The 118,435-nt window shown below is 33.1% G+C and overlaps 9 protein-coding genes across 20 annotated transcripts; 5 read left to right on the top strand and 4 right to left on the bottom strand.

Moving 5' to 3' along the window:
- The first annotated feature begins 974 nt into the window (after positions 1-974).
- On the top strand, positions 975-30,646 carry LOC114403075 (type IV inositol polyphosphate 5-phosphatase 3-like). Of its 4 annotated transcripts, none has more exons than XM_028365794.1 (12): positions 975-1,223; positions 24,684-24,774; positions 24,937-25,057; positions 25,283-25,345; positions 25,479-25,551; positions 25,689-25,793; positions 25,950-26,802; positions 27,318-27,502; positions 28,415-28,523; positions 28,793-28,932; positions 29,751-29,947; positions 30,140-30,646. In XM_028365794.1, exons 2-12 carry the CDS (start codon positions 24,745-24,747, stop codon positions 30,157-30,159), a joined length of 1,896 nt encoding a protein of 631 aa, XP_028221595.1. In that variant the 5' UTR covers positions 975-1,223; positions 24,684-24,744; the 3' UTR covers positions 30,160-30,646. The 4 variants fall into 4 exon arrangements, with proteins under 4 accessions (XP_028221595.1, XP_028221597.1, XP_028221596.1 ...); XM_028365796.1 differs by lacking the exon at positions 975-1,223 and adding an exon at positions 24,392-24,410; XM_028365795.1 differs by lacking the exon at positions 975-1,223 and adding an exon at positions 24,433-24,521.
- LOC114402144 lies at positions 10,032-17,207 on the bottom strand. The gene is made up of 2 exons (XM_028364660.1): positions 13,876-17,207; positions 10,032-13,622 (listed from the first exon to the last, which is right to left on the bottom strand). Exons 1-2 carry the CDS (start codon positions 17,205-17,207, stop codon positions 10,157-10,159), a joined length of 6,798 nt encoding a protein of 2,265 aa, XP_028220461.1. The 3' UTR covers positions 10,032-10,156.
- LOC114402143 lies at positions 17,562-19,004 on the bottom strand. Its single transcript, XM_028364659.1, has one exon. The coding sequence runs from the start codon at positions 19,002-19,004 to the stop codon at positions 17,562-17,564; it is 1,443 nt and encodes a 480-aa protein (XP_028220460.1).
- Positions 30,647-38,691: 8,045 nt separating the features above from the next.
- Positions 38,692-45,663, top strand: LOC114402222 (probable aquaporin NIP5-1). Its single transcript, XM_028364716.1, has 4 exons — positions 38,692-39,628; positions 44,542-44,961; positions 45,055-45,116; positions 45,190-45,663. Exons 1-4 carry the CDS (start codon positions 39,407-39,409, stop codon positions 45,383-45,385), a joined length of 900 nt encoding a protein of 299 aa, XP_028220517.1. The 5' UTR covers positions 38,692-39,406; the 3' UTR covers positions 45,386-45,663.
- A 1,727-nt stretch (positions 45,664-47,390) lies between these two features.
- Positions 47,391-52,009, bottom strand: LOC114403734 (probable choline kinase 1). Of its 3 annotated transcripts, none has more exons than XM_028366865.1 (8): positions 51,890-52,009; positions 51,131-51,560; positions 49,034-49,155; positions 48,756-48,951; positions 48,386-48,503; positions 48,206-48,253; positions 47,988-48,088; positions 47,391-47,903 (listed from the first exon to the last, which is right to left on the bottom strand). In XM_028366865.1, exons 2-8 carry the CDS (start codon positions 51,482-51,484, stop codon positions 47,754-47,756), a joined length of 1,089 nt encoding a protein of 362 aa, XP_028222666.1. In that variant the 5' UTR covers positions 51,485-51,560; positions 51,890-52,009; the 3' UTR covers positions 47,391-47,753. The 3 variants fall into 3 exon arrangements, with proteins under 3 accessions (XP_028222666.1, XP_028222668.1, XP_028222667.1); XM_028366867.1 differs by having other exon boundaries at positions 47,733-47,903; positions 51,131-51,530; positions 51,890-51,991; XM_028366866.1 differs by lacking the exon at positions 51,890-52,009 and adding an exon at positions 51,693-51,869 and having other exon boundaries at positions 47,733-47,903.
- A 969-nt stretch (positions 52,010-52,978) lies between these two features.
- LOC114402142 (probable S-adenosylmethionine carrier 2, chloroplastic) lies at positions 52,979-65,522 on the top strand. Its single transcript, XM_028364658.1, has 12 exons — positions 52,979-53,009; positions 58,542-58,608; positions 59,029-59,109; positions 60,925-61,015; positions 62,195-62,248; positions 62,324-62,419; positions 62,747-62,836; positions 64,166-64,217; positions 64,718-64,779; positions 64,831-64,864; positions 64,933-64,991; positions 65,114-65,522. Exons 1-12 carry the CDS (start codon positions 52,979-52,981, stop codon positions 65,246-65,248), a joined length of 852 nt encoding a protein of 283 aa, XP_028220459.1. The 3' UTR covers positions 65,249-65,522.
- A 1,723-nt stretch (positions 65,523-67,245) lies between these two features.
- LOC114403285 (carboxypeptidase SOL1-like) lies at positions 67,246-76,353 on the bottom strand. 3 transcript variants are annotated; one of them, XM_028366145.1, is made up of 15 exons: positions 76,161-76,353; positions 75,565-75,634; positions 75,351-75,449; positions 75,116-75,146; positions 74,953-75,009; positions 73,992-74,087; positions 73,349-73,471; positions 72,556-72,660; positions 71,675-71,721; positions 70,666-70,791; positions 70,471-70,573; positions 69,281-69,343; positions 68,628-68,711; positions 68,116-68,179; positions 67,246-67,821 (listed from the first exon to the last, which is right to left on the bottom strand). In XM_028366145.1, the coding sequence occupies exons 1-15, from the start codon at positions 76,288-76,290 to the stop codon at positions 67,508-67,510; spliced, it is 1,512 nt and encodes a 503-aa protein (XP_028221946.1). In that variant the 5' UTR covers positions 76,291-76,353; the 3' UTR covers positions 67,246-67,507. The 3 variants fall into 3 exon arrangements, with proteins under 3 accessions (XP_028221946.1, XP_028221947.1, XP_028221948.1); XM_028366146.1 differs by having other exon boundaries at positions 75,351-75,446; positions 76,161-76,351; XM_028366147.1 differs by having other exon boundaries at positions 75,116-75,169; positions 75,351-75,446; positions 76,161-76,350.
- A 9,885-nt stretch (positions 76,354-86,238) lies between these two features.
- LOC114403333 (protein GIGANTEA-like) lies at positions 86,239-111,277 on the top strand. 5 transcript variants are annotated; one of them, XM_028366232.1, is made up of 15 exons: positions 86,243-86,530; positions 87,284-87,425; positions 91,993-92,064; positions 92,224-92,278; positions 92,389-92,531; positions 92,715-92,983; positions 102,646-102,701; positions 104,297-104,537; positions 104,627-104,777; positions 105,301-105,510; positions 105,627-107,168; positions 107,922-107,990; positions 108,260-108,478; positions 109,900-109,992; positions 110,587-111,277. In XM_028366232.1, exons 2-15 carry the CDS (start codon positions 87,318-87,320, stop codon positions 110,884-110,886), a joined length of 3,528 nt encoding a protein of 1,175 aa, XP_028222033.1. In that variant the 5' UTR covers positions 86,243-86,530; positions 87,284-87,317; the 3' UTR covers positions 110,887-111,277. The 5 variants fall into 5 exon arrangements, with proteins under 5 accessions (XP_028222035.1, XP_028222033.1, XP_028222034.1 ...); XM_028366233.1 differs by having other exon boundaries at positions 87,256-87,425; XM_028366230.1 differs by having other exon boundaries at positions 87,203-87,425.
- Positions 111,278-114,300: 3,023 nt separating this feature from the next.
- Positions 114,301-116,231, top strand: LOC114403692 (40S ribosomal protein S18-like). The gene is made up of 4 exons (XM_028366804.1): positions 114,301-114,441; positions 114,570-114,730; positions 114,830-115,018; positions 115,895-116,231. Exons 1-4 carry the CDS (start codon positions 114,439-114,441, stop codon positions 115,998-116,000), a joined length of 459 nt encoding a protein of 152 aa, XP_028222605.1. The 5' UTR covers positions 114,301-114,438; the 3' UTR covers positions 116,001-116,231.
- The last annotated feature ends 2,204 nt before the right edge of the window (positions 116,232-118,435 follow it).

Raw genomic sequence — 118,435 nt, 5'->3', positions numbered from 1 at the left:
CAATCCCCAACGTCGATCCTGGACAAGTTAATGTTTTTTTTTTTCTGTTAAAAAATTGATGTTTCAATTGAATAAACAACAAACTTTACACACAAATGGTAAATATGAAAAATCAATATATGAATTACAATGTATGAAAGATAAAGGTGAAAAATGTTATGAAATAAAAGTAAGAAAATATGATGATGATTATGCTAATAATTTATGTAAAACATGAAACTTAATTAAAATTTAAAAGTCCAGAAACCAAAATAATAATATTTTTTAAATTTAGAGATAAAAATGTCAGTAAATAATTAAATTTAATAATTAAAATAATAGGTTATTAGGTTGAGAGATAAGTTAAAAAGTTAATTTTTAAACATATGGTGGATCACACTTGACAACATTACAGCTGACATGCCATTACTAGAGTATTGTATAGGCGCACCCCTTAATGTTAATAGAAGAAAATTAATGGTGTAATTGATTTTGTCACACTTTTTTTTCGGTTTTAGAGAATAATCTTTTTTTAACGAATTATTCTGTGAGTGTTTTACAGAAATTAAAACTTTTATCATCACCCGTTGGCCAATTGTGATGTTACAATAGGGTAGGGTGAGCCGACAAGTATCCGAAAGGAGCGATTATGATGATACATCAAACTATCATTTGTGGATCCAACAATAGTAACAGCAAAAAAAAAATATTTTTGACGCAAAAAGCTTGGTTAACTTAACAACCTGCTGCATGTTGAAATTTTCTGTCTCTCTTGAAACTTCTACCTTCACCTATATGTAGAGTGGAAGAACCACATGCAACACCTAGTCACCACATATAATGTTTTTTACATACATAGATATGGAGGGTATGAGTATGACACTTAGCAAGCTAGGCCACGTGTACCATCAGCGTTGGGTCAGACTCTAAGATGTAGAAAGAAAGAGATGCTCCACCATCCCCATTTCCATATATACATTAGTCAATAATTAAGACAAACATTTTCTTCAAACATAAGCAAGAGATCCAGAAAAAGCAGTGTACCGATTGAGAGTGTCTATTTTCTTCATACCTGGTACATAGGTAGCTAGCAATGCAATTTTCTTCAATTAAGCTTAAGCAAAGCATAAACACCATAAGAAGAAGTCAGAAGAAGAAGCATTAAGTACACTGCATGCCCTGGTTTCCACCACAAAACCAAAGTACACACCCTGCCGTTCTGCTAATTAATCTTAGATTCAGAGGTAAGATATTAATTTTCTCCGTTTTCTTCTAGATCAATAATATTCTTCTCCTTTTTCTCTATTAATTATTTTACATCTCTGTAAGTGCTTTATATCCGAGTTAATTGTCGGTAAAGCAATTAATGAACAATATATACAAACACGATTGAACACGGAGAATATGACGACTTTGGTTCTTTGAACATGATTCATCATGAAAAATACCAGGATATATATAGTTCGATCCCCATGTATATGTACACTAAATTAAGATGATTTTTGGTTTAGAATTACGGCAGTGTGATTTGAATTTAAGATTTTATACAAACTATCTTAATCCCGTTATTAAGTTGGTCCTAGTGTAAATTAGATAATTTATGATTTTTGGTTTAGCAAACAATGATTGTGAAAGTTTTCGTTAAAACCATGGTTGTGGGGTTTACAGTGCCAGTCCTGACAGGTTTGAGGAGCAATCGTCTAGTATACCTATGGTTATATAAGGACTAAACAAAATACTTAATTTTAATGTGAAAAAAATATAATATTTTGTATTTGTATATATTTATGATTAAACTCACACTAAGGGTTGGCTTATTCATCGTACCAATATAATTTTTTTAAAATAAATTATTGTGTTGTATCCGTGTAATTTTTTTAAAAAATTATCAACATAAAATAAGTCATTTTATAAGTAAGATTTTTTATATTTTATAACTATAAAATTACTGTTATAAATTATAAAAAGTACTATTTTATAATATTCAATTCCCAAAGTATAATTTATAATATTAATATTTTTTTCAGAGTATAAGTTAATATGATAACTTTAAACGCAATCTATAAGTATAACAAAGGCAAAAAAGTTATATCTTTATCAATTTCTTGCGTGGACACAATTCAGTCGTTATATACTTTGTATCTTTATTAATATCATGGCAGAACAAATCAGTGATGTTACTTCATCTTGACAATGCCCACACGCACATCCCACTTGTTCAGTTGTTTGTAATCACCCGTAATTATGGATACATTACATTAGTTTTATTATATTTTTAAATAATAATAAAATATACAGTCTATAATTCTTTTTACCATGAAAAAAGCAAAACAATTTTTTATATATAAATAAACACTACCCCCACAATCATATACGTTTTTATGCTCATTTTTCTTTCTTTTTACTTGCAGGGTTGTGTAAAATCGAAAAAAAAGAAAAAAATATTTATGTAAAATGACATACATATCTGAAATACAAAATATGATACAGATAAGAGTATTTTATGCCTTTTAAGTATATAAAAAAAAAAACTCTTTTTTTTGCTTTCATTTTTGGAAGGAACGACAAATTGCTGTGAGACCCGGTTAATATTCGTCTTCTCCCGAGTCTCCACTTACCAAACTAAGAAAAAGGAAGCATTAAATATTTTAGCCTTTTATTACTATGGAACTTAATTGCATATGCATTTGTAAAATTTTGCAAGTAATATGTCTATACTTAGATTTAAGACATCAAAATGAGTTCAACTCCACAGTACAACCCATTTAACTCACGTGATTACAATCTACCTCATACGTGATTACATGCATTCGTATTTTTTTTTTGGTGCAATATATAAATTTCATATTTGATTTATTACACAATCACCAACCTCAACTTTTATGCATACATCATCAGCTATTATTATTATATAAAAACGAAATATATATGTGAGGAATAACATTTGTCTTTCACGATCAAAAAGGCACGATCATTATTTTAAAAAAAAAGTCACGACAAACAGTCGCTTTTGCCTCAAACCAGATTTGCTCAGTTTTGTTGTATAAAAATGGAGACTTTTGCCCAAATTTTTTTTGGGAATCAATGGGTTCGTGGCTATATGAAGATATGATTATGTGTTTAGGACATGTCTAAGTCAATGTCACCTGCATGTGCGTGCATGTTTTCATGTCTGGAACTCGCTTGCGTATGGGAGGCGTGCCTCCTTTGCCGGTGATTCACTGATTCTGCGTGGCTTGTATCGTTGTGTGCTTGATATTATGTATTGTATATTACTTAAAGACCTAAAAAAGTAGTTCCAGTTCATAAGAAAACAGATTTATATTAAAAAAGAATGTGTTTTTGATTATGTGAGAATCTTGTTGTTGGTGAGTAATTGATTGGTAAGTGTTATTTGAATCTTCAGACTTATCTTATTTTTAGTGAATAGACACTCAATTTACTTAAATTTTTCCACAATAAAAAAATTATTTAAAATGAAAGAAAATGGGAAGGATCATAAATAAATAAAAATGTGATTTGAATAAATAGAAATAAGAAAAAAAATATTTTTTATTTTAATGAAAGAAAGCGAAAATAAACAAACAAATAAATTGTACAAAAATACTTTATAATAATAAAATATTTAATTTAACATATGTTTAACTTTTATTATTATATTATTTTAATATAATATCAATCGTCTATGATTTTTATAAAATAATTTAATTATTCAAAATATACTCCTCCATGGCTCTATCCCATTTTTTTTAATGAGTTTTACAAATTTTGTTTTACGTTAAAAAATCAATATTTTTATCCTATTTTCTCTTTTCTATTGCTTTTCCTTTTATTGTCAAGAATCCAAACATAGGTAAGTCATTGCCTCTTAATTTGAGACACCATAAATTTTTTAAAGTTATAGTACTATTGCAAATCAAATCTTTTCTTATAATTAGTGTATCGATGATGAAAAAAAGATACTAATCAGGGTTTTAATTAAAAACACTGGGGAATAAAAATAATATTTATTAAAAAAATTTATTGAAAAATAATTTAATATTTTAAAAATAATTTAAATATTTCATAACAATGATGCTCAATGATAAAAAGAAAACTTACAAAAGGGAAATATAATAAAAAGAATTTATTTCCTTTAAAGTGAATAAATATATAATATAAGAAAAAACATAATATTGTCAATATATAAGAATTAAATATATATATATATATATATATATATATATATATATATATATACACACACTTTATTTTATTACTTTATATATTTATTCTTTTTTAGAGGAATTAAATTAAAAAAATGTTTTGTCTTCGGCATTTTAATTTGGGATCGAGATGACTTTATTCATTTTCAGACAGGTTAATTAAGAAAAAACATGCTCATAAATAAGTAGTAACTTAGCATGCAAAGTTTTTCGTGAAAGAAAAATATGCTCATTTGATATTTTTACTTCTTAAAAGAATAAAACAGTCTCTCAAAGTAAACACATGTTTTCACAACCCTATAAAATTGAAAATGAGAACTATTTCCAAAAACTTAAAACAAGAAATTAAAAAAAATCAAACTAAACAGATGTTAAAAATTTCTGATCTTCGGTAGTTTGTAGTCCTTAGCAATAAATTTTCTTGAGCCCTTTAAGTTGTTGTATCTAATGTACTGTAGATATCCTAAAAAAAAATTGTAAATGAAAAAAAGTGGTGAGAAAATGTTATTGTTTTTAAATAAATATATTCAATTTGATTTGAATATTAATATGAATTTCAGATACTGAGAATTTCAGAAGAAAAAAAAAACTAGTTTGGTATTACTTAACAGCAAAACTAATCCACATTTTACACGAGCTTTTTATCTTTGTTTTTGTTCTTTTTTTTATATTGTTAAAATCGAACTAGACATATATTGTTCAAAACATGGAATGCGAGATTTTCTTTATATCCCTGTCGCGGTGATTTGTGGATGTCAAGCTATTGATTAGCATTGACTCGCAATTTTAAGATCACCACCGATCTTTTATTTTTCCGAAGAAAAGGGAGAAAGCTCGAAAAACCCTATTTTTAAGAGATCAAAGGTCCGGGGGTTGGTTACGCAAAGGGAAGGTACTAGCACCCTAAACGTCTATAGTACTCTATAGGAACCTCTTGCTTTTTTATCTTTATGCTAAATTAATTATTTGTTTGGAAATAAATGCTTAAGTGTGAAAAGATTAAAGAGATGGATTCAGAAGAAAGGAGAAGAAAAAAGTTTTTGTTTATTTTTTATTGATTTGGAAAGACAAAGTCTTTTGCCTACATACCCGAATGGGATCAAAATCATGTAGTTCGGGGTAGAAAGTCGAGTGGTTGGTTTTGATTGATTTTAAAGTTCGAAAAAAAAAAAAAAAGAAGAGTTTAGGCAAGGTAAGAGGCCAAAAAAAGAAGTGAGTTCGATTGATTTTAAATTAGAAAAAATGTTTTAATTGATTAAAGATTGATTAAAGATTTGATTAAGAAAGAAAGAAAAAGATTGACCCTTTTTTTTTTGAAATTTTGATTATGGAAAGTTTTTGGGTTTTGACTTTTTTTTTTTTTTTTTTTTTTTTAATTATGCGGAGATAAGTCTAAACGCGCCGGATCCCTTAAAATGACGTTGGATCAAGTGAGGGTCCCTTTTCCTCGGATACGGTTCAAATCACATGATCGTCCTCGGCGGAAAACATAAAAATAAATGTGAGTGTCGGTGCAGATTCTCATCATTTTTTTTATTTTTATTTTTTTTTTTTTTTTTTTTACATTGGACCTAGATACATTCTAATTGGCAATAATAAATAAAAATTGCAAATGCATTAAAATAAATATGCTGGAAGAAATAATAAAATGCATGAAATACAAAACAATAAATACATATGGTGCATAAAATAAATAAAGAAAATGAAATGCAAGACATAAAAATAAATATAATGCTGGAAATAAAAAAAAAATGAAAATAAAAATGCAAGACATAAAATAAACATGATGCTAAAAAATAAAAAATGCAAGACATAAAGTAAATATGATGCATAGAATAAAAAATAAACAAAATAAAAAATAAAAAAAAAAAGCAAGACATAAAATAAGTATGATGCTGAAAATAAAATAAAACGAAAATAAAAATGCAATACAGAAAATAAATATGATGCTAAAAAGAATGCGAGACATAAAAATAAAATGCAAGGCAAAAATAAATAGGGTACATAAAATAAAGAAAATATAAGTGCAAGACAAAAATAAATATGTGGCTGGAAAATAAAATGCAAGACAAACAATTAAACATGATGCTGGAAAATAAATAAAGAAAATAAAAATGCAAGGCATAAAATTAAATATGATGCGTAAAAATAAAAATGCAAGACATAAAATAAATATGGTGCGTAAAAAAAGAAAAAGAAAAGGGTGCAGTAAGGAAAAAAGGGGGGTGAGAGTAGGAATCGGAAAAGAAGAAAAAGAGAAAAGAAAAAAAAAAAATGGGCCAGAGGTGAGCCCAGCGGGCCAAAAAAGGAGAACCGGACCGGTTTGGTCCAAGGAAAAAAAAACCGAACCAGTCCGGCCTCTATATAAGGGCTCGGGGCCGGTTTTTTCCCATTTTTAAAAAGCTTTTCTCTCTCTTCTCTTTTCTCTCTTCCCTTTTTCTCTCTTCTCTCTCTAACACACACCGCCGGAAGTTGTTCACCGGCGCAGTGGCTGGCCGGCCATGGGTGGCGGCGCCGCCGCGTCGGAAACAGAGTCTCCTCCTTTTTTAAAAAAAACTACATGTTTTGAATTCCTTTTTTTCCCTAGTTCTCAAATCCACCGTTATTTTTTGAAAACCAATACTGATAAAGCCTAGATCTAGCCTTGAATCTTAGAAAAAAAATGAACTACCTTTGTCCTTATGTTATCGTTTAAGCTTCAGAGTAAAACGGTCACAGCTTGGGTTGTGTGGGTGTGGGTGTTTGACGCAGTGCTTGTGGTTGTGTGGGTGTGGGTGTTTGACGCGGTGCTTGTGGTTGTGTGGGTGTGGGCTTTAGGCCGCATGAGTGAGTGGGTTACTGTGTTTGCAGGGATTTCTGTTCTAATGTTTTGATTTTATGAGCAAGATGATTTTGGTTTTTTTTGTTTTTGTTGGTGGTTCACGGAGGAGGAGGGTGTTGCTGAGCGGTGGCTAGGCCGATGGTGGTGGTTCACGGAGGGGGAGGGTGGTGCTGAGCGGTGGCTAGGCCGATGGTGGTGGTTCACGGAGGGGGAGGGTGGTGCTGAGCGGTGGCTAGTGGTGGCTAGTGGTGGCTTGGCTGTTGGTATTCCGACTGTTCGTATTCACCTCTGCCCTCTCTCTCTCTGACATGCACAGTAATTAATGCCGCATTTAAAGGACATAATTAGGGTAAAAAACGAAGAGCCCCTCTGGGCCTGGACCAAAAAAGGAGACAGAAAAGAAGAAAAAGGAAAAAAAAAAAAAAAAAAAAAAAAAAAAAAAGGAAAGGAAAAAAAAACAAAATATAAAACAGCAAAAATAAAATAAAATAAAATAAAATAAAAATAAAATAAAAAACGAAAAAAGGATACTAATAAAGATATTAATAAAAAACGGAAATAATAAAAACACTTAATAAAAGGAAAAGAAAAAAAAAAGAAAAAAAAAATAATAACTAAAAAAATAATAATAATAATAATAATAATAAAGGTAAATAAATAAATAAAAAAAAAAAGGGGGCGTCTTCAAAACAAAAATGAGGTATTTTAAAATACCTCCCTGCCGAAATTTCATCTGAAATGATGGAAATTTCCGGCTTAAAAGACGAGAAAAAAAGAAATAAAACGGGTCAAAAATGGGGTATGACAGATGCCCCTATTTAAGTCTCTTCGTTACGGAGATTTAAAAGTGAAACTTTTAAAGCGACGGGTCGAAGAGATTTAAATACAGAGTACACCATTTTTGACCAATTTCAACTACAAAATGCTATGAATGCACTGTTATGCACGTAATGTTGCGAATGCTTGCGATGCAAGTATGAATGCAAGACGAGGTAAATGGCTCGACCGGGAACAACAAAACCAAATGGTACCCGATTTCGTTAAAGAAAAGGGGTCCGACTGGGGATCACACGGTTTTACTGGGGGTAAACGTCAGCTGTTCGGGTTGACGACGAACTGCCACTGACGACAAAGGAACAAAGATAAATGTCAGATGTTCGGGTTATTGCCGAACTAGCCAACTGACGACAAAGGAACAAAGATAAATGTCAGATGTTCGGGTTATTGCCGAACTAGCCAACTGTCCAGAATTGAAGATAAATGTCAATTGTTCGGGTTATTGCCGAACTAGCCAACTGACAAAAACAACGGTAAATATCAACTGTCCGGGTTATTGCCGAACTAACCAACTGGTAAGAAACAAAGATAAATGTCAACTGTTCAGGTTATTGCCGAACTAGTCAATTGACAAGAAACAAAGATAAATGTCAACTGTTCAGGTTATTGCCGAACTAGTCAACTGACAAAAAACAAAGATAAATATCAACTGTCCAGGTTATTGCCGAACTAGTCAATTGACAAGAAACAAAGATAACTGTCAACTGTTCAGGTTATTGCCGAACTAGTCAACTGACAAAAAACAAAGATAAATGTCAACTGTTCGGGTTATTGCCGAACTAGCCAACTGATAAGAAACAAAGATAAATGTCAACTGTTCAGGTTATTGCCGAACTAGCCAACTGATAAGAAACAAAGATAAATGTCAACTGTTCGGGTTATTGCCGAACTAGTCAACTGATAAGAAACAAAGATAAATGTCAACTGTTCAGGTTATTGCCGAACTAGCCAACTGATAAGAAACAAAGATAAATGTCAACTGTTCGGGTTATTGCCGAACTAGTCAACTGACAAAAAACAAAGATAAATGTCAACTGTTCGGGTTATTGCCGAACTAGTCAACTGATGACATGAAACAGAGGCAAATGATGCATAAGCTGTTCATTAAAGAAATTGCCACTTGGCGAAGAGAGGGTGACATCTCTGGATCAGACACACTGGGGATGACACTTGGGGGAAATAGAGGGTTACAAATTATTCATGATTGATTGAAATGAAAAGATAAATGAAGCAAGACTCATGATGGTTAATGCAGCCATGTACGCATGATATTGTCTTTATTGTATATGCATGAATGTGTATATGTATGAATGTCTGAATGACGACACGACTTGTATGACTGTATGGAGGATTGACTTGTATGATTGTGTGAATGATAGATTTGATGGAATGAGATTGGACAAGTAAGATTGAAAGTGACCCAACGTCGCATCACAAACACTCGGCAATCTTCAATGGGGATGATGCCACCAGGGTGTATCAAAATAGTGACGGGGTAAAGCCCGGTGTATGCAGCAACTGATGGGGAATAAACATTTCTTGGGAGAACGTGCCAATCCAAAAAACATGGTAGAAGAGCTGGTGCTTCTGTGGTCATGCTTATTATTTTTTTTATTTTTTATTTTTTTTTTTTTTTTTTTTTTTTTTTTTGAAAAAAAAAAAAAAAAAAAAAAAACAATTGACCACGTGCAACCTGCAAGGTTTACCCATTCTCATGGTAGCTGTTGACACACCCTTCATCTATTCACGAGTTCAAAGAAAAAGTGTTTTGTTGTTTGTGCTTCTCAAAAAAGACATGAAAGAAAATTTATGATTTTGAGAAATATTTTGTTTCAAATGCTACCATAAAAAGGAAAGGTTTTATAAGCTGAATAAATGAGAATTCCAAATGAAAGGCAACAGGCTCAAATTTATTTGAAAGAGTGGTGACCTGCCAATGGCATGGCTCCACTGATCTTACAAAGTTTGGAAAATGGTAAATATAAATCGAAGGTTCATTGAACACAATAACCGTTGTTCCCTCTGACAACCTTGAATTCCACTGTTTGGATGCTTCAGATTCAGGGTCTCCCTGACATTCCATTGTGCCTCAAATGAACGAAGATCAGCTCGATGCGGTTACTTTGTCTTTTGGTCCTTAACTTTTGCATAGATCGCCCTTTCGGGTTTTCGACCTATCAGGCTAATTATTTTTCTGTTTGATGTCTCTAATTTTTGCCTGGGCCGCCCTTTCGGGTTTTCGACCCACCGAGACGCTCATTTTTGCCTAAGCCGCCCTTTCGGGTTTTCGACTTACCGAGCTGTTCTTTTATTTTTAGACAAAGTATTTCTTGACTGCATCCGCATTCACGGGACGAGGGAGCTCATCCCCATCCATAGTTGTAAGAGTCAGTGCACCACCAGAGAAAGTTCTCTTGACGACATATGGGCCTTCGTAATTAGGCGTCCACTTGCCCCTAGAGTCGGGTTGGAAAGATAAAACCTTCTTGAGCACAAGATCTCCCTCTTGAAACACACGGGGACGAACCTTCTTGTCGAAAGCTTGCTTCATCCTCTGTTGATAAAGTTGTCCGTGGCACAAGGCCTTCATGCGTTTTTCTTCAATTAGATTCAACTGATCATATCTGCTTTGGCACCATTCAGCTTCTGATAACTGGGCCTCCATTAGAACTCTCATTGATGGAATCTCAACCTCCACAGGGAGTACTGCTTCCATACCATACACCAAAGAGAAGGGGGTTGTCCCTGTTGAAGTACGCACTGAAGTGCGATACCCATGCAAAGCATACGGTAGCATCTCATGCCAGTCTTTGTATGTGACCACCATCTTCTGCACTATCTTCTTGATATTCTTGTTTGCAGCTTCAACTGCGCCATTCATTTGAGGTCTGTAAGGAGAAGAATTGTGATGCTCAATCTTGAACTCTTCACACAAATCTTTCATCATCTTGTTATTCAAGTTTGTTCCATTATCTGTAATGATTCTGTTGGGCACACCATAACGGCAGATGATCTGATTCTTGATAAAGCGGACCACGACTTGCTTAGTCACATTTGCATAAGATGCTGCTTCAACCCACTTGGTGAAGTAATCAATAGCCACTAGAATGAAACGATGCCCGTTTGAAGCTTTCGGTTCGATTCTACCAATCATATCGATGCCCCACATAGAGAAAGGCCACGGAGAAGAAAGAACATTAAGTGTAGTTGGTGGTACGTGAATTCTGTCAGCATAAATCTGGCATTTGTGGCACTTCCTGGCATGCTTGCAACAATCTGTTTCCATCGACATCCAGTAGTAACCTGCTCTCAACAACTTCCTAGCCATTGCATGTCCATTGGAGTGAGTTCCAAAGGAGCCTTCATGTACCTCATGCATCAAAAGTTCTGCTTCTTGCTTATCTACACACCTGAGTAGTACCATGTCAAAGTTTCTTTTGTACAAAACATCCCCATTTAGGAAGAAATTACCAGACAATCTTCTCAAAGTTCTCCTGTCTTTGTTGGATGCTCCAGGTGGATATTCCTGGCTTTGAAGGAAACACTTGATATCATGGAACCAGGGCTTATCATCAACAACCTCTTCGACTGCAAACACGTGAGCGGGCCTCTCGAGGCGCTGAATTCTGATTGTTGGCAAATTATTCCGGTGACTCACTTCGTACATGGAGGATAAAGTTGCTAACGCATCTGCCATCTGGTTCTCATCACGAGGGATGTGGTGAAGCTCCACTTCGTTGAAGAAGGTTAGCAAACGCCTTGCATAATCTTTGTATGGAATCAAGCCGGGGTGGCGAGTTTCCCATTCTCCTTTGATTTGGTTGATTACGAGAGCTGAATCCCCGTAAATGTCAAGGTTCTTGATTCTCAAGTCGATGGCTTTTTCAATGCCCAAGATACATGCTTCATATTCTGCCATATTGTTGGTGCAATCGAACTGTAACCTTGCAGCGAAAGGGAGATGATTACCTTCAGGAGTGATAATAACTGCCCCAATTCCATTGCCAAAGACATTCACGGCTCCATCAAAAATCAAACCCCATCTAGACTCGGGATCTGGACCTTCTCCAAGCAATGGTTCATCACAATCCTTCATCTTCAAGTGCATAATCTCTTCATCAGGAAAGTCAAACTTGATGGGTTGATAGTCCTCAATTGGTTGGTGAGCCAAATGATCAGCAAGAACACTTCCCTTAATTGCCTTCTGGGTGTGGTATTCGATATCATACTCGGATAACAACATCTGCCAACGAGCAATTCTTCCTGTCAGAGCGGGTTTCTCAAAGATATACTTGATCGGGTCCATTTTGGATATTAGCCAAGTGGTGTGGTTAATCATGTAGTGACGAAGACGCTTGGCAGCCCAGGCTAGTGCACAACAAGTTTTCTCAAGTAGGGAGTACCTGGACTCACAATCTGTAAACTTCTTGCTCAAGTAGTAGATGGCATGTTCTTTCCTTCCGGTCTCATCCTGTTGTCCGAGCACACAGCCCATAGAGTCTTCTAACACAGTCAAGTACATAATCAGAGGCCTTCCTTCAACTGGAGGTATAAGAATTGGAGGTTCTAGCAGATAATTCTTGATACTATCAAAAGCCTTTTGACAATCTTCGGTCCAAACAACCCCTTGATCTTTTCGAAGCAACTTGAATATAGGTCCGCACGTGGCTGTCATGTGCGAGATGAAACGAGAGATGTAATTTAGACGCCCAAGAAAACCTCTCACTTGTTTCTCTGTTTGTGGAACCGGCATTTCTCTAATGGCCTTGACCTTGTCAGGATCTACTTCAATACCTTTCTGACTGACAATGAAACCCAAGAGTTTTCCAGATCTAACACCAAAGGTACATTTGTTGGGATTCAGTCGAAGTTGGTACTTTCTCAGCCGTTGAAACATCTTCAGCAAGTACTCGACATGTTCTTCTTCAGTGCCTGACTTGACAATCATATCATCCACGTACACTTCTATCTCTTTGTGCATCATGTCATGAAAGAGAGTGGTCATGCCTCTTTGGTAAGTGGCACCTGCATTTATCAACCCAAAGGGCATTACCCTGTAACAAAAGGTGCCCCAAGGCGTGATGAAAGATGTCTTTTCTCTATCTTCAACTGCCATCTTGATCTGATTGTACCCAGAGAAACCGTCCATGAAGGAGAAGACCTTGGACTTTGCAGCGCTGTCAACCAATACATCGATGTGAGGTAGAGGAAAGTCATCTTTCGGACTAGCCTTGTTCAAATCCCGGTAGTCAACGCACATCCTGACCTTGCCGTCCCTCTTTGGAACAGGCACTATGTTGGCTAACCATTGGGGATACTCTGATGTGACAAGAAAACCTGCATCGATCTGCTTCTGTACTTCCTCTTTGATCTTGAGAGCCATGTCAGGGCGAGTTCTTCTCAGTTTCTGTTTGACCGGTGGGCATTCGGGCTTCAAAGGCAAACGGTGCTCCACAATACGGGGATCCAAGCCGGGCATATCTTGGTACGACCATGCGAACACATCGACGTATTCTTTGAGTAATTCAATCACCCTTCGTTTGACAGTTGCCTCAAGCGATGCCCCAATCTTGACTTCCTTCTTATCTTCCTCGGTTCCCAAGTTAATCACCTCTACTACCTCCTCATGAGGCCGAATGGTTTTCTTTTCATATTCCAATAACCGAGCAAGTTCCTTCGGGATTTCATCATCCTCCTCCTCTTCAGCCTCGTAGACAGGAGATTCGAAGTTGGGAGAGAGTGCAGGGTTATTATGTTCAAAGGGCTCATAAATGCCTAGTCTGCATATGATTGATGATTGACTTTAGAAAATGAGTGAACAATGCAGACTTTTTAATAAAATATTTTGGGTTTTTTTGTGTTACCATTTTCCAGAAAGAGCAATAAGCATAGATATCGGGATAAACCACATTTTCCATTAATAAGAGTAGTGCTTGAAACAAAACAGCCCTACATGATTGCGCTTTCGTCCTGGGCAAGACGAAAGGATCTTTTTTGAAAAACAAACAAACAGAGAAAACAAAGACACATTACTTTGATGCATGGACTACTGAAGGGATGTCAACCGCGTCCCAGTTGCGGACAAGTTTTCCAGGTGTGACAAATGCAAGCACTCTCTCTTCAGGAACGTCTTCCAAGACAGCATTGGCTTCTGGCGAGTTGTTGATGAACCCGGCGCTACAAAAGGTGCTAGTAATGGAGCTTGATCCAACACTGTTCGTTGCGGATCCTGCAGAAGAAGCAAATCCCAGTCCTTCGCGGTTTTTACTCTCTAACAACTGCACAACTTTTCCCCATCCTACACCTGTTCCTTCCTGCACCACTTTCTGTGCGCTCTTCCAAGTAGCAAAAGATACTTCATTCTTCTCTGGCTTTTTACCCTCTACAGTCAGGCCTTGGAAAGAGGTTCCTTCTGTTTCATCAGCACCAATAAAGGAAAAAGCTGACAAATGACTAACCAACAAGGCTTCCTCTCCACTCACAGTGATCAATCTCCCATTTCTGACAAACTTCAGCTTTTGATGCAAGGTGGATGTCACGGCCCCCGCTTCATGGATCCACGGCCTACCCAAAAGGCAACTGTATGCGGCTTGGATATCCATCACCTGGAATGTAATTTGGAAAACAAACGGCCCAATTGTAATGGGCAAATCAACCTCCCCGATAACAGACTTTCTTGATCCATCAAACGCTTTGACAACCACCCCGCTTCTTCTCATGGGAGGCCCCCGGTAGGAAAGTTGATCTAATGTGGATTTGGCCATTACATTCAATGAGGAACCAGTGTCCACAAGTACATTCGACAGAGCATCTGACTTGCAGTTCACCGATATATGTAACGCCAGATTGTGGTTCCTCCCCTCCTCAGGAAGCTCTTCATCACTAAAACTTAAATTATTGCAGGCAGTAATGTTTCCTACTATGCTGTCCAATTGATTAACAGTCACGTCCCTCTCCACAAAAGCTTGGTCTAACACTTTCATTAGAGCTTCACGGTGTGCTTCTGAGTTCAAAAGCAGAGACAAAATGGATATCTTAGAGGGAGTTTGCAGCAGCTGGTCTACTACTTTATACTCACTCTTCTGGATCAGTTTCAGAATTTCATCATGATCAGAATTCTTACTAGTCCCATTGGATTGGCCTACGTCCTTCCTTGTACCGGGGCCATTCACTGTCACCTGTTTAACTGTCGGATCATTCACTTTCTTTGCAAACAATGTGGGGATAACACGTCCATTCCTCAGAACTTTACCGTCACTAGCAATGTTGTCCACAGAAATCGCAGGAGTTAGAGAGGGCAAAGGCACCTCCTGCCCACCTTCCAACATCGTGGCACTATACTTGTAAGGGACCGCTTTTAGAGAAGCATACGGCATAGGTCCTGGCAAGCTAATCACCAGTGGAGTAGTAGTTGATTCCCCACTGTTATAGCTTATTTCCAACCGCTGAAACTCGGGGGTGATGACGCACACTTCTTTGTCCTTCCTCGTGATGATAAGTTCTCTGCTGTCTATCAGCCCTTGTACGTCCTCTTGTACCTTCGGGCATCCTTTTACATTCACAGGACATATTTCACACGCTGCATGATCATGGTCAAACAGAGCTGCCTCGCACATCTTGATATGTATTGGGACCAGGGGAGTTCGAACGTGCTGGACGTTCAGGATGACACCGTCTTCATCACCATCTTGTATCATGTTGACAGCAGGCCCATGGTTCGGCAGAGGGTTCGCCTGAACATTGGGATTCTGATCTTTGAAGGATAGCAAGTTGGCCCGGACTAGTTTTTGCACTTCATTCTTCAGGACATAGCAGTTTTCAACGTCATGACCTGGGGCCCCTTGGTGGAAAGCGCAGGTTAAATCATGACGAAACCAGGGAGGTAAAACATCTGGTGTACGAGGGGGTGTTCTGACCTGGACAAGGTTTTTGGCGAGCAGGGCGGGGAGTAAGTCAGCATATTTCATCGGGATTGGATCAAAGGTTGTTTTCTGGCGGTTTTGTGAGTGATATGGTTGTTGGGGGGTTTGCGGGCGATTTTGTTGTTTTTGAGGGTATTGTGGCTGATGGTATTGCTGTGGAGGGTATTGTTGTGGAGGGTATTGTTGTGGAGGGTACGGGTGTGGAGGGTATGGGTAGGGGTAATGTGGCCTTTGTTGGTGATACGATGGGTTTGGGATAGCGGATGCGACATTCGCAACCTGACGATATGGGGTGAAATTCTGCTGAGGCTTACCATGAGCTACCATCCCCACCTCTTGATCTTTCTTCTTCGCAAAGTGGCCTCCAAACTTCTTGGCATTGCTTGCAGCAGGGGCACTTTCCCCAGTCAAACGTCCCTCTCGGACACCTTCCTCTAATCGCACCCCCATGTTGACCATTTCGGTGAAGTCTGTTGGTGCACTTGCAACCATTTTCTCGTAATAAAACTGGCTCAGGGTCTTCAGAAATATTTTGGTCATTTCCCTTTCTTCCAACGGCGGGACAATCTGGGCAGCCACTTCCCTCCAACGCTGGGCATACTCCTTGAACGTTTCCTTCTCTTTTTGTGTCATCGCACGGAGCTGATCACGATCTGGGGCCATGTCCAGATTGTACTTATACTGTCGGATGAACGCTTCACCCAGGTCATTGAAAGTACGAATGCTCGCACTGTCCAAATTCATATACCATTTCAGAGCGGCCCCAGTCAGGCTGTCCTGAAAGAAATGAATAAGCAGCTTATGATTGTCAGTATACATGGACATTTTTCGCGCGTACATCACCAAGTGACTGCGGGGACAAGAGTTCCCTTTATACTTCTCAAAGTCTGGCACCTTGAACTTGTGAGGGATAGTAACATTTGGGACCAAGCATAATTCACAGGCGTCCTTCCCGAACAGATCTCTTCCTCGGAGGGCTTCGACTTCCCTTTGCATACCATCAAATCTTTCTTGGAGTTCTTCCATCTTGTCGAAGGCTACAACATTTTCAGCTTGGAAAATTGGTTCAACCTCTTGTTGAATAGTGTGAATCAGTGGAGCTGAATAAGTCATTGCAGCTTGAGGGAAAGAGGTACTGGGTTGCGGAATCGGTGCTGACTGCTGAGCAAAAGGAGGTGGAACTTCAGATACAGCGGGCTGGGGGCCTCCACAGACTGGAGGTGGCATTCCCCATGTACAACCTGGAGGCAAAAAGAGAGGTGGAGAAGTCACCGTAGATAGTGGGGTTGTGCTCACCAAAGGCTGCTCTACAGTAGCGGCGGCAGCTTGAGAGTTCTGGGCTGACAGGAGTGCACTCATCATGGTCGTCAACCTATCCATTCCTTCTCGTAAAGTGGCAACCTCCTCCCTGAGGCTCTGATTTTCTTGTTCAACTATATCCATCCTCTTCCGATTGGCCCTGGTGTTGTAAATGCGAGTTGGTTTGTGGAGAATTCGTCGGGCCACTTTCCTTGGGCGGCGGTTGATCCCCTTTGAAGCAGTGAACACAGTGTGAGACTCGATTTAGAAACCATGAATGCAACATGATGCATGCTTATGCTTATGCAAAAAGAAAGGGAACAAATTATTATCGAAGAACTTGTCAGAGAAATTGTAAACATCATAAACTGAAACACTTCACTTAAGCATTGGAATATTACAATTTTTTTTTTTTTTTTTTTTTTTTTTTTTTTTTTTTTACAAGTCAAGAGATTTTGGGAGCTAAAATCTAAACATAAGGTCCTAAGTACTTCAGACTCAAATTCCCGGAGTAGATGGGTCCTCGGAATCTGAATGTGCACGGGAGAACAAGTCCATAAACCTCCTCTTCCTTCTAGCATCTCGGTGGAGCAAGGCGTCTTTCCGACGAAGCAAGTCGTCCTTCTCAATCATCCTCTGGTTCTGGATAAAAAGCTCACGGCTCTGTTGGGCTATCTTCCCTTTCAAAGTCTCATTCTCTTGCTCGAGCTTCTGGCATCTCCTCTTCCAAGTTTCTTTTTCTTGCCTTTCTTTGGTTAATTGTTCATGAAACTCTTCCTTAGTGTCAAAGGGGATAGGCAAGGATGATGGTGGGATGGTGGACGATAGGTATCTAGGTAAGCGGTAGGGTAGGCCAAAGCTCTTGGTTCTATCAATAACCCACTGGGTATAAGATTCGTGCACATAGTCTGATTTCTTTCCCAACTGACTTCTGTTGAGTCTGCGGATAGCGCTCCAAGCTTGTGCGAATCTTTCCCTTTTGTTCGAGTGATCTCCATGGTTAAGATAGAATTCATTAGTCAAGGCAAGGTTGTTTGGTTTTGTCTTTATCGGGTACCCAAATTGTCGTCGAGCGAGGAGTGGGTTGTAGCTAATTCCGCCACGCATACCCAAAAGAGGTACGTTGGGATATTCACCACAACTCACAATAATCTCTCCAACATCACTAGCTGCTTGGTACCAAACAATGTCAGATGGGTCAAGAGTCATGATTCGGCGAGGCCAGGAAAGCTTGTCATCATTGGTCTTGAAGGCACGGGATTGAGGTAAGTGGAAGGTAAACCACTGATAGAGTAAAGGTGCACAACAAGAAATGGTTCCCCGACCAGCCTGGGTACGGTCATGGATAGAATGGTAGGTATCGGCGAGTAGAGTGGGTACGGGGTTCTTTGTAAGAAAGATTTTAATGGCATTGATATCGATGAAGTTGTCAACATTTGGGAAGAGTAAAAGGCCATATATAAGGAGGGCTAGGGTAGAATGGAAGGCAAGTATACTAGCTGCTTCAGCAAATATGGAGGCTTGTTGGTAGAGGAAGTGGGTGGGAAGACCTTGGAGGCCTCCTTTAGAGGTAAGGTTTGCTTGGATGATGGAGGTTTTAAGATGGAGGGCGGCTGCGATGTCAGAGGGTTTAGGGGTAGGCTCAAAACCATGGAAAGGTATCTTGTCTGGCACAGGTAAACCTACTAGGTAGGAGTACTCTTCAAGTGTGGGGACAAGCTGGTAATCGGGAAATGTGAAGCAATGGTAGAGCGGGTCATAGAACTGAACCAGGGTCTCTAGGCATCCTTCCTCAACATCTACTCTAAGAATTCTGAGCAACTTCCCATGATGAGCTTGAAAATCAACTGGATCACTTACTAAAGATGCTAGCTCCCTTAATCTCAACAGGTCTGTTTTTTTGAAAAGGTACTTCCTAGTGCTTCTCAGTGGGATGTCCATATCTACAAAGTTTACAAAAAGCTTGTCTAAGTCCTTCGATAATTTGGATGAAAAAAAGAGTTTATGCATGGATGCGTGTATGCATGATTATGCCAAAGTATGGAGAAAACATGGTGAAGTTAAATCCAAAATGTTGGAGCTAAGGGTAAACACGCCATTTGGTAAGGACTATGGTTTCATATGTACCTGTATCACGGGTTCTACCAAGTTCCCAAAGTCATTGACCACTTCCGGATATTGTCGGATTACGGGACTATTCCCGGTCCAACAACGTCCATAGGAAAGCCTCGTTTGAGTGTAGTATCGCGTATCAACCAATTCAAGACTACTCTTGATTAGCCACCGCACTACGTCCTAAAAGGCTAAGATGGGTTAAAGGTAACTAAAGGTCCTCAACTTCATAGGTCGCTTGGAAATATCAATGCTGAGCACGACTACTCATGCCAACATAGTAATATTCCCAAGATCCCTCCATTGAGCGGGGTTATCACATGTGCCACATCCGAAACTCACTCTCGGAAAGACACTATGATTATACCACCATCCTATCTTATGTTTCCCTCAAGTCCGGGTGTAGGACTTATCTCACCACTCATGTAAAAGATAAACACTTAAGCATGTATTTACAGTTTCAAGTAATAACAAAGCATAAAGATGAAGAAAAACAAGATAGGTTTAACCCACTTAGGAGTGTGATCCCCAGTGGAGTCGCCATTTTTCTGTCGCGGTGATTTGTGGATGTCAAGCTATTGATTAGCATTGACTCGCAATTTTAAGATCACCACCGATCTTTTATTTTTCCGAAGAAAAGGGAGAAAGCTCGAAAAACCCTATTTTTAAGAGATCAAAGGTCCGGGGGTTGGTTACGCAAAGGGAAGGTACTAGCACCCTAAACGTCTATAGTACTCTATAGGAACCTCTTGCTTTTTTATCTTTATGCTAAATTAATTATTTGTTTGGAAATAAATGCTTAAGTGTGAAAAGATTAAAGAGATGGATTCAGAAGAAAGGAGAAGAAAAAAGTTTTTGTTTATTTTTTATTGATTTGGAAAGACAAAGTCTTTTGCCTACATACCCGAATGGGATCAAAATCATGTAGTTCGGGGTAGAAAGTCGAGTGGTTGGTTTTGATTGATTTTAAAGTTCGAAAAAAAAAAAAAAAAGAAGAGTTTAGGCAAGGTAAGAGGCCAAAAAAAGAAGTGAGTTCGATTGATTTTAAATTAGAAAAAATGTTTTAATTGATTAAAGATTGATTAAAGATTTGATTAAGAAAGAAAGAAAAAGATTGACCCTTTTTTTTTTGAAATTTTGATTATGGAAAGTTTTTGGGTTTTGACTTTTTTTTTTTTTTTTTTTTTTTTTAATTATGCGGAGATAAGTCTAAACGCGCCGGATCCCTTAAAATGACGTTGGATCAAGTGAGGGTCCCTTTTCCTCGGATACGGTTCAAATCACATGATCGTCCTCGGCGGAAAACATAAAAATAAATGTGAGTGTCGGTGCAGATTCTCATCATTTTTTTTATTTTTATTTTTTTTTTTTTTTTTTTACATTGGACCTAGATACATTCTAATTGGCAATAATAAATAAAAATTGCAAATGCATTAAAATAAATATGCTGGAAGAAATAATAAAATGCATGAAATACAAAACAATAAATACATATGGTGCATAAAATAAATAAAGAAAATGAAATGCAAGACATAAAAATAAATATAATGCTGGAAATAAAAAAAAAAAATGAAAATAAAAATGCAAGACATAAAATAAACATGATGCTAAAAAATAAAAAATGCAAGACATAAAGTAAATATGATGCATAGAATAAAAAATAAACAAAATAAAAAATAAAAAAAAAAAGCAAGACATAAAATAAGTATGATGCTGAAAATAAAATAAAACGAAAATAAAAATGCAATACAGAAAATAAATATGATGCTAAAAAGAATGCGAGACATAAAAATAAAATGCAAGGCAAAAATAAATAGGGTACATAAAATAAAGAAAATATAAGTGCAAGACAAAAATAAATATGTGGCTGGAAAATAAAATGCAAGACAAACAATTAAACATGATGCTGGAAAATAAATAAAGAAAATAAAAATGCAAGGCATAAAATTAAATATGATGCGTAAAAATAAAAATGCAAGACATAAAATAAATATGGTGCGTAAAAAAAGAAAAAGAAAAGGGTGCAGTAAGGAAAAAAGGGGGGTGAGAGTAGGAATCGGAAAAGAAGAAAAAGAGAAAAGAAAAAAAAAAATGGGCCAGAGGTGAGCCCAGCGGGCCAAAAAAGGAGAACCGGACCGGTTTGGTCCAAGGAAAAAAAAACCGAACCAGTCCGGCCTCTATATAAGGGCTCGGGGCCGGTTTTTTCCCATTTTTAAAAAGCTTTTCTCTCTCTTCTCTTTTCTCTCTTCCCTTTTTCTCTCTTCTCTCTCTAACACACACCGCCGGAAGTTGTTCACCGGCGCAGTGGCTGGCCGGCCATGGGTGGCGGCGCCGCCGCGTCGGAAACAGAGTCTCCTCCTTTTTTAAAAAAAACTACATGTTTTGAATTCCTTTTTTTCCCTAGTTCTCAAATCCACCGTTATTTTTTGAAAACCAATACTGATAAAGCCTAGATCTAGCCTTGAATCTTAGAAAAAAAATGAACTACCTTTGTCCTTATGTTATCGTTTAAGCTTCAGAGTAAAACGGTCACAGCTTGGGTTGTGTGGGTGTGGGTGTTTGACGCAGTGCTTGTGGTTGTGTGGGTGTGGGTGTTTGACGCGGTGCTTGTGGTTGTGTGGGTGTGGGCTTTAGGCCGCATGAGTGAGTGGGTTACTGTGTTTGCAGGGATTTCTGTTCTAATGTTTTGATTTTATGAGCAAGATGATTTTGGTTTTTTTTGTTTTTGTTGGTGGTTCACGGAGGAGGAGGGTGTTGCTGAGCGGTGGCTAGGCCGATGGTGGTGGTTCACGGAGGGGGAGGGTGGTGCTGAGCGGTGGCTAGGCCGATGGTGGTGGTTCACGGAGGGGGAGGGTGGTGCTGAGCGGTGGCTAGTGGTGGCTAGTGGTGGCTTGGCTGTTGGTATTCCGACTGTTCGTATTCACCTCTGCCCTCTCTCTCTCTCTGACATGCACAGTAATTAATGCCGCATTTAAAGGACATAATTAGGGTAAAAAACGAAGAGCCCCTCTGGGCCTGGACCAAAAAAGGAGACAGAAAAGAAGAAAAAGGAAAAAAAAAAAAAAAAAAAGGAAAGGAAAAAAAAACAAAATATAAAACAGCAAAAATAAAATAAAATAAAATAAAATAAAAATAAAATAAAAAACGAAAAAAGGATACTAATAAAGATATTAATAAAAAACGGAAATAATAAAAACACTTAATAAAAGGAAAAGAAAAAAAAAAGAAAAAAAAAATAATAACTAAAAAAATAATAATAATAATAATAATAATAAAGGTAAATAAATAAATAAAAAAAAAAGGGGGCGTCTTCAAAACAAAAATGAGGTATTTTAAAATACCTCCCTGCCGAAATTTCATCTGAAATGATGGAAATTTCCGGCTTAAAAGACGAGAAAAAAAGAAATAAAACGGATCAAAAATGGGGTATGACAATCCCTAACCTTATAAATATCATGTACTGGTATTTTCTTTAAGAACCAATATAACCACACACACAAAAAAAACTCGTCGGTGTCTATCTAATTACTAAAACCAAACTATGATGCGCTGTGTATATAAAATAATTGCACTATTAACGTGGAAAGTTATTACATAAGTTGAGGCGTACGATTAATCCGGGGTTGTAGTTACTCTTGTCAGTGTCTCTTTAAATTTAGATGCATTCATAAACACTATTAATGAGGTACTAACGAAATAATGCATATAATATGGCTAGAGAAGGGCTACTCTTTCAAAATAATAATCATGCCCATTTGAAAATAGAAATGATAATTAAAGAGAATTAATGAATGCATGTTTAAATTGCGAATTCTGTTTCTCCACAAAACCTTATCACTTCTCTTTGAAAAAAATGGGCATTGCAGCATGATTCTTATTTTATTAACTTCCAGTCATACCAAACTTGAATAACAAAATTAAAAATCTTTTTTTTTTTCATTTTAGTCACTTTTCTGGTTTGATTACTTTTCTACAAGGTTTAATATATAATAATACCCAATCATTTCTGAGACATTCCACAATGTTTTCCCCCCGAACTGCTGGTTGGTTCCTTCATTGAAAGCTGGGGTCGAAGGTTGTTTTGTTACACGTGATATGATTCAATTATTTCCTCTAGTCGTCGGTTCTTTTCATCTCATGATGAGTTCTCTTTTTTTTCTTCATTTCGTTAGTTGATTGTTCGACCAATTAGGTTGTAAAAGAATGCAACACTAATTTGCCCTTATACTATAGACTGACCCATTAATTGGGGTTGTTGCTTTTCACGCTGTCTACTCATTAATCCACATATGTTCAGTCATGAGTGCGGAGAATAGATTAACCTAGTTTTAGGCAAGGAGGTGCTCTATTACACTAACTTAATTTAACTAAATCAATCAGTGTCAATACTACCTGAGATCCTGTGGATCATTAGCTGTGAATGGTGATTACTGATTAGTGCCAATCAAGGTATTGGCAGTTTGATCCACCCTCATAAACATTAGTTTTTTTTTTTTTATATATATTAAAATTCTTCCTTGACTTCACTCGAGGGGTTACCTCAGAGTCATATTTAAAATTTCGTAATCTCACCGCAAGAAACTCAAGTATTTTTCAGTAAAATAAGAATTAAAGTTCAATTAGTCAATAAAATAAGAATTAAAATTAGTGCCAATCAAGGTATTGGGAGTTTGATATACCCTCGTAAACTTCAGTCTTTCTCTGTGTATTTTTCTAATTTTCTTCCTTGACTTCACTTGAGGGTCACCATAGAAATCATATTTTAAACTTTTCAATCATGTTTCACCGGAAGAAACTTAAAGTATTTTTACAATAAAATAAGAATTCAAGTTTAATTAGTTAATTTTGTACGACTATGGAATGATTAATAAAATTTAATGTCAGACACATAATTTAATAACTTAATTGGCTTGTCATATATATTGTTTTTTCATAAAAGCTTTAAGAAATTTTAAGATTTCTCTCCATGGTATGACACGTGTTTAACAGTTGGGGATTGTTGACATGTGCGGGTACGATTATTCTAATTTATTAGCTCAACCTCCAACTAGCAACTTGTTCGTGGCCCGTGATTTTAAGCACGGACCCACTCTTGCCCTTTGGTCACGTTGCAGTCCAATAGAAATATAAGATATAGCTAATTTACATTTGTATGAATATAAGATATAGATTAATATAAGCCATTAGATAACGATCGAATGAGTAATTACTTCTTGCTAAAGAATGCCAAATGGGGTATCATGTTTTAAAGTTACTAGTATTTGTTTTTCTTGCGGAGAATTCCATGTGAAACCAACAAATTATCAAAATACCCTATAATTATTACTCTATAGAGTATAGACTATGGTAATGGCTGCTAGCCAAAGAAAAAAGTTTCATAAGAAAAACCCAATTTTGCTGCTTCAAGTTCAACTACTCATTGTTTCCACTTCATAATAATTTGACAACGTTGGCGACTGTTTGTATGCGCTTTTGTTCCCTCTCACACTGTTCTTTTTCTTTTTCTAGGCACTACTACAGTTCTGTTACTGTCTTCTGCTTTGTCCAATTATTGCCATTTTAAACAGTGATGAAGCAAGGGTCAGCAAACAACCAACAGGTACTGTTTCTCTCTCTACCCTGAGCTTGTGCATGGCTTCTTTTTGCATGCTTGTGAGAATTGGTGTCATTGGTATTTTGGGGTTTGTTGATCTTGGGAAACTGAGGCACAGTGAAAATGACTTGAGCTGAAATGTGCTTTTTGGTTTGTTGTTGCATGCAGCTCTTGTGGGCAAGAGTGGTTATGCGCAAATGGCTTAACATGGCCAGTAACGAGCCTGATTACACCGCTGACCCTGATGATGATAATGAGGAGGACCCTGAAAGTGACTCAGATAATGAAGGTGAGTGTTTACAATAACCTTTCTATTGTTATGAGTGTGTTTGTGAGTCTGTGTGTGTGTGTTCATTTGAAGATTGGAAAAGTTGGTACCGGCATGAATTTTATTAGAATATGGAAATTGAGCATTATGGTTTATGTCAAAATGATCTGAAAATTTAGAATTGAGACGCTGCAACTCCTTTTCAGTTTCGCTATTTCTGTGATCTGCCTCAATTTGAATATGCAGAGTGGGGCAAACGGACACGGTTTGGGGACAGCAGAGAGGAACAAGCTCCAATTGAGTCAAATGGTCAATATTTTTTATGTTCTCATATAAGAAATTATAGTTTCTGAATTTTCTTCTAATCTGAGAATTGCAAAGATTAGTATGTTTTTTTCTTAATTGTCTTTATCACACCCTCTGAATGTCTAATGAACTGCAGAATTTCTTCCAAGGTTAAGGAGGCAAAAGTCATTAACTTCTAGGTCTCAGTATATAAACAAGAAGGAACTGAGGTGAGGCACTGCTTTTGTGTTTATTTAGCAAGAGAAGACTCTAATTGCGATGATTTGAAAGAGTAGAAAGCATAGTTCATTTGCTGGTATTGCTCAAACCTCTCATATCTGGATTCTGGTGGATATTTGTGTCTTAGAGTATGTGTTGGAACGTGGAATGTTGGAGGAAAACTTCCACCTGATGACCTAGATATTGATGATTGGTTAGGCATTAACGAGCCAGCTGATATCTATGTTCTTGGGTAAGTTGTTTCCTTATCAAAAGTTTATTTTATTTTCCGTTTCTAGTCATTTTACTATGGCTTTTAATATATTTTCTTTATACAATCACCTTTCTCTTCATGCATATGGATATTTGTCCCTTTGTTTGACTAGAACATAGTATTAAAATGCTGCAGTCTTCAGGAGATTGTACCATTAAATCCTGGTAACATTTTTGGTGCTGAAGACACTCGGCCAGTACTGAAATGGGAAAACATTATTCGAGATACACTGAATAGAGCTAGACCAAAAGCACCAAAGATGAAATCCTTCAGTGATCCTCCATCACCATCAAAATTTAAGCCATCAGATGATGCGCCAGATATAGAACAAGAAATATTACTTGAAAGTGATGGTGATATTGGTGAGGAAGTCCATCCTTTGGATGAAGAATACAATGTTTATGAAGGAGGCGCAGATAAACCAATCACAGATGAAGAAGCCCTGAATACTAATTTGCAGGCTTCAGTTGCTGCTGATATTGCCAACACAGAAGAGCCAGTTGGCAATGATTTACAGAGACAGTTTTCTGATGGAAAGAGGTTGAATAGGCTGAATTGCTTCCGTGACGAAAATTCGACTGAAAAAACGGACACATCATCTTCTCAACAGGCCAGTAAGCTATCCAGAATGATTAGTAGTTCTGATAGGATTGGTTTAAGCTGGCCAGAGCCACCACTACATCTGCTATCTCAGCGACCATTGGATAGACCAACTTCTTTTAAATCTGTTAGATCCTTTTCAGCATCAAAGTCTTTCAGAACATGTCAGACCTTCAAGCAAACCATAGATGACATAGGATTGCTTGCTGAAATTGACCTCGAGGCTTTAATGAAGCGGAAAAGGAGATCATCATATGTAAGGATAGTGAGCAAACAGATGGTTGGGATTTTCATCACCATATGGGTTCGTCGTTGCTTGCGTAAACATATTCAGAATTTGAAGGTGTCAACTGTTGGTGTTGGTGTTATGGGCTATATTGGTAACAAGGTCTTTGTCTTTTTCTTTAGAATATTCATTTTTTTTCTTTACTGCTTGAGTTTGTAGTGTTTGCTTGGTGCTCATTACATTATTATCATTTACATAATATATCTTTCTCTTGTTCCTTTTATTACATGTAGCTTTCTACATTACTTAATTAGCATATAAGGTTCATATATATTTTCTGGCTATCTATTGTGGACTGGAATACAGTTGGTCTGTTTGGTGGCGCCACATAAACTAAAATTTTCTGTAGTTCTGATATATGGATTGCTCACCCTTCAATGATGACACTTTCGTTCTACTGATTATCTCATTCAATGATACGACTAAGCTTTGACCATCAGTATTAGAAACTAGAAGTTAATCTACTAATTAATTTTAACGTTTAACATAATTATGATTATATTGGTCTTCTTTTTGTTCAAGGTGACTTCAATTTTAGTAATATTGGGTGATCTTGACATTTAATCAATGTTATTGTACTTATCAGAGATAATGAAGAACTTCTTAATTTTCTTCAGGGATCAATATCTATCAGCATGTCCATATACCAGACACTCTTTTGTTTCATATGTACCCACCTTACCGCAGGTGAAAAGGAAGGAGATGAACATAAAAGAAATGCTGATGTGCGCGAAATACATCAACGAACCCATTTTTATTCTCTTGCTGATATTGGAGTTCCTAGAAAGATCCTTGATCATGAGTGAGTGCATTTTTTACATACCTAGATAAACTTAAAATGTTCTACTCCTGGTTGATACTGTTGTAGCATCCCCCATGTGCACTTGATTACCTGTTTGTTGGTTTTTTCATTTAGCATCATTGTTGTTGTTTTGCAAATTTTCTATATCCTTGAAGTACTTCATGCCCCAAAATTTAAAGGTAGTAGGACATGGGTGTTGACATTGTTATGTCCACTTAGACCAAAATTATAAGTTCATGCATATATTTATAATAGAAAATTGGGGCAAATACATCTGTTAGTGCAAATAGGACAAGCCAATTTCAATGACATAGCACCGTCGAGCATAGTGCTATTATCTAACAACAGAAGTGATATCCACTGGCAAAGCTGGCAGGGTAAGGAGCCAAAAATATGCCTTCTAATCTAAAGGACAAGGCAAATAATCCTCTAAGGCACTGGTCTACAGCCTAGGCAAGTGCCTGGTTCATCCAAATGCTTTGGATATAATTTATATTTTGTAAAAAAAAAAAAAAAACAGTTGGCTTCATGACTTAAATTCTTGCAGCTTTGCTTTGATGTTATTTTTGTATTTAAGTGAAGAGATTTCTATTTGATTGAAAGTTTAAAAAGTTGCGATAATCATCTGGCATCTGGTAATTTTTATTTTATTTTTTGTTTGTATATAATGGTGGCAATGAGGTTTGAACCTTAAACCTCATGCAAACTACTCAAATCCTCAACCACTAGACTCAGGGTACTGGGTTGGCATATGATAGTTGGGTTGATTTTATCTGACTTTTCAGTGGGATTGCTTTCAGGATGCTTATGCTTATTCCTTTTATGTCTGGTTGGCTGGTTGCTTTAATTCTGTATTTACAAGTTCTGTCTAAAAGAACTACAATCACTTAATCAATTCCAATTTAATTGCAGGAGAATAATTTGGTTGGGTGATCTGAATTATCGTATCAACTTGTCATATGAGAAAACAAGAGATTTTATCTCAAAAAAGCAATGGTCCAAATTGATTGAGAAAGACCAGGTAATAATAGTCTAGATACTCTTACTTGATGTGTACTGCCTAAGAACGGTCCTCTGCAGCAAATTTATATGGTCCAAAAAAAAAATATCCACACTAGTTGTTGAAGAATTTGATTTCAGTTTATCTAAGTGGTGGATCTAGTTGTTTCTTTGTAAAGAAAGGAATTGTATTGATAGAAGCGAAATAAAATATGTATTGATAGAAAAAAAGAACATAGTAAGGTAGGTCTGAGTCTGACTGTTTACTTTATTGGCATCTTATTATGACAGCTTACGAAAGAACTTGAGAAAGGTGTATTTGATGGATGGTCAGAAGGCAAGTTAAACTTTCCACCAACTTATAAGTATGAGATTAATTCAGAGAAATACTATGGAGAGGACCCAAAGGTTGGGAGGCGCACACCGTCATGGTATGCTTGAGATTGTTTGAACTCAGATTCTGCTCAAAATCTGCTAGCCTGTGTTTATATATTTATTTACTATCATCTAAGTGAACTACCATTGTTTTCTCATATTTCTAAACTGAATGTTTCTTAGGAAAATCAGGCATTAATATTTTTATCTGCCCTGGTGTGTGTGCGATTCTGCTCTATGTCTTGAATGCACACCCCCAGAATATCAAGAATTTTAATGGTGTGAGAACCAGAGCTTTTTGATACTAGTACATGACATTTTTTTATGCGTTCTGCTATCCTAATACACTGGTTAAGAAATTAATAATTTTTTTTAATAAAAGATTACGTTGGGGTTGCATTGAAAATCACAAGATAGTACACTCCAATAAAAAACAAAAACTTTCTACTTTTGATTCCTAATGTTCTACATTTTTCTTTTCAATAGGCAAGATGCTAAGGATAAGGAATCATAAGTGGAATTTTTTAATTAGAAATGTAAGCATTTATTGTATTGAAAACACAAAAGTCATTAACACATTTTTTAAGTAAGAAAATGCTAACTAGTACCCTTTAAGGCACTGTTTAAAGAATCAAAAGTAGAATTTTTTTATTGAAGAATGTAACAATGCACTCCTTTGTGATTTTAACGTAACTTTAAATTTTTTTAGATATAGATACCTTATTCTTATTCGTGTCTTTAGAACATTGATTAACAAGAACTATAGTAATTAGAAAATTACTTAATATGGTGTATTTAATGCTCCTTAATTGTTGGTAAAATCCTTCTTTATATAAAATGATTTTTCTTTATAGAATTTGCATTTACCTTTCAGGTGCGATCGTATTCTTTCATATGGCACCGGAATGAGATTACTTAGATATGGAAGGACTGAACTCAGGTTTTCAGACCACAGACCAGTGACTGCCACATACATGGCTGAGGTTGAGGTGTTCTCTCCAAGGAAACTGCAGAAAGCCCTGACTTTCACTGATGCAGAGATTGAAAATGAAGAAGTCATGGCAACTTTAGGTAGTTGGAATTTAGCCAAATAATCTGGAAAAGTTGCTTTACATAAATAAGTATATCTTGCTTGCCTGAAATTTGAGTCAACTATGGGATTGCAATGACTATTTTTTGTCTAGGCTTCATGTCTATTAACTTGAATATATTGAACATCGAATACTCCTGACATATTTCCATAATCTTTATTTTCTGGTGCAGGGCCACTGTATGAACTCTGAAGTATTTATTGTATTTGAAGGAACAACAATGATAGCTATTGCAACTTCGTATTGGAATTTTCATTTTCATTATAATTTTATTTTTACATAATCTTTTAGAGAAAATAGTTGTATGATTTTTGTAAAGTATGTGATGAATAAGATGTAAAGCTTGTCGATAAATTGGGTATATCGAACTCATTAGGATCGGGCTAGCAGTGAGGGTTTGGATTAGTTTGCATAAAGTTCTAAGTTCAAACTTAATTACAGTCTTTAGTGGGAAGCTTTGAGCATGCTTATAAAAATTAATAGAAGGCAAATATGTCTAAGACCAATGGTTGGTTCTCTATGCTCAAGATGCTGAAATATGGATTTTCCCGCTTTTACATTTATTTGTTCTTTATTATCTTTAAAAAAATCCTGTAAATATTCATCATCAGTTTGTTGTCTTGTAGTATTGTGACAGTATTAGTTTTGTGGAGAGATAATTGCATTTGATTTGAGTGCAGTTCCTTTTGACTATTTGCAACATGCATTCAGGTGGTGCACAATATAAACTTTCATATTCTGTTTTCTCATTGACTCTTAACTATAAAGATTTGATTTTAGTTATAGGAGATAATTTTATCATTTTATAGTTATCAAAGATTACTATAATTTCATATTCATGAGTTATAATACTTACAGATTGTGGGCCAGTTTTGGCTTTTGCTATGTTCTTTTAATAATTTCAATATGTTTCTAATACTTATGTCAATATATCATTATCAAGAGTTTCGATCTGATACGGTAACTAATTATACTAATTTTCAAATTGTCACTGTCAAATCATTTATCGGAATGAAGTTCATTCATTCCCTTTTTTAATAAGTGTCGGTGTTACATAGTTTGCTCTGTCACGTAATTGTACTTCACTTGTATGGCTTAGTCCATGAATTTTATACTTTGATTTCATTATAAAATTCAAGCGATAAAAGAGCCAAACAGAATAGGAGAAAAAAACGGGGAACGTGAAATGAAAATGGGTCACTATTATTAAATAGTAGTGAATTAACTCAAATGAGAACCATTGATATACTTTAATAAATTAATAATTAATAATGTTCCTCTATGCTACGTGAACGCTCATTTTCTACAATCGTTTGCCCCGCGATAATCGTGCAATCAATGTGTGTTATTCACTCCAATGACGATGACATTGTTGTGAAACTACAACGTATAGCAAATTAATATTTTTAAGTGATACATTGATGTTATTTCGTAATGTGTTTTCCTTTCTCATTATGCACTTTTCTATTCCTTATGTTTGTAGAATTATTGACTTAAAAAAAAATATTTGTAGACTTATTATGAATTTTTATTGGAACAAAAAAAAGGCATATTTGGTGTGATTATTAGTTTTTAGTTTTAAAATGTTTGAAAACTAAAATCAGTTTTTTTTTCTTTATTTTCAATTAATACTAATTTGAAGCTTCAATAACAAATATAATTACGCTCTAGTTCCTCATTTACTTATCTATCACTCTTTCTTAACCAAAATCTATCTATTTTTATACTATATAACTTGGAGTAGTTATTTTCAATCGTTATTTCTCTTTTCTCCTCTAGATACGCATTTCACACATTACACTTACAATTATTAAAAACAATTTCTCTCTGAACCATCTCAAATCATCTTTATTTTATCTTTATTAATTTAATGTAATAACTCATGCCGAGCACGGTGTTAATTTATAAAATTTAATATTATATTTAACAAATAAAGAGTGTTTAATGTTCATATTTATATTAAAATAAAAAACAAGATGAGAAATCAAATTTTTAAAATAAAAAGAAAATGCATTTTCAATGAAAATACTAAGAAATATTTTAACAACAACCCCGTAATAAAGATATGTTATAAAATAACTGATCTTTTCAGGCTAGTTATTGAATCTTTAGTTGAATTTGTGTAAACCAATGATAAAACTAGTTAATATGTAGAAGTTTATAAGTTGGTCCATTGAATTGAAAGTGTTTGAAGGATAAAAAAAAGTAACTTACAAATTTTTATAAGTTATTTGAGGTAACTTATAAAAATAAAATAAGTTAGAAATAACTAAAATAAACTTATGTATCAAATAATATCTTACTTATTTTTATGTTAGATATTTATTGGATGCACACAATACTTTTTACTTTTATGATGCAAAACAAGTAAACAAGTTTATTGAACACAAGCAACAGTTTGTCCACAAGGAACGACCAAACCATATGCATGCCAAAGATACAAAGAGCATTCTGTCAGATAATAACAATAAACTAACAGCATCCAGCTCCTACCTAATACAATTCACACAATATTAACCCGCCATTTTTATCAAACCACCAAAAATATCATAAAACATGCATGATTGGGAGGAGTCCCACTTCAGTGCCTAATCGTATGAAGATTGGTTTCCCACTTACTAGGTGGAGACATACTTTGTCTTGGGAAAGCAATTTCAACGCTTGTGACTTGTGAGAAATTCTGCAACAAAAGTAGCTCTCACCTCATATGCTTGAGGTAGCCAATGAAAGTGTCACCCAGACCCCACTTCTTCATGTAGCTATAGAGCTCGGATTTATTAATTAGCACCATTCTTAGTTGCTTTACACTGCCAAATTAAATACATTTGAATATACAAAACCCATTAATTATTCTATGGTTTGCATCATCCTTACTTTGAATCATAAAGAATGACTGAAGGAACAACTAGTATTTGGTGCAAATCCCGGAAAATAATCAAAAGAATAACAATTGGCAAATAGCTGGCCACAAAACTCGCTTACACTTTCTGGGTTTGTTCATTTGTTGGAATCATGCGACGAACAAAACTTAATGTCTCCACATGCGCTCTAGAAGACCTAATGTTATTTTAAGTAAAAGGCTAAAAGTGGTGCTTTTTAGTTTAGTATTTGAGTTCAATAACCACTAACAAGTTGAATGTAGTGGAAGAGCACTAATAAATTAATCAAATAATTTGTGACATGTTTGACAAATTGCTAGTTTTAAGTTTTGAAATTTTGTATTGATAGAGTGAAGGATTTTTACATTGTTAATCACTAAAAATTCGATGTTAGAAATGACTTTTAAGATAGTTGAATCAATAATTTATATATTATTAGTTAATAACACTTGATTACATGTTGTATTGACATTATAGTGAGAATCATCATTTGATGATTACAGATCACTTAATAATTTGGCAAGGGTGTCAAATTCAACTATAACCGATGATAATAGTTATGTCAATAGTAATGATGATGGAGAGAATGAGTAATGATGGTGGTTAGGTGGTAATTGTAATCACAATGATATACAATAACTTAATAAATATACTATTAGGTCTTGCAAGTAATAAAACAAGATAAATGTATTTCATTCATTTCATTTTTAAATGAAATTTAAGATTTTGTCAGGTATTAAAAAACGTATTTAATATTTTGAATTTTAAAAGAATCATGTAATTAACTTGTTAATATATTCTTTATGTCTCCAATTAATTACCTAACTTGAATAGAATACTCCTAATATTGGTTAAGGGTATTGATCACCGAAATAAAATATTGGTTAAGGGTACTCAACCCTATGAAAAAAAATTAATGTTTTATTAATTTTGAAAAACAACAATTAATTTGAAATAATTATTTTTTTACTAAAACATCGTATAAAATGAAACGGAGGAAAATTTTACTAATTAGTTACCAGGCTCAATTGCTAATAATAAGGAGTTTGCATTCTTGAGGGTTAAATAGCTAGCAAGCATGAAGACCAGAAATGGAAATACGTACAATGTTTTTGGGAGAAGTTAATTTATTTAATAGTAGTATTTAACAAGAAGTTACATTCAATAAGTTTTATGAAATTTTATAAAAAAAAAAATGTCCTTTTACTAATATATAAATATTAAAATTTAAAGTTACAAAATAGTCCTTTTAATAACACACGACATTTTATTAACAGGCCGGCAATCATTACTAGAAATTATGCACTTATAATTTTTCTTAAAATTTTAACCATACGAAAATTTTCAATCACTAAATGTTGAAATTGAAGAGAGGAGACAAATAAGAAAATTCCACTTAAAAAGGTTACAGTAGTAATATTTACTTAAGCATCACCCTAACTACGTGAATTAGCTCCAGAAACAATAGAAGAATAATTAGTAAGATAAGATGATGCATTTTCTACTTTCCGCTCCCAATTTTGAATAATTAATGTATTTTGAGTGCAGAATGCATAGCATAAAATGATGCAGAACTGGAATATATACGATGGGAACGTGGTGGCAACTTGCGGACGCTAAGGGTGACTTGTATATGACCCTAATTATTATTTGAGGCCTATAGTTGCAGAGTCCCACACCTATTTAGTATTTACTCCAATCATCAACTTAAAGTTAACCAACATTTCCCAACAGCTATTGTAGCCCTAACCGAACCATCAACCAATCTTTCATAACCATTCATTCTTAATTTAATTGCATTCTATATATGCTCGTCGTACATTGCATGTACCCACTTTATATCATTGATCCCCCCCTATAACATTATCAATACATATTTTATACTTATATAATATATAATATGCAGCAAAGTTCAGGTTTAATTAAACTAGCCTTGTATTTAATTTATTAGCATCATTAAAATAAAGTTGTAACTAATGATTAGATGTTAGATTTATTTCATTGATATAGCATTGATTTAACGAAAATTAAACTATTTTTTTTAAGAAGATTAAATTACTATACGAACGTATATTATAAATTTACACTTATAATATGATGTACTTTATTAACTTGAATATTAATAAGTAATATTTTTATTATATTATATATATTGTTGGTAGGATGCATCATACCATTCATATGAAATGATGATATATATTATATTAATAATTTCATACATGTTAAATAAAAATAATATTAATGATTAATATTTTTATTAGTATATGATTTTTTAATACCTCTTAATTTGGAATTCGAATTTGTTTAAAAAAAATTATGGAGGAATAAATATGGCTTTCTTACTTGTCGCATTATTCGGAAAAGTATTACTTTTATTTTAATATAGAGTATTTCTTATTTGTTCTTTGGTATAGTGACGAGGTTTTTAAATTCAATAACTAAACTGGAAATTAAGAAAAAAAAAACAAATCGTAACTGACGTGACATAAATTTTGGAAGTTCCTGCGCATGATAATATAGATTACTTTATGGTTGGAATTTTTTTTTTTTAATTCGTACGGCTTTGACGATAGGAATTAGAGGTCATCTGAATTTGGAGGAGTGCTTACTCAAAATGCAAGGCCGCTATCGAATGTTGCAATTGCAAGCGTCATTAGCCCAAACCGAAAGTACAGAGCTGCTACAAAGAAAGTTACTTTACACTTTTTCTGGACGAGGAATCATAAGAGATAGGAAAAAAATAGAGCAAAAACTGTTATTTGAAGAAATAAAAATGAAAAAATCGACATATTTTTTTATTAAACAGAAAATATAATAAAATAAATAAACAAACTCAAAAAACTGAAGTGTTTTATTTTAGTGTCCAGAACATGAAGTGTTATTATTTTATTTATCTTTTCAAAAAAATAATTAAAGAGATTATAAATTTAGATGTGCATAATATTTTTAACTAAAATATATCAAAAAAACGAGTCAATAAAATTCTTACGTGTAAAATATTTCAAAAAATCGAGGAAAGAATAAAATATAACTATTTTATTGTCATTTCATGTAACTATATTTTTTTCTCTATTTCTATCATTTTTATTTTGTTTATTTTTTATTTTACTCCTAGTCCAAATAAAACTGTACTGTTCAGACCCACAAATAATGAACACCGGCCAATCGACTATCTCTACACATGCACATAGTCCTTAATGGACATTATGAACAATTATCAACTTATTCATTATCATCGTTTATAAAATTATAGAATAACACAAGAAGAAGTTAAGTTATATTTTATTCCTCTTTAGATATGAAACTCACGATAATAGAAAAAAAAAATCGTTTACAACTCAAAAGATGAAGAATCTAGTTTGAACAAAAATTGTAGTGTGTTTTTTTTATCCAGATTAGTGTAAGTAACCAATAACCTATATATTTATTTCAATTTTTAAAAATATAAAACATAACCAATCATCTATTTATAATAAGTTCATCCAACCTAGCTAGCAATCCCTTGGGTAATATACAGTGTAGGCCATCACGCACGAGCGTGGAAAACTAATTAGTACATTAGTTGATTATTGGAATGCCCACACTACACCACATGAACTCTTATATTATAGATAGAAATCTTCAACGCAATTAGGTGTGCAACTATACACAAATAAAAACATTCATTAAAACTTAAGGCACAGTAACATGCGTCCTTGCAAACATAACTTCAGAATGTGTCGTCCGTCATTTTCAAATATTTTTTTTTAAAAAAAAACAACAACTCTAATAACAGATAATATTATTAACGAAAATATATAACATACATTTTGAAGTTGAATTTTTAAATTTTTTTCAACTTCGTAATTTTTCTAGCTTGCTTATAATCTTGCAACTTTGTTAACAACACTATATATAGTTAACTTTGTATAATTTATTATACGAATTATGCACGATGCCTTGAATTTTCCTCTTAAAATGCAAAATCTTATTGGGACATCTTGGGGATAAATTTGCTAAACTTACTTTGTCCTAAACTACAATTATATATAATTAAAAACATTCGTAATCAAAAGTATAGAAAGACGTAACCAATATGTGCTGGAAAAGAAAACAAACAACATCATTATGTTTAAGATATAATATAGTGTGATGTAACGTAGCGCAAGAATAACTTATGCTTATTGGAGTATCATATAAAAAACCATATATTATAGAATCATTACATAAAGTAAAATAATCAATAATATAGTACCTTTGACTTTTCCATTATGATAGTATTTCTACTTGTATTATTTATGTTTTCTTATACTATGTTATGATATTATTTTTTATTTCTTTATCACAATATGATTTTACTATATATATTTTTTATTCTCTCGTAATTATAAAAACTCTGTACTTACTACTAGTTGCAAGTAAAATTGTCACAAGTGGGTAATCGATTTTGTTTTAAAAAAATATTTAATGTAATCATTACTAAATTTATTTTAAAAATTATAAAATCTAAGATATCAAACTGGCAAAATATAATCGAACTTTCAGGATTTTTTTTATGCTTAAAGCAAGGTATAATCGGAAGGTTGAGACTAATATTTCAAAATATGGAGATTATCAAAATAAATTTTATCTCTTACAACTTCATGCAGAAAAAAAATAAAATTTGCAAGTCTAATTAAGTAGAATTAATTTTATTATGCTAGTAAGACAGTTGCATTTTTTATAGGGAGTTAGTTATGTTGAAGTTCAATAAAACTATTATAGATTACAAATTTCTCTATCTGGGTTTTTAATGCAATTATATATATATATATATATATATATATATATATATAATTAAAAACATTCGTAATCAAAAGTATAGAAAGACGTAAGTGCTGGAAAAGAAAACAAACAACATCATTATATTTAAGATATAATATAATATGATGTAACTTAGCGCATGAATAACTTATGTTTATTGGAGTATCATATAAAAAACCATATATTATAGAATCATTACATAAAGTAAAATAATCAATAATACAATACCTTTGACTTTTCCATTATGATATTATTTCTACTTGTATTATTTATGTTTTCTTATACTATTTTATGATATTATTTTTTATTTCTTTATCACATTATAATTTTACTGTATATATTTTTTATTTTCTCTCGTAATTATAAAAACTCTGTACTTACTACTAGTTGCAACTAAAATTGACACAAGTGGGTAATCGATTTTGTTTTAAAAAAAATATTTAATGTAATCATTACTAAATTTATTTTAAAAATTATAAAATCTAAGATATCAAACTCGCAAAATATAATTGAACTTTCAGGATTTTTTTTATGCCTAAAGCATGGTATCTTCGGAAGGTTGAGACTAATATTTTGAAATATAGAAATTATCAATATAAATTTTATCTCTTATAACAAAACCTTCTTGATCAGAAAAATAAAATTTGCAAGTCTAATTTAATTTTATTATGCTATTAAGACAGTTACATTTTTTATGGGGAGTTACTTATGTAGAAGCTCAATAAAACTATGCTAGATGACAAATTTCTCTATCTGGGTTTTTAATGCAGTTATATATATCAATTGACCATTAAAATAAAAAATTTATAAATTGATTTAACACGCTGGATAACATGTGACGCACTTATCTAATACTACAATTTTTTTTTCTAAATTTAATTACCTTTTTCTTAAAAATAAATTAAGAAAAAAGAAGAAGAGAAACAAAGAAAGACAAATTTACTTACGAATAACGAGAACAATCTTTTTCCATTATGCAAGCAACTCGCCGACTTTAATTTTGCGACTTTTGATAATCACATTCATAGCCTTCCAAATATTATAATCCATATATATATTAACCACTCCTCACTTCTCCTCCATTCCCATCTCCAATCCTCTAACTCGTTGACCACCCCCTCTTTTATTTTTCCGACCATTCCCTACACCACTTTTGTTTTCCTTCTTCTCCCTCCTCCACCTTCATCAACCCACGCTAGCTTTTCCCTTTTCCATGTTGGATCACAACCCTTCTCACAAGTTTTCCCCGATTCCATTCCAACCTTAACAACAACAACACACCCCACTCAGCACTTACTTCCACCATTAAACTCTATATAATCCCACAATTGCATACTTCTTCATCTTTCTAACCTCAAAGTACTTTCTAAACCTGGGTCCTCTCTCTCCTTCCGATCTTCCTTAACAACACATTTATAAAAACCATCCAATTATGTAACTCTTCCCTTTCTAGTACCATATAAACTCCCCCCCACAAAAAAAAAAAAAAACTTTTTTTTATCTTCATCTTTCTAGCTAACCTCAAAGTTTTCAAACCTGGGTCCCCTCTCTCCTTCCAATCTTCCTTAGCAACACATTTATAAAAACCATCCAATCATGTAACTGTACCCTTTCTACCTTACAAATTCCCCAGGAAAAAAAACACAAAAAAACACAATTTTTTAATCCTTACATTTGGAAAATGATGTAGTGTGTTCACTATCTTTATCCAATTATCCTTTTCTAGTTATTTTTATCTTATATTTGTGAAGTTTGAAAAACAAAACAAAAAAAGAAGGATGCCGGAATCGGAGACAGGGACGCCGACGGCGGCGTCGGTGCCGGCGACGCCGGATACTCCGGGAGGACCCTTATTCACGTCGCTGCGAGTTGACTCACTGTCGCACGAGCGAGACTCGTTCGCAATGGCACGGTGCAAGTGTTTGCCGACCAAGGGCCATATCTGCTTCACTGATTTCTCAGTTGGTGTTCCACTTCCCAATGTTTCTCTCACTCAAAAGGTAAGCCCCTCTCTATTTCGGTCAACGCCTTTTATTTGCATTTTTCTTACTCTTTTTAATCGGTGACGTAGCTACGTAGCGTATCTTATTTTTTTCTTTTCCTATCTTGCCATTTTTATAAATTTTATTTTTCTCTTTAGTTTACTACCCATAAATACCAAATTCACGCGGCGGGGTTAACATTCACACAATCACACACATTGCGTACATGCAGGCTGTGTGGTGTGTGTTCCGGTGAATTTGGCTTTTATTATACTGTAATTTGTTATCTTTTATCCTTTCGATATATAATACTTTTTTTATCTTGTCATACAGTAGGAGAATAACTTTGTATATTATTATTTTTTATTTTAACGATGTGTGGGTAGTATATTATTTACATTTTATCATAATGAGTTTTTTCACAAATATCGAGGTATTTTATCCGTCTTTTTATATAATAATGTTAGATTAATTTTTTTAATATAAATTTTACAAAATAAGAAATAAATAAGCCGTCTATACCCATATAAATATACACATTAAAACCATGCATATATATAGTTAAATTTGTAAAATGTGGGTTAACTATATCTCATTTGTAATTGGAAGAGATGAACTGATTTTGAGGCAATGAAAACAACTGTAGAAGATGAAAAAAAAAAACTTACGTTAGTCTAAAATATGAATTAAATTACATTAGATTAGCTTAATGTGCTAAAACTCAATTTAAACGAACATGTCATACAAGATACAACCCAACTTGAAGAACTAAGAATATATTGGCTGGTGTCAATTACATTTTTTATTCCAATACAATTGGGCAACAACCAGTCTTTCTGGCAATGTTCCTTCATTTAAAAATAAATGTTAAATGAATTATTAAAAGAAACGTTAGAAATTGAATTGGGCATCATTCTAAAGTCTAAACCTATTAATTCGACTTAAGCCAAACCTATCATCTCTCTCTGTATTCCTCTAAACCTGTAGTATTAGCAAGTCCCCCATTATGTACGCATCATCATCTTTCTACACACGTCAATAATTTATACAGTATTAATTAAGCTATACGCACACCTGTAGTACTTTATAGTATTAATTAAGCTACATGAATCAATAATTTCTACTGATTAAGATACACGCATCAATAATTTCTGCGCGGATAAAAAAAATCAAGATTTTTTAGTGTAAATTAAGCTTTCATTTCTTGGACTACCTAAAGTAGAATAAAAAAAAATTAAGGATTCCAATCAAAATATATTTAGAACATATTCAAATGTTTTAGGAGTTACATTTTCAAGAAAACCAAATCATAATTCTGGCTTCTTGAAATTTCATAAATTTATCTATTGCAGTTAAGAAAAACAAAACAAAAAAAAAAACTTTGAAACAATTTTTCTCACAAGGATTTGGATGTAGAGAAATATAGATGAGATCCAACGTTATTTTTCCGTTATCTTCTCTTCTTCATTTTCCTTTCCAATTTGGCTAATCCAAACGCAGGGTATAAGCTTCTGTTAGTCTTTCTTCATTTCATGTCTCACCTTTGATTTTTTTTTTCTCCTGAAAAAGACAAATAAAAACTGAGTTCTCTTTTTCATTTCATGTCACACAAGCATCACCTTAAGCACGTTTGCCTTCGACTAATACCTACCCCTTGTATGGGTTAATTCAAATATCGACTCAAGATTTCCAATCCTTCTATTAATAACATTGCTTTCCTCTCTTAGTTGATGTTTATGGTCGTTGACTACTTTGCATTTATTTTCTTCCTCATGTTGTCCTTTTTCTGTGACCTTTTGATAAAGGCAAGTTGAATCGTGTTCTCAAATTTCCTATCCTTTGACTTTGATGCATACCATCATTATTGAAGTTGAGATCTTTTATTTCACCAAAAGTGGTTACAAAATTCATTTTAGTTTTATTGCCTATAGAAATTGATACTTTATTTTTCTATAACTTTTACTTCTTTTACATCTTGAAATAATTACTACTTTCAAGTTTAATTTGTTCCAAATATGTATATATTTATTGATTTATAAAGTTTAAAAATAATAGTTACTTTTTTCTAACAATAACAATGGTTTAATGATTTATTTGTTTCCTATAGATTTACGATAATTTTTTTATTTTTTATAGTTTATATTTTAATTTTCTTCTAATCTTTATAGTTTATATTTTAATTCTTTTTTAGTCTTAGTTTGAAAGTAATTTTTTTAGTTTTTATAATTTATATTTTAATTTCCTTTTAATCCCTATAGTTTGAAAGTGATCTTTTTAATTCCTATATTTTATATTTTAATTATCTTTTAGTAATATTATCAATTACAATTAACTATAAAATATTAGCAAATAATTTGTAACTAATTTATAATTTTTAATAAAAAAAATAATTGATAATTTATAACTATTTTTTTGTATTAAGACCTAAAAAGTAATTAAAATATAAATTATAGGAACTAAAAATATCACTTTTAAATTATGGAGATTAAAAGAGAATTAAAATATAAAAATAGGACTAAAAAAATTAGAAGAACTAAAAGAGAATTAAAATATAAAGGATTGAGACTAACACTTTTAAACTATAAGAACTAAAAAGGTATGAATATTAAAAATTATAGGGACCAAATGAGTAATTTAACCTAAACGAAATAAGATGTTATAATTAAATAATCTTATAATTTTATATAACATTATACATGATTTTTTACAGTATTTCTTATTCTTTATTAATAATCTTAAAGTGACAGTAATGTTAAAATAAAATACATAATTACGGCAAATATCGTGCACTGGCGTTTCAAAACTTCGAGACAAAGATAATAAAAATCCTTTTATATCATTACCTTCAAAATTAAATATTATGCATTGGCATCTCAGACTTAGAAACAGGGTAACAAAATCAAACTCCTCTTTTTAGTTACAATTAACTTATAGAAATTTAATTGAATTAATTTTAAAAAAAGCTGAAATGTATAAATTAATTTCAATTTATGAAAAAAATTTAATTTCTTTTATTTTGTTAATTTTTTCTATTTTTCTTTTATAAGTAATTGTTAAGGAATTTATCCAAACTAAAACAAAAATAAATAACCAACCCAAAAGAGGTGTGTCAAAATATTTTTTTTTATTTCCATGGATAACATTGTCACATTCATAATCAAGGTCATACCTGTACAAGTGAGGCTTCGAACTTCTCGTTTCATTTTGTTTAGAAAAAAATATATTTTCCTCTTTTGGAAAAGTGCTTAAGTTTTTCTTCTTTTAATTTTTTATTTTAAAAATGTACTTTTTTTCTTAATAGATGAATATGAGTCATACTTAGCCTTTTTAGAAAGAAAAAAAAAACTTAAGAAAAAAATATAACTAATAAATTTAGTGTTAACTTGATAAAATTTGAAAATGTAAATTTTGAATTTTATTTTATTTTTGGTAAAATTTGATGTTTGGTTAGTGAGATTTGAATATAAAAAATTTAGTCGAATTAATTTATAAAAAAGAATTGAGTAAAAATAAGAATTTGAGAGTTTATTTCAGAAGTTAAATAAAACCCCAACAAGGCTAGTATAGGCCCCATAGCTTATGAATTGTTTGTGTGGGCTGCTGCTTCCTGCACTCCCGCTATTGTTTCTTACACTTCCCATTATATTATAGAAAATTCGTTCTGAAATACAAATTACATTTTGAAATGGATTTTTCATAATGTAATGAATAGTGTAAGAAGTAGTGAGAGTACAGGAAGTCTTACCCTTGTACGTCCTGAACGAGGGTGTTTGTCCCTTGATGGTAACTTTGTAATTGAAGCTAAAGGCACATGTCCATTAGGTTTGGAGTTCCATCCCCACAATCTGAAAAATCAACAATCCCCACCCCTTTTCAGCTTCCCAAGACCTGAAAAAGTTGTCATTTTTTTTGGTTTCCCATGACTACAAGTTTGTTTGATGTTACGTAACAAATGAAGAATAAAAAAAAATTACATGCATATTATCCGTTAAACTCAAATGGAACAAGAATTTACTATTTTTCTATTATACACGGATACCATAAAATAATTTTATATTACATCAATAGCATATTTCATGTATAATAAATTTATGACTTTTATGACAATTATTAAGTTATATGAATAATAATTTATATGACAATGTAAAATTATTTTACACTATTAAAGCATGACCATTAAACTGATTTTTTGTTTTAAGGTTGAGTAGAATTAATTTTAACATATATGATTTTAGTATGTTAAATAAAATTGAGATGAGTGTTCATATTAATGTCAATTATAGGTGTGATCATATCAACAATTCAACATTAATATATTGGGTCTCATAAAAACTGTGTAGTGAAGTGTGTTTGGTTGAAAGTATATTAAGATATTGACCTTTGAAAAAGTTCTCATATTATCCCTCTTATAACAACCGATAAATAGTATATATATATGAATTTCAACTACATATTTACATTGGAATTAATGAAGTGTAGGAATTAATTCATAGTGCAAAGTAAACAGGCCCTTAATAAATTCAATAGGTAAGCTCCAGTAATATTTTGGTATAAAATACAAGTATTTTATCTTACAACTTGCAACATTTCTATTATTGCACACGAATAGGCACAATTCTTACATAAACTCAGATGTGTTTGTGTGTTTTTTTTTGTATTTGGAATGAAGAATACTCCAATGGTCCGTGTGAATGAATCAATTACACATGTAGAGAAAGCAAAGTTAGAAGTAAACAATGTACAAGAATCAATCAGATTGTTTAGAAAAGTACAACACTGACACAATTAAGGAGGATTATCTCTCTTTAAATTAGACAAGTAAAATCCTGAATTCAATATGTACAAATACAAACTTGAATGGTAGGAGTTATGTCCTGTGACTGTGAGCTTGGAATTGAGCACTAAACAATGGTGTAATGATGAACAAACAGGTTGGAGCAGAGTTTGTGGGGACTTTCATATTGATATTTGCTGCAACTGCTGGACCAATAGTGAACAACAAGTACAATGGAGTAGAGACTCTAATGGGAAATGCAGCTTGTGCAGGGCTAACAGTGATGTTCATTATTCTCTCCATTGGCCACATCTCGGGTGCACACCTGAACCCATCCCTCACCATTGCCTTCGCGGCCTTTCGCCACTTCCCTTGGGCCCATGTCCCAGCCTACATAGCAGCACAAGTCTCTGCCTCCATCTGTGCCTGTTATGCTCTCAAAGGTGTTTACCACCCTTTCCTTTCTGGTGGGGTCACTGTCCCTACCGTCAGCGTCGCCCAGGCTTTCGCGACTGAGTTCATCATCACTTTTATTCTCTTGTTTGTTGTCACTGCTGTGGCCACTGATACTCGTGCGGTGAGTTCATCCATTGCTTCCTATCTTGCAATTCATAATCATCAAATTGAGCTTTCGTTTATATTATAGAATTGGTGGTGTTATGCTGTGCAGGTTGGTGAATTGGCAGGCATTGCTGTCGGAGCTACAGTTCTACTCAACATTCTCATATCAGGGTAAGAAAGCTAGCTGTTATGAATTTTAAGAATGTTGAAGATTAACAAATGAATGACATCTTATGTTGATTAGACCAACAAGTGGTGGTTCGATGAATCCGGTGCGCACGTTGGGTCCAGCTGTTGCAGCAGGAAATTACAAGCATATATGGATCTATTTGGTGGCACCAACGTTGGGTGCTCTGGCTGGTGCTGGTGTTTACACACTCGTCAAGCTGCGTGACAACGAGGCCGAACCGCCGAGACAAGTTAGGAGTTTCCGTCGCTAGTTTGGCAACGCAACGTCGCTGTTCTTCCTCCACTCCACAACTCAACTCATCATGTATCTAGTTTCCTATTTGATTTTATATGTATAATCTAATTAAATAAAATGTGGGGGAACTCCGTATGATCCAATATGTGAAAAGTGTGTGTATGGTGTGTTTCAGTTTGTGTTATCATGGAAATTTTGCCTTGTGGATGTAGATTTTCTTAAAATGGCTAACTAAAGCCATGATTTGTGCACCTTGAAATTAATAATATGTATGGTTGTGTGAAACACTCATTATTTTCTTCTTCTTTCTTTTATCTTTTGAGAAAATTATACTTGTATTTCTTTTTTTTTTAATTGTATTCGACATCTCTCCTTTTTTGCACCCTACAAACATTTTCTTAATTGTTTAGCTCATAATATATTCAGACTCATTTCCTTTTAAACACTATTTAATAATTTAACAGAAAATAGACGCACGTTGATCACATGACTTTTAATGAAAATTTATGTCTAAAATATCTTTATCTTATTCCATAAAAGATATGACAATTTTCAACCCAAAAATATTTAACATTCTTCATTCTTTTTCTTATTTCTCTAATTGGTCGTGAACTCAAATTTTTGTTGGATGTGAACTCATCTTGTTGATACGCATGTGTTAACACCTTTCCTTCTTCTTCTTCTTTTTTAGTTCAATTTCTTTGGTGCGTATTATGTCGTTTGGTTGTTGTATTTTTGTTGGATGTGTTCCCAACAATGCCTATTGATTGAATATGGTCTTTTATTTTAAATTTTAGTGTTTTGTTCATGCATTTGTGTTTTTAACTTCTTTCTTTGAAATATTTATTTTTGATGATTAGGTGTTTGACATAATGTCTCGATCAAGACATGCATCTTCTTCGAGTGTTAGCAACAATGAAATAAAAATCAAATATTAAAGGAAAATTGTTATTGCCTTAAGAAATGTTCATTCACAATGTCAATTGTTAACTTGTTATTGAGTATTTAACAAAAATATTAGGACAATTTCATCTGCTTACATATTTCAATTCAATTGACGTTAGTTAACGACGTTAACATAAGAGAGTAAAAGTGATGTAAAAAAAAAGGAGGGATATCAAACGCAATTTGAAAAAAAATATAGAAAGTACGAGTGTAATTTACTCTTATCATTTTCTTGCTTTTCTTCTTCAAATTATTGTAGGAGAATGGATCTTTTGCTGTGAGATCTTCATGTGACAAAAGGCAGCTAAAATTTTATATTTATTTTTTGATAAATATTATTAAGAGTAGTGTTAGGATCACACTTCTTTTAATACATTATCTTTTATTAGTTAAAATTTATTAAAAATTATAGAATTAGAAGAGAGTCATTAAATCAAATGTGAGACTTACTCAATTTTGTGATTTTCAATAAATTTCAACTAATAAAAGAGTATATATTCAAAAGAGTGTGTTCTTAACATTTCTTCTATTATTACATACATGAAATTTCATTAAAATTTGTAAAATATCATCCGGAGGAATAAAGATATAATTTTTACACAGAAAAATCAAGTATAAAAAGTTTCATTTTAATTTATAAGGATATTTAGTTTATAAGGATATGAGTTTAACCCAATTTTGTCCATCCATAAATCAGAGACAAGTTTAGATTGATTCTTGAGTTAGGAGAAAATTTTGTCTTTTATGTCTGCCTTATCAGAAAGATTGATAAGAATCTTCCGGTGTGACTGTGTAAAGATATATTTTTGTCATCCTATTTGCTAACAACAATTGTTATAATAATTCATATTAATCACAAGCAAAAAGAATGTCCAAAGAATTATAGATGTTATTTAAAAATAGTCGAGCTAAATTATAACCATTTATAGGAACTGAATGCTATATTTAAGAGAAATATTATATAATACAGTAGTTAGACTTATAGTAAACCTAAAGAATTGAAACTAATAGAAATATTTTGGAGTTTTATTCTAAAGTCAAATACTCTAATTACAATAGTTAAAAACAAAAACTTCTGAGTGATTAATATCAAATCTCAACCTCAATCATTATTTAATGTGTAAGTAAAATGCGAGAACAAATCTATCTATTTGCTATATGCATATCCCATCAATATTGCAAACAATATAAACTACTTATTCTCACTCTTATCCCCCAACTCAATCCCAAAAGAGAGGGACTGGTAAACAATCCTTAAATTTCCAAAACTCATCACACATTGTTAGTGATTACATATTGTTTACATATATGATGCTGCATATCATACCTTCAGGTGTTATTAATATATTAATATATATACTAAGACTAAACTTCAGTAAATGCATGTTTGGTATCGCACCCTACATCTCCAAAAAGGCTATAAGAAATCTGAAGCAAAATCACGTGAAGGATGGCATCAATCCATTCACAGTTTCATCTAGGGAAACGATGCTTGGTGAGTCCAATAAAGTAGGCTTCCTTATCCAGTATTGCTGAAACCTCTGCCTTGCATACTCCTTATAGTCAAAATCAATTTTGTTCACATAACTCTGCATGCACATGCATAACATCAATATTAGTATACCTCACCAGGGAATTGGAAATAAATAAATAGATAAGTAAATAAATCTTACCGAAATAAGTCCCCACAACCCCCAAAATAGATGGTTTGCAAGAGTGTATTTTTCTGCAGCTTTCGCTAACTGGTTCACTTTAGCATTGCTTGGTTTATTGCCTGTGTACAGAGAGTTGCCAAAACAAATTTTAGACATTTATGAGATTCAGAAGCGTGGCATTTCATGACATGATTTCAACTTCTCATAACATGGAGTCATCAGGACAGTAGACTAACCTTCAGAACTCAGATAGTTGCGGATAAATCTTTGACGTTCCTCTAGTCCTGGTTTACCATATCCAATTTGGTGTGTCAGCAATTCAGAGTGATTTCAACAAACGTAAAATTGCAACTATACTATTACTCATTGTGGAAATGTAATTTGGGCAGCAAAAATATTACAAACAAGAACTTTACCTGGATACTTCGTGTAGTCAAGAACATGAGGTGTGTCACTGTGGTAATCTGCCACCATTTCACAAAAATGATTTGCGAGGTCATATGCAATGGGATTATAACTGGCATATTCATAGTCCTGTATCATTGAAAGAAATTAAAATACAAACAAAAGATAAGTTTACTGTAAAATATGAGCATATGACTGATAAAAGATGAAAAGATCCTATAAAAGTGGTATTATCCTCCTAGGTCCCAACATTGACACAGCAAGATCATGTACAAATTTCCATGGGTTTAGCATTCAAATTGTTGCAATAGCACTATTAAAAGGAAAAAAAGTAAGGCCACAACAAACACCAGAGGCAAAGAATATATGACCACAACTTACAATTATAGTGATTAATCTTGTCTCTTCATCCATCATTATGTTACCATATTGTAAGTCATTGTGACAAAAACCAATCTCTTGATATCCTTCAGATAACTTCTTCTCCAGGATATTTATTTCCTCATCCAGATTGTCCAAGCCAAAATTTTTTTCATCCTTTGGGGAGCACAGACTTTTGGCTTGACCGAGCCACTTCCTAGTAAATAACACATGGATAGCAATTAATATTCAGCATAGAAATGATAAAGGATTTTAAGATTGGTCTGAACTATAGTTACCTCATTCTGTGCCAAATCTGAACCTTCTTTGCACCAGGCATATGAAGATTATGGAACTCTCTCATCTTAGATGCTATCAAAGCAGATACTTCAGGGTCACGGAGGTCAGCAGCTGAGAGAGTCTAGGAAAAAAAAAACAGAAAAATAAAACATTATGCTAGGAACATAATTAACACTACTTGTATAACTCATCATCTTGACTTTTGACTTGTTCAATTGTTTTGTATCCATTGGGATGCATAAAGTGACGTATCAACAGCAGATAAAAATCACTGGGTGGAAGAACTCAGCCCTCAAGGAATACCATAGTGCATAGTTGATATGTGAGGCCTACCAAGTTATGCTGCTGGCTGATATATTATTCTAATAAATTTTTAATTATTTTATTCACCTTTGGAACTTAGTTCTTGGGTTGTCAAGACTCGAGATTAAATTTTGTTCAACATATCCCCCCCTTCATAATAGACAATCTTGAGTGGATAGCCATGATTAATTGAAGACAAATAGAGGATAGAAGTGTCTATTTTAGTAACATAAGTCATTACTTCGAGCTATTCCGCCTAAAACTTAATAAATCTTGGTTTAAATAAAAGGTCTTTAATTTCATAAATAGTGTCCACTGTCTAAGTACTCACTTTCAGAGTCCCGCATAGGAGATCATAAGGTCCATCAACTAGTTGGGTGGACCAAACAAATTACCCATCTACTACAACTCTTCAACCCAACCCTGAAGTGCCAAATATAAAGTTGACAAACAACATGTCAGCAGCTACTTAATTGCATAATTATCAAGTACCATATTTATTAATTAGCACTTAATGAGTGAATTAGACAGGAAATAAGACTTTCCAAGTCTGATATTTCCATATATGCATAAAAAAATTCCAATGCCCTTACCCCATCATTGTTTTATCATGTTTCTTTATTTCTGACAGAGAAATAACATTTAGGAGGGAGTGGAGGAATAAAGAATGGTGAAAGTAGCACCTAAGAGTACCTGATCCCATCCCATTGACTCATCACCATTCAATTTGATTTCTTAAAGATGCTGCTTAATTAATTAAATAATCGATTATTCCTAAACAGGTAAATGGTAATGTTATTGGTAACCCTCCATTGCTCCAAGAGTAAAGGGAATAAAATACGAAAAAGAAAGTATCAGTCCAAAGAAAAGCTTTTTGACTACAGAATAAAGTAAAAAGCTAATTCACTTTCAAACTGAGCATATACTCTCTAAAGCTCAAACACGAATTGAAATAAATCACTGCAACCAAATTTATTGGGAATAAATAAAAACATTAAAATCTATGGGAATATTTATTATTAAAGATAACCAGCCAACAACGGTGCCTAACACTAACCGAGTTTGAAAATCGGACAACATAGATGACTGATTCATCCTTACCGGTACTTGTTCACCATTGCATACCATTTTGTTAGTTTAATGTTATTGTTCTCAGTGTAAATTATTTTTCATTCACATCCAATTGCACATTGACACATCATTAAAAAAAACATGACAATAACAATAAATAAAATCAAACTTATCTGCTTTCAAAAAAACAAACTAAACTTATCTAATGATGCATTAAATCTCAGTTGACTTTTCTATCTAACATGGTCAAAATAGAAAGTTTTTAGTGCAATAAGTAAATTTTATCATTTAGATTTAATAAATCCTTTATTTTCTAACAAAACCTTTTTATTTTTGGCACTTGGCCTATCTACCTTGTCCACACAGTAGAAAAATAGTTAAATTAAGATTTAGCAAAATAGTAAATAGTAAATGCAACAAAAATGTAAAAGATTTTTATGTTATTATATAGTCACAAATTATCATATATATTATAAGTTTATTGATTTTTACAATAATTAAATCAAAAATTATATTTATCATTTTACTGTAAAAATTAGTCGACGGACAATTATAAATAATTCATTAGCAAAAATGTAAAAATTAACCCAAAAAAAAAACTAGATCAAAATTTAACTCCAATAATATAACCTCCTCGGCAAGGATAATTTTCTGCTCCATGTAACTATCATGTAAGCTTTTGTAAAGAAAAAGAAGTATAAAAAACAAAGGAGATAACATACTCGGGCATGAATAAACTCCTCAACTCTGCCAGAGGTGAATCGGCCAAGAAGGCGTGGACCCTGACCATGCTTTGAAATACAGTCAAAGTTTCGAATTTCTTCTTCCCTGTCAAAGAAAACTTCAACACCTTCCCCATATAAACGAACCAGAACCTTTCTGATCTCACCACCATTTTTGGTTGGCCAGTTTATCTGAAAAACCTCATTGGTCATTGCACCATTCAGTGGAATCACCTGCAAGGTGTTCACATCATCGATCACATCCCCCAAATCCGAAGCCACCGCAGCAAGCACTTCCATTATTTCTTCTTGTGATCCGCACCCTTTCAACAGTTCAATCGCCTTTATGGCCATCGTCAAAAACAGAGGAACTCTGTTCGTACCCAAAAAACAGAGGAAGCTGAAACAGAGAGTTTGGTTAAGTGCTTTCCTGCATGCACAAACACATGGAGAAAGATGCGGGATTTAAGAACCCAGTTGCGAGAAAACTTCACCAACCGATGACCCTTTATAATAAAATTGCAAAAAAAAAAAAGTAGAATTGCGTGAATTAAAAAACTACCCCGTGACAGAGAAGTACAGAGTTAGAAAACAGGGGAAATGCTGCCGCTAAAAGAGTTTGAAAATAGAATATTGCGTGAAAAAGACAGAAACTTTTTCGGAACCCAGTTGAGGAAAAGTGTCCGGGATCAAAAATCCGTGAAGAATGATTAAAGGGTAAGAAGAGAAACGAGAAAAAGTAGAGAATTGGGAACTGACCAAAGAAGCAGAAGCAGAGTGAAGAGTTTGGTTATATGAAGCAGACACTAATGTTCTTTGTTTGTGAAGTGAGAAATCTGACAGCATATATATAAAAAAAGAGAGGGAGAGAAAAGAAGATGAGAATTCTATTAGCTAAAGTCTTGGCCGTTTACAGTGCGTATATATTTGGTGTTTGTTTGACCATAGATCTTTATTTTTTATTATTAATAATTTTATTTGAAAAGAAAACTCTTTATATTGGTGGCTTACAATGAAGGATTTCTTGTTATTCTAAAAGTCAAACTTGCAGATAGTTATTAGCTAAGCAAAATCAATGAGAATAGACAGATGGAAATAGTAATAAAGAAGAAAATTCTTACTTTATACCCACGACTATTTCAATATATCAAGATAGCAATTTATTTGAATAACAAAGTCATATTATTATTTTTTACGCATTATTTATTTTAAAAAGTCACGGTCATCTTTTTCTTAATTTCATTTGATAAAATTAATTGTAGTAATAGTTTCATGAGGCTTTAAGTTTTTAACTATTATAACAATTATAGTTTAAATTTATAGTGGAAAGTACTCGTATTTTTTATTAAATTAACTTTTAGTGAGAATTTTATCATCGAATTAGAAAAATAGTAATGAAAACTCTTATCACATAAAAACTCGAATTTATTGTAATAAGACTTGAATTATTTTCAAACCGACGTTGCATCAAAATTAAATTTACAAGTTTATGCTTGAAAAAGCTTTTACACAACTTGACTTTGGATGCTTCTCAAAAGGATACAAAGTCTCATTCCGAGCTTGTCTTACTGGTGTGCTTGTTGACTTGATAGACGATTGACATCATAATATTGATCTTTTTATATGAAAAATGTATAGTATCCATTTAATTTTCCTTGATTTTAAGACTACGATAGACTCATGTTCATAAATAATAAAAAAAATTAGAATTTACAATGGAAAAAAGTTCACGTTCTTGATTTGTATATTAAAAAAATGAAGTTCATCATAATGAAAAAAAAAAAAAGGATAAGGAAGAATCAAAGGGCCAACTTTTACAACAAATAAAAGGTCAAAATTGTCTGATAGATGAACCGCGTCCTCCACGAGAGTGTAATAAATGGAGGAATAAAATAATGCTGCTCAGAATCAGCTAACACATCTCCAAGAGCTTATAGTATTAGTAAATAATCTATGAATATATTTGTAAGTTTTTTTGGCAGTATAAAAAATATGAATAAATTAGACAATAGATAAAGGTTTTTTAATAACGCAAGGCAATTAACAAATACGTTTTCAACTGTTTTGAAATGGATAAGTTAACAGTGTATATCTTTCTTGGGTCTTGGTCTGGGATTTTAGATTTTAAATTGAAAATGAGATTTTCTTTTGCCTTTTCGGCTATGAGCGTTGAAAACGAGTATATGAACACCAGGACATGGACGCTTATGTCATAATAAATTATTATAATAAAACAGATAGATTTTAGGTGAGTTGCCTTCATGTTATATTAGATATTAGATAATATATTGAGATATTTTAATATTTTCTTGAGATCGAGATATTTTAATCGAAATAACTGTTATTAACTGAAAGGAATTTATGACGAAATGTACAATTTTAATCAAATGGATTTATCACAATTTTTACGTCAATATTTCAATTAATCATATAGTTATATAGAATTTGGACGGTACACTACAAACACAAACTCTAGGTATTTGGACCCACCATCACACGTTATTGTCATGTACTCATGACCACACATTTTTTTTTCAAACGGCATTTCGCTCTTGATCTGCTCGTCAAGTCAAGTGATTCTAAAACTTTTATAGCATGATTGATTCTTCTTACCCTTTATTTCATGTTTATTATTAGATTTTTATACATTTTTCAAAAAATATTAAAATAATCTTTAAAAACATTTTCAGAAAATATAAAATGATTTTCGTTCAAAAAAAAGAAAACATAACATTTTCAAATATAAAATGAATATATCCGCCAATTTTATAGATTTTTATAACTCCCCTATAAATAATTTTAAGACTTTAAAGTATTCTTTTATTTTAGGTTCGCAAAAAGACTGGATTCATATGAATTTAATTTTCTAAAAAAAGAATGATACCAATTTAGAGATTTAAAATGAAAACTTACTTATTTTTTAATAATCAATCAAAAACATCAATTTATTCTCTGTCATAAGAATTTGATATTGAAATTAATTTAATTTTTAAATTTCATTCTTCTTTGAAAAATAATTATCTAACGTAATTTTATGGTTGAAAGACCAAAATAATATTCATTTTTAATAATTAATATCAACTCGGTTTTTTAATTATTCTAAATAATTGCTAATAGAAAATGTGTTCTGTGACGTGAGAAAGTAAAACTTAATAACGATTGACTGTGCTAAAAGTTTAAAATGGAATGGCATTTTCATTTCGCTATATTTTTGTTGAGGACTATTAGATTGTAAGAGATCGAGTTCGAGACTTTGAGTTCTATTTCTAACGTTCTTGTTTTTTTTATTATGATATAAAATGGATCGCTTCATAATTAAAAAATAAAACAAATTCTCGGTTGTTTAGATTGAAAGTACAAAATTTACTTCTTAAGTTTTGTGTGTTTAGCTTACAGCACTTGCTGGCTCATACTTTCAGAAAGTTTTATAATAATAAATACTAAAATTACAAGTTTACAACCCTTTTTAGGAAAGTTTACAGGCTCAATATATGGAAAAATGAAATTAAAAGCTTTTAGTGACATATAATAGAAATAAACAAAGAATAAGCAGCACATGTCAAATTTGAAATCTGATCCTGCATGTATTTACTTGAATCTCTCTAATTACATGTGGCTTCTTAATTTCTCATGTTATAATTGTGGAATCCATTTCATTGCTTATGAATTAGTTGGCTTGGCGTATTCTGATGTTTTTTTGTAATTCATCATTCATTATAAACATTAATATCCATTTAATAAGGCATGTATGAAGGGACAACTGAAGTTACTGAACAATGGCATTCTCTATTGATTTGCCTTCTTTCAAGCATTTGTATGTAACTCAATTTTCCTCTTATCTATATATATGTCCCCACCAATTTTACTGAACAAAGGTTCGTGTCACTCAATTTTCTAAGTTTTTGATTTGCCTTCTTTCAATAGAGAATGCCATTGTTCAGTAACTTCAGTTGTCCCTTCATACATGCCTTATTAAATGGATATTAATGTTTATAATGAGTGAAACGAACCTTTGCCTGTTTACCAAGCATTTCTTGACACACTTATCACAGGATTCTTCCTCTTATCTATATATATGTCCCCACCAATTTCAATGGTCCTTGATGTGAGAGCATTTTTATCTGAAAAGTATTGGTCAGAGTTTGTTTGTACATTTTAGTAAATTGATTATTGCTATATTTCCTCCATACATGTAGATGAGATGTCAGTTGTCGCGCAGCTCTTTCCCATGCTGTACAATGTCACGATACAAATATTATACATGTGGATAATATATATTTAATAACTTAATTATGTTTTTAGTTTGTGAAATTAAGAATAAATTTATCTTTTGAGAGCTAGCTCGAAAACTATCTTAGAAAATATTACAGGAAGGTTTGAAAGTTTGTGGATGATCGCACGTTTAGTTCTCTAACTCTTGGATTCGAAAACCATCAAATATTTATGTACTTGGTCAAAGTAAGTAATTGTTGTCTCTAAATAACTATTTCTTTAGATTGGTTTTTTATTTGTTAGTAAAATCTCTATTAAAACATTAAATATATATATCACCAATTTATTAACTAATCTTCCTAAAGTATTTTGTTTATCTTCTTTTTTGTACACTTCATGTGTCTGCATCAGAAATTATTACTTATATGCATTCAAGTACGTTACAACTTGTTCTAGATATGCTAGCTTTTGATGAAGTAGGTTACTTTATCATTTGATGTCTTTCTCTTTCTTTGTTCTTAGACATGTCCTATGAAGTATAACATTCTTTGCACAATGAATCAAGCGTACATAGCACTAATCGTTATAATAAATTTGCAAACTTGACTATCATTTATCAGAGTATATGCAGAAACAACATTACTTTCATATGTTTGCTATAAGACACCATCTTAAAAACTTAATATTTATTTGCATAAATTAAACTGTATGTAATGAATAATTAAATAACTCATTAATGTTATTGATTGTTAAATGGATTGTTTTCTGACATGTAAATGCAATAGGCCTTACACCACCACAACAATCATAGAATTATAGTTAAAAAAAACTAAACTGCATGTAATGAATAATCAAATAACTCGTAGTAATGCTATTGATTACTAAATAATTTTGATATTAAATAATAATATTTATTTATTATATAATTTTCATAATTAAATATTATTTTCTACAACTTTTTATTAAGTAGTAAAATTAAATATTATAATATTACTTATGTAATTTAAAAAAAAATACATTAAAATATATTTGACGAATAATAATAACTAAAAATAATGATTTTATAAATATGTAATCAAATTCAATATAATTCGTTGTATATTATTTTAATCAATAACTAAGGTTTGAAATTAATAAATAAAATATTATGTATATATATTAAGATATATTATTTTTAAATTTGGTTATTGAAATATATTTTACAAACAATAATAATTAAAATTAAATATAAGCTCTAATGTCTAAAACATTTAATAATTCCTATAGATAAATAATTTTAAAAAGTAATAAGTAATGAATTAAAATTAAAGAAAATAATAATAATAATAATAATAATAATAATATTAATAATAAACAATTTTCATTATACTGTTTGGAGTCTCCAATTCATGATGCAACAGGGTTAGTCAACTTAAATCTTTAACAATATCATATAATTAAAATTAAGATATTTAAAATCATTACAAATATTATTATAAGATAATTAACAATTATACCTATTTACTAAAAAATACTATTTCAACAAATTTAAAATAAATTTTAATTTTGATAATAAATGTATTTAAAAATTATTACATACTAATTAACATTATATCAACAATGAATAAAATAAGCTTTCAAATTTTAATCATTATATACTATATATCCATATTTATTATTTTTATATATTTTTTTGAATGTATACTTTTCATGTAGAAAATTTTACTTGAAAATGAAAATGAAATGTTTGAGCATATTTTTTTCTTTCATACTTCGTAATGGTTATATAAGTGTGAAATTACTCACACCATTGTTATAATTATATGTTATAAAATTGTACCCATATTTTTAATGATTATAGAGCTGGGTTAATTATTTCCTATTTTTTATATTCTATTTTTCTTTTTTCAAATGTTATTATCTTTGTTTTAAATATAAAACTCTTTTTTTAATTTTTTTTCCTTATTGTAAGATTATTTTTAAGTTGATTCTTGCATTAATTATTGTTTTTACAAAATACCTTTACTTAATTTAAGCCAACTAAAATCCTAAAACATTTATAAGCTTGTCCATTGAATTCACCTGACTTTTACGGTGGAAAATAAAAAAATAAAAATAATAATATAAAAGATGGAACAATTGAACCTTGGAATCTCCAAAAAAAAACCTAACCAATAGAGTAATCTTTAATTCCTGGACTGTTTGGTTCAAAAGAATAGGGGAGTAAAAAAGGGGGATAGTTTTAAAAATAAATTTATTTTTATATTCTTATAATTTTAAAGCATAAGTAAATATATTTTAATCTCCTTAATTGAAATATTTTAAATCTTCTTTTTTCTTCCCTCCAAATCTCCTAACACTCTAGGGTAGCAAAGATTAGATGAGAAATAAATAATCATATTTTTTTTTAATTATCTCTTTCTTTCTCTCCCCTTCATCTCCCTTTAACAAAAAAAAAATCTTGTTAAAGTGACTAATCCTGTATAGGAAATAAGGATAATAATGAATATAACCAACTCAAAATTAATTTGAAACTCCATACGATAATCAGCTGATTGAATTTAGTCCATGAATTAAATGAGTTGAATCAAAGTTAAATAAATAAAGGAGTTAAATAAATAAATTAAACTTGGTTGATAAATCAGCTCAATATATATACATATACGTTAAATTTATATTATTGATGGAGTGTTTAGCTTTTGCAGCTCCATAATTCGGCAAGTGTTTCAAGGGAGAATAAAATAAAATTAAAAATGAAAATCGTGGATTGATTTGCATATACAGAAGAGTAAAACCAAGTCAAATCAGAAGTTTGCGTAAAGACCCAGGCCAAACTACAAGTGAAAAATGTGTCATGAATTGGGTTTTTAATTTCATTAACTCTGAGGAGTGAGTAAGATGATAGTGCATGACAAATTTAGGTAAGTATTGCCATTCCAGTTGAAGATTATGTACATAGATAAAAAACTGCAATCCTTTGGTGTTTAAGTATTGGCATAGTCTGTCTTGTCATTGCATTTTGCATATCAGCATATGTTGTTTATCTATGTTACATTTTGAGCATATAATGAGATCAGTGATATAGGATGTCGTCATTAGAAGTAGATAGTTGAGAATTTCAAAGCGTTGAAATTGTAATTTTCCATTTCAAATACTTTTCTTTTCCTCCATCTTGTTGTCTGACATTATGAATATTGATCTAATTGCAGACGGTGCATTGCTGGAGGTGCTGCGGGTGTTGTTGTAGAAACAGCTTTATACCCCATTGATACCATCAAAACTCGACTACAGGAACAAATCATGATAGGATAAAGAAAAATGGTAACTGATCTTGAGAGATAATGAGGAAATAAAGAAACTAATCCCAGAGGATAAGCTAAGATATGACAAGATATTTTTATATATTCTAACAAAAATATTAGTTTGTAACATTTTTCCATTTTCCCTTCTCCATTTCTTGTTAGCATCTGTTTGTTGTATAAGCCACCAACTGGCATTTACTTTGACCAATGCATGAAAACCTTCCTTTTGTAACAAGTACCTTGGCCATGTTATTTTTCTCCAGTTGCAGTGCTTAGAATGTAAAACAGACAGGTTTGTAGTTATTGTTCTTTGAATGGAATCAATTGTCAAGTTTTGATTTGCTTCTCTAATATCTATCTTTTCATTACATTATAATTTCATTTTATATCTTATTCCATCCTATATCAGGTTGCTCGTGACGGAGGAAAGATTGTTTTGAAGGGTCTGTACTCTGGGTTGGCTGGAAATCTTGTTGGTGTCTTACCGTGAGTAAACTTCTTTTCTTTTTTTCTTCATATTACCTTATTATCCTTTGCAGTTATTAGGGCACTTATTATTTTTTGTTTATCTTCTTTCTCTGCTTTTCACTTAATATTTTGCTGTGATGAACTTCTTTGAATTCAAGCTAATTCAATATTATAGCCTGTGTTGTGTTAAACTCAAAGAAATTGGGATAAAAACTGTGTGTTCTCCTATGGAGAAGCTGATTTCTAGTCTTGAAGTTTGCTAAAAAACTATAAATGGTAACCTACAGTTATACAATCATACAAGATATGTTGGTTTAAAGGGTCAACAAATCTGCCTATCAATTCTATTGACACTATGAAAGTATGAAAACTTTTTTATTCTAGTTTTATTTATTAGGAATTTACTTGAGGAATCTGTTTATTCCCTATAGTCATTTGCTTGAACTTCTTCCTAACTGCTTGTTTGGGATAAAGTAATTTTTTTAGTTTATGGAAAGGTTGTTTTTTTATGAAAATAGAATTAAAATATCTTTAAAAATAATTATTTAACAGTTATCCCTATTTAATTGTTAAGAATTGATATTTTTTTTGTTTACGGCTTGCAGATATAAAAAATGGAGGGATTAAAAGCAAAAAATGCAGAAAATACGAAGAGCATCAAGTCTCGTCCAAGACATGCTCAACGAGCGCTAAGCTTGAAAAACTGGTACCTACTCTAAGCGAGCAGAGTGCGCTAAGCGCGAGTACGCAAGCCCAAATCCACTCCAACAATTATAAGAAGGGAATCAAGCCAAAGGAAAAACACAACGTCGGAGACTCAGAGCTTTCTAATGAATACATCCTCCAGGAAAATCTTCTTTCTATGTCATTTTTCTCATCCCTTCTCTTCCATCATTTTCTAAACTCCTTTTCAAGTGTAAGGCTCTTTATGGCTACAAGAGGTTAAATCCTTAGTTAAAGTCTGACAGACCTAAAAAACCAAAAGATGTATTGTACACTTCATATTTATCAATGCAAATAGAGTGATTGCATTATGTCCATGCATCAAAACAAACATATTTAGAATTAAAACTTCATTTGGGAGTGAGTATTTGTAAAGGCATTTGAGAGATAGATAAGTAAAATAGGCTTGTCATCATAGACATCAGGGGCAAGTATTCTAACAGATGTGAATAGGAAAAAATTCACTAATTGATAGAGAAAAATCTAAAATAATACATCTTAAACAAATAAGGCAGGTAGGTTTTAACATTATCACATTCTAAATTTTTGTAATTTGTGTTTGTATCAATCTAAGTACAAATAAAAAGTATATGTGGATTCGACACTCGAACTTCCTATTACTTTACTACTTGTGATAAATTTACTGCACTTGCCAACGAGTTAACAATGGCCTGTATTCTGATTTTGAACCAAGTAAATAAGCAATAGCACAAGCACTATCAACCCAGCTATTTCTGTTAACATAACTATCTCAGCTCCTTTGATACCCAGAACTTGATAACTATTTTGATTTATGACACAAGTTAACAGTGATGTTGTTCTAACTTATAAATTCTAATCACGGTATAAGCACCTAAGCATGACAAAACATAATTACTTTCTATTATCAGTGGCAATAGTTGGAGAGGATCAATTATGGCCATTTCTGGTTTTTACTCTATCTCAATGAGGAAGATAATCATATTTTAAATCTTGAAAAAACAAACTACTGCAAGAAGATAGTTTTTCAGCATACATTGACTTTAACATTCTTTTATTTTGGTACAATATTGTTTCTTAAATTGATTAATTTGTGCGTATGCCTGATAGAGTATTCTTCCTCTCTTGCAGAGCTTCGGCAATTTTTATTGGTGTGTATGAACCCGCAAAGCAGCAATTGCTAAAGTCATTGCCTGAAAATATCAGTGCTGTGGCTCATTTTGTAAGTTGGCTCTCTTTATTAAAAAAGAGACAACCTTTACAAATTATCTATGTGGTGACATTATTTGTCATGTGCCACCAACTTTCACCTTAGATATTCATGTAATGATGCCTTTTCACCCCAGCCACTTTCAGAATTCTTATTTTACCTTTTTATGTTAGTTGATAAATCCTAGGATACAAAAACCAGGAGTGGCAGCAAGGTCAGTACATGACCAAAAACATGAGAACATAGTTCTTTTATATATGATATTGAAGTGCAAGGGTGCCACCAAAGTATATTCCCAAACATGTCTTATTATATATGCATATTGTAGGTACATTTCAACATTTGTAAACAAAATGAGGAAAACATTGCAAAGTAAAATGTGATGCCTCAAAGTCAATATTTTCTTATTTAAAACCTTATAGACTTATGATATCCAATATTTTGTAATTTTAGTTATTCACCAAAACTTTTTATTAAACAATCCAATAAAATAGCAGCTTTATAATATTTTACAATGGTCTGCAACACTTGCAGCAAAACAATTTCATAAAACCTCAGTCTACATACGGGTCCAGTTCAGGTAAACTCTCATCAAGTAGTTATAGGAGAAGAAAGTGAAGAGGTAAAAGGCATCAAACTTCTCTCATAGGTTAAAATCAACTTATGTACCTTTGCTTATAGAATCAGCAAATTGGTATACAAAGATAACATAATCTAAGGTGTATAACATAATTTTAATTTATGAGAAAGTTATCCAAACTAGACCATAGGTCGAGTCAATTATCTAGTTGCACAAGCTTAATTTGAACAATGAAAGAGTTTGTGCCAGGCTTATGCTTGACTTGAAAGGAGATTTTCTAGTTTGATATGCACCTTTACACGTTTGTGCTTTAAATTGCATATCAATTTTTATTGTATCCTAGGCTGTTGGGCATAATTTTGCACTGTTTTTAGTGCCATAGAAAACAAAATCGGAATGCTTATAAACAGAAACAGATAAATAGAAGTTATAAAACTTATTAATGACTAGTTAACTGAACTTTTTGGTGAGCTATTATGTTGATCAGCCCTGCATGAAGCTTGTCTTAAATGATTGGCACAAAGGCCACTTAGCCTGGTGCCCGGACCTTGAAGTTGGGGTGACATTTATTTTCAATTTTTCTTATTTTGACATTCTGAAGCTGAGTGCAGGCTGCAGGTGCTATTGGAGGCGTTGCTTCTTCTGTTGTTCGTGTTCCAACTGAGGTAATTAGCTTTACTTCTTTTGTTTCCAAATATTTTCTGCTTTCTTGAACTTGGAATATATTCATGTCTTTCTAGGTTGTTAAGCAAAGGATGCAGATTGGGCCATTTAGATCAGCCCCGGATGCTGTCCGTCTTATTGTCGCTAATGAGGGTTTTAATGGCCTTTTTGCGGTATGTATTACTAAATTTCATGTTTTAGGAGTTAGGAGTCACCGTTAATTAGTTATTAATTTTGAGGTAGCGTATGATTTCCGCTTTAAAATATTGTTCTGGGTGGTGCTTTTTATTCAGAGAACTCTGGGAGGAAGTTTTATGTAAGAGAGAGGAGATATGATGTTGCTTGCAGGATTATGATCAGATCCATAATGCCTTTTTTACATTATTTTTTGGTTTTTTCCATTTTACAAGCTATTTGAATAATGTGTGTGTGTGTGTGGTTAACTTTAGTTTTTTGTTTTACCAGCCTTGACCTCTACTTTTGTTTTTATGAGATTGTAGGGATATGGATCTTTCTTATTGCGAGATTTACCATTTGATGCTATAGAATTATGCATTTATGAGCAGCTCCGTATTGGGTATAAATTAGCGGTAAGCTTATTGTTTGAAGTGTCTATTGATTTATATGGATTTTTATAAAAGTTCTCATTGGTTCTAACTTCTAAATCATCTATAAAAAGAATGAAGCATTCTGTTTCATGTAAAATTATATATTTCATTTGTGTGTGAGTTGAAGAAAAGTATCTCATAAAACTAGTAAGGCTATGCTCATTAGAATTTTTGTGATGAATATTAAATTCTTTATCGAATTTCTGGCATCAATTTGTTAGATATTATTGTAATTAGCTCAGGATTAAGGGCATTAGGTCCATTTGTTTGGTTTATACTTTCTATCATAGGTGCTATAAGATACCATTTTGGGAAACCAAAGGGATTTCATTTCGAGTAAACAAATTTGGGTGCCGCTCTTGTTGCAAATGAGGTGCTGAGAGATGCAACAAAGTTGGGTAAACAGAATTTAGTCTTCAAACCAAATTTTAAGAAAGCTTTTGATCAAGTGAGTTAAGGTTACTTGGAATGCGCTTATCTTCTTTCTCAATTTTGGTTCACCATAATGGTTGATGTATAGGTTCTTGAGCAATGCTAACAACACTCTCATCGATGCTATTTTATTTTGGAAAAGATAGAGATAGTTTTGTGAATGTTCTCTATATTCTTCATTTCTTTGAGATTGTTTCTGGCTTGAAGATTAATTTGCAAGAGTGCTTTGGCCCATACCAAGGGAAAATTCTGTTAGGAGAAGGGCAAATTAGTTACAAACAGTTAGAGTAATTAATTAATTAGTCGTAGGAATTAGTTAGACATAAGTAGGGAGAATTAAGAGGAAAGAATAAATTCTGTTGGGTTATCATTTGTAGATTGAGCTTTGCTCTTGGTGAAGGAGAAATCCTTTGTGAAGGGAACACCTATTTTCTGTTTTTTTTTTTCCTTTCTTTCAATAAAATTGTTTTTTTCTCTCCCATTTCTATTCTTGGTTCCTAACAAATTCTCACATCTTAGCTTAGTTGGAGAAAATTTCTCTCATCCTTAAAGTCTATGAATGTCTCTTTATCCCTAATGTTTTTTAAGGAATAGTATTGTTTTGTTGCTTCTCTTTGGTGTTAAGCTCTTGGCTGTTTCAAGCAAGTTGCTCTTTCTTATATTCAGAAATATATTGGACAGCTTTACTACATTGAGTCTTTAAATGTTCCTTATCTCTCTCTTTTTTTTTTCATTCACTCTACTTTTGATGATATCTTCTCTACATACTTTGCCATCTTTTCTGTCTAGTAAAAATTTCTATCATCTATCCGCAACAAAAGGCTCTCAAGAGGTAGTATTTCATTGTTTTTGAATTTTTGTTTCTTTGCACTTTTGGAGGCAAAAAGAGATCCTAATGATCCAGAGAATGCTATGCTTGGGGCAGTGGCTGGTACTACATATCTATTAAAAGCTCTGTTGAAATATTCAATGATTCTTTGATATTGTTGTTCATTCTTCAAGTACATGTTACTGTTTACTTCCTGGAATTCATGACAAACTTGTATGGCTGAATTCATATGAAATTTCTATTCTTTTACCTTGGTTTCTTAAAAGGGTATCATAACCAGTAATGTTTCCTTTAATTTTTATAAATTGGCTCATGGTCCTTATTTTTTCTAACTAATTTCCTAATCTTTTCCATAATATTTGCTGTGAAAGAATAAACTATTTCATAATTGGCTGGGCCTGCAAGTTGGTAAGAAGTCCCATTAAAGGGAAGATAGTAAGATAGTATAACAATTTGCAACATGAAATAATAATTTAAACTATTAACTAGGCCGTAAGGAAGCAATGTTACAGCCAAATTTAGCTTCAAATCAGTGTAATTTTTTTCAATACCCTGCCCAGCTTAATTTGTTTGAACTGAATGGTAAAATTAATTCCTGATAGGTGCCGTAACTGGAGCAGTTACAACTTCTCTTGATGTAATAAAAACCAGATTGATGGTAAAGGTACCATGAATTTTTTTTCTTCTCATATTATTTGAAGGAAATCTTTGGGAGCGATCTAAAACGGAACTCCTGATTATTTTTAAAGGTTTGCTTTGTGCCTTTCCCTCTTTTTTCAAACACGATTGATTTGAATCTCTTTCTCACTAACTTCAGGCATCAGTGATTGTGTGAGGACAATAGTTAGAGAAGAAGGAAGTCATTCTCTTTTTAAGGTATGGGGATATTTCTTAAGATTCAGTGTAACACTATCTATAATCATTATTTGTATTCTTTAACCCAATAGCTTACTGAATCCTAATACTATTAACTTTGTTACACTTGCACTGTCCTGCAGGGTATTGGGCCTAGAGTTTTGTGGATAGGAGTTAGAGGTTCAATATTCTTTTGTGTTCTTGAGAAGACAAAGCAAATTCTTGCTCAGAGGCGGCACTCCAAAGCTGCTGATGATGATGTTGCAATGCACACTTAATTTAATTTCATGATTGCATTGAGCCACTGTGATTCATTCCTCAATTGGTGCCAGGGCCTGAAAGAGTTCAGTTCAAGCTCTTTTGGACCTGGAAATTCAAGTCTCAAGGCATCTGCCTGGGGACCCAGCATTTTTGCTGGGACACCCAGTACATTTTCCAAATACCGAAAATACCCATAAGTTATAAATAATAGGTTTTGTTTTTCCTTTCTGCAGCACTTTTTTTTTCCGTAAAATCTAACTTCCTTAGTGTAATTTTCTTCCAATAGTCTCCTATTCAGGTTTAAATTTTTTTTTATTTTTTTATAAAAAAAATTAAAAATTAAAAAAAAACTCATACAGTCCATGTGACTCATGCAGATCAACAATCCGTATGAGTTAAAAAAAATTAAACAAAAAACTCATACGGATCGTCAATCTGTATGAGTCATACGGATCGCTGATTCCTATGCATTTTAGCCCTTTCACATATATTGTTAGTGTCCCAGTAAAAATGTTGGGTGTCCAAAGCAACCATCAAATTATCTATCGAACTGACAAAGATTCAACATAAGACAGAAACAAATCCACTATCATCAAGTTCCTCTTGAAATAGGATCCACACAAGAAAAAACACTTGTCATTAGTTGGTTATTAGGGACATCCCGAAAATGTCCGGATCAAAATATGACTTTCAAATTAAGTTCTGAATTAGTGGATACTACCAAAGATAGTGAGGATGTCATACGAAAAAGGAAGAGACTCATAGAATGGCAAGAGGAAGTCTCAATTGAAATTTGGGTTTTATCATAAAGCCTGAATAAATTCAGGCCCACCCGGATCTTTCTCCAAATAGGCTGACAAAGCAGAGACTATAACAAATGTAAATTTTTTTTCTTCTTTTCTATTTTTGCACTGCAGAAAATGATTCTCATGTTTTATTCAAATACTAAATAATAGAGAGCAGGGATATTGGATGAAAAAAAAAATGAAGTTCATAATATACGTATCCCCTAAAATTCATTTCTCGCACTTTTAATGAAACACGTATCATAAGTTTACAACATATTAATTTGGATACACATTTTAATTTCATGTAACAGTTTAAAATTAATTTTATCCAAGTTTAAAATAAATAGGCCCTTAGCTTCTTGTTTATCTTGGATCTGTATGTAACCAAAAAAAAAATCTTCGATCTGTATGTAATTTGCTTTGAAACCCGCTAACGACCTCACCTCAAGGGAGATTAATGTAATTCGCTCTAAAAGTAATGACAATGACATTGATATATAGTCTGAGGGCTACATACTTTTCAGGGGGTGGAAATTAACATTAAAATTTAGTAATGGACACTATTAAATATATAGCAAGTTATAAATTGGAACTTTACAGCTATTACAGATTAAGTTTTTATAATATTTTTCCCGTTCAAATGTTGCGTTTACAATTTGTCTGAAAATCACGGGTATTTTGTTTGAGTTATTGTTTGGCTTATACCCGTGCAAAAACAAGGATATATTCCTAGGTTCAGTTTTCCCTAAAATGGTTCATGTGGTCGTGCAATGTGAATTTCACTTAAAAGAGAGAAATGTTATTAACAAACTCTCTAATATACTTTTTTAAACATATCTCTACACTTAAATTTATTGAAAATTATATATTTTTATTATTTAATAAGTCTCTTCATATTTTATAGTTTTCAATAAATTTTAATTAATAATAAAATATATTTAGAAAGAATGTTCTAGCACTACTCTTTCACTTAATATATGTATTTATTAGATTTTGATGATAAAATATAACATTTTGAGAATTTTCCCTTGCTAACAAGATTAATCACTAACTTAAGGTTAATCTCATTGATATACTATTCTGCAGGTGTCCAGTACAATTGAATATCTTGGGCAATGTTCTTTTAGTTTTCATTTTTCATCATCTGTGTTCTTTTCAAGAACTGAAATGGGGCAAGAGTTGAAGCATTGAGTAACATGAAATAACATTATCCATCTTCAGAAATATTCATATGGAAATAGTTTTAATTTCTTTTAACAACAGCATTCAATAATATGAATTCACGTTAGCCATCTGAAGAAATCTTTACATGGAAAAAGGTTTGACTTCTCTACCCACCTTAATATACAACAAAATTTAATACAAACAAGATATCAATAACCTTTTTTGGTGTATAATGACAACAAAGAAAATCAAACTTAAATCCTTATGCATCTATCGTAACTCCCTACCCATAGACTGACCTTAGTGGGTTACATATCAATAAACTTAGACCTCAACAGTTCTTTTTGCCCCCGCTGACTGTCTGCTTGTGGAAATTTTGACTTTTGCTCCTCTATGAAATAATAAAAGTAAAAATCCTAAAATAACAATCACAACAAAGAAAACTTCCAAGTGAGCTCCCCAAAGAAACTGAACAAATTCTTGTTTGCTTTCATTATTACAGTCACATTTATAGATATTTTGTAGTACACTCCCTTTGACACTGACTTCGGGGTCAAGAACAAAATCCAATGTCACAGGTCCTTCGTCCAACCAAATAGTTGTATTCTTTGATTTGTAGCCCGGCATGGTTGCCACTACTGCAATTTAGATTGAGAAATTGATCACAAAACTCTAAAACTGAAAATTGTGTAATTTAATAATAATAATAAAATAAAAAAGAGGATTTTGTCATCTGGGCTGTTATGAAATCTATATCCCATCCAGGAATTTTATCATTTAACTTGTCTTCAGACAACTTAAGAACCCGCCTACTCACCAAGATTTCACCAAATCATGAGAATTTAATTTTTATCATTTAATTATTTCAGAAAATCTTCAAGGTAGGCTTCAATCCATACTATAAAAAGATAATTTGAATTATATTAGAATACCTTCATATTTATCTCTTGGGGCGAGTATGCGATGATAGTCACCAAAAGTTTTTCCAGCTCTAACCTGTTAGTCCAGAAAATCAACAGACCCAAATTACAACATCAAAGTGAAGCTTAAAAACAAACATGCAGTTGAGAAATATCAAGAATTGTAGCAAAGGAACAAAACCATCCATAGGCTATCAATTGAAATTTGAAACATGAAGTCTAAACTTAAAAAATAAAATATTTTTGTCTAATAAATCAATCAGTCAAATATGCAGTACAAATACAGACCAGCATTGTAAGAAAAGGCAATGCTGGGAAATGGGAAAAGAATTTTACAGAAGCCTGAACAAAACTGTAGCAAGATTGGGATTTCACATAAAAATTTGATGTCTTTATCTAATTGAACAAAAATGTGCAGAGATACATACTTCCTCTCATGGAAAAGACAAAGAGAGGAGGGAGGATAGAGATCAAGATGTTTAAAAGGAAAGATGGATTATAAGAACATGTACTTTCACACTTACCGTGTAATTTATTCCGCTGACAGTTATAGAGCCTGGTAATGGTCTTCCATCGCCTGAAGAATATATTCTTCCATGCACTCCTGTCTAGAGAGTAGAAAACAAATAGCTAATCAATTTAATAAAAAGCAATGGCACTGACACCTTAATCATAGGCAAATATGAGAATCTGCTAACTAATCTCCCACGTATATTTTGAAATATAATGTAAAAGGTCATTTTTTGATCCAATAAAATAAAATATAGCAGAAAGAATAAAAATGCAACTAAGCTCAATAAACAAAAATATGGAACTTCCTTTAAATATAATTGTACATCTTATTTCAAACATTTTGAAACTGAGTCTTTCAGGTTTCCTTCCATCAAATATATATATATTCTTTGTTATATATAGTAGATGCATTAGCAACGCTCTCTACCACACACTTGTGAGAGGCTGTAAAGAGCCTCATTCTCTTCATAAATAAAACTGATACATAAAGCCACAGTCACTTGTATACAACTATACATTCACTCAGCAATGTTGTCTCCTACATCCTCTCTCAAATATTTACATGAACCATTCAAAGGCTCCTAAAAACATTCCAAAGCAAAAGGACAGGATATAAATTTCACATTATTTCTTTATGTAAAGCATATTAACAGAAACAGCATACCTTCACCAGGCTTGCCACAAGATTAAGCATGCTCATTTTGTTGTATCTCCAAAGAATAGGAAGCTGCATATTAACAAAATAAACAGGAGTCAACATAAGAAACTTTTAATAGTGATAAGTAAACAATAACCAATGTGTAGATGCAAATCATGCAAACCAAGTATCTGACAGATACTTGGAATTTCGGTACAAATAACGGAAAACAAGCTCCTTACAAGCAGAGGTATCACTCTGTTGAGAATGAAATTACAGAAAGAGAACGCAGAGAAGTAAAGGAAATTTTGCAGATACACTGAATATTACTCCCCTCCCAAAGCCGGCCTTTTTCATTCTTTCCTACCCTCCCTACTCTTCTTTCTCCTTTTAATAATTTTCTATGACAGAGTTCACACTTCACTCCTCCCTACCATGTCAAAATGCTGCTATTCCCATAGTGAATATTCCTTTTAGCCACCATTCTGTCAACATGATGTCTAGGGCCTTATGGCCATACTTCTACATGGCTAACGGTATCTCGTGCTTATGTCGGTTAAGAGCAGATAGAAGACAACACAGCGCAATAAATAGAAACTGAAATAAATTTTGATGGCGTAGTCTTTGCTGTGTAAATGGATGTGGAGAAAAATATTAAAAAAAAGAGGAACAGTTGTCAGTTGTATTGATAAAATTTGGCTTTCATTATTTATCAATGGAAATTCATCTGGCTTCAGAGTTCAGACAGATCTATAGATCAGCTAAAATCATATTCTCTTATCCTACTTGTTTTAACAATGGCAACTTTAAATAGAATGATTAAATAATGTCAGAATGTATCTCAAGTTTTTGAGCGGTGGGATCCCTTATTCCTATCTCTCAAGATTTTCTTGCTTTTTTCATGTTTTCTTATAATTATTTGGAAAAATTACATTCACACCCTGAGGTTTAACTCATTTTTTTTACCTTATTCAAGCCTCCCTTAATTTATACAACAACATATTGCTGTATACTTTTCCCGTTAACACAGACATCCTGTGATTTCTTATGCATTTATATAGAACAAGGAAGGTCAAAGTAATGTCAGAAAAGGAAAGGATATCAGGTGTAATTTCATTAAAACTTGGGATGTGTGTTTAATTTGTCCTAATTATTTTGCTATATTCCAGATATACTTGTAATTTTAAAGACTGCTCAGTTTAGAAGCTAGAACTAACCTCAGCAGCACTGGGCCATTTATTATCACAAATTTCCAGGGTCAACTCAAAACAGCCAGCATGTATATAGTTCCAATCTTGCATTCCCCCATATAGAGGGTACCTGCAGTGAGTACCATTTGTAAATTGTGCACATATTAAAAGGAAACAGACTTCAGTCATGAACTACTATGCAATACTTTTATACAGCAATACCATGCGGCTCCATTTGTAATTCCACCGAGAAATTCCTTGCTTGAAGACATATTGTAATGAGAGTGACTATAGATACTTGACATGAATCGAAATGCATCATCATCAGGACACCCATAATACTTTGTCCTGTAATTTATTCATATAAAATAGAAAAATTCAACACAAGAGTCCAGATTGGAAGCATGTCATTCATTATACCTCTCTACAAAAATGTAATGCACTGAAAATGGTCTGAAAGCAAGTACATAAATGCAGTGCCCTGAAAATGGTCTGAAAGCAAGTACATAAATGTAGTGCCCTGAAAATGGTCTGAAAGCAAGAAGAGATAAACAGCATCTGACATTATGTATGTCCTAAATTCATAGTTCCCTTGGTGTTGTTGACATTAGTAGAGGTCTGAAACTCAGATATCTCATGAAATCATTAATTACGTAGAATAAAAAAAGATTTTACAGCCAGCAAGAATCTTCAACAATCAAAGCTTGGTGAGCATATTCCTACTTAATAAGTGATAGCATTGAAACATAGCACTCACAAAATGTTAATAACTTAAAATAGCAAAATATTTGAAATCCAACAAGAAAACTTGAGAAAAAAATGGTTGGTAACCATATTTCAACTTAACAAGTAATAACAATAAAATCTAGCACTCTTGGAAGAACAACAACCAAGTCATTTCCTGTGACATGGATCAAATGACATTAAAATGTTCAGTCATAAATCATGTTTAATCCTACGCTGTCTAGTATGTCCACTCATCAATTGCAACGTTCTCATATCTGCTACATTGACTTTGTTCTCTTACTGGCTTTTTACCGTCCAACATTCAGCTCCATACAACACTGCAAGTCTTAGATGTGTGGTAAAAAAAATTACTAGAAAAAAATGAACTACTGAAATACTACGTAGCATTTTTCATATGATATAGGAAACACACATAATGGGTTGCTAAGTAGACAAAATGCAAATTAAATAGCATGGAATGAATACAAATAAAGTATTTTATCACCTTTTATCATCACTTCCATCCCATGGATAATTTGCAACAAGTGCCCCCTGAGGTTTTAAACAAAAAGACACTATTAATGAACAAACTCTGCATATAAATACGAAAATTACTAATAAAGACGAGCTAAAATCAATTCTACAAGATCAACTATTCAGGGTTATTTCACATATGTTGGCCCTTTCAACCATAAAATGAAATTTTTAAAAAGAAGTGAATGTCAGTAAAGAAATGAACACAAGTTATGAAAACACTGGCAGAATACATGCAGAAAAGTTCCTCAATTCAGTTTTCATTTAAACTAAATTCTGATTAGTGGAAAAAATAGGAGAGAGAAAAAATTTTGAAATATGAAATGAAGATAAAACATACAAAATTTTGTTTTTTAGATATTTTTTCCTCTCTACTTTCTTTTCAACCAAACAACAGAATTTTAAAATCAATTTTTTTTTCTTTACTCCTCTTTTCTTTCTCTGCATCCAAACATAGGGTGAAAGAAGAAATATAAAATGAAATAAACTGCCAGGAAAAAAAATTCCAAAATTTCAGAAAGCATGAAGCAGGTACTGGAAACTGGTTGGTTACCTTCATATTCAAGAGATCTGAAAATATAACAAGTTTTCAATGACTTTTGACAACTTTATCTTATTGCCATTAACCGAACCCATATAATTCTGCTAAGGCATCATCTATATCTTGGAATGGAGAAAATTGAAATGTTGTAGAATGAAAGAAAGGATATAATTCCTTGATGTATAACAGGATCCCCACAACTAAAAGAAAAACTGGAAATAAACAGCTCAGCCCAGAGTAGACATCACAAAAATAATTAAATAAATAAATCAAGCAAGCAATTTATTATGTGAATTCCAAAGAATTAATACCCCATGCAAAGTGGCAGATGCTGTGAATCGTATATCTCTCAACCAATTCATTATTGCTCTTGTTTCAGGTTGCCGGGAATCCTCATCATCATTAAAAAAAATGAACTGTTGTTTCATTTGAGACATAAGTAGGTTAGTGTTCAGATGATCTCTAGCAAGAAATAGAAGCAATTATAACAAATAACATGATATCCAAGGTGTCACTTTAAATTTAAATTAAATAAGGTAAAAATATGTATACATTGATAACATTCACATATAAAAAGTAAAAGTTCATGGTTCTAATATTAAAATCATCAATTAAAGGTAACATAAATTTATGTAATGACATTTATAAATGTAAATCAACTATTAGAATGATCTTATGAACATAATAGTAAAATTTCAGTCATAACGATGAGAACATTAATATAGATTCTAATTAAAATTTGATTTCATAGTAACAATGACCTTCAACCAACTTTTTTTTTCAGCAAAAATATAGTAGTATTATATATAATATGAAGTACAGTACAAGTGGTACTGTTATATATACAACCTAGCACCATACTATGCAAAGCTATGGTGACCTAATACAAGCAGTACAACAAGAATTAGGTAACCATAGATCTGATTGTAGGCTAGGCACCCAAACACAAAATATCTATACGCTAATGGAATGGGGTATCAAATCCCTTTTCCAAATTCTTAAGCCATGTCCAGCAGAAGAATAAAGCATCCTCCACAACCTTAAACCAACTTTATCAACATACTTTATACAGATAACTATTAAAATATATATATATATATATACCTGGTCAGGAAAATCCCGATTCAGATCAATATTATTAGCATTACCACGCTTTTTTAAACTAAACCCATCAGGATTCATTGATGGAAGTAAATGAAGGTGAACATTCTCCACAATCAATGTTGCCTGAAATATTTCACTAAAAGTCAGAAATTGTAAAAGTAAAAACTGAATGATAAAATAATATTAGTGTCACTGGCAAATGCAAGATGTGAATACAGGAAATATAGTTCATATTTATTTATCAAATAAATTTGTAACATAAATAGTCTTTTATAACTCATCTGAAGTTCGAAATTGAAATGAATGAAGCATTCCTTCCTCTGTGATTTTTCATGGAATTTGACTAGTGGATATACAGCTGGACGGTAAAGCCTTGATTTGATGATTTTCTTTCTATTTTTTCTTGATAAAAATTTCAATAGAGGGAAAAAAATGAAGAGATAGTTATCAGGCTGTAGAGTAATGTTCTCTTGGTTAGTCAGTAGAGTTTTTGTTCTCAATAATAGATATCGCAACAGTTTATAAACTTTGAAAATTTGCACCAGCATCAGCTAAATAACAGCAAAGGCACGTATTTGTCATGTATGCAAAGACAGGGAAAGAGACCAGAATATATCTGTGCAAATAAAGGAAAGAAAAATACCAAAGGATCCTTCAAATGGTTATCACATAACCAATTGGCCAAAAATATAAGCAGCTCACGTCCCACAGGTTCATCACCGTGCACATTTCCAATAAACTGCAGCAGTATTAATGGTCACAAAATTGCTGAATTCAAGATTACAGAGCATTCTTCAGGGAATTAACTAACACTAAAGCAGAAGTATAAATATGGCATAGAGCACAAAAATCATAGCCAGAAAAGAAAAAACAGCTGATCCATATATGAGTAAAAAAACCCAATAAAATAAGAACTTATTGAGAGAAAATGCAACAAGAGTTCATTAAACCTTTTATGCAAAAACATAAACATCAAAGAAAAAACAATAATCAAGTATTTGAGTAGTAGTTCCTAAGATTGTTTCACATCTTATTACAGATTAGCAGAGATCATTATTTTAGAGGGGTATTGAACACGGAGTGGGATTGTTATGACAAATGTCTTTTACACACTTATAAGTCAATGAATTCTTTTAGACTTCAAATCCTTGAATTATTTAATCACTTACCCCAATAATCTCCTGCCAGTTCAGTAAATTGATGCATGCAGAATGCATTAGTGTTCCTAATAAAGAACAAAGAGAATTTGGAATATCAAGACAAGTATCCCATACGACACAGATAGGAGAATTAATGAACTCGAACTCTTAAGTTATAACCCGGAAAAAGTGGTATTCTGACATAATGCTATACTTTTTTCTATTTTCAACAAGTAATCAACTTTAGTAATGTGTAAAAAAGAGAAGGGAATTAATAGGGTTAAAATGAGTGGAAAATTTATGTCAATATGTTTGTGTCCACTACTGCTATTCGATGTGTCATGATATTCTAACTTTAAAAGTTTCGCATGTCTGTGTTATATTTCTCCGCCAAAAGCAGTACAATTGAAATAAAACAATATCATAAGCAAGTTGCTTCGCTGGTATTGGGCGGCAAACACTCACCTTAAATGCAGGTTCAGTCTCTTCTTCTCCTGGCTTGTCAGAAATTTCTATCACCCACTATATGGAATGAAGGAAAACAAAAAAGTGACGACACTCGCTTAAATGAAACTACTTAGATTCAAATGTAAGTTATGAATGAATTCCAAAAAGAAAAAGAAATTACCAGTGGAAAACCATTTACACTCTTTCCAATACTGATAGCCCATTCCAAGAATCCCTCAAAGAGAGAAACAAATTGCAAGTCAGTTGAGCAATTGCAAGAAGCACAAACTTGTTAAGAAGTTCATTTATTCGTGAAAGGGGGAATTAATGAGCATTAAGATCTAATGTCATTTGCTGAGGCATAATTTTGAGTTATATAATTAAGTAAGAAGCACTGCACAAGAATGAGGAATCACCTGTATATCCTGGAAATGTTGCTGCATCTTTGTCCAATTTCTTGGATGGCCCATTCAAGGTCATCATTGGACATATATCCTTGTGCCAAATCAACACTGCTAAAGAAAATAAATAAATAATAAAAATGAAAACTCACTATTTGAAGTTGAATGCGGAGCAAATCATAGCAATAACTACATCATAGCTGTCCATGAGAAGATCCATTATTATTACCTTTTCTGAGCCTGAGATTCATCCTCTAATAAATGCCTTGCCTGGCTTGCATTACTACAGTCATTGAATTCTTCAAATACCAACAAAAACATGTATTTAGAAACTTCAATTTCAAAATTCCACTTTACAAGCTAAACAACAAACTTTATCAAGCTAATTATCACAACCATGCAAATTCTGACCCCCCCCCAGTGGTAATATTTCACTTCAAACTTCCAAAACGTAACAATTGAAATAAAAATATAAACTGACAATATAAATCCAGATGTAAGTCAATAATCCTTGGGCAAGAAAAGGGTAGAGACTAAAGAGATTTCCACAGTCTCATCCATTCAGAACCTCTAGAAGTCCAAAATTATTTATAAAGAGCAACATTAAATAAAATAAAATAAAAAATCAAAATCTTGAATACAGTTATTATAACATAATTCCTCATGGAGTCAAATTATAAGTTTCAAATTGGTTGAACCAAGAATTTATTTTCAAAAAAAAAAAGTTAAATTTCAAAGAACCCATTTTTTTCGCGGTCTTAAGTTGATTAAAAAAAACCAAAAAAGAAAAATGGCAATATGCATAGTTTGAGATGCAAAGAAGACCTGAAGGAAGAAGGGTTTGTTGCAAGGAGCCCTTGGCAAGAGAAGAGGAAATTGTAGAAGCAAAAAGGACAAGAAAGAAAAACAGGTTTAGCTTCATATCCATGGACATGGACGATGAAATGGATGACATCGGGCTCAGACAACTCAGGCATCAGGCTAAGGTTGTGTGTTTTGCTCCGTTTTATCGGTATTCGATGACACTCACGTGACGTAAAAAAACGAAATTTTCAAATTCAAGCAATGTTGTCATTTTTTTCTCCTTTTTTGGGCTGTGAATGCGAGTTTTATACTATATATGGGCTGGCTCATTCAATGATCACCCATTTGTGACTTTGGAAGGCCCATCAGGCTTTGAACTATTCTTTGAAAAATCCAACTTTTCATGTCATAAAAGCTATTTTCCTTTTTTCTTCTTCTTTTGTTACAAAGCTATTTTCACTTTCTGAAATAAAAATTATTCGCTCAAATAAATTTTATGCTTATAACAGTTTTTTCTTTTTCTATTTCTCGATACCTATTATTTGGCCGTTTTGCTTATAATCTAGTATGGTTATTTCACAATCGAAATAGATAAAAATAAAGAATAAAAATTAATGCTAATACAACTTTATCATTATTTTGAACGAATTGCTACAGGGAATTTTTGTGGAGCTTCTTTTGAGTTGCATCGACGAATATTCTTTATGCGCCAACATTCAAGTCATTTTAACAGTATCTTATTTAAGAATTGAGTGTGTAGATAGTGAAGATTGTTATGGTTTATTACTCGAAAAGATAACAAAAAGGCATGCTAAATAACTCTTCATCAACATCTTGTTTGTGTGTGTGAATTCTCTCATATATTTTTTTTTTCATTTATCTCTAGATCAATTTTATATCTTCAAGTCTATCTAAGAAATCAATTGTACATTACATTGAGTATCTTTCATAAGTAATGTCCATGTTTATCAGTACATGATTAACAATGATGATCGTTTGATTTCAGGAATTGATTGTTAAGTAACCAATATTTTAAAGATCAAAATTTATGGAGATCAATTGCACATTTTAGTATAGTGTTTTCTTTACATTGTAATTATCTAAACAAACAATTAGTGTCAAATTATTACTTTTGATCTTACTTTTTTTAAAATCAAATGGTGTAACCATAATTTGCATTTATGACTTTTCACCTAAATTTTCATCCATCTACTTGAGCTACGTCAGGAAGGCTAAGCTCCAACAATGTATTTCATTCAATTTCAGTTATTTCACTTCATTTGGTTTCAGATAATGGTGGAATTGATTCCGTCTAGTTGCAATATATAGCTTTCGTGTGTCGATTTTACCTATTGAATATATTGACCCAAGAGTTTCTAAGTTTGATCAACTAACTATATTGGTAAATGACGCATGCTCAAATAATTAGGATAATCACAAATTGGGATAAAACTGTAGCTCCAACTTGTAAGATTTTTTAGATACCAAACTGCCTTTAAAGTGGATAAGATTGCATTTTTCTAAATATATATAGATCCCATTACAATTCACAACATTAACTGATTGGGATATTTGAAGTATTATTGTGGATTCACTTGCTTTACAAAAGAAACCTATTTCTCTTTTATAATCTCACCACCCATGGTTAACCTGGAACATATTTTAAAATCTATTAACCGTGATTTATTTGCTTACAAAAAAAAAAAATCACAACGTAAAACAAGAGCGATAAAGCCAGATAAAAATGAAGGAATGGGTTGAAAGCCTATGCTGTAAAGTACTATACCACGTGAAGTGGGATCAGGATTAAGCCTAAACTAGTGGTCACATCCCAAAAGAAATTGTCGATAAACAGAAGTTCCATTCCAGATGGAGAAAATAGAAAACACCCACCAAAAAGAAATCCATTGCATTGGGAGACAACTTTCGGTTTCAAATCGTTCGAGCCCAATTCTCGTGGTTAAGTAACACTGGTATCATTTATGCGTACTATGAAATTTTACAAAATTCGTAGGTTATTATACACATGGATATCTTTTATCACAATTTAAATATTAATTATATAATCAACAACACTACAATTATAAAAATTTATCTTCTAAACTTCATTTCTTTAGTTTAAAGAAGCTAAATCCAATTGATCAATGATTAATGTTCAGAGAATTGGATCATTGGATTGTGACATGACGTGGGTGTGGACCAAATTAATTCCTTCAACCTGTTGACATGTCTACAAAAGCATTTACTTCTGGAAAAGCCAATTCTCCTTCATTATTATAATTTATAACAAACATTATTTTAATTATTCATACTCCTTATCTTCGACAAATTGTACGCAGCAGCTAAACTATAATGAATTAACGATATAAACTGCACCAATTTAAGTACAAGAAAGAAAGTGAGCACAAAACATATACGGGACCTGCAGCAACAACATGGATCACATTTGAGTGTAAAAAGAAATTGGAAAAAAAAAAAAAAACTTAACAGAACACTCACAATATAAAGAAGTATACATAAGTGATTTGGTTAATAATGGAAACCTACTCTCAGATGTTACATCACGCATGTGATTAATTCCACCTAACTTCGTGAGGAGCCGTCCAAAACTTTATAATAGCACCTAATAACATAATTATGGACACGTGTACGGTTTCTGTGACAGGATGCCATTGTTAATGTAAAATAAGCATTATTATTATCGTAAAAAATAAAATCGAATAAGGTAGTAACTGATTGTTTGGCCGTTGAAAATTTTGAAATGGACAAGCGTACCAATTCTGCGTGGCTAATATGATTGCGTAACCGACCACCTCCTTAATCCTTATAGTATGCTAGCTTACTTATCATGCCGTCTAGAATGTTCTCCTCACTAGTTAAGATTTTGGGATCACTGCATATTTTGAATTACTGAGTTAGCCTTTGAGAGTTTTTTTTCCTAAGGAGGGTGAAATCAGTGTCAGAAAATACAAGAAGGGTCGTTGAAAATATGGTTTTGCTATTATATGGTGATTCATATTTAAAAAATAAATTGGAAGAACTCTGTTTGAATGATTACATGAAATTACTTTTGAAGTGTAAATAATTTTTTTGATTATGTTTTGAAGTGTAAATATAGCAACATTTTATGTGTCTCAAATGAATTTAGTTCTAACTGGTGAATTTTTTTCTTAAGAAAAACTTCTTTCGAATCAACTATAAGCTCGCAATATAAAGTGAAAATTAAGTATAAAGGTAGAAAAGTCACTTTTTTGAAATCCACTAATACTCATTAGTTATATATTTCACCCTTTTAAAAAACTCAAAACTAATAGATCCTACACTTTCATGAATGCTTAACTTAAACTAAATCGTTATCATTAGATTCAATTAGATTTTTTTTAATTTGTTCCAACATTCAATTAGATTTAGTTTTCTTTTTTAACCAGAAGATTCAATTAGATTTACTAGACACGTTTTACATTAAATGATAGGTGAGTTATTATAAATTTTTTATTAATATCTAAATTTGGTTCTTCTGATTAAAAAAAGACACATAAAATTATCATAAATATATAATTACTTTTATTGAGTGTATTTGATATATAACTCTATCTCTTAATTCAACCCTACTCAAACATTTTAAATATAGTTCAAAAGTTTTTGTTATAAAAAATAAATAAAAAAAACCCTACCAATTTCACAAATCCTTACCCAAATTAAAATTTAGGCCAATATTTGAGGCCATTCATTAGATTTAGTAAATTAAATTTAATAATTAGTATTCATTATTCATTCTTTTCTCCATCTCCCACTTCTCTCGGGTTCGTCCACCTCTTTTCCATTGCTTTTGTTCTCAACACGTTCGCTCAATGTTACCCTATACCCAATACTATTAGGTCAAATGTGGCTGGTGGGTCAGTCTCTTGCATGTGATCACAAATTGACCCACTTCTGCCATAGATATTAATCTCTATAAAACTGATAAAACCATAATTGAATAAAAGATAGTTTGATTTGCCTTAAGAAAAATGGTTTATTTTTCACAACAGTCAATAATTGAATCATTGAAATTGAATTAATGATCTATAGCTTATTAAAAACAGACAAATCATAATGAGTATCTTCAGGATACTGATAAAAAAAAATCATATTTTTTAGTATTAAATATCACTTGTGTATCTTTACTGTAATTTCCCATATGTCCCTATTGATTTTTAATAAAACTTTATATTATTTATTTCTTAAACAGTATTTCAAAACACTTGTTAACAATACACTAATCTATATATATAATAGTAATAATAAAATCAATAACTGAACAATAGTCCGTTTAATTAAAGCCATTAACCATAAAATAATTGCAACTGACCACGTTAGATTTATATTTTGGTAGCTTCACTGTACATCCAAGTGTATGAAATTGATTACTGTAATAATACTCATATTTGATTTCTTTAGATATATAATTGAAATGCAGTAAAAGAAAAAATAAAAAGAGGATATACTGATATTACATTTAATTTTTAACGATAATGGAAAAACTTTCATCGTGTGAGTAAACTCGATCCAGAGTATAAAATGTTACATGTGAAAAAAGTATAAACTTATATCTGGCAGCATGTGAGTTTTTAGAAACAAAGATTGGTGCACGACTTACCTCTCCAGCAAATCAATAATAAAATAAAAGGATCACTTTATAAGGTCAATTTTAAGCTTTTTTTGAAAAAAATTCACTTCTTAAAATGAGTCTTCAAATAACAAATTTTACAATAAAACAAGCACAATAAGTATATTCGATCTATATAAATAGCTATCGAAATTATTTAGTTCAAATATCTTCATTATAAATTACCTCGTGATGGCTTATTCATTTGATCATTTTAAACCTTTCGCATCTATTATTGCCAAAACGACATCTCCGATGTCGCTTAGAGCCCAGATAGCTAACAGGTGTCTTCACAAAGAGTAATTTTTGTTTAATTTGATCAATTATTTATTTCTTACCATGGAGCATGGTGATGGAACGGAACATTTTATTTTTTTTGAGATATATGGTAAGTTTGGCGAGAGAAAGTGAAAAGAAAAAAATAACATGACTTACGAAAAAAAAATTTATTGAGAAAAATGAAAGGAAAAATTAACTTCTAGAAAAATAAATTAATTTTTCTTATTTCAATTTTATTTCTAATTCAAAATTTAATTTTAATTTTTGTTTTCTTTCTTATTTTCTTTCCATCCAACCAAATGAATAAAAAAAATATTTTCTTTATTAATTTAACTGATCATCAAGGATGTTTCCATCAATAGGGTGAAAAAAACACAAACACCAGCAGCATGTTTCGAGAAAAGTAAGAATCAAAGCAGGTAGAGACAAACAACTTTACATAGCCAATCAAAATCCAACACCTAACCCTATACGTATTAAATATTGAAGACACAAAGTTTGGCACAGATGGCCATAACATAACATGACAAGCATGAATGGGATGATGGATCATGGAGATGAGGGTGGGACCCACGTGCAAGTGGAAAATTTGAATGTCCGAAACATCTAACCTAAGCAACAGTCACGCGATGAGAAATAGATCTGTGTATATCTGAAGCTGCGCCCTGATTGGGCCACGCAGCACCGAGTCGACACGGTGGACTCGGGGCCGAGTTAAGCTAATAAATATCTTGGGGGTGCGTGCGTGCCTTTACCACCAGATATTTCTTAGCTGACCGAAGTGCTGCCCGGGAGCTCCCAGCCACTAGTGTGCCACGTTTCACCACATGTAGCGCCATGCGTTCCCGGGCAGGGGGTTAGAAATTATAATGCTTTGCTTTTCATGCTTTATTTTTTACGGTCTGTGTGAAAAGAGAAATGGAAAAAAATAAAATAAATTTGGGTCAAAAAACTATTATAATGTGGATTACAGATTATAAACTAGTTATCATTAACACTGAAAATTACTATTCTCTAACTAGTACTTAGTGCATAACACCATTGAAACATGTGGATTTCAGTCCCCGGAAGTAACATAATAGCTTGCCAAAGATGGGGAAAATAATAATTTTCTTTTAGAGAATTACACGAATATTTCAATTTACTTATAAACTGATATATTGACCAAATGTCTGGGCAGGGAGCGCACTATTGATCTTCAAATATTAATGATCACTGTGCCATTTATTTTTTCTAAAGAAATATTTTCCAGCACTTCATGAAATTACAAGTCTTTTATTTTAATTTTTAAGAGAATGTTAACACTATTCAAGTATACATAGGACATTGATTAAGGACTAATATTTCTTGCTTTACATAAATTAATTACTTATAATTTTCAAATATTAACGATCACTCGTGTCATTTATTTTTTTTTTATTAATAACTATTATTACCTACTTTACATAAATTATTTACTTTAGAAGAATCGAATTTCATAAAATATCTGGACATAAGAGGGGGGGTAGAATCAATCAGATGCGTATAAGAGAATACGACTAAAAAAATAGTTGGAATATGCTGGTTGACATTATGCCTGTGTAGGAAAGAAAACCGCGACTGGAAAATCATTTCCCCTAGTTTACGTTAAAATAATAAACACAACTAATAGTAGTAGTATATATTAAAACCACTTTGGAGAAAGAAGAATCACTCCAGTCAAGTAGCACTAGTGGCCAGTGGGGGGTATCTTTCAACCAGCACCAGATAACGTCTCTAATTTACAAAACTATAAATTTTGCGCCAGTAATTACTAAATGAATATTTTTGCACTTTTAACAAACTTACACGAATGATCTCACTTCATGAACTAACAAATAGTTCCTATATATTTTTTAAAAAAGAAAAAAGAAGGGCGAAAGAGCCCAATAAATTTAAGTCAACTAAAAGCAGGAACCTATTAGCCTTTGCCAAATCTGCCACAAGACAAGCTATGTCTACCACGTATTGCCAAACAGCCCAATGCTCACTCCAAGGTTATGGACCTGGAAATTTTTGTCAAACATGGTTTCTATATAAGGTGGTAAACCTTGGTTGACTTTTTGAAATGCTATTACTCCTCAAAAACATTTTCAAGTGGAACAAATGTTTTAATTAATACTAATTTTAAGCACGAATTTTGGTCATATTCATTTCCAGTTATAATATAATATATTATAATTTTTTACTTCAAATTAAATACTTAATTTGTCACTCTTATCAAACATAATTTCTAATATCATCAAATATATGGATCAATTATATAGGTAATGACAAATTTGGGAAGGGGTCACACTTTCAAACACACTATTTCCTATTGACCTAGTTAACTAATTTTCTAAATCATTACTTTTTGATTGGTTTTATTCGTGTTTTTTATAACTTTCTTATTTTGTACCTCGTTAATTATTTGTTGAACAAGTATTATCTTTGACTTGAATCTCATCGTACTCATGCAATTGAAGTTGATGGATTATGTGTCCTATCAGTTGTCAATTGACCGAGTGATCATAGTATATGTTCACATAGTTTATGATCGAGTCCTACGTGAGTGAATCATTTGTTACTATCTTCATGTCATGTCATAAGACCACGATACATACTCACAATACAATTGCTCTTGGCATGAATTCAATGGTTTTAGGATGAAGGTTGGATCGGATATGGAATGTTGTTCTTGAAATATCGAGACCCAATATGATACGATTGAGGGTATGTAAACGAAAGTTTGACTCAATTATGGACAGACTATTCTCACTTGAATGCTTGTGAGTCAAGTCTCCTAAAACATAGGTATGATCTAGCTACATGAACAATTTTATCATTATGATTATTAGCCAAGCAAGGCAGGCACTCAACCATGAAAAAAAAAACTAAATACTTGCTCCTAAAGCAAATCCCTAAACCTAAATGAAGTGTTATTTTTTCACCAAGGTAAATTTGAAACGAATAACCAATTAAAATGGTAAAACACAAATACTAACAAGAGTCAAGGTGGATGATGACAAAGGGATTGGTGTTGGCATTGTATAAGAGTGTGGATGAATAATAATTTTTTATATTCGACGTTGTTGTTGAGGTAGAACTCTTAGTCACACGGAATAAAGGACTTGAATCTTGTGAATGATATTTTTTTCATCATCCCTAATTTCCAATGATGCTAAAATTGTACCAGAGCAATAATTATATGTTCACATGTGTGTGCTTATATTAAAGATTTGATTATAAATTCATAATTGATTTAGTTGAAGTCACTTTAGATATTATTTTGCATTTGATGAAAAAAATATTAAATTTTGATATCAGCAATTAAGATAAAATATCTAAATATAAATCACATACTTTTAAATTCAATTTTAATTAAAAAACAATTTTAGATTCAGGAAAGGAGGTAACTTAATCAATGGATTCTCTCTTTCTCTCTTGTAAAGAGAAAAAGAAAAGGATGGTTATGAAGTTCGCCTAATTTCCTTTCTTAAAAGGGATAATGAAAAACAAAACTTGTGTAAGACGCGACGCATCCAACACCACGACCAAGAGTATAAGATCGCCCGAATCACATAAAATGATGTGTGAAATTGGAATAATAGGATGATCAGCAGATAATCCAAGGGTAAAAAATGGCCTAACAAGTAGGAATATGACCTTAACGAACTCACAATAGTACTACACCCGGGACAGAAATATCTAGCACAGTGCACACTTGACAACGCAACACACCAAGCTAAAGGTACTTACCCACTATTTTATTGATCGCGTCTCCTCCAATTATTCTAGCTTTCGAGCAACACCACCAACTCATCACGCTGAGGGCACTTTCGTAATTTCCTGCAACTTCCATCATCTTAAGCTACTAAGCAATGAATTGGGATGGATTCAATCACATGAAACCGTCTCAGTCCGCTACCAGTAGTTTGAACTCATTAATTAACCTTTTTTTTAATGTTAAAGGAATCTTGTTAAAATTAACACACACTGAAAAACTAAAAAATTGATGATTAAAAAAAACATACAACACCACAACAGAAAAACTCTTACGATATTTTTTATCAAGGAATAAAAAGAAAGAAAAGGAGAAAAAAAAAACAAAAAGAGTACAACATAAAAACTATTATGCTATTTTTTTTTTAATCTTGTTATCGTATTTGAGTATGGAAGTATTTTTGCAAATATCCAAATCTATTTTCATCGAAGCTCAATAGCATCGGAGAGAAACTACCAGGAATATAACTCGAAACTTAAACTCAACATTAAACATGTAAAACCACATATAATCAGTAGAACAAAATTAAATTACATATTTAATTATAAATTTAATGCATTTATGCTTTTTTTAAAAATGTATTTATTTCAATTAAAGGTTCCATCACCAAAAATTTGTAAATATATATATTCTGTTTAAATATGTTTTGTTGCTTGTAAGTTTGTTTTTTAATTTTGATCCTCATACATTTTTTTTGTTTATTTCTAATTCCTATAAGTTAACACTTGGTCAATTCTTGAACTTATACGTTTTTTATTTGTTTTTAATACATTTAAGTTTGTATTTTTTTAATTCTGGTTTCTATAAGGACAAATTTACCTGGATATAAAATATTTTTTTAAAGAGATTAAAGTTAAAAAAATACAAACTTAAAGAATTTAAAATGAACAAACAAAAATTATAGGATCAAAATTGAAAAAATATAAAATATTTTGTCTTGTCTCTTTGCATGTGTTTCAATGAGTGAGAAATGAAGAATGTGTAAAATTAAATATATGTATAATTAGAAATTATAATTAGGTTTAATTTCACTTTTTATTTCTAAAGTTGCTTTTTGATGAATTTTATTTTTGATAAATTAACTTTGACATATTTTATCATCAATTTTTTAAAAATTTGTAAAATTTATTTTTCATGATGGAATTAATGTAACAACGTAAAAGTTGAAAGTAAAATTTATAAAAAATAAAAACAATTAAAATTTAAAAATATAATTATTTTAGTATGTCAACGTGAGTTTAACAACAAAATATAAAACTTGCATGTTTTTTCAAAAAGTTGACAGTAAAATATATTAAAAATAAAAAATTAGAGATAAAAAAGTAGAGTTAAAGCAAATGGGTAATGATAATGGATGCATGCACATGTACATATGTGTGTAGAGTAACATGGCGTGACAGAGGATAGGAGGCGAGAGGAAAATATCATTGCCACGTATGCAATCAATCTAGGCTTCTCAGAGCTGCTAAAGATCTTCCTCCTTCTTTCTCTCTCCCTTGTTTGTGCAGTCTTCTGGCTCTCACTCTCTATTTATCACACCATTAACCACCACCTCTTAAATATATTTTCCATAAATCACCAAAATTTCCCATTTTTTTCACCTCCATCGTTTCACCCACTGAATCACAGTTTTCTTTTCTTTTCTTTCTAACAAAAATCGCTTCTGCACACACAAGGATTCAGGTACATTTTTTCTTTCTTTCTATTTTTCTTAATTAATAAATAAAATAATATATATTTTCCAGGTTTTGTTGTTGCTGTGTTAATTTCTGAAGTGGATTTGATTGTCTCTTTTTTTATATATATTTTTATGGTGAATCTGAGTTGTTAGATATTTGAGGGGCTTATTATTATTATTATTTTTTTTTTACTTATTGTAATTATATTTTTTTTGGTAATTTGTATTAGCTTTTGAATCTTAGATTACCTCTTTGGCCTTGAGAGAAATTCAATCCTACAAATCCCCATTCTCACTATTATTACTATTTTACTCCTTTTTCTTTTCTTTTTTTAAATTTGATTTTGCTCTGTTTGGCAGGATTCTGTTTCAGATTTATCCGTGCTCTGATTTTCATTATTTAGAAAACAATTTGATTATTTTGTAGCGTGTTTTAGACTGAAAGGAAACTTTGAAATCACCAATAAATTTGAAAAAAATACATATATTCAAGCTGCATAGGGCAACTAGTTGTTGTGGTAAATATTTACAATTTTCTCGAGATGCATTTGGTTGTCTTCTTTTGTGCTTGCTTTCTGTAAAAAGAAAGCTTCTTCTGAAATATGATTTGGTGGATGATTAATTGTTGGTGATGGATTGGTTACTAAGGTAAAAAAATATCTGGCCATGGTGAACAGGGAATGGTGAATTACGATATTTTAATTATTGATTGGTAGCATGTTTTGGCTAGAATTTGGATAATTGCTTTTGATTATCAGAGGCAGAAGGAAACAATACCTTGAAAGTAGATAGATGTCGTCGGCTTCTTCTTTGATGGCTGCTTCCAGTGAAAGGTGGATTGACCGTCTTCAGTACTCCTCATTGTTCTGGCCTCCTCCACCGGATGGTCAACAGAGAAAGGTGCCATTTCAATCTTGATTCCTCCCCCCATCCCTTTTCTGTAATGTTCTTCTCTCAAAATAAACTTTAACTTCAGTGCATTTAATGTCAGTTGCACTATTATTTGGATAATAATGAGAATAATGATAATATTGTTTTGTTTAAAGTTTCAATGTTTGGAATGAAGCTTTTAGAATTTCAGCAATTAAGAAATGGAAATTCTCTATGAATACATAAATAGAATATATATGTGATCTATTCATCCTATGCACTTGATGTATATGTTAAAGGGGAGAAAAATGGAAAATTTTTATTGAAAAAGAAAAAAATATTTATTATACTAGAAACACATAAATTATTTAGTGCTTGCTTTTTTTAAGTAATTGAAAGCATTTAGGAGACATTGGCTATGACAATGAAGATAAATGAAAGAGGCAGCAGATTAACAGGGATATAGATTAACAAGGTTTTAGAGGGTCCGAGTCTTGCGCTTTTGGTGCATTTTGACTCTGCATAAGTCTGCATTTTCTTCTTTGGTCATGAAATGTTTGCTTAACTCATGGTGATTTTTTTCAAGTATTCCATAGCCACAAATTCATATAGCAACAAAATGATTAGCAACTTTTTACCTCTCCAAAAGATTAGTTAAGGGTTTTTTAACAGATTGAAAATGAAATTGTTAAGGAGGGGGACTGCAATTCTCGATATTTTCACCTAGTGATTAACTCCCATCGAAGGTCTAATGCTCTAAATGGTGTTAATATTAATGGATCCTGGGTTGATAATCCATCTAGAGTAAAAGAGGAAGTTTGCAGCTTTTTCCAGCAGAGATTTCAAGAAACTATGAGCAGCAGACCAGTTTTGAATGGCACCTCTATTCACACCATCGGGGATCAGGATAACCAGATGTTGGTGGGCAGATTTAGTGAAGAAGAAGTCAGGAAAGCAGTTTGGGATTGCAATGGTGATAAGAGCCCGGGGCCCGATGGTCTCAATTTTAAATTTATCAAGCTCTTTTGGATGACTATAAAATCTGATGTTCTCCGCTTTATGGACGAATTCCATGCTAATGGTATCATCCCAAGGGGAGCTAATGCTTCTTTCATTGCCTTAATTCAGAAAGTGCCTGACCCTCAATGCCTAAATGATTATAGACCTATATCGCTCATAGGCTGTATTTATAAAATCGTGGCTAAGTTACTAGCCAATAGATTGAAAAGGGTAATGCCAATTATTATAGACGATCGCCAATCTGCTTTTATATCCGGAAGGCACTTCCTACACAGCGTAGTCATCGCTAATGAAGTTGTTGAGGAAGCTAAGAGGGGCAGAAAATCTTGTTTATTTTTCAAGGTGGATTTCGAAAGAGCTTATGACTCCGTGTCCTGGAATTTCCTTTCTTACATGCTTCGCAGGATGGGCTTTTGTAGTAAATGGGTTATGTGGATTGAGGGCTGTCTCAAATCAGCCTCAGTGTCAATGCTGGTTAATGGTAGCCCCACACCTCAATTTGCCCCCCAAAAAGGCCTTAGACAGGGTGACCCATTAGCCCCCTTGTTGTTCAATATTGTAGCTGAGGGGCTAACTGGTCTTATGAGGGAAGCTATTAAGAAGCAGCTGTATGATGAGTTCTTAGTGGGAGAGAAATCAGTCCCTGTTAGTATTCTTCAATACGCTGACGATACTATCTTCTTTGGGGAGGCTACTATGAAAAATGTCAAGACTATCAAATCGATTTTGAGGGCTATTGAATTGTCATCAGGACTTAAAATAAATTATGGGAAGAGCAGCTTTGGGGTGTTGGGCCGTTCTGAACATTGGAAACTGCAGGCTGCTAGTTATTTGAATTGTAGAATCATGCCTCTGCCTTTCTCTTATTTGGGAATACCAATCGGGGCTAATCCAAGGCGTTGTGGGTTATGGGATCCAATCCTAAGGAAGACCGAATCAAAATTGTCTAGGTGGAAGCAGAGACATCTATCTTATGGGGGAAGAGTGACCCTCATAAAAGCAACTCTAACCTCTATTCCTATTTTCTATCTCTCTTTTTTCAGAATCCCTAATAGGGTAGCGGAAAAACTGACCCAAATCCAGAGGAGGTTCCTATGGGGTGGTGGCCTTGATCAGAAGAAAATTGCATGGGTTAAATGGGATACTATCTGCCTTCCAAAGGATAAGGGTGGCCTGGGGATAAAGGATATCAGAACTTTTAATAGAGCTCTGCTGGGTAAATGAAGATGGAACCTGATGCAGCAGCATAATGATCTTTGGGTTAAGATTCTCATTTCGAAATATGGAGGTTGGAGGGCTCTAGAGGAAGGAACATCAGTCACCAATGAATCCATATGGTGGCAGGATTTAAGGTCAGTCATCCATGAACAAGCTGTGCATGGTCTGTTTCAATCTGCAATAGATTGGAAAGTGGGGTGTGGGGATAAAATCAGGTTTTGGGAGGACTGCTGGCTCATGGAACAGGAACCTTTAAGGGCGAAATACCCCAGATTGTATAATATATCCTGTCAACAGCAGAAGCTTATCCAGGATATGGGATTCCACTCAGCAAATGTTTGGGAATGGAAGCTTGAATGGAGAAGACACCTTTTTGACAATGAGGTGCAAGCGGCAGCCAGTTTCTTGGATGATATCTCGTGGGGTCATATTGATCGTTGGACATTAGACTGTTGGGTTTGGAAACCAGAACCTAATGGCCAGTTTTCTACAAGGAGCGCATACCGTATGCTACTAGAAGGAGCAGCTGATCAGACTGGATGAGGCTTTAGAGGACCTATGGCAGCTCAAAATCCCTTTAAAAGCAACAACATTTGCTTGGCGATTGATCAAAGAGAGAATCCCAACTAAAGGGAATTTGTGGAGAAGACGGGTTCAGCTGAACAATTTGATGTGCCCCTTCTGCAATAGACAGGAGGAGGAAGCCTCCCACCTGTTTTTTAATTGTCCAAGAATTCTCCCCTTATAGTGGGAATCCCTAGCTTGGACCAAAACTGTGGGAGTATTCTCCCCCATTCCTAGGCAGAATTACATGCAGCACACGCTTATCTCCAAAGGAAAGCATCTGCAGGCTAGGTGGAAGTGTTGGTGGGTGGCGTTGACCTGGTCAATCTGGCAGCATCGAAACCGGATTGTGTTCCTAAACGAGGCTTTTAATGGATCCAAGCTAATGGATGATGCTATTTTCCTAGTTTGGTCTTGGTTTAGACAGCTGGAGAAAGGCTTTGCACAGCCCTACAATTATTGGTCTAGCAATTTATCAACAGCATTTTTTTAATAGGGTAGCAGTGCACGGTTATTGTATTCCCTTTAGATTGGCACCTGATTCGTAGGACCTATGGTTCTGCTAGTCTGCTGCTTTCTACCTTGTATATTTAGTACCTCTGGTACTCACAGTTATTAATACAAATTATAATTTTGCTGATCAAAAAAAAAAAAAGGATGTAGTACAAAACCTTCATGTGACTTTACTGCACAACTTAAGCTTTCGGAACAGTTAGTTCATGACTTGATATTGGAGTCTCTAAGAACAACCAGTCTATAGTTTGATCCTTGCTGCTCTCATTATCCTAATGAAAAAGATGAGTTTCAGCACAATGTAGGTGGGTCCATGCATTATCCAAGCTTTAAACGCAAAGGGCACTTGTGCGAGGGGAATGTATTGGAGATACAATATAAAACCATACATGTGCCTTTAACTAAGGACTTAAGTTGTCGAGATAGTTGATTCATGAATGGAATGATATGGAGGGATGCATCTTTGTACTTTAGTCTTGGCATGAATCAGCATACATATGGGCCCACAATGAAAGTAGCGGCAATTTGTATTTGACACAGTCTAACTGTTAGATATTTGTGATTCTCTGGTATTTTCTGTGACTGATGGATATCCTGAAAATTTGGAAAACTTTCATGTATGTCATTTCAAATATATATATATTTTTTTTGGGGGGGCGGGGGGGGGGGGGGAATAATGATTAACAGAGAAAAGATTCTACAGTGGAATCCAAAGTGCTTATGGTCGGACTAAGTGCCAGAATTTTTAAGGATAATTTTCTTTCCAGTTGCATTATTTTGTGGAATTAAATGATCTTTTTGCTATCTCAGCCAATCTCTATTTTTGAGGGGTCTCTTTGCTGATAGGCTGGAGAGCTTTGTTCACTTGATGTGCAATTCTTTTTTTTTTAATCTCTCTTTTGAGGATACCATATCTTCTATTGATGAAACATTCTCTGAAATGGGATTATATAATCAATTGTTTTGTAATCCTTTCTTAATGTAGTTTCACACAAGTTTCCTCCATAACCATATTAAGTGGGTAGTCTTTCAATATTATCTCTTAAAGTTTGTATTTTATCTTACATGTAAGAAATTGGAAACTGTTCAATCTTATTGTACTAGCGTGAAAGCAACAGTCTTTTGGTGAATTGTTTTTTTTAAAGCAGGCTTTTGGTGAATTGTAACACTGTAAATAACTGTTTCTCAATCTATATGTAAACATTTTCATGTCTTCTGTTATATTCGAAGCTCATTATTGTTCCATTTTGCTGTTTTTTCTCATTATTTATGCTTTCCCTAGGATCAAATTGCTGCATATGTTGAGTACTTCATTCAGTTTACATCAGAACAGTTTGCTGATGATATTGCTGAGGTATGATAAGTGCACCCATATTTACTGATAAATCTTGTGAACTTGAATAGAAATATATACAAATTATTTCACAAGTTCAATGTTTTTGTATTATTTTTTGCATGAGAAGGCCCAGAGTTTTTATCAAATGCCACTCACTGTTCTATATTATTTTGACAGTTGATCCGTAACCGTTATCCATCCAAGGATATTCTTCTCTTTGATGATGTTTTGGGTATTTATGCTCTATCCCATGTCAGTTTAACTTATGGTTGATTTAACAAATATTGTTAGCATGATTTATTATTTGTAATAACTTCTTTATGTTTTCACATGTAAATCTAGCAACATTTGTCCTTCATCATCCAGAGCATGGGCATGCAGTTGTGCTTCCAATTATTTCATGTATTATTGATGGTACACTAGTCTATGATAAGGCTAGTCCTCCATTTGCTTCTTTCATATCTTCAGTCTGCCCAAAAATTGAGGTATAAGTATAATCCCCTGCTCGATATTTTGATTTTATTTATATATAACTCAATTTCATAGCTAAAATTCTCTTGCTTTGTGTCTTTCAGTTTCTAAACTGATTTAATATAGCAATTATTCAATTTCAGTATCTACAAGGAGGTCCTCTATTATTTTCATTTCTTCTGTGTATAATTTTGCAGAATGAATACTCAGAACAATGGGCTCTAGCATGTGGTGAAATTTTGCGCATTTTAACTCATTACAATCGCCCTATTTACAAAACGGAAAGACAATCTGGTGAAACAGAAAGAAGCACTAGTGGCAGTCATGCCACAACTAGTGAACCTGGGAAATCTGGGCATAATTCTTTGACACAGCAAGAGAAGAAACCTATTAGGCCGTTGTCCCCCTGGATTACTGATATATTGTTGGCTTCACCAGTTGGCATTAGAAGTGACTATTTCCGATGGTGAGTGTTTCTTAACAAGTAATAGATAATTTAGCTCTATTTATTTGGCCAGATGTAGTTAATCATGTATGCATGTATGTTTTAACTTTGCTTGCAAGTCCTAAGGGTGTCGATGGTTTGATTCACTTTCAAAGCATGGTTTATTATTGTTTCAAGTTTGGTCAGTACCACTTGAAATAAAAAAGAAGGAAGAACTGAATATATTTTTGTGTGTTTCTAATACAAGCCCTAATCCTCTTTTATAGTCTAAATGGCTAATCCTATTAAAGGAAATAGGGAAATTAACATAAAAAGGAAAGTGAGGCAAATATCAAAGATATGAGATATTTACCTATCGAGATAATATCAAAGATATTTACTACACTTCCTCTCAAGTTGGTAAGTGAATATCAAGTATTCCCAACTTACTAGTAAGTTCATGGAATCTCGCTGTAGGGAGTCTCTTCGTGAATACATTTGCCAATTAAAGCCACAAAGGGATGTAGGCTGTGGCTATATGATCGTTGTCCAACTTTTCCTTGATAAAGTGCTTGTCAATCTCTATATGCTTGGTTTTCTCATGTTGTACGGGATTGTGGGCAATGCTAATAGCCGGATTATCACAAAACAACCTTATAGGGTCTTCATACTTTATCTTGAGGTCATCAAGAATGACCTTCATCCATAACACTTCATAGATATTGTTTGGCATAGTTCAAAACTCTGCTTTTGCACTAGATTGAGTTATTGAGTGTTATTTTTTTACTCCTCCATCTCACCAGGTTTCCTCCCATAAACATGTACCCTGAGGTGGATCTTCTATCAACAATTTACCGGACTTAGTGTGCATGTATATACACTTCCACGGATAATGTACATTCTCTTCTGAATAACAATCCTTTTCCTGTACTTGCCTTCAAATATTGGGGGATTTTATTTAATGCCGACAACAAGTGCATATTTTGGGGATCATGCATGAATTGACTTCCTACACTTACAACATAAGCAATGTTTGGTCTAGTGTGGTATAAATAGATGAGATTTCCCACTGATCTTGGTATTGAGACTTCTCTACTGTTGGGCTTTTCTCCTCACTTCCAATCTTGTGGTTCTGTTCAATTGGAACTCTAGATGTTTTACACCCTAATTTGTCTGTTCTTTTGAGAATATCAAGTACATACTTTCTTGGGAGATAAAAATACCTTTTCTGGAATAGGCAACCTCTATCCCAAGAAAGTACATGGAAAACTCCTTCATTTCAAACTGGGTTGCCAATTTTTCCCTCAGAACATGCTTTTCAGTCTCACTATTAGATGCAATGACCATGTCATCCACATAGAATAGGAGTGTGAGTTTGCCATCATAAGAATAATGCTTTATGAAAAGGGTACGATCACGTTGACATTGTCTGTACTTTAGGGATATCATATCTGTTAGGAACCAAGAATTGAAACTTTGGTGAATCTTCCAAATCATGCTTGAGGCAATTGTTTGTGGCCATACAGTGGTTTTTAAGCCTGCACACTTTATTCTTTTCATTATGAGAATCAAATCCAAGAGGAATTTCCATATACAGCTCCTTTTCTAGGTCTCATGAAGTAAAATATTTTTATCATCGCGTTGTTGTAGGTCCCAGCCAAAATGAGCAACTAGAAAAAGGATAATTCTCACTGTATTCGAATTTGCAATTAAGGCCAATGTCTCTTCCTAATCGATCCCATATGTCTGTGCCCTTTGCAACTAATCTCACCTTATACCAATGTAGGGTGCAATCAAATTTATATTTCAGTGTATATTCACCTGTAACCGACTGCCTTCTAATCTTTTGACCTATCTACAATCTAGCAGGTCAAGTTTTTTTTTCTTCTTCTTCTAATGTCTTCATTTCTTCATTCATGCCCAAACCCAGTTCTCATCTTATTGATTTAAGGTGGGAATTTTGGTTTTGTTAAAGATATGATGTGATTAGATTTAATGTAAATAGGGAAATTGTGAATGCTTGTATAGCAGATTTATAGGGATTTAATTTCGTATGTTTCCTTAATTATTGTTATCACTTGATTATAAATAAATTAGCTTGAGTGAGATTAGACACACAATTCCTGTACAATCTCTTGTGGTATCAATGATTAGGGTTTGATCCCCTCCCACACCTGTGTGCGACCTTCTTTGCAGTTTGATCCCCTCCCACATCTGTACAACCTCTCATGGTATTAGTGATTAGGGTTTGACAGCCACTGTGCCACACTTCCGTCAGTGTGCCCCTTCAGCCATCGTCGTCACTCTTTGGCAACCCCCACATCACCATACAACTATGCACGCTCCCGCACACGCTTTCGCCTAATAGGCGTGTTACACCCTCTTCCAACGACCCGCTCCAGTGCTGTTTGACTTTTGTTTTCATAGCTTCTGATGGTTCTGTTTCCAATTTAGCCTTTGTCGTGACTTTTACCACTATTCCGCTGATCTCATGCGAGAAACTAACTGGGACAACAAACTACAGTACTTGGGTAGCCCTATCCAACTATGGATGGTTCCATATTTGGTAGACTCAATTGTTTTACTTTCACCAGGCTAGACATCACCTTTGCAATAAGTGTGGTAGGTCAATTCCTTAATGCCCCTTGTAATAGCCATTGGGATGTTGTCATGTGCATTTTCAGATATATGAAGACAAAGGCAATGACAAGATTGTTTGTTACTCTGATGTTGATTGGACAGGATCATCATCAAATAGGAGGTCTACCTCTGGTTACTTTGTTCTTCGAGATCTCATGGAGAAGCAAGAAGCAAAATACAATTGCTAAATCTAGTGTCGAAGCTGAATATCGTGCCATGGCAGCAGCTGCATGCAAAATCACATGACTTAAGCAACTTCTCCATCAGTTACAATTTGAAGACACTCGAGACAACAAGCTTATATGCGATAGTCAAGCCACTCTTCACAGTGCAATATAATCCGGTTTTCCATGAGCAAACTAAACACAAAAAAATAGATAGTCATTTTGTGAGAGAATAGGTACTCTCAAAAGAAATCACCACTGACTTTGTTAGCTCCAGTGACCAACTATGTTCACTATGTCTCTCAAGGGATCTTGCATGGCTTGCATTTGTTACAAGCTTGGTGCATATGGCATATATGCTCCAACTTGAGGGGGTGTTAAAGATATGATGTGATTAAATTTAATGTAAATAGGAAAACTGTGAATATTTGTATAGCAAATTTATAGGGACTTTGTTTCATATGTTTCCTTAATTATTGTTATCACTTGATTATAAATAAATCAGCTTGTGTGTGAGATTAGACACAATTCTTGTACGATCTCTATAGATTTCATCAATGGTTGCAACAAGACTCTGGTGCTATGTAGAAAGAGATTAGTACAGACAAATTGGGATATTATCTTATATAAGATACCTGGAACATGATCTTTTTCCTTTCATTAAGGCAATTGGCAAGGCATCAATTACATTTTCAAGCAAATCCACAATAACACTTTCAGGATTAGGAATTTTGTAGAGGAAAATCGACATTAATACTTTCAAAATTAGGAATACTTATCTCTAGATTGGACGATTGAGTTTACTGCAGGACCAAAATGGGTTCTTTTGCCTTTGGTACTTGTTCTTGTAGAATTGGCCTACCTCTCCTGCTTCGTCCATGACTTCCTGGTTTGGTCATAGGTGGTTCTGGATTCAACATGACCTTTCTCCTAGCTTCCTTTCTTCAAACTTTTGAGAATACTTCTCAAATATAGGGTAGTGGTTTTCATGCATGCTAGAACTCTTCCTCTTACTTCATCCAAGTCGCAATCAAGACCAAAAAGGAACATGTGCACACTGTCATTTTCTTTCTTTTTTGGCTTAAATATGTTTTTAGTCCTTCAAATTTAGGGTAAATTTGTTTTTGGTTCTCCAAATTTAAAGTTGATCTTTAGTCCCTGTAATTTGAGAAAAACTTGTTTTAGTCCGACTATCCTAAGACTGTTAAAGATTTCGCTTATGTGGCTAACGAATTACAAGTTGTTTATATGACAACCTACTTTGATTTTGCATTATTATAATCAAACACCCTACATATTTGTTTTTCTTTCAAAGTATTAATTCTAATGACATTTAGGCCAGGGGTGTTTGGCCAGAGGGATCATAACAAGCTTTTTCCAAAATTACAGGGACTTTCGACCAATTTTAAATTTGGAGGACCAAAAACAAACTTCCCCATCTCATTGATGAAAGACAAACAGCCTTCATTAAAGGGAGACACATTCTGCATGGAGTGATGATAGCTAATGAGGTCATTGCTGAAGCTAAAACAAAGAATAAACCCTGCATGTTCTTTAAGGTCGATTTTGAAAAAGCTTATGACTCGGTGTCTTGGGGCTTCCTTAATTATATGATGATGAGGATGGGTTTCTGTGACAAGTGGAGAAAGTGGATCCAAGGCTGTCTCTCTAGTGCATCTGTTTCCATTTTAATCAATGGCAGTCCCACTAGGGAGTTTATCCCCGAGAGAGGACTAAGGCAGGGGGATCCCCTTGCCCCTTTTCTCTTCAATTTGGTAGCAGAAGGCCTCACAGGTCTTATGAGGACAGCTACATCTAAGAATTTATTCACTAGCTATCAGGTGGGAAGCATGAAGGAGGATGTAAATATTCTGCAGTATGCAGATGACACTCTGTTTTTTGGAGCAGCAACTTCGGCCAATGTTAGAGTCTTAAAGTCTGTTCTGAGATGCTATGAGCTGGCTTCAGGTCTCAAGATCAACTACACCAAAAGCCAGTTTGGTTGCTTGGGTAAATCAGAGGCTTGGTGTAGAGATGCAGCTAATTTCCTTAACTGCAGTCAGATGGACACTCCTTTCTCCTACTTGGGAATTCCTGTGGGGTCAAGTCCTACAAGCAGAAGTGTTTGGCAACCAATCATCAACAAGTTTGAATCCAAATTGGCCTCTTGGAAGCACAGGTGCCTATCGATGGGGGGCAGGATAACTCTAATCAATTCGGTTTTGACAGCATTGCCTATCTACCTGCTATCTTTTTACAGAATCTCCAAAAAAGTAGTCCACAAGATTGTTTCTATTCAGAGGAACTTTCTTTGGGGAGGTGATAATGTTTCTTCCAAGATACCTTGGGTCATATGGGACAATGTTTGCCTCCCTAAGAGCAGAGGGGGGTTAGGTATTAAAGATTTGAATAAGTTTAATGCTGCCTTGCTTGGTAAATGGGGCTGGAACTTGGCGAATAATCAGCATGAGCTTTGGGCTAGAATCTTGTTGTCCAAATATGGAGGGTGGCAATCCTTACTCTATGGTAGAAACAGTGCTCACATCTCTCCTTGGTGGAGGGACTTAAAATCTGTATTCCAGCAGCAGCAACATAATATTCTAACCACTAACTTGAGGTGGAAGGTGGGTAATGGGGCTAAGGTTCAGTTCTGGTTGGACAAGTGGAGGGGGGATGACCTTACCCTCAAAGACAAGTATCCAGCTCTGTTTCAAATTAGTCTCCAACAAGACTCTACTATCAATCTTATGGGCCAAGCTGCTGACAACAGGTGGGATTGGAGATTCCAATGGAGGAGAAATCTCTTTGACCATGAGATAGATATGATGGCAGCTTTCATAGAGGATATTGCTGTTGTTCAGATCCATCCATCTTCTATGGACAGTCTTATTTGGAGGGCTGATAATACTGGGTCTTATTCCACAAAGTCAGCTTATAATCTCTTGATGGTTGATTCTACCTCTTTAGCTGAAGACACTGTTTTCAGGAGTATGTGGAATATGAAAATTCCTCCAAGAGCAAGTGCATTCTCTTGGAGACTCTTTAAAAACAGATTGCCTACTAAGGTCAACCTAAGAAGGAGGCAGGTGGCTCTATCATCTTATAGATGCCCTCTATGCGATGAAGAGGAGGAAACAGTAGATCATATCTTGTTTTCCTGCACATCAACCAGGAGCCTTTGGTGGGAGGTTTTGAGTTGGGTTAGTAGAGTGGGCCCTTTCCCCATTGACCCTAAAAGTCATTTTATACAATTCTCGCATTGGAACAGCAATAGACATCTAGACAAGAGATGGGAAGTGCTTTGGATAGCTCTATCCATGACTATTTGGAAGCATAGAAATTCAGTGGTTTTCAAAAATCACATTTTCAGCCCCGAAAAAGTCATGGACGAAGCTTTATTCCACACTTGGTCTTGGCTAAAATGCATGGACAAAGACTTCCACATACATTTCAACCAATGGTCTACTAACTTGAAGGAAGAGCTGTCTTAGGGGGCTTTCTCTTTTTGTTATGGCTTCTGTGTTTTTTGTACATTTTATGTCGGATGGGTTAGGCAAATTTGCCTTGTACATTTTATCCTTCATCCAGTACACCTAGTACTGATTTATATATAATACTATATATTTTTGCTGTGCAAAAAAAAAAAAAAACAAACTTCCCCAGATTTGAGGGACTGAAAACATATTTAAGACATTTTTTCTTGAACCAAGTTGCATCCTTAGGGTTTTTCTAATCTTCTTGATAGCATTAGTCCAACTCTTGCCAGAGGGTTACCATTATATATATCGTAATAATGGTAACATCTTAATCACCTTGTTTCTATTGTCCACTACCCCAATTGACTTCTTCCTTTCATAGTTAACTTCACGGATTATGCCCATTGCTTGAAAATTAAGAAGTGTAGAAAGATTGAATTGTTTCTTTTGATTAAAATGTAGAATGTTGATACATATATATAGATCCTGTCCTAATGAGGATATCCCAATTAAGGAAATAAAGTAAGAAATTAAAATTTAAATTGTATACAATCAGCCTCCTAATTACAACAATTACAATCACAATCCTGCTTAATTACAGATCATATCTAATCTTCTCTTATATAGTCATGCAAAGATTCCATCTCAAGTTGGTGAAGGGATAATATCATTCTTAGCTTACAAGTAAGATTGCAAAATCATTGTGTAGAGTCTCTTGGTAAACACATGCCAATTAAAGCCCTAAAGGGATGTGCCCGATAGTTATCACAATATAGCTACATAGGTTTCTCATACTCCATCTTGAGGTTATCGAGTATGATCTACATCCACAACACTTAACAAATTTTTTGAGCCATTGCTCAAAACTCTACCTTTGCACTCAACCTTGCCATCCCATTTAGCTTTTTACTCCTTCAAGCAATCAAGTTTCCTCCCAAGAACACGCAATATCTTGAGGCAGATCTTCTATCTACAATCAACCTCTACATAGTCTGCATATACTTCCATGGATAACTTTTCTCTCATATTGAAGAGAAGTTCTCTTCCTAGACTTGCCTTCAAGTACTAAATAATCTAATTTACTACTTGTAGATGTCTTTCGCATAGACCATGCATGAATAATTGCCTAATCATAGTTATCGCAAAAACATTATCTGGTGTAGTGTGGGCTAGATAAATAAGTTTTCCCTATCAATCTCTGATATCAGGCCTATTTGAGCTCTCCCATTCCTATCCAATGATTTTTCTTGATGAGCTCTCCATATGTTTTACGACCCAATTTGCTTGTCTCTCTAAGAAGATCAATGACCTATTTTCTTTGAGAGATAATGATGCCTTTTTTGGATTTGGCAACTTCTATTTTGATATTTTTTTTTAGCATTCATAGGTCCTTCATTTCAATTTGAGTTGTTAACCTTTCCCTTAGGATTTGTTTTTCAACTTCATCATTTCCTGCAACAATCTTATCATTTACATAGACCAAAAGCATTGCTAATTTACTTGTCTGAAAATGCTTTATAGTGTGGTCACCTTGACTCTGCTTATACCCCAAAGAGAGCATAGCTTCAGTAAACATCCCAAACCAAGCTTGCAGAGACTATTTAAAGCCATATTGCCTTCTCAACCTACACACCTTAATACCTCCATAGTCCATTAGTGAAGTCATACCTTGGTGGAATCTCCATATACACCTCCTATAGGTCTCCATGCAGAAATGCATTTTTTACTTCAAATTGTTGTAGCTCTCATCCAAGTGAGCTACCTATGAGAGAATAATCCTTCTTGACGATATTCATCTTTGCTACCAGAGCAATGCCTTCTCATAGTTTGCTTTGTACATCCATCTGCATCATTGTCCCATAGTCACTCAGTTTATCAACAATCTCCCAAGTTTTATTTCTTTCCATTGCTGTTGGAAACCTTAATTGCAGAAACCCCTTGGCCCGCCTTAGTTGTGGCCTCTTTGGGGGTTTTCTAAACTGCAACCTTGAGGGTGGTGGTTTAGTGGTTTAGTCCTACATCAACTAGAGATATGGCCAAATTAATGTATATAAGTGGGGGACAATCCTCACCCACAAGTCGGTTTTGTAGGGTTGAGTTAGACCTAACCCACTTTTCAAGATGGTATCAGAGCCTATCCTAGATCCATTGTTGGGTCACTTGCATTTGGCACGTATAGGCTGGAAGTCTTGGGCATGAAGGGGGAGTGCTAGAAAAGCCTCCTTAATTGCGGACACCCCTTAGCTTGCCTAGTTGCGGCCTCTTTGGGGGTAGCCTGAAGTGCAATCTTGAGGGTGGTGGTTTAATGGTTTAGTTCCACATCTACTAGAGATATGGTCAAATTAAAGTATACAAGTGAGAGATATTCCTCACCTTACAAGCCAATTTTGTAAGGTTGTGTTAGGCCCATAACTCACTTTCTAAGAATTGTCTTCATCTCTTCATTCACAGTTCAGACCCAATTTTCACCCTCAAGGCATCTTGGATGGTTTTGGGAATCCTGATGAAATTAATAGCTGAAACAGAACTCTAAAATTGTGTAGAAAGATGTTTAATACATAACAAATTGAGATATAGGATACTAAGCTTGGCGAACACTGTAATGCCAACGTCACCACCCACACTGCTTGTTTGTAGTTGAGGGACATGGTGGAAGGTTCTGACACCAATTGATGAGAACCTTGGGAGAATCACACCACAAGCTAGCTGTTGTAGTTGGAGAGCCCGAGGCTTTATAAACCTTTCACCAGAAATCCCATGCTTTCAATGTAGGACTCCAAGTCTCATACCTTGCAATTGGATCCTAACAATGTCCTTATATATCACTACACACACGCACACAATGCAACCATGACTCACCAATTGAATTGGTTACCCAATAACTTACTACCCCTGCCAAATCGATAACTGGTTCAGTTTTTATTACACTGCTTTACTTTGTATAATTCAGTTGGAATGTGTAGTTTAAATACATGGATTTCATTATATATCTCTCGTTTCTCTCATCTCTCAACAATTACATACCACTCTTAAGTCTTAAAAGATCAAGTAGGTGCCAATTGAACTACAAGCTTGTTTGGCAGCTTTTCCTGATTGTTTAATGAAATAAATGGATTGAACTAAATAATTATCTTTCAAAACAGTGTTAAGGAAAGCATCTGAATTCATGCTCATTAGGGGTTACCTTTGTTGGTGTATAGCATAACTAAGTTCAGGGATACATAATTTCATATTTTTCTCTCAATAGTGTAAATTAGAACAACTAGTACGGTTATAGACTCTCTTCCTTTATCTTGATTAAAGAAACAGCTTACTTGAATTGACTCTCCCATTTATCATAGTATAATGTTTTAAATTATCTTTTTATCCTTTGAGCATTGAGTATATTTTTGCTTAAGTCAATGATTTTTCTGTATGTTAACAGGTGCAGTGGTGTTATGGGTAAATATGCTGCAGGAGAACTGAAGCCTCCATCAACCGGTACAATAATTTTGATAACTTAATACCGGATGCTGTTCTTTATTTTTTAAAATGATGTTCATCCACAATATTTTGTGAACAATTATGTCAAAATATTTGAGACATTTCTTCAGAAAGTGGAGAGTTTGTTTAAGTTGTATGTTTATTTTCAGTTTTTGTAGCACTTAAAATCTTGTTCAAATACCTTTTAATCAAAGGTTTTTGTTCACATGAGCTTGAGTTATGTTTACACTATATGTTACTTAACTATGTACACAGAATTTTGAATTCCTTATGCCTTCAATCTTCATGTTCATCTTCACCCCTCTTATTTTTAATGCCTCTCCTCCATCACTAAGTCAAACCACCATTTTATCTGTTAATCCAAATATGATATGAAGAATGCATTGACCAATTAAGTTTAGTTAGTTAATCTTATTAAATTTTTCAAAACTGAATTAAATAATTAATCGTATTCTATCCTTGAATGAGGCAATCATTCTTTTTCATTTTCAGACTTAAAGATGAATTTTAGGTTGCATTCTTATCAATTATTATGTACTTTGGTTTGTGACTTTCTGAATTAAGCAGAAGTTGGTAATCTTGGCATGCAACTCATGTTTTTGAAAGAAACATACTTTTTTGAGCCATCCAAAAATGAGGAGGAAGGGAGAGAAAGTTCTATGCGGCAAAGAGATAGAATAAGGCACTTGACAGTTAAGATAGGAAAATCTACTAATTGCTACACAGAAATTTGTTGTAGTAGCATCATTGGAAACCTCTTTTGGTACTTCCATTTGAAAAAGAAAAACTCAATCTATGTCCATAGTGTTGGTGTTTTTTTTGCATGCAGCCATTTTGTTTAAATGTTGAGATCAGAGAATGGCCTACTTGAACTCAAATACTTACTGTTAAATAATTTCAAAAATACTGAAGCTATTGCATCCTGTTGCCCAATATAATAGTAGAACACCAATGAGGAAATTTAATATAATAATAGAATACAACGTAGAAACCATGAAGCTTAGTTTTTATATATCAAAGTTAACTTTTTGTTATAATTTTTGTTTATGTGATTATTGTACATTTTTGGAGCACTAATTGATTGCACTTAATTGGCATTCTTAACCCAAGGCTTCCATGACGAAACATCCTCAATGCACTGGGAGGAGACTAGGAATTAGTTTTGTTTTTTTTTCCATTGAAAAGCTATATTCATCAATGAATTTTATCAAACAAAAATATCATTTTTTACTGTCATATTGACACTGATGTTTATGTTCGTAATTGTTAGGAAGTCCCACATCACCCGCCTCAGTTTTTTGGGTGCAGCTTATATATCTGTTAGGCAACTTCACTTAGTGCCAATTGGCTTTAAGTTGAAATCTAACATGATATCAGAGCCTATAGCCCATCTTAGTTCTTGCCTATTCTAGTAGGCTCACCTGTATTGGCAGGCATATGTGGAGGGGGGGTGTTAGGAAGTCCCACATCGCCTGCCTCAGTTCTTGAGGTGCAACTTATATATCTGTTAGACAATTTCACTTAGTGCCAATTGGTTTTAAGTTGAAATCTAATAATAATATGATAAGGAATTGACTTTTTTTTACCTTTAGCTTCTTCCCGTGGTTCTGGGAAGCATCCTCAACTTGTGCCTTCAACTCCAAGATGGGCTGTTGCCAATGGTGCTGGTGTTATATTGAGTGTTTGTGATGATGAAGTTGCTCGCAATGAGACTACTACTTTAACAGCAGCTGCTGTCCCTGCACTTTTGCTTCCTCCTCCAACGACAGCTTTGGATGAGCATCTTGTTGCTGGATTACCAGCTCTGGAACCATATGCTCGTTTATTTCATAGGTTATTTTGAACTTAATACCTTTCTTGTTTTTTAGTTGTTCATAGAGTTCATCTGCCTGAGAAAATATATATACACCTAACATTTGCAGATATTATGCAATTGCTACTCCAAGTGCTACACAAAGACTTCTTCTTGGACTTCTAGAAGCACCCCCATCGTGGGCTCCAGATGCACTTGATGCTGCTGTGCAGCTTGTGGAGCTTCTTCGAGCTGCTGAAGATTATGCATCTGGCATAAGGGCAAGTATAATCTTGATAGACAGAATAACTGTGATGCTGGCATTAATGGAAACCTGCATTTTCATTATTATGGTTTCCATATGAAATTTAATTAGACAATTGTCAAATGATATGGAACTCAGGTTGTGCATTGGTTCATTTACATTGTTGAATATTTGGTTTTTCACTAGATTTTCTTTCACGTTCTATATTTCTTAATAGTTGGTGAATCTGCTAGTTTTCCTGAATTTGTCACTTTGAATTCAGAAAATGTTAGTGAAAATATTTTAAAAATAATGCTTGGCTAAACAGATATTTATAACCTCATGAAGTATAATGGAGAGACTTATATTTAAAAAAAATTATTTGTCACTTTTATAACCTCTTGAGAAGATTTGAGGGAATTCTATTTTGCAACTTCAGAACAAGTGCAACATACAATAACAATTATGTATGTGTATTGCAGTGGGATTACTAAACTTTGTGAAAGATTTAAAACCAACTGACTGATGTGTTTTTCTTTTCTGTTATATGTTTAATGCAGCTTCCTAGAAATTGGATGCATTTGCACTTCTTGCGTGCAATAGGGACTGCAATGTCCATGAGAGCTGGTATAGCCGCTGATGCTGCCGCTGCTCTTCTTTTTCGTATACTTTCACAGCCTGCATTACTTTTTCCTCCTCTTAGACAAGTTGATGGAGTTGAAGTTCAACATGAACCTCTGGGTGGTTATATTTCTTCCTATAAAAAGCAGGTTGTGTGCAACTTTATCAGTTAACATTTTTTTTTCTTGATTATTCTTATTTTTTACAGTCACTCACGTAGATTCTTTCCATACACTTGAAATCTAAAACCTTTGTTGTTGATCAGATAGAAGTTCCTGCAGCTGAAGCCTCAATTGAAGCTACTGCCCAAGGCATTGCATCAATGCTTTGTGCCCATGGTCCAGAGGTTGAATGGAGAATTTGCACTATTTGGGAAGCTGCTTATGGCCTGATTCCTACAAGTTCCTCAGCTGTTGATCTTCCTGAAATTATAGTTGCAACCCCGCTACAACCACCCATACTGTCATGGAATTTGTACATACCCCTACTGAAGGTCCTGGAATATCTTCCTCGAGGAAGCCCATCGGAGGCATGTCTTATGAAAATATTTGCTGCTACAGTGGAAGCTATTCTTCAGAGGACATTTCCACCCGAGTCATCTAGAGAACAAAACAGAAAATCAAAATACTTAGCTGGCATTGGCTCTGCCTCGAAAAACCTTGCCATGGCAGAACTTCGTACTATGGTTCATTCACTCTTCTTAGAATCATGTGCATCTGTAGAGCTTGCTTCACGCCTACTTTTTGTTGTCTTAACTGTCTGTGTCAGTCATGAAGCTCAATTCAGTGGAAGCAAGAGACCAAGAGGTGAAGATAACTATTCAGCTGAGGATATCATTGAGGACTTACAAACATCTGAAAACCAGAAAGTATCAAAAAATAGGAAATTGAAGAAGCAAGGTCCTGTAGCAGCATTTGATTCTTATGTTCTGGCTGCTGTTTGTGCTCTTGCCTGTGAGCTTCAGTTGTTCCCTTTGATTTCATGTGGGAATAATCGTTTAGCTTCCAATAATGTGCAAGATATAGCCAAGCCTGTTAGACTAAATGGATCCTCCCATGAGTTGCAGAATGGCTTAGATTCAGCAATGCGTCATACTCACAGAATTTTAGCAATTTTAGAGGCATTATTTTCATTGAAGCCATCTTCTGTTGGCACGCCTTGGAGTTACAGCTCAAATGAGATAGTTGCAGCAGCTATGGTTGCTGCACATGTTTCTGAACTATTTAGAAGGTCAAAAACTTGCATGCATGCTCTGTCTGTTCTTATTCGTTGCAAATGGGACAATGAAATTCATTCCAGGGCGTCATCATTGTATAATCTCATAGATATTCACAGCAAAGCTGTTGCATCTATAGTGAACAAGGCAGAACCATTAGAAGCAACCTTAATTCATGTACCGATTTGGAAGGATTCCCTCGTTTGTGTTGGTGTTAAAAGGCAGAATCAGTGTGAAAGTAGTAGCTGCTTTGCCCCTGGGCAGACATCTGTTGTACCTTCAGAAGATTCATTCCCATCAAAAGTTGACCATAATTCTCAGAAAACCCCATGTTCAAAGGATGCATCAGATTATACCTTGGGTAAAGGAGTCACAGGTTTCTCATTAGATGCTTCTGATCTAGCCAACTTCCTCACAATGGACAGGCATATAGGATTGAATTGCAATGGGCAAATTTTTCTAAGATCCACGCTGGCAGAGAAACAAGAGTTATGTTTCTCTGTAGTTTCACTGTTATGGCACAAGTTGATTGCATCTCCTGAAACACAACCTTGTGCAGAAAGCACTTCTGCCCAACAGGGCTGGAGACAGGTACAAATACAAATGTTATACTGCAGCATCTTTATCGTCTTCTCTTTTTTTTTTTTTTTTTGCTGAATTAATATTCTTTTTCTTCCAATGGTTGAATTATATGTTTTTAACCTAAAATGAAATTTAAGAAAATTTCCTTGTGATACAGCTTAGTTCCTGTTAATCATAAAAGTTAGGTTCTGAAAAGCAAGAACTGTGGATGAGGATAAATAGGTGTATCCTGTGTACACAAGAAACATAGGAAAGACAGCCAAAATTCTGAAACTGCAACATATGAAGAAAATTGTGTGGTCTCAAATTTTAAAAAGCAGAGAAAGCTACATCCCTTAAAATGAGCATTGAAAATTGTTTTTGAAAATAACTAAATAGCTGTTCTCATCAAAGGCAGATTGTTGTAAAATCTACAGTAAACTGGAAGAAGCATCACGCCAAGACAAGATATATTGGGTGTACTTGTAACTTATGAATGTAAAATGAAACAAGGATAGGTATTAAAGAATTCATGGTTGTGTTGTTTAAATGCTACAAATTGGTAAAGATTGACTAAAGAGGTATTGAAACAAATATAATAAGATATAGTTACTAATGCGTATATGTGTGCAATGTGATTGTGTGGATCCAAATATCTCTTCGATATCCCTATTTCAAGTGAAAAGGTTCTTTACTGTCTATGTGGATCCAAATACCTCTTTGATATCCCTATTTCTAGTGAAAAAGTTCTTTACTGTCTATTTTGGATTTAATGTTATGTAGGTTGTTGATGCATTATGCAATGTTGTGTCAGCCTCACCAACAAAAGCAGCTACGGCAGTTGTACTTCAGGTCCAAAATTCGTCTTATCATGAATGGTTTCATAAATTACGTTTGCCACTAACATGAACTCCTATTCTGTTTAGCAAGATTACTTTCTTTTAAGAATTATCATTTTTAATACCTCTGAGAATTGGCTTTTACTGTCTAAAAAGTTCAATAGCTGATGCTGAAAATCTCATCTATCCAATGTTTATTTGTTGTACATTTTTTTTATAAATTATTATTATTACCCACATTTCATTTGTATAGTCACTTTCCTGGGCTTGTTTACTTGTCAGGCGGAGCGGGAATTGCAGCCCTGGATTGCCAAGGATGATGATTTAGGTCAGAAGATGTGGAGAATCAATCAGCGGATTGTGAAATTGATCGTGGAACTTATGAGGAATCATGAGACTTCAGAATCATTGGTAATTGTGGCAAGTTCTTCAGATTTACTACTGCGAGCCACAGATGGGATGCTGGTTGATGGAGAAGCTTGCACTTTACCACAGTTGGAGGTAGTATGTTTCAATAAGTGTATAATTATATTGTGTGTGATTTCTATGTTCAGTATTGTATTTAATTAGTTTATTAATTGTTGTTCAGTAATCTCTGCATGTGTGGTTAATCATGTCTTCTATGAGTCCACTCACATTTCACATATTTCGGAAACCTAAAATGAGGTTCTAGATGAGGTATATTGTATAGTGATCATGTTCATTGTGAGGTAGAAGGTTCAATGATGTAGAGTATGCTGGTTCTGTAGAACAGAGAGGACCTTGGGATTGTAAACTTGTCATGGAAACCTGGTTTCTTGGAAGAGTAAGAAGCAAAATATAGTGGCATAGTCAATTGTAGAATCAGATTATCATGCTACGGCTAAGAATACTTGCGAACTTGTGTGGGCATCACTTGTTGGAATCAACTTCAGAAGTACTAAGCATACACAAGCTAGAGTGATAGACCAGATGCTATTCATATTGTGTTTAGTTCTGTTTTTCATGAGCCGATTGAACACAATGAAGAAGATTGTCACTGAGGAACTTCAGCATTGGCTCATTTCTACAAGTTATGCAAGGAAAGAGGTCTAAAAGCCTGATACTATTAAATGTTGTTAGAAGAGGATAGATTATATTTGTAGCAAGCTGCACGTGATTAAGACCTTAAGTCTATTTAAGAGGGGGAGTGTTAAGACAATTAATGTTCTTAAAACAAGACCCGTCAATAAAAATTGAAGACACCGAGCCAAAGTTCATTGGCTAAACCATAGTTGAAACCATGGTCAAATCAACAGTTATATAATTTTAATATTATATATTAAGTAATAAATTAACATAAAAGAATCACATGGGTAAATTTTTAAAAAAAGCATAAAGGACCACAATACAGGTCCAACAATATAAAAAAATATCAATAGTAGATGGTTAATAATAGAACATATGTAGATCTTTATATGAAGACCTTTATTAAGCTCAATATAATTTTGAGCAAATAAAAAAAACTTAAAAAGTGAAAATAAAATTAAAAGAAAATTCTTTTCTAATTGGTTTCTTGCCTGATTTTCATTGATTTTAGACTGGTTTGACCAGTTTTTCATTGATCTTTTGCTCTCCTGATTTTTTAGTTTTTTCGAAGTGACTTTACTGATTCACTGGTTTTCCTATCAAACCTGCTGCTCCAGTCCAAATTTATATTCTATGGATATAACAATGTTAGTGTGATGTGCATTAATGGCCAGGGTTTGTCTCATTATATAGTAGTTGTCAATCTTATGAGCCAGTTTTCTAATACATCATGATTTTCTAATTTCTAACACGAACAAACTGGATATTTTGAGCAGCTATTAGTGACAATGTGAAGGGAGAATTTGGTGTTTCGTATATTTTGTTTTATGCTTAAGCTTTACTGTTATTCACGTTTCAATAATTAAAATGGCCAGCTATTGGAAGCAACAGCTAGAGCAGTTCAGCCAGTGCTCGAGTTTGGAGAATCTGGATTGGCTGTGGCAGATGGCCTTTCAAACCTTTTAAAGGTGAACAAACTTCCTTATTGGAACTTGTAATTTAGCTGGACTTTGGTGAATGAAAAATGCAGGTTAAACATTGTAAATCTAATTCTAGATTTCGAGACAAGTGAATATTTGTGAGCTAAAATTCCCTTTTGATCACTTCTCAATTTTTAGTTTCAGTTTAGTTCCCTAAGTTTAAAAAAAATTGTTTTTGTCCCTTTAAGTGTCTTTATTACGCCAAATTGGTCCTTCTGTCAGATTACCACACTAACACCGTTCACTTTGGCTGACATGGCAAACATCCATCTAATGTGATATCTCTTACAGTTTGCCACATATCACTATCACTAAGTTGATTAAGTTAGTAGTAAACTAACAGAAAGACCAACTTGGTGTAATAGAGATGCTTTTAGGGACCAAAGTGGAACTTCTTAAATTTGTGACACCAAACTGAAACTAAAAAATAAAATGGACCAAAAGGGTATTTTAGCACATATATGTAAAAGGGCAATCAAGTGCAAAACTAAAACAATTCATGTGCTATTTTTTTCTTTTGGGTCTATACTGCCCATGAAATTGTTGACTGATATGCTTGAGTTGTGAATATACCACATGCAGTGTCGCCTCTCAGCTACAATTAGATGTCTTTCTCATCCAAGTGCACATGTCCGAGCTCTGAGTATATCAGTTCTTCGTGACATTTTGCATACTGGTTCAATCAGATGTAGTCCTAAACCTCGGAGATTAAATGGCACCCACAACCCCTCTTATCAATACTTCAATTTGGATGTCATTGACTGGCAAGCTGACATAGAAAAATGCTTGACTTGGGAAGCTCACAGCCGACTTTCAAACGGATTGTCTATTAACTTTCTTGATACCACTGCCAAAGAGTTAGGCTGTACTATTTCCATGTGAAATGAAATCATCCATCTTAGTCCGTGACAATTTTTTACTAGACGTATAGAAAAAAAAAACTTATTGATATGCTTATTGAACTAACGGGTTTGCAAATAAGCATAATTCTGCTAGTCCTGTTGAAAAGAGCTGCAGTCATAATTCTAGTATGTTTATAGAAAGCTCATTTTGTATCATGTATGTACTGTAGCTAAACTAAGTTTCACCCTGAACTTGCTTGTGAGTCTGCTCTCGATAGAACAGTCTTGTACAGTAACGAAAAACGCTGTAACCAGGTCCTTTTCTATATTGTCTCATTTTGTGTTATGCTTATGTTGATTTAGCTTGTAATGGAAGTCATTTCCAATTGTTTGGATTAATGTATGATCAGGCAGGCTTTTCTTTTCTTCTCTCTTTTAATTTTGTGAGATTGTTGTTGGCTTTCATCTTTTTACTAAAGATTTGTGTTTTTTCTTTATTATTTTCAAAGTGCGTAAAATGTTTTTGTTCCCTGGTTCAAGTAGACTAAAAACAGAAATCAAGATTAAACGATGGAACATAAGTATTGTTAACTAAGTTTTTAGTTTTTTTATTATTGTTTGGTTATTCGATAAATAAGTTTTTTTAAGTAGTTTTTAACCTTTTTTAAATCATTAGTTTTTTTTTATATTTTTTTTATTTTTATTCTCAATACATTTATTTATTTTTTTATTATTTTTTTAAAATAAATCATGATTGTATTATTTATCATTTTATAATTTTTAGTAATTTCAACAGTTGATTTTATTAAATATTTATAATTTAATATGTTAATTTTTTAATTAATTTTATTAAACATAAATAAAAATATTTTACTGTTACAAATTGCGTATGTGGAAATTTTCTGTTTAAGATTTTGGTGGCTTTTAAGTTTTAACCGCTACAAATTTGTTGTCAGTCTAAATATTTATTTTTTTTAACATTTCTGCTGGTTTCAAAAATTTGGTGCTTGGGTTTTTTTTTTCCAACATTTTTTGTGGTTTAATTCTGCTAAGGATTTGCAACAATTAAACATTGCTTGTCCGTCACATCAATTTAAGGCCGGACACTAAAAACAAAACGGAATAATTTATGAGGAATTAAAAATAGAAGTCAAGATAAATTGAGGAATAAAAACATATTTTATTTTTTGAAAGTTTATACAATATTATTAAGTGAATTTTGCAGTACATTTGAAAAATTGAAAAAGAAGGAACATTGTTATAATGGCTTGAATAACTATGTTTCAACCAATGTCAAGTTTAAGGCACCAGGTTGGTTTCAAAACTAAACATTGTCTGATCCATTGTGTTCTATCATTTTCTATTGTGGGTGAGTCTATATAGGGGACAACATTGATTCTGTGAGATATACAAAGGGTAAATTGACAATGTCATTAATTCATTGAGATATATTAAGGATAGGGAAGACAACGGGATGAATACAAGTATTAATTAAAAATTGTCAGAAATAAATAAATATCTGTCATGTATCTTATTAATACTTGTGTGGGTACTTGTTAAGTGGATACTTGTGAATTTTTTTTAACATTTGTTGATATTCATAAACATCAATGAATATTTTTTTAAATAATAGTTAAAAATATTTTAAAATACAATTTAATTATAATTTTTTTAATTTGTCCTGATAATTTCTTTAAAAAAACAATTTAAATGTTAAAAAAAATTATTCAAAAATTTTACATGATTACTCTACTCAATTAAACTAATTGAGGTTATTTCATTTAATAATTAAATTTAAGTTTAAAATGCTTCAATAAAGTACATTCAAATAAAAAATAACAAACTAAAATAATTCAGTTTCATAAATCTAAAAATAATAATAAAGTACCATGCTTCCGAGTAAGTGGACTAGAGACGGTGAAAGTGAGATATCATGATGCATTTGAACCAGAGATTGAAGAACTAAAAATCTAAGTCGTGTAGTTAAAATATGTGACATGGTTGTGCAAAGGCATAAGTAAGGTATGTATTATGGGTAGTTTGCGTATTTAGCGCGTACCCGCTCGTTGCTCCGCTTATTAACAGGTAACAAATATTTTATTTGAATTATCCGTGGATACCTATTTAAGTATTCATCTTGTATCTATAATGGATTTTATCCACAGACATCTACACGTGCGAATATTTTTTTCATCCCTAATTAAGGTTTAATTTACAATGTCATTAATTTAATGAGACATTTAATTGATAAGAATTATAACGATAATGAGAATGACACCTAAATACAAATTATAGCATGTAATTATATCGGTATAAATTTATGGAACACTAATCTCAATTTGCATTTATTTTTATGAGTATGGCTTGGTGATAGAAACTTTTAGATTACTCTTGAGATAATTGATTTCAACTTTTTAAGGGCCTATTTAAGAGAATGTGAGTGAGTGAGAGAGATAGTCATTGAAAGTAAATTTGATTAATGTGGTAATAAATTCATGATCATCCACCGGTAGATATAAACCTCTCAATGGACTATTTACTAAATAAATGATTGACTCAACCCACCACATGGTTAAATCTTATTCATAATCTCATTTAAAATAATTCATATATTACATATGATGTTTACAATATCTTTTAATTACTGATTAATGATTCTAAAAGATAATATAAAAACTATTGATTGATACCAATCTAGAACAAATATTTTAATATTCTCCTACTTGGATAATATTGACCAATAATTAAAGTAGGAATCATCAATACTACAACAACAATTTCAATCATATGACATCAACAACATAAGAATTCTAAAATCTCTAATGCCACAATATAATATTTGATAGGAATGTGTATCCTATGAGCTGGATAGTCATATTTATCACAAGAAAAAAGTTTGTGGAATAACATAGCTTAATAATCATACTATGTTAAATAACAATGGTCCAAGTATTTGAAAATGCTATATGAAATATGTTACTAAAATAATATTATTATAAACATAATTTTAGTCTCTTTATTTTTTAATTGATACATTTTGTCCCATATTTTTTAAAAATTCACGATTTTAATCTCTCATTTTTTAATTAAGACATTTTCGTCTCTTACTTTTAAAAAAATTCATGATTTTAATTCTTGTGACTAATTTTAAATGTGAACTTATGTACTACATTAATATTGAAAAGAATTAAAAAATGCACACTCAACATCTAAAATTGATCATGGAAACTAAAATTATATTTTTTTAAAATGAAAACAAAATATCTAAATTAAAAATGAAAATAACTAAAATTATGAATTTTAAAAACTGCATACAAAAATTACATTTTAGTCATATTTTTTAAGAAAGAAAAGAAAGCCCAAAAACAGGTCTGAAATGGGCCAACGGAGCAGACCAAGCCCGCAAATTCCTATAACTCGAACGACGTCGTTCTCAGTGGCCCACACAACAAAACCCTAGCTCAGTCGCGGCACACTATATATCATCAACTCAATCCCAAACCCTAGAATTTCAGATCCTCAATCGGCCAGCACCAACAGCATCGGCGGCGACAGTCACTCTCCGACAACAACAACACTTCCGCGGCGAAAAATGGTACGTTCCCATTTCATCGAACCTCTCCGAGCGCGACGTTAATTGAAAAAAAAGGATTTTACTTTGAGGAACCCTTAATCGGTAACTGAATTTGTTTTTTTTGTGTGTTGTGCTGTGTTGTGTTGCAGTCTCTGGTGGCGAACGAGGATTTCCAGCACATTCTGCGTGTGCTGAACACCAACGTGGATGGGAAGCAGAAGATAATGTTCGCTATGACCTCCATCAAGGGTATTGGAAGGAGATTCGCCAACATCGCTTGCAAGAAGGCCGATGTTGACATGAACAAAAGGTGTTTTTTTTAAAAATTTGTTGAGTTCAATTGCACGTTGATTCGCATGTTTTTGTGGTTATTGTTGAAATTGGGTGTTTTTGTTTGTTTGTTTGTCAGGGCTGGTGAGTTGAGTGCTGCAGAGTTGGATAGTGTGATGACTGTGGTGGCGAACCCTAGGCAATTCAAGATCCCGGATTGGTTTTTGAACAGGAAGAAGGATTACAAGGATGGAAAGTACTCTCAGGTTGTGTCTAATGCTCTTGATATGAAGCTCAGGGATGACTTAGAGAGACTAAAGAAGATCAGGTCACTCATTAACCTTTGTTAACTGTCTATCATTTCATAGTTGAGTTGTTCAATTTTGTTATCAAGTATAATGTTTGGTTGTTCGAATTGAGAATAAGTTTTTTGCTTTTGTTGACGAAGTCTAATGATACGTGTGGTTTGTTTGCTACGTTGAATCGTGCTGACTGCTGAATCTGTGGGGTGTCTATTCGATGCGGATCTGTTGGTTGTTGGATTAGATTTTGTTGTATGTTGTTTGTTTGATTTGTGTTAGGATGATGTATCTGTTTGCCTGTTCCGTTTGTCTGAGATTTCATAGAGATTAATGATATGATTTTCTTTACCTAATACGGTGTTTATCTTAATTGTAGTGGAATTTAATCTCTTTGAAAGAAGCTATCCATAAGTAGTTTGCTGGCTTTCTTGACCAATGACTATAATTTGGTTTTGCTGTATTTAGTTGCAATTGAATTTACAAATATTGCTTAGTGTGCTCTGAGTGCATGTTTTACCTGGAGAGATCAATTTGGGTAAATGATACTATATTTTTCAAAAGCTTTCTCATGATGTTGACAAAAAAGCAATTATTTTTTTTAAAAAAGCTTAATTGAAATATGCTCTATAACCATTTGTTGTATTGACATCATTGCACTCAATTGGTTATTCATGTAGATATTGGGATAGATTTGTATTGAGATGATCTAGCCCAACCCCACCATATATTTTTACTAGTCAAATTCCATAATTGTCAATTTTCTCAAGGATTTCTCTGTAGAATGTGTGCACTGTCTGATTAATAAAATTCTGGTTGTCCTCAGATTTTTGTGTGGGCATTGTCTGCCTGATTAAAAAAATATTGGCTAATGAGCTGAAAATCATATCCCTACTATTATGCAGAAACCACCGTGGTTTGAGGCACTACTGGGGCCTTCGTGTCCGTGGTCAGCACACCAAGACTACTGGCCGCAGGGGAAAGACTGTTGGGGTCTCTAAGAAGCGTTAAGCTATTATGTTTTGGCTTGGATATTAGATTTTGTTTAGGAGGCATGTTTGAAGTACACTACATGTTTTGCATCATACCAACTTTGTATCCGTTGTTAAATGGCTTGACAATTTCAATTTTGTTTGTTATTTGCATCTGAGATTCCGATTAGTTAAATGATGTTGGTTTTCTTAGTTGTAGAGAACCTTGAATAGTATTTTTGAAATTACGAATTCAGTTTGATCCGGGAAGGAAAATTTCGTCATTTCAAATTCAAGTACTATAATTAGTAAATAAATTAGGAGACATATTGAATTTTGCTAGTGGTTTCGTACGTAGTTTTCACATACGGAAATGTTGATGCTTGATCACGAAAGGTGCTGAAAAAACTATATCCCAACTCTAAATAGTCAGAGAAATGTTAATTTTAGTAATATTTTTTTTCCGTGTTAGTTAAAATTGGTTAAAATTTGCAAATTTGTGGGTTTTATTTAATTTAAGAGCTAAAATGTGTTTTTATGGTTAGAAATCCATCCATGCTTTTAGAAATTGGGCCAGTACTGAATTAATCAAATAATATTTAATGATTAAAAAAATTATTTATTTTTATTATTAAGATTAGTTATTTAATATAATTATTATATCTTAAAAAAATAATGAGGATGAAAAATAATTCTAAAAAAATTACTGTGAATCTCCTTTAAAAAAATATTTTCAAATTACTTTAAAAAATAAAAAAAAAATGTGGCCTTTGGGTAGTGAACTGATCAACCATTGTAACTTGTGAAAATGCCCCAACGAGTACTTAGCGATGACTGTATTGGGCAACACAAGCACCATTCAAGCCCCGTAGGTATTGAGTCTTACCAGTATCACCTTGATTTCAATCCTGTTTTCAAATATTTTTGTTTTCTTTCTTCTATCTCCTTTACAAATATTTAAAAATAGAGGTCACAATTAAAAATTAAAAACAGAAAATAAAAACACTAGTATCTTGCCAAGGTTGCTCTCTAATGGCTATTTCAGTGGACTTCAATTGCTTAATCAATGAAGTGTCTTGCTCGCAGTGGTTGTTAGCATAGTGTATATTAGTTTTATTTTTTTTTGCTGAAGAGAAGCGTATAACATAGTGTAGTGTATATTAGTAGACCCAACAATATCAGTTTTCATAGATTATTATTCCATGCAACTTACATTATTTTTTTATCACTATATTTAGAGGTGAAGTATTCATTATCATTATCTTTATCGATGAATGAATATGCAAGACTTTTAGCTGTTCAGCTTATGTCTCCTTATCCAAATTGATTGGCCGAGCATTTGAGGTTTTTGCATGTGCTCTCCCTCACTCTTCCGAACTAAGAGCCCGTTCAAGAAAAGTAATCTACTGGAATACAAGTCCGATAGCATGCTTGTGTTAATCAAGTATCGTTTGCCTTAGGTCAAACAAATCACTTTTTATCCCCAATAAGGACGAGATAATTGGAGAAATGAATGAGGATCCTCATAGTGCCTCTCCACAAATTTTCTGATATATTGTTGCGTTCTAAGTACTTACTATGATTATCTAAAATTCTGTATATGGACTTGGGTGTACGGACATCTTGTTCAACCTACATACTGGGTGAGTTAGAATTAGTTAAAGTATTGATCCTTTTAAACGCAAGCTTATTTGGTCTAAATTGTTTAATAATTAAGACACTCAATTCGACTTTTGATTATAATTAAGGAACTAAACTTTTTTTCCTTACTTTTTCATCCCTCGATTAGTAGCTCTGTTTTCAATAAAAACAAACAATATATATATATATATATATATATATATATATATATATATATATATAATATGACATGTTTGTGGTTAGATATGATAGGAAAACAAGATAACATGATAAATTTGAATCATATCCAACAAATAATACAATAATATTATATAATTTGTTATTAATCTTATTGACAAAAAAAATTAATCTATTATATTCTATTATATAAAAGAAGATTTAATTTTATGTGGTAGTGTTACATAATAACTTCACATTCATTTTTTCCAAAATTATTAAATTATATTATTCAATTCAATCATTGAATCAAATAAATATTATTCTATTGTGTAAATAAATTTTATTTTATTTTTCATTCTATTAGGATATTATTGAATTATATTTACATAAAAAATCATAAGTTTTGATTCAACTTGTCAACTAAATCATAAAATCTTTTTGATTTTATATAACAAGACAATTAATAATTCAAATTTTGTAGAATGTTATTTATAATTATGATAGATATTTTTTTATAATAAAAACACGACTCCTTTAACCCATTTTATAATTATGCAATATTATATTATGTTTTTTTTACGTGATTTTACAACTCATTCTTTTAATTCATATTATTTTTATGGAGCAATTCACTGATTTTTTTTCAGTCATTTTTTGGGTGCATTTATTATCCAA

The sequence above is a fragment of the Glycine soja genome, chromosome 20 (genome assembly GCF_004193775.1).
Source record: "Glycine soja cultivar W05 chromosome 20, ASM419377v2, whole genome shotgun sequence".
In the NCBI taxonomy this organism is placed as follows: domain Eukaryota; kingdom Viridiplantae; phylum Streptophyta; class Magnoliopsida; order Fabales; family Fabaceae; genus Glycine; species Glycine soja.
The sequence above is the reverse complement of the archived record's forward strand: the minus strand, read 5'-3'. Positions and strand labels throughout refer to the sequence as shown.

What these genes read in the sequence shown, in the direction of transcription:
- LOC114402144 (XM_028364660.1), bottom strand. Translation starts at nt 17,207, where the DNA reads ATGGATATAGTTGAACAAGAAAATCAGAGCCTCAGGGAGGAGGTTGCC. An exon ending in TCAGTAGTCCATGCATCAAA is followed by an intron (nt 13,623 to 13,875) that starts GTAATGTGTCTT and finishes AATCATATGCAG; the next exon opens with ACTAGGCATTTATGAGCCCT.
- LOC114402222 (XM_028364716.1), top strand. Translation starts at nt 39,407, where the DNA reads ATGCCGGAATCGGAGACAGGGACGCCGACGGCGGCGTCGGTGCCGGCG. An exon ending in TGGCCACTGATACTCGTGCG is followed by an intron (nt 44,962 to 45,054) that starts GTGAGTTCATCC and finishes TATGCTGTGCAG; the next exon opens with GTTGGTGAATTGGCAGGCAT. An exon ending in CTCAACATTCTCATATCAGG is followed by an intron (nt 45,117 to 45,189) that starts GTAAGAAAGCTA and finishes TATGTTGATTAG; the next exon opens with ACCAACAAGTGGTGGTTCGA.
- LOC114403692 (XM_028366804.1), top strand. An exon ending in GATGTTGACATGAACAAAAG is followed by an intron (nt 114,731 to 114,829) that starts GTGTTTTTTTTA and finishes TTTGTTTGTCAG; the next exon opens with GGCTGGTGAGTTGAGTGCTG. An exon ending in GAGAGACTAAAGAAGATCAG is followed by an intron (nt 115,019 to 115,894) that starts GTCACTCATTAA and finishes ACTATTATGCAG; the next exon opens with AAACCACCGTGGTTTGAGGC.
- LOC114402143 (XM_028364659.1), bottom strand. Translation starts at nt 19,004, where the DNA reads ATGGACATCCCACTGAGAAGCACTAGGAAGTACCTTTTCAAAAAAACA.
- LOC114403734 (XM_028366865.1), bottom strand. Translation starts at nt 51,484, where the DNA reads ATGGCCATAAAGGCGATTGAACTGTTGAAAGGGTGCGGATCACAAGAA. An exon ending in AGGAGTTTATTCATGCCCGA is followed by an intron (nt 49,156 to 51,130) that starts GTATGTTATCTC and finishes TTTTTTTCCTAG; the next exon opens with ACTCTCTCAGCTGCTGACCT. An exon ending in GGTTGTGGGGACTTATTTCG is followed by an intron (nt 47,904 to 47,987) that starts GTAAGATTTATT and finishes ATGTGCATGCAG; the next exon opens with AGTTATGTGAACAAAATTGA.
- LOC114402142 (XM_028364658.1), top strand. Translation starts at nt 52,979, where the DNA reads ATGAACCGCGTCCTCCACGAGAGTGTAATAA. An exon ending in AATCTTGTTGGTGTCTTACC is followed by an intron (nt 59,110 to 60,924) that starts GTGAGTAAACTT and finishes CCTCTCTTGCAG; the next exon opens with AGCTTCGGCAATTTTTATTG. An exon ending in GTATTGGGTATAAATTAGCG is followed by an intron (nt 62,837 to 64,165) that starts GTAAGCTTATTG and finishes GCACTTTTGGAG; the next exon opens with GCAAAAAGAGATCCTAATGA.
- LOC114403285 (XM_028366145.1), bottom strand. Translation starts at nt 76,290, where the DNA reads ATGTCATCCATTTCATCGTCCATGTCCATGGATATGAAGCTAAACCTG. An exon ending in GTGTAAATGGTTTTCCACTG is followed by an intron (nt 75,010 to 75,115) that starts GTAATTTCTTTT and finishes CATTCCATATAG; the next exon opens with TGGGTGATAGAAATTTCTGA. An exon ending in GATGGAAGTGATGATAAAAG is followed by an intron (nt 70,792 to 71,674) that starts GTGATAAAATAC and finishes AATAAATTACAG; the next exon opens with GACAAAGTATTATGGGTGTC.
- LOC114403333 (XM_028366232.1), top strand. Translation starts at nt 87,318, where the DNA reads ATGTCGTCGGCTTCTTCTTTGATGGCTGCTTCCAGTGAAAGGTGGATT. An exon ending in ATTATGCATCTGGCATAAGG is followed by an intron (nt 104,778 to 105,300) that starts GCAAGTATAATC and finishes TGTTTAATGCAG; the next exon opens with CTTCCTAGAAATTGGATGCA. An exon ending in GCACTTTACCACAGTTGGAG is followed by an intron (nt 108,479 to 109,899) that starts GTAGTATGTTTC and finishes TAAAATGGCCAG; the next exon opens with CTATTGGAAGCAACAGCTAG.
- LOC114403075 (XM_028365794.1), top strand. Translation starts at nt 24,745, where the DNA reads ATGAAGCAAGGGTCAGCAAACAACCAACAG. An exon ending in AGCTCCAATTGAGTCAAATG is followed by an intron (nt 25,346 to 25,478) that starts GTCAATATTTTT and finishes AATGAACTGCAG; the next exon opens with AATTTCTTCCAAGGTTAAGG. An exon ending in AATTGATTGAGAAAGACCAG is followed by an intron (nt 28,524 to 28,792) that starts GTAATAATAGTC and finishes TTATTATGACAG; the next exon opens with CTTACGAAAGAACTTGAGAA.